The following is a 144179-nucleotide window of genomic DNA, read 5'->3' as shown; positions in this document are numbered from 1 at the left end:
CGCCTGCTCTGAAGGCGGAGTCACGAGTCCTCAGCAGCACACGCACCTCCGCAGCCATCCATGGCTTCTGGTTGGAGTGTGTAGTGATGGTCTTTGACACAGTAACATCATCAATGCAATAGCTGATGTAGCTGGTCACTGATGCCGTGTACTACTCTAAGTTGGTGGAGTCACCATCAGTTGCAGCCTAATTAAAATCTCCGGCGACAATGAACAGTCCATCAGGGTGTGCGCTCTGCAGCTCGCTAATAGCCCCATACAGTTCACAGAGCACCTCCTTAGCATTAGCGCTGGGGGGAATGTACACACCGACTATAAGGACAGTGGTGAATTCCCATGGTCTGCATCTAACAGTCACAAACTCCACTAGCAATGAGCAGTAACTAGAGACCAGCACAGAGTTCTTGCGCCATTCCGTGTTGCTGTATACACACAAGCCACCACTGCGAGCCTTACTGCACAGCGCTGCATCTCTGTCGGCCCTAAACAAGGAGAGCCCGTCTAGCTGAATAGCGCCGTCCGGAACTCTGTCGCTAAGCCACGTTTCCGTGAAAACGAACCACAGCAGACGCTGAACTCGCGCCGAGTAGTCCTCTGGAGTCGGATGTAGTCCAATTTATTGACATTCCATGCGTCAATTTTTCACACACTAGTTCAGATGCGTCATACAACTCTTGTACCCCCATTCAATTCTTGTAAAAATGTTAATATAGACATATTTAGCATTTTGCATGATATATTTATTTAACATAAAAACAAGATAAACATTACTTACCTTAATGAGACTTTTAACAAATTTATTTCATCTTCTTTTGATTTCTTCCTTTCTCTTAATCACATATTCTTTCCATAACTCAGACCCAGGCACTAGCTTCAGTTTTCCTTCAATTTCAGTCTGATGTTGTGTTTTATAGTGTCTATTAAGATCATGTCTTCTATTATGTGAGAAAGTGTTTTCACAAACAATGAACAACAGTTTTCCTGAGGGACCCGCAATAAATAAGAACTCATTTTCTCACCGTTCGTTGAATTCACGCTTACTATCACTTTCTGCTTTTCTTTTGCACCGTGATGGGTAACTGAATGTAAAAACAAGGCTTAGTTTTCAAAAAAGTACAAAACTGCAAATGTTCACAAAGGACGAACAAAGCACAACTCCGTAGCGCCCGAGTGTCAATTGTAAACTGACTGGCAAAAACCTGCGACGCACCGCTGGTACAGACGCCTGGTGCCTCAGGATCAAACGAGTATCAAACGTGTATCGAACAGTTATGGAACGACTGCAGAACAAAAGTCCTTCTTTCCTACTTTGACTCATTGAACATTTTTTAAAACTGAGAACAGATTAATGTGAAAGAAGATAACATGCAGCAAAAGATGTACACAAAATAATAAAATTGCTAAAAATAATTGCTAAGTTTTAGATTTATTCTCAGTATAACCCATTAGCTCTAAGCTACTTGAATTACTGTTGTAGATTTTTTTTCTACGAATCGGTTTTTGGTTAATACTTTTTGCATGAGTAGGCTTACTTTTTAATTATTATCACTGGGGTGCAATGCGCCATTTCCAATCATCCGATGCGCCACTTTTGGCACATGTGCCATAGGTTGGCCATCCCTGAGTTTAGCACTACATTACCAGGGATTGATTCAAAACAAGAACCTTATATTACTTTCAGCTACCAAATAATCAAGCAATAAATATTTTAATTAATATATTTGTCCAGTCTTTGTGCAATAAATATGATATTGAACACTCAAAGGAGTCCAATGAATATGAAGAGACTTTTCAACCACTTGAAACTGATTTTCCATTCTATTTTTTTCATGGCTGGTTGATGTGTCAAGGTTTGTCCACTTTTGTTTCGCATGAAGATATTAGCAATTGGAATCTTCATAAACAGACAAGTGGATGTCATCTCTGTTTGAGGTGGATGGTATAAGTGTGAATATTACAAAAAGATAATTTAACAAAGATCAGTGTCAATTTTAACAAGGTTGTACCCTAGGCTAAATAATGTGCAAGTTAAAGCACATTGTGGAAACAGCATGAAGAGAATAGACCAAAGTTCTTCTTTCTTTATCAATCCTTCTATTAATTAAAAAGTACGTATATATAAACAAGAGGAGAATTATCTCAAATATCTATATCAATAACAATTCATATAAAAGGTAAAATAAACATTATCAAGATCATACATAGTATTAATCTAGTATTATATAATAAAAATTAAGATAATCAATTCTCCTCGCATCATTCCATGAAAAGAAGAAAAAAGATAAAGAAACCTATAATTTTTATATACAGAAAAAAACCCACTAAGCAGAAAAACGTTCAAAGTAAGGTTATTATCGAAGTACATATATGTTACCATATACGACCCTGAGATTCACTTTCTTGCAGGCATTCACAGTAAATACAAAGGAACATTGTGTCCCAATCAATGATGCTAGGCAAATACGATGAAAATTAATTTTCTCTACTTTTCCCTTGAGTCCCCTGCAAGGCCTCATTCTTTCTTTCAGATCACCCTGTGAAATGTGGTCTGACCGATCTACCATTCTGAGTACTTTCTCCTTCTTCCACCGGCACAACCATATGGAAGAGGACATCATCTACAAAAGAAAAATCTTGTGAATAGTGATATACAAGTGTGCACATACCCCTAAGAAAAGCATATCCTTTCCCAAGAAGACTTTGCAAGAAGGTACTGTAAGGATGTGGATAGGTCTTGGGGTCGGTGAGACTAAAGTGGAGCGTTTTCGCCTCAACACTAAGTGGTACATGAAGCATAAATATAATATTGTGCATCAGCCAAGTAACACTATCCCTACTGTAAAGTATGGTGGAGTTAGCATCATGCTAGAGGGATGCTTTCAGCAGCAGGGACTGGAAACCTGGTCAGGATCGATGGGACAATGAATGCTGCTGATACCAAGAGATACTGGATAAAAAACTGCTCTCCTCTGCCGCAAAGCTTAAACTGTGGAGAAAGATCATCTTACAGCAGGACAATGACCTAAAGCGCACTGCCAGAGCAGCCATGGAGTGGCTTCAAATGAAGAAATTTGATGTCCTTGAGTGGCCCACAATCAGAGTCCTGACCTTAACCTGATCGAACATCTCTGGCAAGACTTCCAGTTTGCTGCCCACCGCCGCTCCCTAACTAACTTGGCACAACTTAAGCAACTTTGCAAAGAGGAATGGGGACATTTTGCTCCATCACATTGTGCAAAGCTAAGAGACTTATCCAAAATGACTGCTGGCTGTGAGGGGTGGTGAATATATTTGAACTGCTGACATTTCAGGTTCTGGTTTTTTTTTGTTTTTCATGCTTTAAATTTTTCCCTGTTTTTTTGGGGCTTAAATATGAAAAAAGAGCATGTGCTTCATAAATAAAATGTCCTAGTTAAAGTGATCAAAATTCCTGATTGTAATACTTATTTATGTGAACTAAAGGTTAGGGGCTGAATACTTTTACAAGATACTGTAATATATCCAGTTATTCATCATATCTGCTTTATGAGGAACTCCCAACACACTCCGCTAAAGATATGGGTAGCAGGGACTTGGGAACACCACCACTTGCAAACCCTTCTCTTAAATTACACAATACCCTGAGCTGGAAAATAGATCACTGCATTAATATTGCCCTGGTTCATTTCTGTATGATTTCCTATTCAACAATATAAGAAGATAAGAAATGAATGCAAGAGTAGGGTGCAATCTAGCCCCTTGAGCTTGCTCCACTCTTGTTTAAGATCACTGCTGATCCTTCACCTCAGCGTCATTATCCCTCATTATGCCTACAGTACTGCGCACGTGTAAAAAAAATTCTGTAAAGCAAAGTAGCTTTCAAAAATAATGAAATGAAAAGTTTCTAAATATCAAAAAGAATTATAAAGAGCTGTAATCAGTAAAAACCTAAAACAAATCAATATTTGGTGGGACCACCCTTCGTCTTTAAAACTGCATCAATTCTCTTAGGTATACTGTTATGCAGTTTTATAAGATAATTGGCTGGTAGGTTGTTCCAAACATCGAAGAGAGCTTGCCACAGTTCTTCTGTTAACTCTGGCTGTCTCACTTGATTCTACCTCTCCAGGTAATCCCAGACAGCAGCAATGATGTTGAGATCAATGCTCTGTGGAGGTTATACAATCTGTGGCAGAATTCATTGTTCTTCTTTTCACTGGAGATAGTCCTTTATGATGTAGGTTGCATGTTGCTGCAGAATGAAGTTGGGACCAATCAGACACCTCCCTGATGGTACTGTGTGAAGGACGAGAATCTCCATTGAGAATTCCCTTAACTCTGGCCGGATCACCAACCCTACTGGCAGAAATGCAGCCCCAAACCGGTAGGAAAATTGCTGGCTGCAGATGCTGATCCATGAGGCACTTTCCAGCTCTTCTGGACAAATTGCCTCCTGTTTGAGCCAAAAATGTCAGTCCAGAGTACTTGCTGCCATTGTTCATCACTTCAGTCCTTATGTTTATGTACGTAGGTGAGTCTCTTGTCTTCGTTTCCACTTCAGAGGAATGGCTTTTTGGCAGCAATTCTTCCATGAAGACCACTTCTGACAAGACTTCTCCAGACTGTAGTGCTCCAGTGGTTCCTGTGAGCTCAGACTTGATAGCAGTGCTGAACTTCTCAGAAGAGACATCAGCTGCACTCAGCTTCTGTGCCCAACCACTGCGATTCTGGTCCTCAACCTTGCCCATTTCTTTGTGCATCTATAGAAAAGCTTGGACAGCATATCTTGAAACTCCTGTCTGCTGCAAAATTTTTGCTTGGAGGAGACTTTGCTGATGCAGGATGACTACCTTGTATCTTGTTGCTATGCTCACTCTTGCCATGGTGTGAGAATTGATGATTTGAAGGTAAAACTGTCACACCTACCACACCCTCACCTTTTGGTTTGATTGTCATTCTCCCACTTTGATTCCATCTACACCTGTTTCTGTTTCAGCTAAATGGTTGTGTTCAGTCATCTCTTTGTTACCTTTGTTTAATCATGTACTGGGATTTATACCTACAAAGTAATCACTTCCATTTTGAAAAATGGTCTGTCACTTGATATGTTATTTTCTGAAATAGAAAAATTCTCTGTTACATTTATTTTTTTGGAAAATGAGTGCTCGGAAATCTAAAATTCACTCTTTTCTACTGATACAGAAGATGAAAAATAAGTATCTAAAACAAAATATACATTAAAAATCTAGGGGGCCTAAAGCTTTTGCACTGTACTGTATGTCGTTTGATTCCTTCAATGTCTGTTTTTTTGAATGAACATCACAGCTTCCAAAGTCCCAAAGGTTCACTACTCTCTGGTTACAGAGACTTCTCCTCATTTCAGTCTTGATTTTCATTTATAGCTTTGTATGCCCTGGCAATTCAAATGCTCTCCTGGATGTTTCTTAAATTCCTCCACCACCCAAACTCCAAGCCTCTGAATGAAGTAAAATCTTCCTACTATCCTCTCCAAACCTCTTACTCCTTACACTTCTGTCCTCTGGTTATAGATACATCCGCCCTGAGGAAAGTTTTCTACTATCAACACCCATTATAATTTTTACACCTCTGGCATCCCGACCATGAGAGCTTGCATTCAGCCTGTTAAGTCCTTTAAGGATTTTATTACTCCCTTCTCATTTTTCTAAACTCTAAAAGAATGCACAGGTAGTCTACTCCATGTTTCCTTACACTGGAACAACTCTAGCAAATTTTCACCATGCTCCCTTTATAGCAACAACATCCCTTCTTCAGTAAGGAAATCAAAACTGCACCAAGTACTTTGGGTAAGTCACCCTATATAATTGCAAAAGTCTTCCTTCACATAACCCTACTGATAAGCGCTTTTGTATTTTTGAATATTTCCATTTGAAGTTTTAAATGCATCTGATTGGCAGGAGGGTGAACCAACCCCACTCTCCCTTAATAAGTCCGGGAATCAACAACAATGTGTATATACAAAGATCCTTTAACCAAGTATGCCATGGTGCTTAGCAGCACTGTTATTAAACAAGATAATTAACACTGAGGTCAAAGAAAAATATAATTCCACAGGTGAATAAAAAGACTGACTGAAAACAGATAGAGATAGAGAGATTGAAATTTGAGGGCTGAATGTACAACCAGCAAGGACAGATTGATTGAAATCACTGACTTAAAAAAAGATAAAATGAGAATATGAAGTGTTCAAGGAATTGTAAGGATGAATAAGTTTAAAGATCTGGAGATACAAGGTCATAAAGGGACTAAGTTTTTTTTAAGTTAAATTGAGTTGTTGGACTCCTCCAAGAGGACCACAGCCTTGTCATGGTTTGGAGGTTTGTGTGCCTCAATGAACAGGAGACCTGTGTTGGTTGGAGTCAGGCTTTATGTTTTGGCTCTTGGTAGGGTCACCCATGCCAAAAAGCTCAAAAGGAAGAGGACAGACTAAGAGTGGTCCAATAGTCCTCCAGGTTCAGGGGTTCATCAGGGCTAACAAACCCTGACTGGTAAAACAACATTGTTAAGGAACAGCAAAGAATAACCCTTCTACATCTGAGTGCAATGGTACTTCTAAGTCTCCACCTGAGATTTACATGACTGACAGTAGTGAAAACCGAGAGGAAACTACTGACATGATGAAGGAAAGCCTGAACACCACCAGAAATGGAGGACCTTCATTACTGCCCTAAACACCAGTGGCATAACAGGCAGTAAGCAAGAGTGGCCAGCATGGGTTCGCAAGAACTATCGGGAAAGACTGAGAGATAGAACTGGATCTGTCTGAAACTGAAGCTGTTTGAGAACTGAACAGAATTTAGTTGGTAATTACAAACCTCTATACCCAATTATGGTTAATAATCTCTGAGAATGAGTGCAAATGTCTATTTCTGTGATCACTTCAGAAAGTTTATTTTTGTTCAAAATGATTGGTAAAACATGTTCCATGTGATATTCTAACAATGATGATAGATGTCTGTTCATTACCAGGCCATTCATGCAGAACTTTCCAAATTAGTTAAGAAACAGACTGGCCAGACACAATCCCTGAAGGAAAAAGACAGAAATTGGCAGAAAAGAGCAGCGAAACCCTTGACATCTCTTCCCACTGCACAAGAGTCTTCCCCGGTATGGAGTCTGACTAAATAAAAATAAGAATTTTTATAACATTTTTATAACATCCTTGCTTTCTGGCACTAATGTCCACTTGGTGTTTCAGGCTGTCCCATGGAAATGGCTTTTTGGATCTGTGATGGTGGCCGTTGGATGCGTGGTCACCACCATTGTGTTGGCAGCAAGAAACTGAACTACAGCAGGTGGACAAGGACACACAATGGCCAGAGAACTATAAGTGTCCAATTCTGAAGAGCTTGTTCTTGGACAATACCAACATGTATCCATTCTTCTTGACAGGAAGAGGTAAAATATGTCAAGAAATGGAGTTGAGGAATGGTGAGGTTGAGCAATGGTAAAACTACATTTTCAAATCTCAGTACAGATTATGATCAATTAGGGCAGGGGTTCCTAAACTTTTTTTATGCCATGGACCAATACCATTAAGCAAGGGGTTCATGAAACCCAGGTTGGGAACCCCTGAATTAGGGTATAGAATCTTTTAAATTGCTCCTAACTTCAATGGTGAGGCTACTTCATGTATTTTGTTTACTTATCAGCAATCAGTACAATCTATAAAAATGTCAATGATATTAAACAGAAATTATTTACTAGATTACTGCATTCTGCATTGCACTAGTAAAATTACACAAATATTTAAAAAAACACCAACAGTCCATTTTAACAATGACCTCCATTGGATACCAGTCTATTAAAGTAGGTATTTAGTGCCACTGGAAATTTTCAAGCATACAGTGTGTGATTGCTTTGAGAGTTCCCAATCATTCTACATTTAATAGGACTTACAGTTAAGAAACCTTAGAGTTATTTTCTAATGCTGTAAGCTAGAAAGGCTCTTTTAGAATGTAAGATTCCATGAGCACAGTTTGTTGAGATGTTTTCAATGTTATCCTTGTTCAAACAAGAGAGTCATATGCCAATAATCATGGGCAATTGTAGCATTTCATTCTGCGGTCGGTGGGAGTGGAAGAGGAATTGTGTAAAAGAACCATTTATTCATGAATCTCATGCTTGTTCTGTACAGCTATTTCATGTTTTCAGGTACAGAAGGCCAAATGTTAATGTAATAATCGGCACTCTGCAATTTTAAACTGTGGTAGAGTAGGTAGACAAGGAGGTAATCGGTTCCCCTGAGGACCTTCTTTCCATTGGACACTTTAACACGTAATTGATGAATCCATTAAACAGTGGAAAATAAAAGAGCTTTTATCTAATTTGTGTAATTGCATTTAATATCAGGGTTTCAGAAACCTATTTTATTTGGGTAAGTATGTATTGTTTATTTTCATTAAATGCACAGCTAGATGAGACTAAGTAAGTAAGAATGACTAAGTAAGGTGTGTGAGTGGGCAGTGGAGGCGGATTCTCTCACAATATTTAAGAATTATCTAGTCAAGCACTTGACTACAAAGGCACAGAAGGCTATGGACCAAGTACTGAATCAATACAGATGGATGCTTGATGATAGTCAATGGCATGGTGGGCCAGGAGGTTTGTTTCTGCTCTGTATGGCTTAATGACTCCATAGAGTTTTGATTAATATTAACAAGTAAATTAGAATATTAATCATACAACATATGAGACAATCGTTGGGTACTTACTAACAATTTTGCAAAGACACTGATGCAACATCAATAACTCTCGGAGACGTGAGGCGAGATAGGCTTTTATTAGCTGGAAGAAAGCACTGTCAGCAGCAAGAGACCATCACACAACATCCTGGAGACAGAGGGAGGAGCAGTGCCTCCAATTGCCTTTATACCGGGGTCTGTGGGAGGAGCCACAGGAGCAGTCAGCGGAGGGGCTTGTCCAGACAGGTAAATGTAGTTTACCACAGACACCAAGGCTGCAACAGGAAATTTTCAATGTACAAGATCTATTTCAGTTCCTATCCCCATTTTCCAAAGCAACACCAGTGACAGACAGTTGTGCAAAGAGAGAGCTGTACCCACGATTTTCTAACACAACTGAGAAACTGCTGTCATTAAAACTTGGTTGACATCATTACTGCTCTACCTTTTCTGATTTAATTTCATGAAGTTTATATTTCTGTCAACTGTTTGAACAATCCTTTTAACATCAATGATTGCAATTAAAAACATCTATGTAAATATTTTTTAAATCATTTCCATATTTAAACACATGCCTGCCAAATGTTTTCAGCTGCAGCTTTAATGACGATGTTCTTGCCTCCTTGAAGTCTACAGGTTCTAATCACTCTCAAGTGATGCAGTTGGAAAAGCTCCTAACTCCAGGCTCCTGCCATCCAGATTCATTTCTGACTTTAGGTGCTGTCAGTGGGGAGTTTGCATGTTCTTCCTATGACTGTGTGAATGTCTTCTTGATGTTCCAGTTTCACCCTTCCGACTTGTGGGTCAATAGCTAATCAGACACTGTAAGTTACCGCTAGTGTGTAGGTGAGCAGTGGAATCTTGGAGGAGATGATGTGTTTGCAGAGAGATTAATGTTGGATTAGCATAAATATGCTTGATGGCTGGGCACGGATTCAGTGCCCTGTACCTCTACTTTAAGCACAATAATCTAGGTTCTAGTGATTGCTGCATTGTTGGAGGTATTGCTGGACCCCCAGTTGCCTTTTTCAATGGAAGAGTCACAAAACCTTTTGAAGAGAAATGGGGTGAATTATACTGGGTATATTAGCCAGTACATACCCTTCAGCAAAAATCAGGCAAATTTGAATTCTCCTTCCCAGTCACATTCTGATGACCTCATCTTATGGCACATCCTATGGCCCATCCATTTGTGCCAGTTTTATGGCACAAATGGCAATTGCCTTTTATCAGCCCCTGCCTGAATGTTGTCTGTACCTTGCGGCAAATTGAATGAGGTTGGCTTGTTTGCAATTGAATATCGTTGCAACTGTCGGAAACATTCTCAGGAAGTGCTACTATTGCAAGTAATGTCTAGAAATTCCTTTGCTCAATTGCAAAACAGTGCCGTGTGGTTAAAATTTGTTTTAACCTAGACTGGAGAATTTCTGCATCCCTTTCTGGGTGAGTAAGGTCATGACATTTCAGCTAAAACTTTGTTGCCTGAGCACCTTGTTATTGGTGTAAATCTTTAGGTGTTACACATGAAGGGCATGGCAGGTTATGGACCAAATGCCGTAAGTGGAATTAGTATAGATGGGTGCAACAGTCGGCAGAAATGTGGTGGATAAAAGTGCCTGTTCCTCTGTGGTATGATTCCTTGAAGGAACCAACAAAACTAATCTTCCAGCCTCCCATTAAAGTTCTTAGTGTTTAAGATTTAAACACACAGTTTTAAAACCATTCATTTCTAGCCTATCAAACAACCAGATGGGGAACTCAGCAGGGTGAGCAGCAACTGTAGGGAAAGAACTTGACAACATTTCAGGTTGAAACCCTGCATCAGGACTAAGAGTGGAGAGGGGATGTAGTCAGTATAAACAGAAGTGAGGGAGTAGTGGGACACGGGCCAGCGGTAACTGGAGGACCAATGTGGAGAGGGGAAGGACTATTAGAAAATCGAGCAAGGTAGAGGAGGGGGGAGGGATGGAAATGGAAGGCAGAGTCAGGTGGACAAGCACCATTTATTTCCAGTCCACTGTGTGTGTAGGCCTCCGTTAGTCTTGATAGACCATGGATTTGCGCCTTGGAAGGTTTCCAGGGCACAAGCCTGGGCAAAGTTGTTTTTATGGAAGATTGGCAGTTGCCCAAGCTGCAAGTCTCCCCTCTCCATGCCACCAATGCTATCCAAAGGAAGGGCATTACTCTTCCCACTACCTGTCAGCTGTAAACCTGGGGCCCTATGTGGTCTCACAAGATGCAGAAATGATTCTGAGGCACTGCATCAAATTTTAAAAAGGGGAATTTGTCTCAATCAAAATAGCAGTTTGTTGTTTCAAACCTCACAGCTACCTTTCTGACCTACAGGTAGATTTGTGACCATATTTCACCAAGTCCTTCGTCAAAATGTCCTAGTTCCCGAAAGATGCAATAAGAATGGGGTCCTGTTTGGCTCTATGACTTCAATGGTCATTTTAGAGTTATTTTTCATGATGAGCCAGAGGAGATGAAGGTCCTGTTTCCATGTTGGATAACTCTATGTGGGCACTGTTGGCAAGGTCAGCAATTACCCATTTAACTCGGAGATGCTGGTGGTTCGCTGCCTACGTTGGCATGTGGGCACAACAGATGGTGCCACTGTCCCATAGCTCCAGACCTGGATTGATTCTGACCTCTGATGCTGTCTGCATTGAGTTTGCATATTTTCACCATGAAAACGGACGTGTTGGTAAGCTAATTGGATACTGTAAAATTATTCCCCATGTATCTAGGTGGGGGAGAAGCTGAAGCATATGTGAGAGGAGTTAGGGTGCAGGGAAACAAGCTGCGGAAAGAAAGGAACACAAGAGATTTGGCAGATGCTAGAGATCCAAAACAACACACACAAAATGCTGGAGGAACTCAGCAGGTCAGGCAGCATCTATGGAAATGAACAATCAGTCAAAGTTTTGGGCTGAGGCCCTTCTTTGGAACCTGCCTGACCTGCTGAGTCCCTCCAGCATTTTGAGTACGTTGCAGGGGGAAGAAAAAAGCAGGGAATGCACTTCAATCCATATTAGATTCATGGACTGAATGGTAATCCCCCCACGTCATAGGAAAAATAGTAGTCCTTCTTATGAATGTATTCTTGCAGTGTTGTTCAGTTGGAGTTCCAAGACTTGGAACCAGTGATGAAGGAGGGATGGAAATTGGATGAGTACTGATGCACCATAAAAAGCACCCTGTCCAGGTGCATCACAGCTTGATATGGCAGCAGCTCTGCTCAAGATGGAAAGAAAATTGCAGAGTCATGAACATAACCCAGTCTATTTCATAAACAAGTCTTGGCTCCATTGACTCCCCCTCAGCTTCCAGCTATGGTACTTCAGGAAAGAAGCCAACACAATCAAGAACTCCTCTCACCCTGGTTATTCACTCTCGTCCAGCTGGGAAAATGGACTAAAAATGGCATTTGGGATTTAATGAAGTCAAGTGTGAGGTTAGGAGTGCAAACCAGGGTAATACTTACAGTAAGGTATTGCAGTTTAGGAGTTCAAACCAGGGTAACATTTGCACAATGAATGCTAGGGCACTGAGACACCAATGGTCAAACAAAGGAACCTGAGAATATAGAACCATAACTCCTTGAATGTGGCACCACAGGTAGATAGAGTCATAAAGAAAGCCTTTGACATATTGGCCTTTATAAGTCAGGGCATTGAGTCCACAAGTTGGGATATTATTTTGAGGTTTTACAAGACGTTGATAAAGCCAGATTTGGAGTATTATGTGAATTACTGGTCATCTACTTACAGGAAAAATATCAATAAGATTGAAAAAATGCAGAGAAAATTTGGAAGGACGTTGCTGGGACTTGAGGACCTGAGTTATAGGAAAGGTTGGATAAGTTATGACCTTATTCACTGGAGCAGGAAAATGAGGGGAGATCATACAGAGGTGTACAGCATACTGAGGAGTATAGATAGGATAAGTGCTTGAAGGCTTTTCCCCTCAAGTTGGGTAAACCTCTAAATAAAGTTCATAAGTTTAGGGTGAAAGATGAAATATTTAGGATGAACCTGTGGGAGAGCTTCTTCACTCAAAGGGTAGTGCAAGTGTAGAGTGTGGGTTCAACTGTAATATTTAAGAGAAATTTGGATAGCTACATTGATGAGAGAAGTATGGAGGGCAATGGTCCAGGTGTACGTCGGTACAACTAGGCAGGAGACTAGATGGGCCGATGGGCCTGTTTCTGTGCTGTAGGTCTCTATCACTATGACTCTGAATCCTCCCTCCCACCAGAGAGATATAAAAGCTTAAGGCTACAGACTACCAGACCCAAGGACAGCTTCTATCTCACTGTTTTCAGATTCTTGAATGGACCGCTTGTGGTGAACTACATATACCTGTCTGGACACGACCCCACCTGCTGACTGCTCCTGTGGCTCCTCCCACTGACCCCTGTATAAAGGCGATTGAGGCCTGAGCCCGGCCTCTCAGTCTCCAGGATGTAGTATGGTGGTTGCTCACTGCTTGTTCCTTCTTCCAGTCAATAAAAGCCGATATCTCGCCTTTACGTCTCAGAGTGAGTTATTGATAGTGCATCACCGCTCATTTGCTGACGATGGTTTTTTGATCTCTTAGTCAACCTCATAATTGCTCTCACACTTCATTTGTTTATTTGTAGGCTGAATAACCTACTTCTGCTACTATATCTTATGGTCTTACCTGCACTGCACATTCTCTGTATCAGCAACACTCTATTCTGCATACTACTTTCCTCTTACTACTTCAATGTAATTATATATGATTTACATATTTTAGAGGGTTCAGAGAAGATTCACAAGAATGATTCCAGGAATGAAAGGGTTACCATATGAGGAACATCTGGCAGCTCCTGGGCTGTATTCCCTGGAGTTCAGGAGAATGAGGGGGGATCTCATAGAAACTTTCTAAATGTTAAATGACTTGAACAGATTAGGTATGACAAAGTTATTTCCCATGGTAGGGGACTCCAGGACAAGAGGGCACGACTTCAGGATTGAAGGACGTCCTTTTAGAACTGAGATGCGGAGAAATTACTTTAGTCAGAGGGTGGTAAATCTGTGGAATTTGTTGCCACAAGCAGCTGTAGAGGCAAAGTCATTGGGTGTATTTAAGGCAGAGGTAGATAGGTTCTTTATTAGCCAGGGCATCAAAGGGTATGGGGTGAAAGCAGGGGAGTGAGGATGACTGGAAGAATTGGTTCAGCCCATGATTGAATAGCAGAGCAGACTCACTGGGCCGAATGGCCTACATCTGCTCCTATGTCTTATGGTCTTATGATCTATCTGAATAACATGCAAACAATTATATTTACTGAACCTCAGTACACATGGCAGTAATACCCAGTCTGAGGTGCCTGATGTACTTCTCCTTCTTGGTGGTAGACGTTGCAGGCTTGGAAAGTGCTTTCAGAGCAGCCGAGGTGAGTTAACACTTACCTGTTATATCTGGAAGTCTGGCTGAGAGAGGCATAGTGGCATACAGGACCAAGCTGTAGGTAAATATCACACCTTCTTGTTAGCAGTTATCAGAACCACACAGTATTTATTAAAAGATGGCCAATATGAACTCTGCAGTCTGACCATCTGCAGATTATGAGGTTATTGTCACCATGCTGCCTTCAGAAATTTACTGTGTGCAAATTGTCATAATAGCTAAACTTAAGAACAAAATCCATTGCCTGTTAAGCACGAGGATGTCTGAGCCTCTGAAAAGGCAGCTCTTTCTCTCTTAACTGTATCTAATTTCCAAGGAATTCACTCAGAAGAACTGGTGAATATTTCTCTTAACCCTTATATACTGTTCGGGTCAAATTTGACCGGTATTGACATTTGACAGCAGTAAAAACACCCTAAATGCCAGTTTTTAAGATGACGTTTGATGACTTTTCCTAAAGTGACCCAAAATGCGCAAAAATGAAAAAAAAAATCTTTTTTCTGTCCTACTTTTAGCTTGTGCTGTACTAGTTACTACATCTGCCATGAAAGTAACAAATGGTAATTTATCAACAATTAACGAATCCCTTGTTATAAAATCATAGCCTTCACACACTGACTTTAATCTATTTGTATTTGGGATTTTCTGAAGTGCCTCTGTGTATGATATGCCCATTTCTAGTTGAACACACTGAATTTCCAAAGCATTCTCATATACAGGACACCCTGCATAAGCAGAACGATGTTCCCCTGCATAGTTGTCAAATGTTGGCCTATGATTACCATAATCATGTTCTCCACCACATCTACAATACTGCTCTTTACGCCTGCACACTGATGCTACATGATCAAACTTCTAGCGCTGAAAACATCTCAGAGGGAGTGGTACATAGACTTGAAACATATAAATCATATAGCCTAAACTAACTTTAGATAGCAACTATTTTTCCATCAAATTTAATCAACACTGAAATGCTATCTGTTCTCATTCCACCAAAAATAAACCCTTTAAATGTTTAGCATCAACAAGTTATCCCTCAACAAAATTATTTTGGATGCATCTAAAGGCACTCCTGGAATGACTCCCCAAAGCCACTGTCATTCAATATATTTCCTTGGTGTTACTTTCTTTCCTCCCACAACTTTTAACCCTAAAATTTTCTCATGTTGCTTAATATCTTTACGAAACACCAAGAGCACCTCATCTCATAAAGTTCTTGTGCCCATAGAGTCGCCTAACGCTTTTTTTTTTCAAGTACCCAATCTAATCTAATCAGAAACAGGTCCATATTCGAAACTCAGTATGCTTTAAACTCTTCCTGCCTTCTTTTATTTAAATCTTGAGTGCTGCATTCATTGCTGGTCGATAAGCCACTACAATCCTCAATTTGCCTAATTTTTCCTTTCCCCAGAAACTTGCCATTTGCCTTTCTCCATACAACTCCTATCATCCATGCCATCTCCCATTTGTTACTTCTGTTTTCTTCGTCACTTCCAGACATCACTACCCCATAACCCTCGACTGGAATCCTCTCTCCAACTCCACACTTGATGCTCTACTAACCAACAGACCCTCTTGACCATGTTTGCATGCTTTTATGCATTGAGTTGCTGCCAATTGATTGGCTGATTATTTGCATTATTGAGCAGGTGTAAAGGTGTATCTAAAAAAGTGGCCACCGAGTGTACATTGTGCTGGCTGGCATTCATGTTCTCTCTACTCCCTGAGTTTCACAAGTTTGGTCACTCCAATTTAGTTGGTGATACATAACCTGTGGGTATCTTGTGATTGTCTTATGACCATGATGTAATTGAGTATCTGGTGAGCTGGATGTAATGGTCTTGTGATGGTGGAGTGTTGTAATTTCCCATATAATGACCTGTTTCGACAGGTATAAAAGGGGAATGCCTTGCTGTGATGCAGATCAGTTCGTTCTGTGATTCATCAGTGACTCCGTTATGCTGTGTATTTGATTTCATGACGCAGTCTCGTTTTAAAGTGGAGTTTTAATTTCTACTGTGAGAATCGTTGTACCGGCAGTTCTGAAAATTGCTGCCAGTTAAAGTCCAGTCGGAGAGTGAAGAATTATCGAAGTTCAGGAAGCTGAAGGATCGAGTAAAGTTGGTGTTGTCGGCGGTAATACAGGATCAACCTTAAGGAATCTTCATTCAGAAGGTGGTAATCTGCACCCACGATAGTCACTGCGGTAAGAGCAGAAAGGACTGGGGCAGTGAGTTATTCGCCAAAAGGAAAAGGTCAGTTTATTTAATCCATTATATTTCCTTCATCACAAATCCTTCTGGCAAGGCATATTTCGGTCGGGATCAGCAGTAACGTCACATCATAGAGGAATTCATTACTTCAAGGAAAGTTCCTCCTAACCGACTGTATAAATCACTTGGACTTTTTGCATTATCACTTTAAGAACTGTGCTCACAATATCGCTTTAAGAACTGTGTTCGCATTCATCGCTTCAAGAACTGCTCGAGTTGCTGTACAGCAGTTAACTTCCGGTTAAGTTAGTCGTTTGTTTACTTTTTATTTGTTGTTGAGCTATGTTTTAAATAAATGTTCTGTTTGTTATTAAAAAAAAACCTGTTTCAATTCGATATTCATTCTTGCTGGTGCCCATAACAGTTGGTCACCCACAGTTTTAATATTTGCAGTGAAAATCTTCGCTGGACTGTGTTTATATTGTCACTGGTTTAATATCAACATTCTGGATTAACACACTAGTTTAATATGATTGGGGAACTGGCGTCACATTAGGTGGTGTAATTACCTCAAACCTTTGCTCAATGGTTAATGCCACAGTGTTGCACCTCATTTCCACTGAGTTTCCCTGCAGGGTGGTGTTAATCAACAGAACAAATGAGAAATTCCTCACTCTATGATGTCCCTGATCTTAAACCAAGGTATCACCAAAGCAACACACAAAATGAGAAGAACACAGCAGGTCAGGCAGCACCTATGGACAGTTGACACTTCACACCGCGGCCCTTCATCAGGACCAAGAAGGAAGATGCCAGAATAAAATGGTGGGGGGAGAGGAAAGGGGGCTACCTGAAAGGTGATAGGTGAAGCCAGGTGAGAGGAAAAGGTGTCAAGGGCAGGAGAAGGAGGAATCTCATAGGAGTGGATAGTACATCATAAGAGAAAGGGAAGGAGGAGGGGACCCAGGTGGAAGTGATAGGTAAGTGAGAAGAGGTAAAAGGTCAGAGTGGAGAGTTTGTTTACTGGAAGGAAAAATCAATATTCATACTATCAGATTGGAGGCTACCCAGACCCTCCTCCACCCTGAGGGTGGCCTCATCTTGGTACAAGAGGAGGCCATGTACTGACACATTGGAACAGGCATGGGGATCGGAACACCAATCCCAGACGTAAAGGTTCAGTATATAGAAATACTTGCATATTTGCACATTTGAAGACCCATCTCTAATTCGACTTCGATTCACTCATTAAAGTTTACAAAGGATTAGCTTTACACAAAATATGCTGAAAGCAAAAATCCTCCACCAACCTGGCCCACAGCAGACCATCAACCTCATGATAAATGTCTACAGAGAAACCCAGGAAAGCATACAGTAGAGGACTTCCCATAGGTCAAGTCACTCCCAAATAAGGCAGGTATCGTTGATGAAATTCATCAGTGTTCCAGCATGTTGGACATCTGAGGAAAAGAGTATTTTAAAAAGAGTGTGCTAACTCATTATAAAATTGATGGTCCACAAGGCAGTGGTGATCCCTGCCCTTCTGCACATTTCAAAGATATTGACCACCTATAACAGGCACCTCAAAGCACTGGTGAGATACCACCAATGACATGTTTTTGAATCCTCTAAAGACATTGGCAGGATAAGCAAACTAATATCAGCATCCCTGCCAATATCTCTAGCACTGAAAAGTTAATTGAATTATATTTTCTAATAGATAGGTCATGTCAATTGCAACACAGGCATTCAACTCCAAACATTGTCTTGGGAAGAGGAAAAGATTCAAGATATTCTCAAAGTTACTTCGTGATGGTATGAAATAGAGACGAATACTCAGGATGATGTTAGGATCTTCAAGTCTCTTTTTTTTTGGGGGGGGGGACACAGAGACCAAATTTAAATGGTAGTGTAAATAAACCACCTCCAGAACCACCCATCCACAACCACGCCAAGTACCTTCTGTGGTTTTAGGACGTGTAGGTCCCTCAATGGTCTCACCACCCACTTAGAGCTCACAAGAGTGGAGTGGAACCAAATGGCTCTCTAACAAGGATAATGATTAATCTTAACAACTGTCATTTATATGTGACTCCTATGAGGACCACATAATCGCAAGTATCAAGAACGAAATTTGAGTTATTCAAAGTTCAAAATGGGCGCCATGGTAGTGTAGTGGTTAGCACAGCGCTTTGCAGTACCAGTGACCTGGGTTCAATTCCCAACACTGCCTATAAGGTGTTTGTGCATTCTCCCTCATGACTATGTGAGTTCACTCCAGGTCCTCTGGTTTCTCCAAAGATGAACCAGTTGGTAATTTAATTGGCCTTTGTAAATTGTCCCGTGATTAGGCTAGGATTAAATCAGAGGATTGCTGGGCAGCGTGGCTCAAAGGGCCAGAAGGGCCTATTATTTCGTGCTGTATCTCAATAAATAAATATAATTTAAATAAATTTATTATCAAGTACGTAAATGTCACCCTGAGATTTATTTTCTTGCAGGCATTCACAGTCGATTCAAAGAAACACAATAGAACCAATGAAGAATTGCACACAAAGAAAGACTGTGAAATAACCGATGTGCAAAAACCAACAAGCTGTACAAATACAAAACAGAAAAACTAATAATAATAATAAATAGACAGAGACAACTGAATGAATAAATAATACTCAGGACGAGTTGTAGAGCTCTTGAAAGTGAACCCACAGGTTGTGGAATCAGTGTTGAGGTGAGTGAAGTAAGTATTCAGTAGTCAAAGTACTAAAATAGTAGGGGATTTCAGCTACCCTTAGACAGCACCTGTATTAAATATGGAACAGAGTTATTGAACTACATTCAAAATAATGTTTTAAATGGGTTAGCAGCTTAATTGGTCACATAGGTCTAGTTCTACGACATGGGTTTGTTGGGCCAATAGGGCCTGGTAACATACTATATCTCTAAGTAAAAACAATAAATCAATAAATGCTAGAGGAACAGCGGTTTAAAACAATTAATGCTTTGAAGTGGAAAGGATGACAGTGGGAGAGCATTTTGGAGGCAATAATCATGATTCATTTAAACTGAGTATTGCAAAATAATCTGCAAATGCCGTAAATCTGAGAAAAGTAGAAAGTGTTAGGCATAGTAATAGATTAAGCAGCATCTGCTGAGAGAAAAACTGAATTAACATTTCAGGTCAATGACTCTTTACCTGGAATGGAAAACAAATGAGAAAGCAAACATGTTTTAGGTCGCAAAGGAAGTGGGAGGGGGATAGTCGAATGGAGAGAGGTAAGGTTCTGTTTGTGATAAGGTGCAGGCCAAGATTATACAGGTTACACAGGTGCCTTTGATACGTAGCAATTAGTGTGATCCTAGCAGAGCTTGGGGTGTTGGAGTTTGGAGTTCGATTCCAGAGTCCTCTGTAAGAAAGTTTGTACATCCTTGCCTTGAGCACAGGGCTTCCTCCAGGTGCTCTGGTTTCCTGCCACAGTCCAAAGACGTACCAGTTAGGAGGTTAATTGGTCATTGTAAATTGTCCTGTGATTAGGCAAGAGTTAAATATGTGGTGGAGTGGCTCCTTGTTCCACACTGTTCCCCTACATGAAATAAAATAAAGAGTGAAATGAGTGCTAATCAATCACATCAGATCTGGGATAGAAAGGATCACTCACAAACTCAAGTGCAGGAATCATTGGGCAATTCAAACAAAACCAAAGATTTATTACATAAATTAACAAGAAAAACTAACAGGAACTTCATGAATAGAAATCACTCCTTGTACACAGAAAAACTTGATGTGAGTTTCACCTGACAAAGAACCACAACGTGCCAACAGAGAGAGGTTGGCATGCACCCCCCCCCCCCCCCCCCATCCCGAGATACACCCTGGAGCACATCAGACATCGAAAATAATGTACTAATTAAATTATCCCAAATTAAAGAAAAGTGATAAATAAGAAGAATTTAACAATGCCCATCATCCCAAGTGAGACAGCTACAAAACAAAATGAGAAATCAGGGCTAGTGCAAAGTCAAACAACCAGACACAAAAGATAAACAATCCAAGGACAGCACATACCCACGAGTTGACATTGAGCAAATACAGACCTTGTAGTAACTGAATCGACCCCTGGTTGTGAGAGGAATATACTGTAGATAGAGGAAGATCAATGGCCACAATTAGAGAAGGGAAAAGCGTGCTATAACTAAGAGATGCAGAACACAACAGTTGCTGGAAATCTGAAATTCAAAAAAAAGGAATGCTGTAAATACTCAGCAGATCAGGCTGCATCTGAGAGAAAAACTGGGTTACATCTGCTGGTGGATGTCCTTTCATTAGAATATCATTTCTGGAGTAAGCTCAATTTGATCAGGCCTAGTTCAGATTTAGCAAAAGGACTGAAGATACTTTCAGGTAAATCTATATCTGAACTGCTGGAATCAGAATCAGGTTTAATATCACTGGCATATGTCATGAAATTTGTTGTTATGAGGCAGTTGTATGTCCAATACATAGTCATAAATACTGTAAATTACAATCCTATAAAAAGTATTCAACTTCACCCCCACCCATGGAAGTTTTCATGTTTTATTACTTTAAAACAGTGAATTCAATTCAGCTTTTTTTTTGACACTGACAGAGAAAGACTCGTTTATATCAAAGTGAAAAAAGACCTCTACAAAGTGACCTAAATTCATTACAAATATGAAACACAAAATAATTGATTGCACAAGTCTTCACACCCTTTAATATGACATGCCAAACCATCACTGGTGCAGCCAATTGGCTTTAGAAGTCACATAATTGGTTAAATGGTGACCACCTGTGTGCAGTGAAGGTGTTTCAAATGACTGTAGCAAAAGTAGTACACCTGTATCCGGAAGGTCCAACTGCTGGTAAGTCAGTATCCTTACAATAACTACACCATGAAGACAAAAGAACACACCAAGAAACTCAGTGAATAGATTATTGAAAAGCACAGGTCATGAGATGGCTGCAAGAAAAATTTCAGTTTACTGAATATCCCTTGGAGTACATTTAAGTCAATCATCAAGAAATGGAAAGAATTTGGCACAGCTGTAAATCTGCCTAAAGCAGGCTGCCCTCAAAAACTGTGTGACAGTGCAAGAAGGGGACTAGTGAGGGAGGCCACCAAGAGACCAATGACAACTCTGGAGGAGTTACAAGCTGCAGTAGATGAGATGGGAGAGACTGCACATACAACTGTTGCCCTGGTGCTTCACCAGTTGCAGCTTTATGGGAGAGTGGCAATGAGAAAGCCACTGTTGAAAAAATTACTCATGAAATCTTGGCTAGAGTATGCCAGAAGGCATGAGTGAGACTCCAAAGTCAGCTGGAAGAAGATTCTATAGAAGAAGGTTCAATCAAATTGAGTTTTTTGGCTATGTTTGGCATAAGTCAAATACTGCTTATCATTAAAACTGCACCATCCCTACTGTGCAACACACACAAAATGCTGGAGAAACTCAGCAGGCCAAGCAGGATCTATGGAAAAGAGTACGGTCAATGTTTTGGGCCAAGACCCTTCAGCAAGACAGGACAAGAAGGCGAGGAGCAGAATTAGAGGCATGTGAAGCATGGAGGTGGCTGCATCAGGCTGTGGGGATACCTCACTGCAGCAGGCCCTGGAAGTCTTGTGAAGGTAGAGGGTAAATGAATGTAGCAAAATACAGGGAAATCCTGGAGGAAAACCTGATGCAGTCTGCAAGAGAACTGCAACTTGGGAGAAGATTTGTTTTCCTGCAAGACAATGACCCCAAGCATAAAGCCAAAGCTACACTGGAATAGCTTAAAAACAACAAAGTTAATGTCCTGGAGTGGCCAATTCAGAGTCCAGACCTCAATCCAATGGAGTATTTGTGGCTGGAGTTGAAAAGAGTTGTTCACTCATGACCCCCATGCAATGTGATGGCACTTGAGCAGTTTTGTAAAGAAGAATGGGGAAAAATTGCAGTGTCCGGATAAAGCTGATAGAGACCTATCCACACACTCTCAAGGCTGCTAAAGGTGCATTTACTAAATACCGACTTGAAGGGGTGAGTAATTATGCGATCAATTACTTTGTGTTTAATAATTACAATAAATTTAAACCAATTTGTAGAAATTTGTTTTCATTTTGACAAGAAAGAGTCGCTGTTGATCAGTGTTTAAAAAAAGTCAAATTAAATCCATTGTGATTCAATGTTGTAAAACAATAAAACATGAAAATTTCCAAGGAAGGTGAACACTTTTTATAGACAATTTATATAGTTAAAATGTTAAATTTAAATACAAAAAAAGAAACAAAGTCATGAGGTAGTGCTCATGAGTTCAATGTCAATTCAGAAATCTAATGGTGGAGGGGAACTAACTATTCCTGAATCATTGAGTGTGTGCCTTTAGACTTTTGTACCTCCTGCATGATGGTAGTAAAGAGAAGAGGGCATGTTCTGGGAGATGGAAGTTCTTAATGATGGATGCCGCCATCAATCCTTGAAGATGCCCAGGATGCTGGGGAGGCCAGAGCCCATGATGGAGCTGACTGAGCTTACAAGTTTCTCCAGCTTATTTTGACTCTGTGCAATGCCCCCACACCCATACCAGATGGTGATGCAGCCAGTTAGAATGCTTTCCATGGTACATCTGTAGAAATTTGTGTCTTTGTTGACATACCAAATCTCCTCAAACTCCTGATGAAATATAGCCACTGTCACGCCTTCTTTGTAACTGCATTATAATGTTGTGGGCCAGGATAGATCCTCAGAGATGTTGACACTCAGGAACTTGGAATTGCCCACCTTTTCCACTTCTGATCCTTCAATGAGGACTGGTGTGTGCTCTCATTCAACCAGCTGATCTACCTCACTCCCGTATGCCACCTCATCACTATCTAAAATTCTGCCAACAATAGTTGTCATCAGCAAATTTACAGATTGCACTTGAGATGTGCCCAACCATACAGTTATAGATGTAGAGAGAGTAGAGCAGCGGGATAAGCATACATCCTTGAGGTGTGCCAGTGTTGATTATCGGTGAGGTAGAGGTGTTATTTCTGATCCGCACAGACTGTGGTCCTCAAGTGAGGATGTCCAGGATCCAGTTGCAGAAGAAGGTGCAGCAGCACAGGTTTTGGAGCTTTTTGATCAGAACTGTAGGAATGATGCTAAATGCTGAGCTGTAGTCCATAAACAGCTATCTGATGTAAGTACCAGTATTATCCAGATGACCCAAGGCTGTGTGAAGCGTCAATGAGATCGCATCCGCTGTAGACTTAGTCATAGTTATAGAAAAATACAGCACAGAAACAGACCCCCTGCCTCGTCTAATCCATAGACCTCCATGCCCCAACCATCCATGTACCTAGCCAAACTTAGCTCAAACATTGAAATTGAGCTTGTAGAAGCTCATTCTGCTATCTGCAATCTCACAACCCTCTGAGTGAAGAAGTTTCCCTTCATGTTCTCCTTAAACTTTTCAGTTTCATTCTTAACCCATGATCTCTGGTTATGGTCCCACCCAGCCTCAGTGGAGAGAGTCTGCTTGCATTTACCTTGTCTATGTCCCTCATAATTTTGTAAACCTTTATAAAATCTCCTCTCGATCTTCTATGTACTGAGGAATACAGTCCTAACCTCTTTAATCTTTCCCTTTTGGTCAGGTTCTCCAGCCCTAGTAATATCTGTGTAAATTCTCTCTCTGCTCTTTTAACATAATTTACACCTTCCCTGTAGGTAGGTGACCAAAGCTACACACAATACTCCAAATCTGGCCTCACCAGCATCTTCTACAACTTCAGAATAACATCCTATCTCCAGCAAAATGTTGAAGGAACTCATCAGGCCAGGCAGCATCTAGGAAAAGAGTACAGTCCATGTTTCAGGCTGAAACCCTTCGGAGAGACTGAAGGGTTTCGGTCCGAAACATCGACTGTATTCTTCTTCCTAGATGCTGCCAGGCTGCCTCCGGCATTTTGTGTGTGTTGTTCAGATTTCCAGCATCTGCAGATTTTCTGTTGTTTGTGATCCAATCACCTGCATTAAATACATTGATTTATGAAGGGCAATGTACCAGGTTTTCTTTATAACCCTACCTACCTGTGACACCACTTTCAACAAATTATAGACCTGTATTCTTAGATCCCTTTGTTCTACCAAGTGCCCTTCCTTTCACTGTGAAAGACCTACCCTAGTTGGTCTGATCGAAGTGCAACACCTCACCCTTGTCTGAACATACTAAGAAATTGGAGCAGGAGTAGGCCATCTGACTCATCAAGCCTGCTCCTCCATTCAATAAGATCATAGCTGATCTGGCCATGGACTCATCTGCACCTACCTGCTTTTCCCCCCATAACCCTTAATTCCCCTACTATACAAAAATCTATCCAACTTTGTCTTAAATATATTTATTGAGGGAGACTCCACTGCTTCATTGGGTAGAGAAATCCACAGATTTGCCATTTTCTGGGAAAAGCAGTTCCTCCTCATCTCCATTCTAAACCTATTCATCCAAGATCTGGAGGCCATGTCCCCTCGTTCTAGTCTCACCTACCTGTGGAAACAACTTTCCTTTCTCTATCTTGTCAGAGTGAGGTTATGGAGTGAATCTTCCCCTCCAGTCAGAGTGAGGGTACTGATGAACCATTGCAGTGATCATAATAAACATAGATTTAGCATAGGATATGGAAAAGATCAGAAAACTGAACCAAATACTCCCAATGCAGAAATAGGATTCAGTGGAAGTGAACAAGAAAGCTTCGGAGTGTAGAAGGTTCAAGATAAATTTAAGGCAATTAGGAACAAGTTCTCATAATTTTATGTTTCTATAAGATCTCCTCTCATTCTTCTGAATTCCAGTGAGTAGAGTCCCAGACAACTCAATCTGTCTTCATAATCTAACCCCTTCGTCTCTGGGATCAACCTGGTGAACCTCCTCTGCACGGCCTCCAAAGCCCGTATATCCTTCCTCAAGTGAGGAGACCAGAACTACAAGTAGTACTCCAGATGTGGCCTCACCAGTACCCTGTACAGTTGCAGCATAACCTCCCTGCTCTTAAATACAATCCCTCTAGCAATGGAGACCGACATCCCATTTGTCTCCTTGATAGCCAGTTGCATCTGATTGGTTCTCCCAAGGTGTAACATCCACATTTGTCTGCATTAAATTCCATCTGCCATTTTTCAGCTAATCCAAATCCCTCTACAAGATATGACAGCCTTCCTCACTGTCGACTACAACCCCAACCTCAGTGTCATCCAGAAATCTGCTGATGCAGTTGACCACATTGTCATGCAGATCGTTGATACAGATGACAAACAACAATGGACCCAGCACCAAATTCTGTGGCACTCCTCTCGTCAAAGGCCTTCAGTCAGAGAGGCAACCATCTACTACCCCTCTCTTGCTTCTCCCACAAATTTAATGTCGAGTCCAACTTACTACCTCATCTTGAATGTCGAGCAACTGAACCTTCTTAACCAACCTCCCATGCGGGACCTTGTCAAGTATCTTGCTTAAGTCAATGTAGACAACATCCATTGCCTTGCCTTCATTCATTTGCCTGGTAACTTCCTTAAAAAACTATCAGATCTGTCAGGTATGATCTTCCACTCATGAAGCCACGCTGACTATCCTTAATCAGTTAATATCTGTCCAAATACTTATATATCTGGTCCCTTAGAATACCTTTCAATAAATTTCTCACAACTGATGGCAGGCTCATGGGCCTATAATTTCCTGGTTTATGTTTAGAGCCTTTCTCAATCAGTGGAACAACATTGGCATTCCTCCAATCCTCTGGTACCTCTCTTTTATTAAGGACTCTGATACCTCTCCTGTCATGAAGGAGAGGGAAGGTACTAGAGTCCTATGGTGGCGATAGGCAGATTGCAGTGGATCCAGGTCCTTGCTTAGACAGAAGTTGATTCTCAAAGCACTTCATCACCATAGATGTGAGTGCTGCTAGACAATTGTTGGCTTCCTTCAATGCTTCAACAACATTATTGTCTTTGTAACAAGGGAGACCCAGCTGTAACTGTGCAAAATTGTACAAGGTCTATAAGGGTATCGGTGATAACCTATTACCCTTAGAGGATAATTTCTAGGTATTAAGTATTGTATGCATTTAATTTGATCGGTAGAAGGATTAGAGAGAAGTAGAGAAAAAATAATTCCTGCATGGTCTAAACACATTTTGTAACATGTTGCTGAAGTCAGATAGTCCTAGCACATTTAAAGCATATCTGGACATTCAAACTCAATAGTCCCTGAATCTATGCAAAAGCATTTAATAATAGATTCAAATTACTACAAATTAATATCCAAGCACAGCTGCACACATTTTAAATTTGTGGACAAACAGGTTTCAGTCCCCATGAAATGTTTCCACCCAACTTTAAAAAACATTATGTTCCCATTCTACAAAATCAAATTTAGCTGTAAAGTTACTGTACTGTCCTTTGTAAAACTGGAGCACAAGAACATTCTTAACCTCCCTCATCCCATTCCCTTGCTCTTCTACTATTCCCCCTCTCTTTCTATTTCCTTTTTACCCTCCTCCTTCTCCCGTTTACTCCAGGATAGGTGCAAGGATGTTCTCCAAAGCCAGTATGTGTAGAACCAATAGTTACAGTCTCTAAATAAAAGAGAGCAGCTATTTAGAGAGATTTGAGGGCATTTCTCTTCATCCAGAGGGCAGAGTTTGGCAAACGAAGAGAATATTACACACAGAGATGCATTGATTTAAAATATTCAGGGAATAAGAATACGCCTCGATAAGCAGAAGCAAAGGGGCCGAACGGCCGAAACAGGCGTCCATTCCTGACGTCCCGCGGCCGGCGTCGCGTGACGTCATTTGATTGACGTCGAACTGGGCCACAGGGAACGCCGACAGTGGCAGCGGCGCCCAATGAGAATGCGGCGGAAGAGGCGGGCGGTTTGTGTTCACTAAGCTTGCGGGGATCTGGGGCGCTCAGGGCGTGTGCGGAGCGGAGCCGAGCCGAGCCGAGCCGGCGGTCGGGCGAACAAGTGAACGATGACCCGTGAGTGGCGGAAGACAGGCTCTCGACGGGGTGCGGGCGGGCGGCGGCGGCACTCAGGCTCGTTACGAGGCGTTGGCCCCGGTGGAACAGCTGATTAGGCCACATTCTGCAGGGCCGAGACCGGGGGTGATGATTAACGGGCTTCCGCGGGAGGGAGTAGGGGAGCCGTTTCGACGTCGGCCTTGGGCGCCTCCCCCTGCCACGTAAACACAACTCGAGCCCACCGAAGAGCATACACTGGCTCATTCGGAGGGTAGAGGGGTGAGGGCTAATTAAAGAAGAGGGGCTGTGCGCCTGAAGGTTGTAGGTCAGATGGAGCTCACTGTCCTTCCAAAAGCCAGTTGTTTAGCTGTGGCTGGGCCTGGTCTCGGTTAAGCTGTCACATCATCATTGTGGGGCGTAGTTAGCTTGCACCAGGTTACAGCGGCATTACAGCACTCTGCAGCCTCTCAGTCGCATCACTATTTATTGTCTATTGGTCTTGGTTTGGGTTACCTACAATTGTCCTGATACTTGCAGTTTTTTTGGGGAGTGGGGAGAATGGTAGATTCCTCCTCTTCCATTCCCCCTCGCCTGAAGTTGCCCAACTCTTAAAGTTGTTGACCCAGAGAGGCAAAGTTGCAACCCTCATTATTGTAAGCACTGATCAAATAAGTAAATAAATAGATCAAATAAATATAGAATATAAATCCATCTGTTAAAATGTTCTCAACTATAATTTGTGCTCCTAAATTTAAAACACAATTTACATTTGAAAGCTGGATTCTGTTTGGGTAGTTTCTTTTGCCATAGTTGCTGCCTTTTGCTCAGGGATAGACTGATGGATGAATCTCCCACAGTCTGAATTCTTATTGTTTAGAAGGTTAATTGGTCATTGTAAAATATTAGTGACATATCTTCTTTTAAAAAAACCTATGGACTTTGGAATTGACATGAGGTTTGTTGTAAATATATAATCTGTAAACAGATCAGTTCGGAGATACCATTTTATAATTTACATCTTGCATATCCAGTATTGATAAACTTTTCAAATTTTACTGTAGATTCTTAATTGTGTTTATATTAATAGAGTTAAATTTACTGGTGCCGAATTAAATTGCCAAATACTGTCCTTCTGTAAAAATACTAGATAAACGTAAATTAATCACTTCAAGCATGGAAAGTGCTTAGTTTAATTCCTACATAAGCCACGGTAGCATCGCGTTTAACAAAATGCTATTCTGGCAACCTTGAAGAAAGTTTATACATTTTTCCCGTGAGCATGTGGGTGCTCCAGTTTCCAAAGACATATGGGTTAGTAGGTTAATTGGTCGTAAATTGGTTAGGATAGGGTTAAATGAGTGGGTTGCTGGGCGGCGCAGTTCAGTGGGTGAGAAGGCTCTGCTCTGCATCTCCAAAATAAAAAAAGTTAAAGCAAAGCAGTTTTATAGTGATGAAGTACTTGAAATATTGTATTGTGCTTTTCTAAACAAAGCAACCAGTGGAATTTGTGTATAACTTATTTTAAAAGTGGTGAATACATTGATTCCCAATGGAAGTACTGATGTTAGTGAAAGTATAAATGGAGCATCTGACTTTGTGTAGGATAACAGTTGAAAGTTAAACTATTTGATTAACCTGCAGTGGATAGTGAGGTCTGCTGAGAAGATCATCTGGTCTCACTTCTCACTACCACACACTGCACCCGCAAAGCAAACAGTATTGTGAAGGACCCCACACACCCCTCTCTCAAACTCTTCTCCCTCCTGCCATCTGGCAAAAGGTATCAAAGCATTCGGGCTCTCACAACCAGACTGTGTAACAGTTTCTTCCCCCAAGCCATCAGACTCCTCAATACCCAGAGTCTGGACTGACATCCACATCATTTATTATTATATTGTAATTTGTCCTCTACTGTGCCTTTTGTCTTGTTTATATCATTATTGTACTGCACTGTTTTGTGCACTTTATGTAGTCCTCTGCAGCTCTGTAGTCTAGTGCAGTTTTTTATGTTGTTTTATGTAGTCTAGTGTAGCCTTGTGCTGTCTAGTGTAGTTTTGTGTTTCATGTAGCACCAGGGTCCTGGAGGAACTTTGTTTCATTTTTACTGTGTACCGTGCCAGCAGAAATGACAATAAACTTGTTCATGAATCTGCACCTATTCAAATAATGCCAGATGTAAAATAAAAAGCAGTATTGCAGTTGGAATTTCACTTTATCTGCTATCTGACTCAGTTTTGTGCAATGATATTTTTTATTTTATTTGCTATTTGATAGCAGGACCGACAATTTCAAGGCTAAGGTACCCAGCACTTAATAGAAAAGTTTGCCTATGTTTACTCTGAAGTGACTTGAATGATCCATTTCTGGGAAAAGAAAGAACTTTGTCATTCTGTTCTTGATTATAAATGAGCTCTATTTTCAATTGTTAACAATTTGAAATAATTAGAATGGTCTATATGCAGCCAGAAAGTTGATTTCAGGGTCCCTTGCCTGCTGAAATGCTTGAATATGCTCAGCTCTAGGCCACTGTACTTTAAGCATTACGTGTACAGTGTCTTCAAGCTCATCACTCAATGGTTGACTTTTTGGAGCATTTTGAAAATATAAGTGGTGTATGTACTATAAATTATCTAATTCTGGGATGAAAATATTGTCACACTCATTTAAAGCTCTAGTTTTAAGCTTTATTTCAGTTTCAGAAGTTTTGATGTTGATTTTTGCATTCACTATTCTCATACTTAGCAGTTTAAGTGGATGTAAGGATGATTGAAATAGATGATGCATACTTTGAATGTTAAATTGACTTAATCATGCTATTCTGAGAACTTGTTCCTAATTGCCTTAAATTTACCTTGAACCTTCTACACTCCGAAGCTTTCTTGTTCACTTTCACTGAATCCTATTTCTGCATTGGGAGTATTTGGTTCAGTTTTCTGATCTTTTCCATATCCTATGCTAAATCTATGTTTATTATGATCACTGCAATGGTTCATCTCTAAAACTACGTCCACTACTTCTGGGCTTCAATGTGCTTTTTGAAAAGTTCTCTTGATAACAAGTAATGGACAGTTACTAAGTTCAATAGCTTGAGGTGCATACTTATGGAATTTTGTACAAATGGTCAACTTGAAAACTACATTCAAAAATCTGTGCATAAAATATACCAACATTGGTGGGCAATAATCATTGGGTCTTGAGTATGCGTGGTGATTCAGCTAAAATCATTGATTGCATGCCTCTGTTCTGCTTCCCTGCCAGATCCCTATGTATCTTGCCTCCAAGTAGTCCATAGATTTTCCCCTTGAATGTACTCTTGGCTTCCAACGATACCTGGTGTAGAATAAATCAATGGGATTTAATAGAAAAATATACCGTTTTCCTTGGTATTGAACATTGGGGCTCCACTTTTAGATGTATTACTTTTAATATAAGGCTTATAGAGGGTAGAGATGGACTGTTTGTTCCAACTCATTCATGCTGCCAAGTTGCCTATCGGAGCAAATCGGAGGGCTTCTTCCCTTCCCAATGCTGGTGAGTGGCCTGGGCCTGAAATGTTGACTCTTTAATCTTTTCCATACACTTAGCCTGACCTGAGCCTCCAGTATTTTGAGTGTGTTAGTCCAGTCACATTTGCCTGTGTTTGGCCCACATTTCTAAACCCTTCCTATCCATGTACCTGTCCAAATGTCATTTAAACATCATACTTTTATTATATGCATCTATACCACTTTGGCGGCTCATTCCACTCACAGCCATAATTTTTGGGATGGATATAGGAGGACAGAAAAGAAAAAAATGTAAAAGTGATGAGTTGGAGAGGATTGCAGTAAGTTCAGAAGGAACTAAGATAAGATTTGGACTTAATTCAGTTAATACCAATTTTCAAATCTTTTAAGCTACGTAAGGCTTAACTGAATTTCTTGTTGAGAGAATCAAAGTTAGCTTATGTTCATCCTCAATCAGGCATGATACTTCCGATTAATTTTAAAAGACAAATCTGTTTCTGCACAAGCTCATAACAAGAAATTGCCTTTGCCAGAAAAGTATTAGTACTTTATCATTGGACCCTTTGAATCAGGAACAACATTTTTAAATTGATTGTTAAAGTAAGAAATTTTATTTAAACATTGCTTGTTTCTGATGAGAGGCATCTTGGTCAAACCAGCTGTTTTACTTTGGGCAGTGTATGAAGTAAAAGTGTACACTAAGTGGGCAGAGTGGTGCTGATCTGCTTGCACTGTCTGGGTTCTTCTGAGCTAAAGCTGGGACCAAAATTAACAAAACCTGCTAATGGGGTTTTGGAGTTAATTTCATGATAAAAACTTTAAAATATTTTTAAAAACTCAAGACTACTGGCCTACTTTGGCTGTTTTAAGAAGCTATCTTTGAATCAGTGACTGTCTTCTGGTTTTCTAAGTCAATCTCTACTTAATGTAACAGATCCATTATGTATATAAGAACACAAGCAGATGAAGGCTATTTATTCCCTGTGCCTGGTCTGCCTTTCAATATAGGGCTGACCATTTAATTTGCCTCCACTTCTTTGAACTAACCTTAATTCTTTGGTACCTTTTTATCTTAAAAAAAAGTATTGTCTTTCGTGAATATACTTGGCATTTGTGTCCACAGCCCTCTAAGGCAAAGCATTTGAAACTTTCTCTGCCCTCCTGGATATGCTAAGATGAAAATCTCTGATCTAGGTACTCTGCACAAGAGAGGAAGCATCATAGTTGCATCTACCCTTTCAGCTCAATAAAATTCTTGTATGTTCCAGAAATGTTGCCAGCCCCACTTAAGTAATTCTTGACTTGAATGGGGGTGGCCCAGTTAGTTTATTTTTATAGCCCACCCCCCCACTTATCTTGAGGATCAATCCAGGGAACCTTGATTTTACTGTGTTGCAAATAAATCCTCCCTTGGATAGGAATACCAGAGCTGTACACAATACCCCAGGTGTGGTTTTGGAGGCCTATGTAATTACAGTAAGGTTCCTTGCCCTTATATTCAAATTGTTCTTGCAATAATATTTCCCTGCAATTCCTGACAAGGCAGAGGAACTCCTTCAGCGGATTCAGCATATGTTGGCTTTTGGAGCACCCCCCCCCCCCCCCCCACGTGTGAGTATGTGACATACTCACATCTTCTCTCATGTGCTCAGTGATTCTTTACACCCAGTTAAATACAATAGCCAATTAGCATGCTGTTACGAACTCCTGGAGGTATTTGATTCAGTTAAAAAGGAATGCAGTCCTTGTGGGTCAGATGGACTTGGTTCAATGAAGAAAGGGTTAACCTTGGTACTAGTGGGAAGTGAGAATTCCCAGTTGTTTGTGTTCGAAGGTGTGTTAAAGTTAGAGAGGAGATAAAAGGTGGTGATGTGGATATTATTATTGAAGGAAAAGGGAAAAGTGTAGTTCCTAAGTTGAATGAAGAAATTTAAAGTCTGGATTGGTGTCAGAAGCAGTAACCAGGCTGAAGGGACAATAGCTTGTTAACACGGTGCCTGCGAATCAATTACAGTTTGATTTGGAATTTTATAGCTTTTGCTATAAAACGCTGTCACGGGATTTCTAGCGTTTCTCCTGGTGTGTCTAAGGGGTTTTCCCCAGACCCATCTTTTATCCTCACTCATGGGGTCTCAGATGTCAATCAGGTTGGGATGATGCAATCCCTCAACCAGCCCACTCTGGTTGTCCCCTGAGGGGTTTCAATGAATAGTACAGTACTCAATACACAATTCCTTCAACAAGAGACAATGGCAATCATCAGTGGTTCCGTTCTGCTTATGTCAGGAGACATTCCACCTGGTTGTGTATTCTGCGTCTCTCCCTCTCTCTCATTTCCTGGGTCTCAGACCCGAAATAATAGCGATCTTGCGATTCTCAAAAAGGAGGGGGCGACTTTGCACCCTTCGGCCCATCAGAGCTGCTCCACATTCATAACACCCCCATCCTTCTAAGGATTTTTGCCACAGGTAAAAATGAACTAATACAGAGTCTTACAGAATTTCAGAATCTAACAGAATACAAAAGTTTTTTTTCACTACAGAGTAATACAGTTATACATTCAATTCAGAATTGTACCTTAATAAATTCTTGTAGCATCAGACTCCAATTTAATAACCACCTATTTTTATTCCTTCAGCAAAACAAAACTGAAGAGTTGTGATCTTAGCTTTCGTGTATATTACAAAAGTTCATGCAAATACTAATTATTTTACTTTCAAACTTAACAGTCAATCTTCCATGGTGTTGTCTTTATTATTTACATGCTTTGTCGAAATCCCTTAAAACCGGATCCTGTTATTTAAAGTGGCATCCCGTCAACCCTCGCCCCTTTTCCAGTTAACTCCCACGTGGTTAGCTTGCGTACCAGTGTGGAATAGGCTTTTGCATGCTCCTTTCATAGGAGTTATTTTATCAACAATGTTTTCCAAACGTAGCCCATTTTCTGAACTTCCACACAATTCTTTATTTTTAAGCAAGTCGTTAAGTTTTATCTTCAGGACCCTTCATTCTATTAGTTTTCAGTTTAATATCTGCAAGCGATCCCTCTTTGTCCAAACATTTCAAATCTGCCTCTTCACAGCACACCCTTGAATAACATTAGCGCGTGGGGCACCTTTACATTCCAAATCAAACTGTAATTGATTCGCAGGCACCGTGTTAACAAGCCATTGTCCCTTCAGCCTGGTTACTGCTTCTGACACCAATCCAGACTTTAAATTTCTTCATTCAACTTAGGAACTGCACTTTTCCCTTTTCCTTCAATAATAATATCCACATCACCACCTTTTATCTCCTCTCTAACTTTTAACACACCTTCGAACACAAACAACTGGGAATTCTCACTTCCCACTAGTACCAAGGTTAACCCTTTCTTCACTGAACCAAGTCCATCTGACCCACAAGGACTGCATTCCTTTTTAACTGAATCAAATACCTCAGACTTTTCCTGAGTTTCATTACTAGGTTCAGTATCACGTGCATCCACATCTTGAACACACTCAAATCATCTGCCTCTTCCAGGCTTTCAATACCCATCCCCTTTTCAAATTCTAAGTTCCCCTGATCCTCCCAGTTACTCTCTGGGCAACTCCCTTCCGGAGTAAACTCAACCCTGCGGGCTGAAACAACCTCATCTGCCAACCCAGCAGTCTCCTTCAAGGTAATGGCATCCTTTTCAACTAGGACTGCCCTCATTTCATTATCGGGAACACCTTTAAAATTTTCAACTTCTTCAAACAGTTCTGTCAAGCTAGATAGATCATCCATGTCCAACCCTGGACTTTCTAACAGCCTTATCTGTTTTCATTTTTACTCCGTGCCTCTATAAATTTCCTCCTCGCTAAGGGCAGGGCTACCTCCTTTCCCTTACTCTCTTTCACTTCACTACTCTTCGTTTTACCACCCTCTAACCCCTCTTGGTACAGGGTCAGTAAAAACGTCTCAGCCAAATCGATACTGGCCTGAATTAAACTGGTCTCTTTCTCGGCTGCCTTTCTGGACATGCTGCAAGTGATCGCGCATGTGGGATAGATCTTGGAATCTAGGGGCGGGTCCTCAACTCTTACAGGCTGGCTTGTCAGCTTCATGGCTGACCCAACTTCACCACCAGCTAAATCGTTACCCAGAAGGACGTCTACGTCAGTTCTCAGAAATTCTGATCGCACCCCTATTTCACTGGTCCGGATACCAGCTCACAATTTATAATGATCCTATGTAAAGGCACCGTTTCTGTCCCTTTTCCTATACTTCTCAAAGCTACCTCTCCTGTCTCAGGACCAAAATCTAGTACTTTGCTGAGAATCAATGACTGCTCAGCTCCAGTGTCTCTCCAGATCCGCACTGGAACTGGTGTTTCTCCCTCTTTCACAGACACGGTCCCTTCTGAAATAAATTTCTCACGCCCCTCTCGTATTCTATCTACCTGGGGCTTTCTCGTCGATTTACTGATCAACACAATACACCCTGTAGGGACTGCTGCTTTCCCTTTTCCTGTCTCCTTCCTCGGAGCAAAGCATTTAGATGCAATATGACCCACCTTTCCACAATTAAAACAGGTCAAGCCAGGACCCCTCCTGCCGTCTTGCCTTTCTTCCTCCTTATTTTTACCACTAGCTCCTGGCTGAATCTCTGCCTCAGCCAGCAGGCTTTCTCTACCGTTCCCATGGTCTTTCTGGTAACTCTTTTTCGAGGAAAACTTTGTCTTGTGGGTTAGGGCATATTCATCTGCGAACCTGGCAAATTCGGATATGTACTTATTCGGCTTCTCGTTCAAATACATCCGGATATCATCCGAAACACAACCTTTAAATTCCTCGATCAGAATTAACTCCCTTAAACGCCGAAAATCTTCTTCCACCATTTCTGCTGCACACCCAACGATCCAAGAGCACACCCTTCTCATAGGCAAACTCTGCATACGTCTGATTCCACACTTCCTTTAAATTTCTGAACTTTTGTCTATAGGCCTCAGGTACCAATTTGTAGGCCCAAAGAATGGCCTGCTTTACTTCCTCATAATTCTCATACTGCTCCTCCTCCACGGACAACGCCGCATATGCCCGTTGTGCCTTCCCTTTTAACACACTTTGTAACAATGCCACCCACTGATCTCTGGGCCACTTCTGACTCACTGCCACCTTTTCAAAATGCAAGAAATAACTATCAACATCCGTCTCCTTGAACGGAGGTACTAACCTAAACTCCCTACTAACATTAAACCGCTCCTCTCGGTCTAGCCCTTGAGCTCTTCGCTCTTTCCTTAACGTCTCCATGTCCTGCTCATGTTGCCTCTGTTTCTCCTTCTCCTCATACTTCCTCTGCTTTTCAGCTCTTTCCTTCTCCTTTTCAGCTGCTTCCAGCTGTTTTAACTTAATTTCATGCTCCCTCTGCTTTTCAGCTCTTTCCTTCTCCTTTTCAGCTGCTTCCAGCTGTTTTAACCTAATTTCATGTTCCAACCTTAATTTTTCTAACTCTAACTGAGCCATCCCACTAGCTGGTACCTTTTCAGGGATATTTTCCAATACCTCAGCCAAAAACTCATTCTTCACAATATAATACTGAGTTGTGGCCCTCCGCATCTCCCGCTTTTTCATTGACAACCTCACCTCTGCGAGATTTAGTCCTTTCGCAATATTTATCAAGTCCAACTTTTTGGCAGCCTCTAGTGCCTCCGGAGTCGGGTTTTTTATAAATTTGTCTACGTCCATCTTTGCTGGTTTCCCATCTGGTTACCCACGCAACCAGATCCAAGTTTGGACTTAAAAGCCCGATTTACTGGCCCTCCAATTTGATATCAAATCTTGAGACGAGGCCCCAAGTTGCTATGAACCCCGTAACTGGGTTACTTACCAGCAAAGATAGAGACGTCCGTTGAAGTCTGATGATACTATTTTTAACAGTATTAGTAAAAATACACAAAATAATATCAATGCAAATATACAGATAAAATACGTTGTCAATACTAAACCTAAAAGTGCGGGTATAATAATAATCAATAAGAAACAAGCTTTATCGTTGTCTAGGGGATAATGAATTGTCCGATGGAAATACAAAGTTCGCTTTAGTTCACACAGGCTGCTGTCGTTTGCTTGTCACTGTGTTGCAATTGTTGGGAGAGAGAGAGAGAAATAGAAGAATAACTTGCTGACTTTCCTTGGTACGGTCTTGATCTGTATCCGTCCTTTAGCTAAACCGTTCTTCCGTGATGAGCCCGCCACCCAGGCAAGGGAGGACACACACGAGCTCCCACCGGCTTTTGCTATAAAAAGCTGTCACTGGATTTCTAGCGTTTCTCCTGGTGTGTCTAAAGGGTTTTCCCCAGACCTGTCTTTCATCCTCACTCACGGGGTCTCAGATGCAATCCCTCAACCAGACCACTCTGGTTGTCCCCTGAGGGGTTTCAATGAATAGTGCAGTACTCAATACACAATTCCTTCTCCAAGAGACAATGGCAGTAATCAGTGGTTCCGTTCCGCTTATGTCAGGAGACATTCCACCTGGTTGTGTATTCTGCGTCTCTCCCTCTCTCTCATTTCCTGGGTCTCAGACCCGAAATAATAGCGATCTTGCGATTCTCAAAAAGGAGGGGGCGACTTTGCACCCTTCGGCCCATCAGAGCTGCTCCACATTCGTAACAATACCAACATATCTCTGGGATATAGGAGGGAACTAAAGCACCTTGGGAAAAGGACCATATAGCCACAAGGAGGGTGTTCCATTTCTTTGGCTTCCTAATTGTACTTGTATGTTAACTTGTATACAAGGACACAAAGATCCCTCTAAACATCGCAGTCTCTAAAACTACATAGTCTAATACTTCTAAAATTGACATGTGAATTTGAATTACTGCTGCAGTGTTTAGAATCACATGAATGCTAATTTTGTGTTGGTGTATGGATGAGGGAAAAGGATAAGGTGGGATTTTGATCCATATACTTCAAACTAATATCAGTACTGGTTTCTGTGCACAGTATATAAATGTTCTAAATGTATTCATCATATTGAGTAATTGTGTCTCTGAAAGCATGGGGAAAAAACTTTTCTATTTGTTATCCATCCTTCTGCAGAGCTTTTGTGATCTTAATTAAAATCTTAATGTGCAACTGCTATTTTTTAAAATAGAAACATAGAAAATAGGTGCAGGAGTAGGCCATTCAGACCTTTCGAGCCTGCACCGCCGTTCAGTATGATCATGACTGATCATCCAACTCAGAACCCTGTACCTGGTTTCTCTCCATACCCCCGATCCCTTTAGCCACAAAGACCATATCTAACTTCCTCTTAAATATAGCCAATGAACCAGCCTCAACTGTTACCTGTGGCAGAGAATTCCATAGATTCACCACTCTCTGTGTGAAGAAGTTTTTCCTCATCTCAGTCCTAAAAGGCTTCCCCTTTATCCTTAAACTGTGACCCCTTGTTCTGGACTTCCCCAACATCGGAAACAATCTTGCTGCATCTAGCCTGTCCAATCCCTTTAGAATTTTATATGTTTCAATAAGATCCCCCCCTCAATCTTCTAAATTCCAGTGAGTATAAGCCTAGTCAATCCAGTCTTTCTTCATATGAAAGTCCTGCCATCCCAGGAATCAATCTGGTGAACCTTCTCTGTACTCCCTCTATGGCAAGAATGTCTTTCCTCAAATTAGGGGACCAAAACTGCACACAATATTTTTGGTGCTGTCTCACCAAGGCCTGCAGTAGAACCTCCCTGCTCCTGTACTCAAATCCTTTTGCTATGAATGCCAACATACCATTTGCCTTTTTCACCACCTGCTGTAACTGCATGCCCACCTTCAATGACTGGTGTACAATGACACCCAGGTCTCGTTGCATCTCCCCTTTTCCTAATCGGCCACCGTTCAGATAATAATCTGTTTTCCTGTTCTTGCAACCAAGTGGATAACCTCACATTTATACACATTAAATTGCATCTGACATGAATTTGCCCACTCACCTAACCTATCCAAGTCACCCTGCATCTTCCTCACAGCTAACACCGCCGCCCAGCTTTGTGTCATCCACAAACTTGGAGATGCTGCATTTAATTTCCTCGTCTAAATCACTAATATATATTGTAAACAACTGGGGTCCCAGCAGTGAGCCTTGTGGTACCCCACTAGTCACTGCCTGCCATTCTGAAAAGGTCCCGTTTACTCCCACTCTTTGCTTCCTGTCTGCCCACCAATTCTCTATCCGCATCAATACCATACCCCCAAGACCGTGTGCTTTAAGTTTGCACACTAATCTCCTGCGTGGGACCTTGTCAAAAGCCTTTTGAAAATCTAAATATACCACATCCACTGGCTCTCCCCTATCCACTCTACTAGTTACATCTTCAAAAAATTCTATAAGATTCGTCAGACATGATTTTCCTTTCTCAAATCCATGCTGACTTTGTCCGATGATTTCACCTCTTTCCAAATGTGCTGTTATCACATCTTTGATAACCGACTCTAGCATTTTCCCCACCACTGATGTCAGACTAACCGGTCTATAATTCCCTGGTTTCTCTCTCCTTTTTTAAAAAGTGGGGTTACATTAGCCACCCTCCAATCCTCAGGAACTAATCCAGAATCTAAGGAGTTTTGAAAAATTATCACTAATGCATCCACTAATTCTTGGGCTACTTCCTTAAGCATATCTTTATCAAATACATAAGATGATAAACTTTGGCATTCATCTAGGATTTTTTCTTTTCTTAGGTGGTAATCAACGCGAACTTGCTCGCCAGAAAAATGCAAAGAAAGCAAATGAGCAAAATAAGCGGAAAAGAAAGGATGATGGTTTATCTGCTGCAGCCAGAAAGCAGAGGTAAACCAAACATAAATTGAATTTGTATATGTTAAAGAGTCAAACATCTGAACGAGAGAGGGATGTTTTTTCTGGCTTTCATAAGGTGGAGGCTGTTCACGAGAACAGAGCAAAATTGCTGCAAATGTATAGCAAGTCTGCTGGTTTTTGCCAGTTTAATATTTTAAATATGAATTAAACATTATACTGATCTTTTATGGGAAGATAGTATATTGGGCTAATTCAAGCAACCAGTGGAAGTACTTACTAGCATGTGAATGGTATCTACCCTTTAAAATGTCTGGGTGTGTTTGTCATGTGTGCAGCAATTGCTCGGTTATGGCTTAGTTAAATTTGTGTTTGAATTGGACTGTCAGTCAAAATTTTGTGCATTCAGAGATGGGTCTAAATGGGAGCCTATTATCAGTGTTGGACTTTCTCATCATGGCATCATTTTTTAGCTCATTGTCTCAATCTGTAAAATTGCACTGGCACAGTAAAAGATTATTCTAGCATATTCTCAATGTATCTGAAGAATTTTGTAACTGTTTTCTTATGATTTGTATTCTTGCAGGGATGCTCAAATAATGCAGCAAAAGCAAAAAGGAAATGATGGAAAAGCTGGCAGAGCTGAAGCAGGAACTTCAAACTAACCTGCGTCTGTGATACCCTGCCCAACTTTCAAGGATGGGCGCATCTAACGAGCAATGCGGCTTTGTCTTCAAATATTGAACATAGTTAAAACATTGGATTCCAGTACTTAAGAAAATTGCATTGTTGTATCTTTACTATTGGGTTATGCCATGTTTAATGCTGAAGGAAAGTGTCTTGCTTACAGAGTTGTTACTTGATGCAGTGTTAGACCCTATGCTGTAGAGGAGCATTTTCTTCATGAGCATAATTCACCAGGGGTATTTCCAGTTTAAGCAGAAAAGGTGCTTGCATTTCGATTTGTGACCAGCCTTGTATTTTTGTATCAATGCTAACCCTTTAAATTCTGTTTTAATAAAGACAGCATTTAAGTTGACAAAGCTGGGTTTAAGCTGCTTGTCTTTAAGTTGCCTTTAAAGCTTTGCCATTCTTGAAGCATCTTTATTCTGCCTCAGTGATCCAAAGATGAAAGGAAAGCAGTTCAGGTTTCAGGTTATGTGGTATGATTGATGGTACAAAGAAACATTTTAAATGTTTTACTTGGAACTCATATCTTTAGCTGGGGTGGGTGGGTTTTATCTTTAGTGAATAGGATTGGAGTAGTGAAGGTTGTAATGGGCAAAATTATTAGTAATGGGAGATTTGCCTTTTCATCTGAACTGCCTTTGGCATTGGGTATTTACTGTGAGCTATTACTACATTATACAATTCACTACATCAGTAGAATGGATTGATTGATTTATTATTTGGGATTACTTATGGTCTCCAGTTTAAGTCCAAAGAAGACCTGTAACCTGGAAATGAAGCAGCTGGGTGAGATAAATTGATTCAGATAAAAACTCACTGATCAAAACTACAGTTCGGTCAGATATGTTAGAAATAACTTGTGAGTTAGTTTGGATCCTGCACTGAAACGTTAATGCAAAGTGGGGAGGGGGGGGGGGGAATCTCAATGGATGAACTTGGATTGAAAAAATTTTACAAAATATTGTTCTGGGATTGACCTCTCTTTTTTATTTTTGCCTACTATTGTGATACACTTGCTCTACTCTAGAAACAGTAAACAGCTTAGCATTTACTTGCAAATTTCTTACACTGTGCTGATTTTAGATTTAGCTGCAGTTGAGTTTGCAAATTTAATCCTCTGCCCCTTTCCCTTGAGATAAATCAGTCGCTCAGATAATGCCCTGTGTATGCTAAGATTATTATAAAAGTGAATGCTACTGGAAATGACCAGTATTTTGTTCTGTATTGTCACATCAATTGAACTGGGTCCATCATGGGACAGGAAACTGTGGTGGTTGTTTTCTTTGCCTCTAAATGTGGCTGTTGACTTAAAATTGAACTACTTAATTCTTAGTGCAGAGTGAGTAAATGGCTCTGCACTGAAATGTGAAGCACATCAAGTAAGCAAATTGTGCAGTTCAATCACGCATCACTCTTTTGATCAAGCTGAAGGTGCTGAGAAGGGGGGAGGGGGTTTAGGGGAAGAGGATGAAAAGGGTGAACGAGACATTTGGGTTTGACTTGTTTTCCTTGCTGCACTGTTTTATTGTTACCTGACAAACTTTACTTATTTATAAGTGTATATTAAAAAAAAAACTTTTCTATATTTTATGCATTTGCTGACTTTAATTCAAGGTACTGTCACCCTTTGGACTGAGAGTTACAAGGTTAGACCAGCAGCCTGCTGGAATTGGCTAAATAGCCTCACAGCATATTTGAAAACTGTCTCCGTATAGTGTCCTAATCATTTTTGAAATCTGGGTGTTCGTGAATGTCAAATGTTCAGTGACTGTTAATGAATTGCTGGATAACAATCTTCGAAGGATTATTTGACATTGCTCATAAAATGGTATGGAACAGCTTTTCGATCGGTGCCAAGCAGAGTTCCTGCAGTGTGTCTAGCTGACTGACTAAAGATGGAGTTGAAGTGTATCCTGCTTCTCAAAAACAAATGGTGTATTTTTTCTGATTAAAACAGACCATTCATCCTTATTAGCAAAACCTTTAGTCAGTTCTAGTGAAGTGTCAACGCAAGAAGAAGCAGCTGAAAGCAATTGGCTGGATGATTACTTAACACTTTGTTTCTGACCAGTTATTTTAATCTGCCAGAATAACAAAAGTTTTGGCAAATATTCTGATTGTGGTACCTGGCTGAGTACTAAAGACCAGTGCTGATCAACTGGCTGTGGTGTTCACCAATATTTTTAACCTCTCACTTTGGCATTTTGGGGCACTCAACTGCTTTGAACAGTTTTCAATTATATTGGTACCTTGGAAGAACACAGACATCCACTGTGAAGTGCTTTGAAAGGCCGGTGATGAAATGTATCAACTCCTTCCTGAAAAGTGACTTGGACCTGCTAAAGTATGCCTACTTGGACAACAGATCCACAGCCATTGCCATTTCATTGGCTCTTCACTCAACCCCAGAACATCTGGATAACAAAACTTCCGGACATAAGACTTTTTAATCAACTACAACTCAGCATTTAACACCACCATCCCCTATCAATAAGCTTCAAGAAAAATACCTTGTGCAATTGGATCCTCTATTTACTCACTTGCAGATCCCAGTCACTTTGAATCGGCAACAATATCTCCACAAGCTCCATCAGCACAGGTGTACCACAAGGCTGTGTACTTAGCCACCTGCTCTACTCACTTTATACTTCTGACTTTGTGACTAAGCACAGCTCCAATGCCATATATAAGTTTGCTGATGACGTTGCTCTTGCAGGCTGAATCAGAGGTGACAAATAAGTATATAGGAGGAAGATTGAAAATTTGGCTGAGTGGTGCCACAACAACCTCTTACTTGATGGCAGCATGACCAAGGAGCTGATTATTGATTTCAAGAGGAGGAAACCAGAGGTCCATGAACCGGTCCTCATTGGAGGATCAGAAGTGGAAAGGGTCAACAACTTTAAATTCTTCAATGTCACCATTTCAGAAGAGTACAATTTGGTATGACATCTAAAACTTTCACAAACTTCTATAAATTTGTGTTGAACTGGTATGGAAACACCAATGCTGTTGAATGGAAGATTGCACAAAATGTAATGGATACAGCACAGCCAATCATGGGTAAAGCCCTCCCCACCACTGAGCACATGTATGTAGACTGCTGTCACAGGAATGCATCATCAAGGCCCCCCACCACCTAGGCCATATTCTCTGCTCCCATTAAGAAGGTATAGGAGCCTCAGAGGTGGCAGCACCAAGGACAGGAACAGTACCCCTCAGCCATCAAGGAATCAAGGAATAACTTCAATCTACCTCACTGACCCCATCGCTGAACTGTTCCCACAATCTTTGGACTCGCTTTCAAGGACTCTTCATCTCGTTATTAATATTTATTGCTTATTTATTATTGTTATTTTTTTCTCTTTTGTACTTGCACAGTTGATATTCTACACATTGTTTGTCCATCCTGTTGGACGTGTTCTTTCATTGGTTCTGTTACCTGGATTTACTGTGTATGCTCGCATGAAAACTAATCTCAGGGTTCCATATGGTGACACATGTACTTTGATAATAAATTTACTTTGAACTTTCAACACACTTTACTGAACCTTCTAAGTTTGTCCTTTCTGACAGCAAGACATGGCAGCTACTGATCTGCAAATTATTAGAAGGATTTTTTTTATTGAAACAAACTTTAAAGTTGAAACCTGAGTTTTGAATTGTTAATTTGTCAATTGTTAAAACATTCCATCTTCTACATTCCACCATGGAATATTTTTCACAGCATAAAGTGCTAAACAAGAAAGGTTCTTTTACCATTTCGTTAATCCTAAAATTTCAATTACTGTATTAACTTTGGTTTGCTCATTCTCCCCATTAAGTTGTTCTTGAATAACAGAAATTTAATGTTAATCTGGCATCCCAAATTATTTGACCTGCTGGATATTTGTACTACTTGCTTTTAAACAAGCTTGGTCTAGAAATAGCACTACTGCTGTGATTTCATGTGATGCAAGTACTAAATCAAAAACAAACACTAGAAATAACAAGTTACTATTGGAGTTTGATTTAAGCAGTTGAGTATATTGCCCATCTTCTCTTATGTAGAATAGCTTTTCCATTCTGGTGGGTTTTTTTTAAAGTAGAAACTTTTGACATCTTTTGACCTGCTTGTCTCAAGTCATTTGAGAGCCACTATTCAAATTATCTATATACCACTGGATTATAAGGCATGGATTTTAGTGCTGAAATCCGAAAAGGGAGTTGGGCCCACTTGTATTACAGCTAACTAAGGAAAAGATCATTAGACTTTTTATCATAAGTAAAAATAAATTGGCATTAATCAAATATGAAAAGTATTAATCTTATCACCCTTGATGTTGATCCTAACTCATGGCTACAGTCGAATGAAATAAATCCATTCTAATTATTATTTTAACTGAAACTTTGAGGATAAACCCTGACCAGAGGCATACTTGCACACAATTTGTGCTAGAATTGGACTTTTGCAATAGCATACATATTCTGGCCAGGTTGGTACTGGTGTATGAGTGTGTTCACTTTAGTGTTTGGAAGATATGTCACTTGATCTTGTAGTTAATACAATTTTACCAATGGATGACTCAATCTGTAGTTTATAGTTGAGAGTAAAATGACTAAAAGGATTTTCAATCTAGGACTTGTTTCCATTCCTACAAAAATAATCACAGCTCTATGTTTTTTTTAAAAAAAAAACAATTTTCATGATATAAGATGCATCATAATTTTCTGTAATTTTTCATATCAACGTTCTCTCTTCACTACATCGCACTGCTCCTATCCTGGATTCTGACTATGCTGAAGTGACATGTTAAGAGTTGTGACACATTACCTGCTGTGTTTATTAAAATTTATTTAGTCTTTTTAAACTGCCACATTTACCCTGTCTTCACCAAGTCAATACGCCATGGACTCTGCACTCACAGGATACTTTTAGTTGGAGCCAAAGATTTTTAATACAGGAGATGCCAGACTTCATTTAGGCAGTCCTAACTGGCTGCTGAATTACTTGGAAGATAAAAGTGGCCAAGAAATAAGTAGTCATCTGGAAAAGCCGTGGTGGGAAAGCTGAGAAGGTAAGGGGCTTCAGACATTTTAACTAATGGGAAGGAGCTCAAGCTTCTCAAGGGACTTGCGGGAGCATAGTTGCTTACTGAAACTGAGCTACTGTTATAATTGAGACCTGAGCAAAGTGTTGAGCAGGCAGGAGGATTAAATGTACAAAATTGCAAGTGATAGTGTGTAATGTGTTCTTCAGTCCATGACCATTTTGATCTTTAGCCACCTGCACCATCTTTGAGCTATAGCTGTATTCTCGTCTATTTAAGTGCCTATCTAAATGTCTCTTTTAAATAGAGTGGTTCTATCTGATTCCAACATCACCAAATGCTAGATGTCAATTACCTTGTATAAAGTGATTACAGTATCTTAAAAATCCTCTTGCCTGTAAACATACAGTTAGAAGAAAAAGTTCATGAGCCCTTTGAAATTACCTGGTTTTCTGCATTATTTACAAAATGTGGTCAGAACTTCATCTAAGTCACAATAATAGACAAACACAATCTGCCTAAACTGGTGACACACTTCTCCTCAGTACTGAGTGCACCATTTAAATAGTCTAGGTCCAGAAAAGATGTGTGAACCTCTAGGGTAATGCCTTCTGCAAAAGCTGTTTTGTGTCAGGTGTTCCAAACAATAGGATGAAATTGAAGGCGTGGGTTGTAGAGGTGCCCTGCACTATCAAAAGGCACGCAAAGTCAGGTTTCTAACAAAGCCTGCTCTTCTCAAGAAGGATCAGTTTATGTGCACCATTCCTCGGTCAATACAACTTTCAAAGGACCTTAGAAGGAAAATTGGAGAGATGCATGAAGGTGGAAAAGGCTACAAAAGCATTTCTAACGAGCTGAGTGTTCATCAGTTCACAGTAAGAAATTGTCTACAAATGGAGGAAATTTAGTACTCCATAGCAGTAGGCATCCTGCAAAATCACACCAAGAGCACAATGTGTAAAGCTAAAGGTGAAAAAAATCCAAGGGTAATAGCAAAAGACCTGCAGGAATCTCTAGAACTTGCTAAAGTCTCTGTTCATGTGTCCACTTAAAGAAAAACACTAAATGAGAATGGTGTTCATGGAAGGGTGTCTGCCACAGAGGAGATCACTGTTAACAAAAAGAAACCATTGCTGCAAGTCTCAAGTTTGCACAGATGAGACAAAAGTTGAACTTCTGGCGAAAATGCACACTGCTATGTTTGGAGGGAAAGGGGCACTGCACACCAACACCAAGACCTCAGCTCGTCTGTTGAGGTGTGGTGGAAGGAGCATCGTGCTTTGGGGCTGCTTTGCTGCCTCAGCCTGGACAGCCCATGATGTTGAGGGAACAATGAATTCAAAATTACATCAAGACATTTTACAGGAGAATGTCAGGGTAGTGGTCCGTCACCTGAAGCTTAATAGAAGTTGGATGATGCAATAAGACAATGATCCAAAACACGAGTAAATCAACAACAGAATGTGTTGTGTTTATTTTTTTTTTAAAAAAAGAAAATTTCTGGTTTGGAATGGCCAAGTCAAAGTCCAGACCTTATCTCAATTGAGATGCTGTGGCATGACCTAAAGAGGGTTGTTCATGCAAGCTATCCCAGAAATATTGATGAACTGAAACTTTTGTATGAAGAAATGGTCTAAAACATTCTAAAACAACTCCTCACAGCTGTGCAAGTCTGATCAGCGGTTTTTGCTGCTAAAGGAAGTTCTACCAGTTATTAAATACAAGGATTCACATACTTTTTCCAGCCTGGACTGAATGATTAAACAATGTATTCAATAAAGACATGAAAAATATAATTGTTATTAGTTTAGGCAGATTGTTTGTTATTGTGACTTAGATGGCGATCAGACCACACTTTGAGTAATTAATGCAAAAAAAAGGTAATTGCAAAGGGTTCATGAACTTTTTCTTGCAACTGTATGCCCTGTTTTGATATCCTAGCCATTAGGGAAATTTTGCTACTTGTGCTTCTATTATTTTGTATGCCTCTCAGGTTGCCATATAGCCAGCTCCTACTCCTGGGAAAATAAGCCCAGTTAATCCACTTACCCCATAATTCTAGTCCTCCAATTCTGGCAACATCTTTTTCAATCTCCTTTGCACTCCAGCACAACCACAGAACTACAAGCAACTACTCCAAGTGTAGCCCAACCAGTGTTGTGTAAATATGCAACATTCCAGCTTAATTCTGTACCTGACCCATGAAAGAAAACATCCATATGTAGTCCTCATCCTGTTGCTACTTTCAGATAAGCTTAGACTTCAATCCCACGATCCCTTAATTCATCAACTTTCCTTTGTGCCTTACTACTTTATCGATATCTGACCCCAGTTTGACTCATGGTGGGATAAAATATAATCATCAAAAGAAGCATCCTTCCTCCAGTATTATTACTATCACCTAGCTAATGTTGGATCTAATTAGTTCACCTTTGATCCCATATGCTTTAATATTTTGGATCAGCTACCATTTAGGACCTTGGCAAGGTACTTGACAAAGTTCCCTTATATATTGTCTATTGGCTTGTCCTTGGTTTTCTTAAGTTACCTCAAAAGAAAACATACAAATCAGGCAAGGGTTCCCTTGCATAAAAGCATATTGATATCCTTGCTCAGCTTCTTCATCTCCAAATGTACTTAAGGTAAATTATTGGAGAAAATCCTACAACAGATGAAAGTTTCACCACCCTATAGTTATCTGCTTTATCCCTGCTTCTCTAAAAGAAATATTAGTTGTCTAGTCTTGTGTCACCTCACCTGTGCTAATGATAATGTTACCAAAAAAAATCTGTTAGGGTCCTTTGCTTCTTTAGCAACCTGGAATAGATATTGGCTGGCTCTGGGATTTATTAACATCTATCACAAATGCGAGACTTAAGGTGTTGGAAATCTGGAACAAGACACACAAAAAAAAAGGTGGAGGAACTCAAGAGGTCAAAAACATCAGATCTCTTGATGGGCAGCCATTTTAATTCCACTTCTCATTCCCCTGTTGAATTCTGTTTATGGCAAAATCTCGCTCCCTCCCTCCCTCCCTCTCATTCATCCATCCATCCATCGAGTGACTCTCATTCAACTTTGATGGTCTCCATCCAACCTGATGGCATTAACATCAATTTCTGTAACTTGTACTAACCACCTTTTAACCATTCCCTTCTAGCCCTTTCATTTGTCTCTTTCCCTGCCCTGCCCACTACAGTATTGGTTCCCCATCTTCCCTTTATTCCAAGGTCTGTCTTATCAGATTCTTCCTTGGGCCTTCTGCCTCTTCTACCTATGACCTCCTACCTCTCATCATTCTCTCTCCCCCCACCCCACCTTCTTACCTTCTCCCCTCACCTGGATTTACCTGTTGCCCACCAGTTTATTCCTCCCCTTGTTTTGTACAAGGATCTGCCCACTTTCTTTCCAGTCCTGATAGGGTCTTGGCCCAAAGTGTCAACCATTAGCTTCCCTCCATAGATGTTGCCTGACCTGCTGAATTCCTCTGCTTTGTTGCTCCATAACATCAAATATTTTTTCTTCTCACTCCTAACTAGCTCCAGATTATCTATGTACCAGCCTATGAACACAATTTTCCATGTCTTTCATTTAGGTGAATTTCATTGAAGAATTCATCTAGGACTTAACATTGCCGAGCTCCACACTAGATTGCCTGTGTGTTCCTAAAGGTAAACAGTCCCTGAGATTGCTAGGAATGGTTTCTAAAAGGACTACACTTGCCCTGGCTATCAAATGTTCCTGATATTTAGACTTGGTTAGAAAGGATTTTCCATAGTTCTCTTTTTTTGCCCTCCTAATTTGTTCTTTTGCACTACATTCCTGGGTGTCTCTGAGGGTCTAACCTGGTCCCAGCATATTGATGTAGTCATAAAGAAGGCAAGACAGTGGCTATATTTTATTAGGAGTTTGAAGTGATTTGGCATGTCAACAAATATGCTCAAAAACTTCTATAGTTGCACCATGGAGAGCATTCTGACAGGCTGCATCACTGTCTGGTATGGAGGGGCTACTGCACAGGACTGAATGAAGCTGCAGAAGGTTGTAAATCTAGTCAGCTGCATCCTGGGTACTAGCCCACAAAGTATCTAGGTCATCTTTAGGAAGCGGTGTCTCAAAAAGGCAGCATCTGTTATTAAAGAACTCCAGCACCCAGGGCATGCATTTTTCTCACTGTTACCACCTGTATCAATTATTGATATTTGCAATTTTATTAAATTACCTGTGTGAATTTGGATGTTCAAAAAATTTTACATCTGTCTTACTGCAAACTAATCTTGGCAATTCACAGACTTGGCATCACATTGATTGTGAGTTGAGTTTCAGGTATTATTTGTGCAACAGAGACCATCTATGTCCATTCCTATAATGTAACTTCTGTTCATTTGTTGATAAAAATCCTTTCACATTTTTATTGCCTCTAGATTCAGTTATTCTTGTTCACTCCTGTTCTCTCTGTAAACGTTCTGTAAATTCAGCTTCATTGCTCAGGTGTCATTCAACCTGTACTCGTATGCTTGCTGACCAAACTGGACCACAATTTAGCGACTATTTAAAAAGTTTTCATACTTGCTTTAAAATTGTCTTGTTCGTTCCTGTTCTCTGTTGGCCCCATAGCAAACTCACATATCTAGGGGTACTCATCCTGTCTTCTACAGTTCCACCTACCTGCCTTCAGATGCCAAAGACTTGAATTCTGTGATTCCCTTTTATGTTCATTAAAAAAAATTCTTAATAGTTCAACTTTTGTCACTTCTCATATATTGGTTTACTATTGTCACCTGTACTGCGATACTATATAGTGAAAAGCTTTTGATTTTTAAAGCCATCAAGATGGATTGTGCCCTGTGTAATTACACTGAGGACATTTTTTTTAAAGTACAGAACATGTTGAAGACAAAGTGCAAGAGCAGCAATACTTAAAACATAATTGTTTTTTAAATATAAGAGAGGACTGTTCAAGACCCTGCTAACAGTGGGATTGAAGCTGTCCTTGAGTCTGTTGGTAGGTCTCGGGCTTTTATAGTACATCTTCTACCAGGTGAGAGAGGGGAGAAGAGAAAATGATCAGGATGGGTGGGGTCCAAGGTTGGCTACTTTCCTTGGGTAAAGGGAAGTGTTGATGGAATCAGCAGAGGGGAGGTAAGTTTCCACATGCTGGACTGGATTACTTCACATCTCTTTAGAATTTGTGTGATCTTGGGCAAAGCAGCTGACATACCAAGCTGTGAAGCATCTGGATATAATGCTTTTGAAGTAAATCTATAAAAATTGGGAATTGCTGAATTTCTGCACCTTTCTGAGGAAGGCAGAGCATTAATGACTCTCTTGGTTGTAGCAATAACATGGCTGGACCAGCACTGAAGGCTCTCAACCAACATGCTGATGCAATTATGAAAGAGGCATGAAATGCCTACTTCATGAGGCGTTTGAGATTTGAGATGTCACCAAAGGCTCCTGTAAATTTTTATATGTACATTGGTTGTGCCACAACCTGGTATGGAGGTTCCATTTCACAGGATTACAAGAGGCTGCAGATGGTTGTGGACTTAGCTCATACATGGGCCCCCAAGCTCCCACCAAACCATTAAGGACATCTTGGAAGCAGTGGTTCACGAAGGTGGCAGCCATTGCAAAGCATCATCTTCATCTGGGACATTAATGCACCATCAGTAACTCTCGGAGACGTGAGTTAAGGTAGACTTTTATTGGCTGGAAGAAAGCACAGGCAGCAAGCGACCACCACACAACATCCTGGAGACTGAGGGGGGAGCAGTGCCTTCAATCGCCTTTATACCGGGGTCTGTGGGAGGAGCCACAGGAGCAGTCAGCGGGGGGGGGGGGTGTCCAGACGGGTATATGTAGTTCACTTTTCATACCACCTTTGTGAAGAAGGTAAGAGCCTGAAGACCTGCACATAATTCAGAAACAGCTTCTTCCTCAGTCAGATTTCCAAACAGTCCATGAATGCTACCTCATAATTCCTTGTTCTTGTGCTATTTACTCATTTTGTAATTTATAGTAATTTTGTCTTTGCACTGTATTGCTGCCACAACAAATTTTAGGACAGTGATAAACCTCATTCTGATCTCTTCGATCTTCCATCTTCCTCCCATCCCTCCGATTGCAAAGAATCACATATACCCGACCCAATGTATAATCAGCATTTTTCATTTCCTCCTAACTCTTAAATAGATAAATCTCAATCTTACTAATAAGATGGCATTATTAATACTAACTCTCAATTATTTGAATTTGATTTGCATTAGTCTTATATTGGCTTAATATTATGTATTCAAAAATGGTTATGATTCACATTATCTAAGCTATCTACCTAGCACTAAGCTAATCCCTGCTGGGTCCTGTTCAATAAAATCACTATAAGAGGAATTTTCATATGAAATCCTGCATCAATTCTCCAGAAACCTACTACTTAGTTTCTGTCCATCTCTTTGAATGTATGCTGCCCAATAGTTTGGGGTGATTTATCTATTCAAGTAACATTGTGGTTATTTTGATTTTCTTAATCTCTTTTGTCTGAACAAAATGGTTCCTCACAGTCGCACAAAATGTATAATACAGAAACAAATCCTTCCACTTAATTGCAGCCTGTTAATCTCGGCCCATTATTGTGACCTTCTGTTTCTTTATCTCTGGTGTTCCTGAATAAAATTAGAAAATGCTGGAAAAAACTAAACTTTTCACTATAGCTAAAGATTTTCTATATTTAGATGCACAACATTCAGAGGATTTGCTTTAGTCCTTGTAATAATTATCCAGCTTCCTTTTATTAGTGAATCACCCGATAGGTTGCATTTCTTTTGCATCTAATATCAAAGATTCACCTGGATTCGTTATTTCTCAGTCCATATGCTTTGTTCGTAAAGCTCCAGAACATACTAGGTGCAGGGATCCTTCTGTGCCAGTAGATGGAACCAAATCAGCCCGTTTTCCTTCATATTTCCTGACATGGGTGTTAGTAATCATTTATTGTATATTTATCATTTTATGGTGGCAATAAAATTACCTTCCAAAACTCCACCTGTCCTAAAGTGCTATTGGCTATGGTGTTAGTGTTTAGACCTAGAGATGAAGAAGAAATAGGAATACAATTCCAAATCAGTATGGCGTCTGACTTGGAGGGCTAAGTGTAGAAGATGGTGTTCCAATATGCCTGCTGCCCTTTAACACGACACCCAGTCCACCTACCTTTCACCAAAACAAAGCAGCCTTTGGATGACAAGTACTTTACTCACTGCCAGTTACCCAGTCTCTGACTTTATAGCTCTGGTATTTACAACTGATCAGATTATGATCCATTGTGACCCCCAGGCCTTTACTCATGGGGGGGAGCTCATGGGGGAGATAACGTTTGAATATCAAGGGTAGGTGGCTAAGATTCTCAGTAATTCACAAGGGGTGTTGTCATTACCACAGTTGTAGTATGTAATTACCTGGCTCTTATGCTCAAATATTCTGTGCTTCTTACATGCAGGCTTTGGTTATAAGTTGCTGAGATATCTCAAATATGTAAAATTACCCACTCGAAGGGTCTATTCCACGCTGTTTTTCAATCAAAATCAATCAATAAACTTTCTTTGCCAGATCAGCTGTCAGTTACTAGAAAGCTCTTGCGCTTCGTTATGGTTAGAGGCTTAGAGAACCCATACAAGCAACTTGTAGTCAATAAAAGCAAACAAAAAGCATCAGCTGCTTTATCTTGCATACAAACTTTTGTTAACTTCTTATTGGAAGATATGGGGCAGAAAAGAATGACATTGCTGTTAAAGTCATTGGGGTACAGGTACAGGTAAAAGCTGGGCTGAATGTTCAGCACAATGTTACACTTCAAAGGGAATACTTTGGGGACTTCTAGAGTATGGCACAGATATTGCCAGCAACAGTTGGTCTTATTTCTCCTTACATAAGAATAGAAAAGTGGGTCTTGCAGCATGAAAGGGGGAAACAAAAGACAGACAAGAGGAAAACCGCAGCAAAACCCAAAGACAAGTGATAAAATACCGACTGACGGTGAGGACACTGACGTCGTCACTAGCAACCGAGCTGAACAAGAGGATATCGAGGCTGTTCATGCGAACATCATGGCTGAAATACAGACGCTTCTTTCGGACAAGAGAAAAGAACTGAGTGGGTTTTATAAAGAAGGAACTGGTGGATTTCAGAGAAGAAATTAACCAGAAGTTGAATGCTATTGTTGGTGATTTAAAAGAAATAATGGGCAGAGTTGAGAATATGGAGTAAAGGGTGACAGAAGTGGAGGAATGGAAGGCAGAGACCGGGGGGTTCTTTCCGGTGCACTGGAACTTCAGGAGATCATTCAAGCTTAATGAAAGGGAATACTTTGCTGGGAGTTACTGATTTCTTGGAAGCGACGCTTAAAATCATGGTTTACAAACTGGGTGCTGCCCCATGAGCACCAGCACTGACCAGACTCCAAAATCCATTTCATTCCCTTCCTGCTGGAAATGAAGCTGAAGATTACAACAGTTTACAATGCAATTTCAATATTAAATTTATATTTATTACCATCAGTTTTATTTCCGATTCTAATCAATATTTTGAACAGATCTTGTCATTGCAAACATTCCTTCATTTTACAAAACATTTATTTTACTTTTTACATCTGTTTAAAGTGTCAAGTTTTATATTGATACAATACCATCACAAAATAGAAAATAAGTTGTGCCTCTGCTTAAATATCTATAACTGTGTACCCTCAAAAATATACATTATTATGGCCAATATATTGGCAGATAGAGATGCTCTCAAATGAGAGTAAAGGATTTTTTAAAAAGGTGATAATATTTTGTGAACACTCATCACAAATCCCAAAGGTAACCCAAGAAAGGTCAGTGAAAGACTGCAATCCACTGCTACATGTACTTCTAAACTTTACAACAGTTGTTCGCTATTTTTCCATCTGCTGGCAGTAGTTTCACCTGTGGTTCATTTTTCTTGATGCTTGCAATCTTTTTGGCCTCTCTGCAGAGGGAGAAAAAAATTATGTCACACATTGTGCAGACATATCAATGGAGACCATCAGACTGCAGTGTGATAGTGCCCGCTGAGGTGGATTGGCACTTAATTTGCAAAACTGTGCAATTAGAAATTCCGGTAGGGCTGAGGCAGATACTTCACTCACACCATTTTAGTTTGGCATTGAGATCTGGATTGAAATTTGAACTACTATCTCATTGAGGAATATATAAATCTGTTACTACTTTTATTGGTAAAAGTCTCTGGTCTTGCCCCACAGCTATCTGTGTCATATGCAGGAGCTGTGTAAAATAATTCTCCAGCAAATTGGGAGCCACTTCTGACTCCAATTTCTTCCACATTTTATATATATATATCCACATATAGCATTTAGGGAATGGGAATATTCCAAAACTGTAACAAAATCATTATTGCTTCTTAGCCAAAGTACCAATATTAACATTTTACCAGTGATTCAATACTTTTGGGCTAATTCAGTTACTTCTGGGAAAGCAACTGAATGCATAGCTCAATATGATCCCAGTGCCCAGATCATTACAGCACTGAGGATCAATAAACTCTCTTAATACTCACATCAGCATTCCTCTCATCCCTCACCAGTTTATGCATTGTTACAACACAGTTATCCAGTTAATGTTGACTCCATCTCTAAAAGACAATGTATACAATATGTTCTGGGATTCTTGTGCCATTGTTAGGGTACTATGCAAAGTTGTTGAAAGAAATATGATTCATTGTGTACATATTTACAGCAGTTACAGTGAGTACTGCTGTTCACACACTGCAGATGTGTGTACAGTTAGCAGAAACCTTACCTGGCCAAATGCAGAACTGCTTCCACCACATTGGTCCCATCCTTTGCGCTTGTTTCACAAAACAAAGCACCATACGTCTACAGAGAAAAGCAATGATTTACAATGATCTATATAAAGGCTGATCTGAATCAATATATCTAATTAATTAACTCAAGCAATTGTGAAACAATGTCTGATACAAAAATAATCATTCATTGTGGAAGCATAAAAACTAAAATACATCAACTCTATGATTGTAACTTCCCTTAGGAATAGTGTTTATCTGTAGTGTTTGCTAATCTGTATTAATGAGAAATGGTGACATTTAACACTACATAGTTATGGAAACAATGAGAAATTGAGTGCATTAATGAGGTGTAGAAAAGAAATTCATACCATAGCTAGCTTCTCTCCGTGGGCAGTCAATACAGCGTTACATTGTGCTTGAGGCATTTCGTTTCTTAGATCTATTTTATTGCCAATTAGGATGATTGGTATCGGGTCATCAGTAGAATTCTGAAAAGTATATTACTCATTATTATACCGTAGGGTGTTTTAGCATTAATGTACATTGATATACAAATTACAGACATGTTGGTGATTGGCATTAAGTGTCTATTCATTGCAGGTGCCTTTATTTTTACTGGAAATTCAATAGAGAAGTTCTTCACCGGCATCAACGAGAGAAAGTTTACAAGAGGTAGAACAGCAAAACAAGAAAACTTGCATACACGCAAGCTCCTGATTCCACAAGGTGCCTCATTAAAAGTATTGAGGCTTGCACTGATCTAGTCTAACTGTAAGTAATTAGAACTTAACAAATTTCATAAAATACACCCTGTAATTTCAAAGTGTCTTCTACATATTTCATAGAATCAGTGTCAGAATTGGACAATATTCCCACCAGTGTTGGCGCGTGGCCAAGTGGTGATCTAGTGATCTGAAGGTTGTTAGTTCAAGCCTTGGCTGAGACTGCGTGTGTGTCCGAGTGTGAGTGTGGAACAATCTGCTGACGGAAAGTGTTGGATGCTGGTTCAATTGCAGCATTTTGAGAGAGGTGTGGATAGGCACATGCGTAGAGGAGGTTTGGAAGATGATGGTCCAGGTGCAGGGAGACAGGACTAGGCAGAAAAGCAGGTTGACACAAACTAGATGGGCTGAAGGGTCTGTTTCTGCACTGTCTCTCTATGTTCATTCTGTCCATCAAATATTGTCCATACTAATCCCATACACCAGCACTTGGTTCACAGCCTTTACAATTTAAGTACTGTACTCATCTAACTACGACTTGAATGGTACCCAACTCCTCTATCCACTCATGCAGTGTTCCAGAATGCAATTTCTCCAAATAAGTGTTCTTCTTCACATTTCCCTTCAAATCTCTTACTGCCTGCTTCAAACCTACGGCTTCTTACTTACGGGTACAGCATGTTAATGGTTCCTTCTGGCCTATCAGGTCTGTGCTGTTTAATTACGCCATGTGGCCAATTAACCTACCGACCCATACGATAGGAAAAATGTAGGTGGGTGGGAGGAAACCAGAGCACCTGGAAGAAACCTACACAATCACAGGGGAAACATCAAGCTCCTTACAGACCGTGGCGGGAACTGAACCCAGGTTGCTGGTGCTCTAATGGTGTTACATTAACTACTACACTACCATGCTGCCTTACCATAGCTTGTTCTAGATTCTTCTGCTGTGTAGCCTATGCCCACCATGATTTTTGCAGTTCTGACGTCTCCCGCATCCTCTTCCACTCAGAGGACAAAAATCCCTCTCTATTTATCCTCTCTTCATATCAGCAGCACTGCGTTCCAAATGACATTCCAGCAAATCTTGGACTGCACCCACTCCAGAGAAATTACGTCCTTCCTCCGATGGGACAACCAGATTTCTACTCCAGCTTCAGCCTCACCAATGCTTAAACCGTTTCACTTTCATCTCCCAGTGCCCTGACTAACAAAGTATCTAATATGATGCCTTCATCACCTTTATCTACCCATCCTGTCATCTTCAGCAATCCTCGGACTTCAATGTTTCAATCCTCACAAAGTGCAGGACTGTATACTTCTCAGTATTAAATTCTGTGAGTCATCAGTTCATCCATCTTACAAACAATTATTAAATTACTGTCAATACAGAACTCCTCATGGAAATTTTCTCTCATACTGATAAAATCTAAATTAATTTTAAATAAAACAGATTTCTAACCATTTTGAAGCAAAAAACTGCAGATGCTGGAAATACTAAGCAGATCAAATATCAGCTGAAGTGAGAGAAATTTTGGGTACTTATAGAAGTGAGAAGCTATATCATTTCCAATAAGGAATAACCAGTTCTCTCCCTCATTGATGCCTGACCAGCTGAATATTTCCTGTTTTCCTTTCTTCATTTTGGCATAAGGCATGTGCTGGTGACATATTCAAGTAAATAGCCAGACCCCAGATAACGGGCAAGTGCTCCACAGAGAGCCTCTTGCTGTCAATGCACAAAAACTGGATCTGAAATAAAAGCTAAAAATACTCAGCAGTTGGTGCAGCATCTATGGTGGTGTTGGTTGGGAGAATATTACCTAACCTGCCTTACCTATTGATCACTTCCAGCATCTTGCTTTTAATTTTATGAAGCACCTTTTTAAATCATCAGGACGTTTTGCATCCAGGTAGGTTCGTTACGTCGACCAACCTGGCAGCCATCTGCGTGGGACGGGTACCACAAACAATAAAACTCATCTGTTCATTTAGCATTGACCTTGGATCAGCAGTGACAGGCCTGAGAGTCAAAAGTCTGCTACACCAGGTTAATGCTAAATAATGCAATCTGTCGCTGCAGAGGTTCCTTGCTCATGATCCAGAACATTAAAGGGAAGGAGAGGCACCCGGAGATTTAGCATGACACCAAACCACATCTGCCTATTAGTGAAGACAAAGCGCCTCAGACTATTTGTAGAGCAGCATTCTCGGTGGCTCGCCGACACGCAATCAAGATTACTGAAAACTGCTCACTTCGTTATTGCTCAGGACCAGTATTCATAAACTTGACCTTGACTGCATGGGAAATGTAAACCTACTTTCCTTCAAAATTAGTTCCAAAACAGTGCTTCAGGATAGACAGCAGAGCAGACAATGGGCTGAATGGCCTAATTATGCTCCCATGTCTTAGAGACATTCTGAAACTCTGAAAGACGCCGTGGACACTGCAAGTTCTTTCACTCTGATTAGTGCTACACGTGGTTTCTTTGTTCTTAAAGGGGAATAAAGTAAGAAGTTATTAATTGGTATCCCACTCCATAACCTCAAATGTATTCATTAGCTATAACTATGCAAGCAAAGCAAGACAAGAGAAATTCTTTTAATTCATTCATTTTGGGGATCTGAGTTTCTTCAACTTAAGAGGAATAGATAGAGTGGACAGCCAGCGCCTCTTCCCCAGGGCACCACTGCTCAGTACAAGAGGACATGGCTTTAAGGTAAGGGGAGGGAAGTTCAAGGGGGATATTAGAGGAAGGTTTTTTACTCAGAGAGTGGTTGGTGCATGGAATGCACTACCTGAGTCAGTGGTGGAGGCAGATACACCAGTGAAGTTTAAGAGACTACTAGACAGGTTTATGGAGGAATTTAAGGTGGGGGGTTATATGTGAGGCAGGGTTTGAGGGTCGGCACAACAGTGTGGGCCGAAGGGCCTATGTGCTGTACTATTCTACATTCTATATAACTAGGCCAGCATTTATTGCACATCCACTCAAAATATTTTAGCTGAAGGAAATTGTGAAACAGTTACTAGCAGCAACTGATGACAAAAGGCCAAGAGAAGACATTATATAGGAGGGAGGATAAATCTCCCTAATATAACAGCAGGAGTCAGAGATCAAGTCACCAACCCCAGATAGATCACCACCAATATAATTCAAATACAAGATTATGTAGAGTAAAACTGATAACCTACTATCCTTCAGAAATCCCAATGGTTGGCGTTATTTAGCTGTTTACAATGCTCCCTTGAAACTCAGTGGGAGTCCATTGCCCAAGATCCCTTGAAACTCACCAGGTTTACTGGAAAATTTATGATCCAGCTGTGTAATTTTTTTAATATAAAAAGCTGAATTCAGTGTTTTAAGCGTGTTGAAGAAACTGCCATAGTGGCACCAAGGTCCCAAGCATGCCAGATTAAGGGAACATTCCTGAACTTGGACCTGGATGTGTACATTGCCAATCCTGAATCAAGAGTTTGCAATACTGCAAAACCTTGGGGGTTGCACAAAAACTCTGTCATTAATGAGCATTTAATCTTGAACTCCCTACAGAGGGAGCATTGGATCATCAGCACAGCCAAGGAAGATATTATTGGAGAGCTGAGCTGTAGTATTCTTCACATGATACACATCTTCATCCGAGAATAGATGGGTTTCAAAACAAAAGGCTGCATGGTGAAAATGCAAAGACATTTGAAAGAGAATGAAGCGCAAGGCTGAGCAGTTTAAATTATACCTTAATTTCGTCGACCCATTCGCGGACATTCAGGAAACTCAGCTCTGAGGTCACATCATATAGCAACAACACACCGTGAGCTTTTCGGAAGTAAGACTTTGCAATGCTACGAAACCTTGGGATGGGGAAAGAGAAGAGTATTCATCACTGACAGACATTTGTAGTGGAATTCTTTTATCAAATTAGTGCTGGATTTCAATCTCAGTGCTGGAAGATTAGATCAGAGAGATTTGAGAAATATCAACTACTTTGGCATGATCTGACCTCGCATTAGTTTAAAAAGACATTGCAATGCAAAATGAAATAATCACAGAACAGGTGGGGCCTCAAGTCAAATGAGAAACCAATGTAGTTTCCATGAACTGCATTTAAATTGGGCTATTGTTAGATATCTGGACACTAGTAAGCTCATTTGAAACCTTAACCATTTTTTTAAATTATCAAGAGTAATGCAAATGAGCTACCTTATTCAAACTGCACCAAATTGCTACTCTAAATATGCTATGGAACACATCTCAAAAACAATTTGGTTTTCTAAAAAAAGTACTTTAAGATGCTGTTGAATTGGGCTGGTTCACAGAGTGTTTTATATCCTATGACATACTAATAATTTCATAAGAATGGCTTTAAAATAAGCTTCTCAAAACATGTGCAATCGGACCTCAACATTTATCCATGGCAAACTATTCCATCCTGTAAAAGTTTGTTATTTACTTCCGAAGTACAATTTACAAGGAGCATTGGAAGGCAAATTTCCTTGCAAAAATAAAGGACAAACTGGGGCTGACAATTAGAAGCACACCACGGATTTGTTAGCACTTATTGTTTTAAGGCAGTAAGACCGTAAGATATAGGACTAGAATTAGGCCATTTGGCCCATTAAGTCTGCTCCATCATTTCATCATGACTGATTCATTTTTCCTTTCAGCCCCATTCCCTTGCCTTTTCCCATATCCCATCATGCCCTAACCAATCAAGAATCTATCACCCTCGGCCTTAAATATACATACGGACTTGGCCTTCACAGCTGCCCATGGCAACAAATTCCATGGATTTGCCACTCTCTGGCTAAAGAAATTCCTCTTCATCCCCATTCTAAAAGGACGCCACTCTATTCTGAGGCTGTGTCCTCTGGTCTTAGACTCTCCCACAATAGGAAACACCCTCTCCACATCCACTCTATCAAGGCCTTTCACCGTTCGATTGGTTTCAACGAAGTCACCCCTCATTTTTCTGAATTGCAGCGAATAAAGGCCCAAAGCCATCAAATGTTCTTCATACGACAAGCCATTCAATCCTGGAATCATTTTTGTGAACCTCCTTTGAACCCCCTCTGGTTTCAGCACATCCTTTCCAAGATAAGAGACTCAAAATTGCTCACAATGCTCCAACTGAGGCCTCACCAGGGCCTTATAATCTCTCAACATTACATCCTTGCTTATATATTCTAGTCCTCTTGAAATGAATGCTAACATCACATTTGCCTTCCTCACCACAGACTCAACCTGCAAACTAACCTTTAGGGAAACCTGTACAATGACTCCCAAGTACCTTTGTGCTTCAGATTTTTGTATTTTCTCTTATTTAGTAAATAGTCATCCCTTTCATTTCTTCTACCAAAGTACATGACCATACACTTTCTGACAATGTATTCAATTTACCTCACCCAAGCCTGACATATGCTTAGTGGTTTTACAGCTATTGGTTGCCTCCTATAGCCAACCTACCACTCCTCAGAAGATCTGCTGTTGTTTATAATTAACATGCACCTGGAAAGTAGTTTCATCTGCTGAAGTTTTCATGCTTCAGTCTCTAGAGTGGGGTTTGAAATCACAACTCTCCGCTTGCAAGGTGAACTTTCTGTCAAGTGTCAAGAAGTACAGATAGATGCAGTGCTACATCCCAAAGATAAAGTAGTATTCTAAAGGGAGGATGAGGCAACTGGAGCTGGCAAAGCAAGTCTAACACAGTATAAAACCAAATGAGAGGGTGTATAATATAGTGGGAAGGTAGAGGATTGGAAAGCTTTTAAAAATGAACAGAAGGCAACTTAAGAGCCATAAAAGAGATAAAATTTGAAATATGAAGGTAACCTTGCAGCCAGGAATGCCCCCAGCAAGGAACATCTTGTTCTCCTGGGTGACTTCAATACCAGAGTGGTCTGATCACGATTCATTGCCCTCCTGGCTAGGTCACTTTGGCATGGGCAAGATGGACGACAACAGACATCAATTTTTGGAGTTCTGCGCCCACCTTGATCTATGTATCACCAACTCGTATTTCGAGACCAAGTTTCAGCATTAGGCTTCCTGAGACACCCTCACTACAGACACTGGCACCAGCTGGGCTTGATCCTGGTTAGGCGCTCCTTCCTTGGCATTGTGCATTTCACACATTCCTACCGTAGCGCAGGCTCCGACACAGACCACTGGTGCAAGATCAGATGGCAGTCAAAGAAATTCCATCGTGCTAAACAAGCACTGATCTCAGCAAGATGTCCGATCTGTTGGAGCAGTTTGTTTAGTTCTTCAAGCGCTGATCACCCAGTGCCCCAAAACACTGCCACAGAGAAATAGTATCTTCTGCAGAATACCATCTACACACAGCCTTAGCTACCTTTGGAAAGAAGACCTCAAAAACAAATGACTGGTTCAAAGCCAAATCCAGCAAGATGACCCCCAGCTCTGAATCATTCACCAACTGAGAGGAACCTACAGACCTTCAGAGCTCTGTGCCAACAAGTACTAGATGCAGCTCAGTAAAGACATCCAGACTGCAGAAATTACAGGCAATATCAGGGTCAGCCATCAAAAAAGAACTCAGCCCCTCTTAGAGCAAGATGGCTCCCCTCAAATCTATCAATAGGGAAGTAATCACACTCAGGGGCAACCAGATAGAGAGAAGGATAGAACATTACTCTGGCCTCTACTCCAGAGTGAACACTATCACCATCTCAGCCCTGCACTCCATTGAGATCCAGCCGACAATGGAAGAACTGGATGCAGAGCCAGTCCTAGAGGAGCTCAACAAGGCCATCAGCAGCTTGACCTCAGGGAAGGCACCAGGCATCAAACACTGCATGACTACCCTACTCCACCTACTGCATGAAGTCCTCTGTCAGTGCTGTACCACTGATCATTACCCTCTACAAAGCAAAGGCGAGGGAAATGACTAACAACTACAGGGACATCTCCCTTCTGAGTGCTGTTGGAGAAGTCTTTGCCCAAGCCTTCTTGGTCCACCTATGGATATTGGCTGAAAATGCCCACCTAGAGTCACAGAGTGGCTTCCGTGCTGGAAGGTCAACTGTGGACACGATTTTCTCACTCTGCCAGCTCCAGGAGAATGCAGAGCAAAAAAAACCCTGCATGGTGTTTATTGATCTCACCGATACATTTGACTTTGTCAGCAGAGATGGGCTCTTTCAAATCCTCTCTACATAGCTGCTCACCATGACTACCGAGCATGATCAAATCTTCCACAACAACATGAAGGGGACTGTGCAGTAGAACAACAGCTCTTCGCAGTGCTTTGACACAGCAACAGCATTAAGCAAGGTTGTGTTTCCACCCCAACACTCTTCAGAATCTTCTTTGCCCTTCTCCTGAGTCTCGCATTTGGCACTGCAACAAAGGGGATCTACCTCCACACTAGATCATAAAGCAGGTTTTTAACCTCGTTGGCCGAAGCACCAAAACCATGGTGCGCAAGGCTATGATCAGAGATTTGTTGTCTGCAGATGATGCAGCAGTCTCTCCCACATTTTGCAGTGCCTCCAGGGCTTGATGACCGCTTCTCCCAGCCCTGCATGGAATTTGGTCTGCCTATAAGCCTGAATAAGACAGATGTTTTGGTACCACCAATCATTACCATAGATAACTGCAAACTGAATGTTGTTAACATACCTGTGGTCCATCATCAGTGGCAACCTCTCCTTGGATGCAGGATTCAGCACATGCATTGGGAAAGCCTCACCACACAAGTCTTAGAGAATGCCAAACTCTCAGTCAAAACAAAGATGGCTATGCACAACATTTGTGTCACAAGCAGCAAGACCTGGGCAACATCTGCTAAAGCAGGAGAGAAGGTTCAATGCCTTCCACTGAAGATTCCTTCATTGCATTTTGGGCATCTCCTAGAGAGACAGACTACCCAATGCTGAGGTTCTTTCTCATGCCTGCCTCCCTAACATATACCCCCTCCTCAGACAGTGTAGGCTGCACTGGCTGGGTACACCTGCTGCATGCAGGATGGCCATATCACAAAATATTCAGCTGGCTTCAAGCAAGAGAATAGCTGGGCACCTGCAACTGCAGTACACAGATGTCTGAAAGAAGGACATGAAAGCACTGAACTCAACATTGAGTTGTGGGAGAAACCTGCAGCCGACTGCACCAAATGGAGAATACTCTGAAACAACAACTTAAGTCAGGCGAGGAAGATTTCTTGAACGCTGCAGAAGACAAATGTGCCCGTAGGAAGAAACACTGCATCTGCAGAAGAGCTGAAAACACTTATAGATGCAACCTTTGCAACAGAGGCTGCCACGCTCACATTGGTCTCATCAGCCACAGACAATGCCAGACCCAAAACGTAGATAGCCAGGACACAACATTCATCATTGACCTTGACCAATTGAGAGCCAGCTAACAAAAGAGAGACGAGAATGTATATCGGACCGCTGGAAAGGTAGTAACGGGGGACAACGAAATGGCAAATGAAGTATTTCACGTCAGTCTTCACCTTGGATGACACTAGCAGAATGCCAAGCGTGCGAGAGTGTCAGAGGCAGAAGTGAATGTCATTGCAATAACTAGGGAGAAAGTGCTTGGGAAGCTGAAATAACTGAAGGTAGATAAGTCACCTGGACCAGATGGACTACACCCCAGAGTTCTGAAAGAGGTAGATGAAGAGATTGTGGAGGTATTAGTAATGATCTTTCAAGAATCAATAGATTATGGAATGGTTCCAGAATGGAAAACTGCAAACTTCACTCCACTCTTCAAGAAAGGAAGGAGGCTGGAGAAAGATAACTATAGGCTAGTTAGCTTGACTTGTGATTGGCAAGATCTGTACTCTATTATTAAGGTCATAAGACATAGGAGCAGAATTAGGCCATTCGGCCTATCGAGTCTGCTCCACCATTTCCCTCTCACCCCAATTCTTCTGCCCTCTCCCCATAATATTTCATGCCCTGACTTACTAAGAATCTATCAACTTCCCCCTTAAATGTAAATAATGACCAGGCCTCCACAGCCACCTGTAGCAACATTTTCCACAGATTCACCGACCTTTGGCCAAAAGAAATTTCTCCTCATCTCTATTCTAAATGGACGACCCTCTAGTTAGAAATTACTCCCCCAGTCCTAAACTCATCCACTATAGGAATATCCCATCCACTCTATCCAGGCCTTTCAATAGCTTTCAATGAGATCCCCCTCATTCTTCTAAATTCCAGCGAGTACAGGCCCAGAGCCATCAAATGTTCCTAGTACATTAAATTTGCTGATGATACTAAGCTGGGTGGCAGTGTGACATGTGATGAGGATGTTAGGAGAATTCAGGGTGACTTGGATAGGCTGGGTGAGTGGGCAGATACTTGGCAGATGGCGTTTAATGTGAATAAGTGTGAGGTTATCCACTTTGGGAGTCAGAACAGGAAGGCAGATTATTATCTGAACGGTGTAAAGTTAGGTAAGGGAGAAATACAAAGAGATCTAGGAGTCCTTGTTCCTCAGTCACTGAAGGTGAATGAGCAAGTGCAGCAGGCAGTGAAGAAGGCTAATGGAATGTTGGCCTTTATTACAAAGGGAATTGAGTACAAGAGCAAGGAAATCCTCTTGCATTTGTACAAAGCCCTGGTGAGACCACATCTGGAGGATTGTGTACAGTTTTGGTCTCCAGGGTTAAGGAAGGACATCCTGGCTGTAGAGGAAGTGCAGCGTAGATTCACAAGGTTAATTCCTGGGATGTCTGGACTGTCTTATGCAGAGAGGTTAGAGAGACTGGGCTTGTACGCGCTGGAATTAAGGAGATTGAGAGGGGATCTGATTGAAACATATAAGATTATTAAGAGATTGGACAAGATAGAGGCAGGAAATATGTTCCAGATGCTGGGAGAGTCCAGTACCAGAGGGCATGGTTTGAGAATAAGGGGTAGGTCGTTTAGGACAGAGTTAAGGAAAAACTTCTTCTCCCAGAGAGTTGTGGGGGTCTGGAATGCACTGCCTCGGAAGGTAGTGGAGGCCAGTTCTCTGGATGCTTTCAAGAAGGAGCTAGATAGGTATCTTATGGATAGGGGAATCAAGGGATATGGGGACAAGGCAGGAACCGGGTATTGATAGTAGATGATCAACCATGATCTCAAAATGGCGGTGCAGGCTCGAAGGGCCGAATGGTCTACTTCTGCACCGATTGTCTATAGTCTATTAACCCTTTCATTCCCAGAATCATTCTCGTGAACCTCCTCTAAACCCTCTCCAATGTTTTTCTTAGATAAGTGGCCCAAAACTGCTCACAATACTCCAGGTGCAGTCTGGCCAACATCTTATAAAGCTTCAGCATTACATTCACTTGAAAAGAATGCTAACATTGCATTTGCCTTCTATACCACCGATTCACCTTGCAAGTTAAGCTTTGGGAATCCTGCATGAGGACTCCCAGTACTTTTGCCCTTGGGTTCTTGAACTTTCTCTCCATTTCGAAAATAGTCTATGGTTTTATTCCTTCCTCCAAAGTGCATGACCATACACGCTAATCCATCTGCTACTTCTTTGCCCATTCTCTTAATCGGTCTAAATCCTTCTGAAGCATCTCTGCCTCCTCAACACTTACTTTCCCTCCATTAATCTTAGTATCATCCACAAACATAGCCAGAAAGCTACCAGTTCTGCCATCCAAATGACTGACATACAATGTAAAAAGAAATAATCCCAATACAGACCCCTGTGGAACACCTCTGGTCACTGTCAGCCAATCAGAAAAGGCTCATTTATGCCCACTCTTTGTCTCCTGTCAATCAGCCAATGCTCTATCCATTGTTAGTATCGTTCCTGTAGTACCTTGGGCTCTTAACTTCCCCCTCCCCGATGGCTTTTTTTAGTTGCCTTCTGATGGTTTTTAAAAGCTTCCCAATCCTCTACCTTCCCACTAATTTTTGTTCCGTTTTATGCTTTCTCTCTTGTTTTTATGTTGGCTTTGACTCAGCCACAGTTGTGTCATCCTGCCATTAGGGTACTTCTTTGAGATATCTCTATCCTGCACCTTCCAAATTGCTCCCAGAAACTCCAACTATTGCTGCTCTGCTTCATCACTTCTAGTGTTCCCTTCCAATCAACTTTGGCCAGCTCCTTTTTCATGCTTTTACTCCACTGTAATAACCATAGATTTGACTTTAGATTCTCTCTTACCTTAAGCTCACCAATCAAATCCAGCTCATTACATAACACCCAATCCAGAATAGCTGACCCCTTAGTGGGCTCAACCACCAGGTGCTCTGAAAGCTATCTCACAGGCATTCAACAAACACTCTCTCTTCGGATCCAAAATCAGCACCAATTTGATTTTCCCTCCATCTACCTGTATATTGAAATCCCCTGTGACTGTCATAATATTGCCCATTTGACATACATTTTCTGTCTCCTGCTGTAATTTGTAAACCACATCCTGGCTTCTGTTTGGACGAACGTATATAACTCCCCTCAGGGTCTTTTAACTCTTGCAGTTTCTTAACTCTACTCACAAAGATTCTACATCTTCCAAATCTATGCAGCTCTTTCTAAAGATTTGATATCATTGTTTGCCATCAGAGCCACGCCACTCCCTATGCCTAGCCTTCTGATACAATGTGTATCCTTAGATGTTAAGTTCCTAACTACAATCTACGAACCCAATCCGAGTCATCCCTGATTCTGGTCCCTGTGAGGCAACACACCATCCGGGTGTCTCTAATCACATCCACATCCACATTATCTAACTATGGAATCCCGTATCACTATCACAGACTTCTTCTCCCACTTCCCACTGAGCTAAACTGCCAGCTCAGTGCCAGAGAAAAGGTAGTCCCCCCCACCCCCCCCCCCCCACCAATAGCATCCAAAACTGTATACTTATTATTGAGGGGAATGGCCACAGCGGTACTTTGCACTGGCTGCCCATCTCTTTTACCTTTTCTGAAAGTCACCCAGGTGCTGGTCTGCTGCAACTTAGGGGTAGATACCGCCCTGTAGTTCCTACATTTCATGTCCTCAGTTTCCCATATGAGTAAAGTCAGCTTAGTTCCTTAGCACATTCTCTGAGGAGCTGCAGTTCGGTGCATCTGGTGCAGATGTGGTTATCCGGGAGGCTGGAGCTCTCCCAGATCTCACACAAAGAACACAACACAGACCCTAGAGCTATCCTCATGCTCTAACTATGTACTTAACAGACAAAGAATGAAGAAGGTGGTAGTACTTACCAGATATGTGCTTCACCCAAGCCCGATGAACCAAAGCCTCCCTACTCCAACACTAAGTGCATTCCATCAATGGCTGCTCCACTTGTTCCTGCCATTTTTTAAAAATCACTTTGCTAATGAATTGCTATTTGATGGGGCCACTGGAAAATGCCAAAGGTCTGCGAACGCTCATTTTTAAAATCTCCCTCATGAACCGATGAGTTGCCTCCTCTCTCCCTTCCCGATTTGATTGGGCTGGTGGAAAAGCAGCAGCTGAGGTTTTGGGAGTAATTGGAGGCCACGATAATATAGGCCTAAGCCAGCATGATTTCCTTACGGGGAAATCGTGCCTGACAAATCTGTTGAAATCCCTGGAGGACATAGCAGGCAGGATAGACAGGGAGTCAGTGGATTTTGTTTCCTTGGATTTTCAGAAGATCGTTGACAAGGTGACACACATGAGGCTGCTTAACAAGACAAAAGTCCATGATAATACAGGAACGATACTAACATGGATAGAAAATTGGCCGAATGGCAGGAGGCAAAAAAAGGGTCCTTTTCTGATTGGCTGTCAATGACTAGTGGTGTGCCGCAGGGGTCTGTGTTGGGACCGCTTTTTTCATGCTGAATGGCATTGATTTGGATGAAGAAATTGATGCCTCTGGTGGGCAAGTTTGCAGATGAAGTTAGGTGGAGGGTCAGATTGTGTCGAGGTTGTAGGAAGACTTGGACAGACTGGGAGAATGGGTAAAGAAGTGGCAGATGCAACGTAGTGTAGGGAAATGCATGATCAAGCACGTTGGTAGACGGAATAAAGCTATAGACTATTTTCTAAATGAGAATTAAATTCAAAAAAAATATGAGGTGCAAAAAGCCTTGAGAGCCCTTGTGCAGGATTCCCCAAAGGTTAACTTGCAGGTTGAGTCAGTGGTAAGGAAGGCAGATTCATTGTTAGCATTCACCTTCAGAGGACTAGAATACAAAAGTAAGGATGCAATGCTGAGACTTTATAAAACATTGGAGTATTGTGAGTACTTGGACCCCTTATCTAAGAGAATGTGCTGGTATTGGAGAGGGTCCAAAGGAGGATCACAAGAATGATCCTGGCAATGCAAGAGTTAAATTATGGGGAGTGTTTGGTGGCTCTTTGTCTATACTCGCTGGAATTTAGAATAATGATCTCATTGAAACCTAATGTATTGAAAAGCCTGTATAGAGTGGATGTGGGGATGATGTTTCCTATAGTGGGGGAGTCTAGGACCAGAGAGCAAAACCTCAGAACAGAAAGATTCCATTTAGAGCAGATGATGACATTTCTTTAGCCAGAGTGTGGTGAATCTATGGAATTCATTGCCACAGATGTCTGTGCTGTCTAAGTCATCAGGTATATTAAAGGCAGATGTTGATAAGTTCTTGATTAGTTGGGTTGAGAGGGATAATAAATCAGACATGATGGAATGGTGGAGCAAACTTGATGATCTAATTCTGCTCCTATGTCTTACTGTCTTAAACTCAGTAGAGAAATAAATATTTCCTAGTTTCAGTCTCCATTACCTCTCCTGCCCTGCTGTGTCCCAGATCTGTAAGGTGGCCCTTTCACCATCAACCAATAGCTTCTTCATTTGGAAATCAACTCCTGGAAACAAACAAATTATGTCAAAATCACACGCTTCGCCAGGATCAGAACTTTTACCATTTAAAAAGTAAATTTAACTTCTCACATTGCCCGTTAGATTCAAATGCACCTCCCTCATTGAATGAGAATTCAAAACAGTCCAAACAGTTTTTCATCAATAGCAAAACTGGTCCCAAAGTTGTTCAATATTATTACAAGAGTTTCTCCTGCACCCTTGGTGATTACAGGGTGCCAGGCTAGTTTCCGGACTCATTGGGACAGCATACCATGGTTGTGTAGACTTGTCACTGTGGAGGTCAGGCAAGCGTGGAAGAGCAAGGTGACAGAAGGTTGACCTCATTTCTCGATGGGACCTCTTATCTTTTTTTAAATATTTTTAATTGAGATACAGTGTGGAGTAGGCACATCCGGCCCTTTGGAGCTGAGCTGCCAGGGAATCCCCAGTTGAATCCTATCCTGATCAAGGAACAATTTACAATAACCAATTAACCTACCAATGGTTCACCTTTGAACTGTGGGAGCAAACCAGAGCACCCGGAAGTCACGAGGAGAATGTGCCATTTCCAGGCATCATCAGGAATCAAACGCAGGCTACCTGTACGGTAAAGCGTTGTGCTAACAACTATGCTACTGTGCCACCCAATTTTGCAGCCAGGTTGTGAAATCGGCTCCCACAATTCAGAGACTTGTACACAAAAAAAAAATTAGCTGGAGCTCTACAAAGGGAAGACCACACTGTTGAAGATGCCATCGTTCAAATGAAATGTTAACTGGTAACCTCCTCTCCCTTCTTAGGTCAACATCACATGCAGCATCCCAAAAACAGTCCTCCATTATTCTGCACCATTTAGCTCTCATTGAACCTCACCAAAACAAATATACAGTCTCACTCATGGAGAATTGAGACCTTGCTGGGTAAAACTGGTCCTATACTGTCAAAGCAATTCATCTACTGAAGAATGCTTTAGGGGTAGCACCAGGTCATGAGATGTTATATTAAATTCTTTCAAATAAATAGACTAAAACCGCACCCACTAAAGGCACAGGGCCAGGCAGCAGAGGAGTCAGCTCACCCAGTGTTGTAGGAATGTGTCCTTTGAACTCATTCATGCACAGCCGCAGCAAAAAGCTCGATTTCCCTGAACCTGCATCTCCTGCCAGAACCAGTCTGTACAAGGGTCCATCTCCCCGGAAGTCAGGCCCTTTATAGGTGTCTGTCTGAAAATCAAAAACAAACCTAACTGAGAAAGTACATATTTTATAAAAATAACACATATCCTCCCCTTTTTTGTACCGCCTTCTGTTCAATACAGGTACAAAGATCTTAGACACTCAAGAAATAAACCTTGCTATGCACTGCAGTCTAGACATTAAAAGTGACTGGGGGTTAGTCTCAATCCACTCCTTTGTGAGCCCTATGAAAAACTAGCCAATCCCACAAAGAGAGCATTGACACCATGATATAGGTCTTTTGAAGCAATCTGCCCCATGAGCTTCTGTCACCCAATCAGAGTCAGATTGGTGTCTCACTTCAATTTCCATTAGACAAGGCTCCACAATTGTCACTTAATAAAAATCTGTGCTTCATAGCCTTAGAACTGCTGATTATTCCAAAATCCATAAGTTTGAGAAGGTGCATTTCAGGAGCCCACTACTAATGAATGGAATCTTCTTTCTCAGCTTCTTTTCTAGTCTGACCCAAGGACTCCAGAGGCTGCTGAATTAGCATAGAACTTATCTGACCAATTACATAATCAGAACCTTCGAACAAGCTTTTTAATTTACCCCAAAGTTCCCTTATTACCTTCAGTTTAAAATACTTTCAAATAAGTAACCCAATGGAGTGTTTTTAAAGTTATGACTGAACCAGCCTCTGCTGCCCATTCAAGTGATATGTTCTCAATGACTCACATACTGAGCACATTTCTCATCTCCCTTCTGAGCCTTTTCCAATTGGCAATTAGTTCCAACCCATACAATTCTCGAGATGACAGGATGCATTGAAGTCTTTGGACACATGACATCAGAAAATCAGAAGCAATATACAAATGCTGTGTTCCTCCAGCATTTTGCATGTGTTGCTCAGGATTTCCAGCATCTGCAAAATCTCTTGTTGTTAGTAAATGTGAAACTACATAGGCAGAGTAAATTGTAATGTGTTCAGAATGCACAATGTCTAGGTGTCTCTCTAACAGAACGACTGACAGCACAGTTATAGAATTTTCCATTTAAAATACCATGGCATTTTTAGAAGACCAATATTTCTCCTGGCCAAAGAGCTATCTTGTATAATCCTATAGTTGGCACTCCTTCAGCAAGTAAGGTCCTCTCCCCCACAAACATCTCACTACAAATTTCAAATGGCAAAAGAATACAATTTTCATAGCTTGCTAATTAATAAGTTAATTCAAACAAAACCGTTTTACAGGATGAATTTAATATTTTAAGGAAAGGAGAGAATTATATCATGTATGACATTGCATCATAAAAATGCGGCATTAAGGAGTACAATTCTTTGGGGCAGGCAGGAAATAAGTGTACAGATATCAGAGTTCTTTTCTTTGGCTAAGACACTTTACCAGTGGATTTTTTGGAAACTACAAGTGAAAAGGTGGGAGGCTGCAGGCTGCGTGTCTGCAACAGGCAAATTGAGGGAGTTACTCCGCCTGAGAATACCCACGCAGGATGGCACAGTGTTACAATTAGAGTCAGAGTCACACAGCATGGAAAAAGGCCTTTTGGCCGAACTGGCCCATAATGATTAAAATAACCATCCACCTAGTCCCATTTGCCCATGTTTGTCCTGTATCCCTCCTTCCCTAGGCACACAATTGTCCAAGTACCTATCCAATGTTACTAATGTACCTGCCTCAACCACTTCCTCTGCCAGCTCATTCCATACACACAGAATACGGCAATTTGCTTTGTTATGCAGATACCTAAAGGTACCAGCCAGTATTGCAAGAGTTTATCATGTGGTCCCATTGAGGGTACTATAACTATGGTAGAATAAGAGAAGGTGATTAGCATAGATACAATAGTGCATTGGCCAAAGCATGGAGTAGCTCTGTACTCAGAAGACTGAAATGAGGGTTTGAGGCAAAAAACCACAGAGTGTGGTAAAGCAGCAAAGCAGTGAATGGGAATGTAACCTCTTCAAAAGTAGACAGCAGCATTAGCACCAGGTAGAGTTTCAACATACTGAAGGAAATCTTCAGGATTCACGGGGCCATGATACACAAAGATAAAATAAATAACTTGACAGTTAACAAAGTGATGAGAAAACTTTTTAAGTATATACTGCAAGAAACTCACACACACTCATGGGCCACATTGTTAGGTACAAGTACGAAGCCCAGTGTGGTCTTCTGCTGCAGTAGCCCATCCACTTTATGGTTTGACGTATTTTGCATTTAAAAATTGTCTTCAGCACACTGTTGTAAGGTGTGATTATACCTGAGTTGCTGTTGTCTTCCTGTCAGCGTGAAACAATTCCCATTCCCCTCCGACCTCTCTCATTAACAAGGTGTTTTCGTCCACAGAACTGCCACTCACTGGATTTCTTCCCCACCCCCACACACCATTCTCTGAAAACTCTAGAGACTGTTGTGCGTGAAAATTCCAGGAGATCAGCAGTTTCTGAGATACTCAAACCATCCAGTCTTGAAGGAGGGCCATAGCCCGAAACGTCAACTATCTATTAATTTCCATCAACACACACAAAATGCTGGTGGAACGCAATAGGCCAGGCAGCATCTATAAGGAGAAGCACTGTTGACGTTTCAGGCTGAGATCCTTCGTCAGGACTAACTGAATGAAAAGATAGCAAAAGACTTGAAAGTAGGAGGGGGAGGGGGAAATCCAAAATGATAGGAGAAGACCAGAGGGGGTGGAGTGAAGCTAAAAGCTGGAAAGGTGATTGGCAAAAGGGATACAGAGTTGGGGAAGGGAAAGCATCATGGGATGGGAGACCTGGGGAGAAAGAAAGGGGGAGGGGGGCACCAGAGGGAGATGGAGAACAAGCAAAGAGTGATGGGCAGAGAGAAAAAAAAGGGGGAGGGGAAAAATAAATAAATCAGGGATGGGTTAAGAAGGGGAGGAGAGGCATTGATGGAAGTTAGAGAAATCAATGTTCATGGCATCAGGTTGGAGGCCACCCAGGCGGAATATAAGGTGTTGTTCTTCCAACCTGAGTGTGGCTTCATCTTGATAGTAGAGAAGGCCATGGATAGACATATCAGAATGGGAATGGGACGTGGAATTAAAATGTGTGGCCGCTGGGAGATCCTGCTTTCTCTGGTGGACAGAGTTCCGCGTCCCATTCCCATTCCCATTCTGATATGTCCATCCCTGGCCTCCTCTACTGTCAAGATGAAGCCACACTCAGGTTGGAGGAACAACATCTTGTATTCTGTCTGGGTAGCCTCCAACCTGATGGCATGAACATTGATTTCTCTAACTTCTGTTAATGCCCCTCCTCCCCTTCTTACCCCATCTCCGATTCATTTATTTCCTCCCCCCTCCCTTTTTTTCCTCTCTACACCCATCACTCTTTACCTGTTCTTCATCTCCCTCTGGTGCTTCCCTCCCCCTTTCTTTCTCCCTAGGTCTTCCATCCCATGATCCCTTCCTTCTCCAGCTCTGTATACCCTTTTGCCAATCACCTTTCCAGCTCTTAGCTTCACCCTACCCCCTCCTGTCTTCTCCTATCATTTTGGTTCCTCCCCCCCCTCACTTTCAAATCTCTTACTAACTTTTCTTTCAGTTAGTCCTGACTAAGGGTCTTGGCCCAAAACATCAACAGTGCTTCTCCTTATAGATGCTGCCTGGCTTGCTGTGTTCCACCAGCATTTTGTGTGTGTTGCTTGAATTTCCAGCATCTACAGATTTCCTCGTGTATTAATTTCCATAGCTGCTACTTGATCTATTGAGTCCCTCCAGCACTGATTGAGAGATAGAGATAAAGAGAAAGAAACATATATATCTGCAGACTTCCTCGTGTTTATGAGATTCTCCTGCTATCCTGCTCTAGGGGTAACTTATGGTGGCTATTAACCCACCAACCTACATATCTTTGGGATGAGGAAGGAAACGAGACAGAGGTCACATTCAACCCAGACGGCCGGAGCTGCAAAGCTCTATTAATTGCACCACTATACTGCACCTTTTTAGCTCCAACACTGTCATTTTGTGAAAATGTTTTAAATAACAATACCTTCCTTTCCAATTCACTATGTGAATCACCAGAAGGTGAGTAATTGGAACACAAGCCTGCAGCTAGTGCAGAACGAACCAGTTAACAGCTGTTTGGAGATTTTATATATGACAGCATAGTCCTTTACTATCGTGCTATACCAGCTGAGAAGTGCTGTCAGAAACCGATTATGTCTGTTCTTGATGCATATACATTTCCAAACAGCTGAAATGCCATGGCAATTTTTCACGAAAATACTTAATATTTTCCCGTGGCTTTATTTTAATTTGAAGTATTCATAGATTTGAAGTGCTGTTGTTATACTGTTGGAGACAGTAGGTGAACAGTGTGATTTTAAAAGCAAAACCTTTGCTATCAGGTAAAGGGAGGGAACTGGTCAAGTTTGCTGAGATAATGTTGTCAAAGATTCTTGCTCTAATTTACCAGCCTCCACAGTATCCAAGACATCTTCAAGGAGTGGTGCCTTAGGAAGGCAATGTACATCATTAAGGATCCCCACCACCCAGGACATGCCCTTTTCTCATTTTTACCATTGGGAAGGAGATACAGAAGTATGTAGGCACACACGCAGTGATTCAGGAACAGCTTCTTCCCCTCGGCCATCCAATTTCGAAATGGTTATTGAACCCATGAACACTACCTACTTTTTTTTTTGCACTACTTATTTTAACTTAACTATTTGATATACTTGCTGTGATTCAGTTTTTTCCCTTTATATTTATCATGTATTTCATTGTCCCACTACCTGAAAATTTGCAAATCTCATGCCATATGCCAGTGATATTAAATCTGATTCTGATTATTCATTGTTTTCGCTCTTCGGGCAGGCAGCAAAGGTTAAGCCAGTTCTTTACTGGGAGAGGACATCTAGTTTACTCAAAAAAAAATTTGCTAAGCCACAATTAGCTGTAATCAATTTAGCAGCAAATGGCCCTACCTACACCATTTAGGAATTTTATTTTAAAAAGTAATCAGAATTGGTCATCTAGACATTAAAACTATTTATTGTTTTTTTTCATGCATTTCCAACTATATTAATCAAAGCACAGCATATTTAATTTCTTCAAAATTAAAAGCAATATAATTGCCCTAGTCAAAGGCAAAGCCTGGATGATCCAGAGAACATTTTCCCGATGGTTGGATGTTACCTTGGGTGAAAATGCTGGTAAACGTCTCCGAGAAGATGCTGTGGAGCTACAACGACTAACCGGCCGCAAGGGCTTCCAGCCTCCGGCCACTCCGTCCACCTCCGTCCTCACCTCCGGCATCTAGTAGAAACACAGCCAAACTATCAATTCACCACTCTTCGCCAAGCCCACAGCAAGTGGACGATGTGCATTTGTATACACATTGTAAATAAAAGGAAATACAGTAGATGAAATCTCTCAAAATGATCACTTCTGACAAGCCTTGCATTAATGTCCAATTTCCTAATGCATCATTTCCTTATCCATTTAAATACAAATACTTCCATAATTTATTAATCATTTATGTTGCATTCCTAATCAAGTCAAATATCACAAAACAGTACTTTCAAATGTCATTATGCATAAAGAAACATTGAGGCTGGTAGAAGTGAGTCTTGTGTAAGGCACAAGATCTTAATACATCAAAACAAGTGTGTCTCTGTTGCTCCATCTCAAATTGATTTAGCAGGGGTGTTTCAGAGCTTAAAAACACAGGTGCCAACAGTGGTATAATGTGGTATAACAGTGGTATAACTTGATTCCAGTTGTAGCCAGAATTGAATCAATGGAGAAACAATGAAGGATAACAGGACTAGATTAAAATGATCTGCTGCTTTCCCAGAGTACAGTACAAATAAGTAGAGGGATCGATTACAACTGATGTTTCACTGACGAACTCTGCCATCTTCTTCAGGGATGAATGAAAAAGATGGCAGAGTTTGTGTTCAAGACGTCGGTTATAACTGACTGGAAGCCTGAGAAGAGTTAACTGGACTACAGGACTTCACAAAAATGAGGAGTGACATGCAGTGGAGGGACACAGAATGCTGGAGGAACTCAGCAGGCCAGGCAGGATTTATGGAAAAGAATAGCCAATGTTCAAGCCAAGACCCTTCTTCAGGACTGTTGGCCTGAAACGTGACTGTTCACTCTTTTCCACAGATGCTTCCTGACGTACTGAATTCCTCCAGCATTTTGTGTGTTTTGCTTGGATTCCCAGCATCTGCAGATTTTCTTGTATTTGAAAGCAAGGGTAATTCTTAAAATTGCTTAACTGGGAGCTGAAGATGGACATCAGCAAGTGGAAAGCTGACAGAAGAACAGGATAGGTGGAAACTAGGAGCTGGGACACAAGCCAAATTTTGAATAGGCTGGAGTTTACCAAGGATGAAATCCCAGAGAACATTTGGATAATCAAGTCTGGAGGTAATACAAACACAGACTAGGTTTTCAGGATCAAAACAGCTGAGGCAAGGGTAAGAACTGATTTTGAAGCCAAACTGGACTGTAAAGTTGATGAACTGACTAGGAGTTTGAAAGCTGCAGGAGAGGTCAAATGGGATATGAAGTTGTAAATATCCATCTTAAACCAAACTACAGCAAGAAGATTAATGATCAGAGAGTAGACAATGGGGTTTGTTACCAGATGCCAAACACAGCAATAGTTTCAAGATTTAATTGAGAACCGCAAGAAGAATCTACATGATTCATTCAAAGTTCAAAGTAAATTTTATTATCAAAGTACATATATGTCACCATAAACAACCCTGAGATTCATTTTCTTATAGGTATACTCAGAAGATCTATAGAATAGTAAATAGGATCAATGAAAGATCAAGCAAAGTGCAGAAGACAACAAACCGTGCAAATGCAAATATAAATAAATAGCAATAAATACGAGAATATGAGATAATGAGATAAAGAGTCCTTAAAGTGAGATTATTGGTTGTGGGAACATCTGAATGATGGAGAAAATGTGTGTATGTATCCCTTTTATTCAGAAGCCTGATGGTTGAGGGGTAGTAACTGATCTTGCACCTGGTGGTGGAAGTCCTGAGGCTCTTGTACCTTCCACCTGATGGCAGCAATGAGAATTACATTCAAAGTAATGAGCCCAATTTAGAAGTTGGAGGAGAGCGTCTTCAAATGCAATCGCTGCAACCGAGACTGTTACTCCCGTGTGGGCCTGTACAGCCACAACAGATGCTGCACCACCATCAGCAGCGGAATTAAAACTCTCCAGGCGCAGATCCATGGTCTCTCGAGACCGACGGATGCCACACACAGTTCATGTTACTTCCCTGTCTCTCACCATTTATTCAATCTACGTGGAAATAATATTCCTCATTCCTGGAATATTCTGCAATCGAAACTCAAGATTAATTGTGACTACACCTTGCATTGCTGACTACTTTGCAGAACCAATCCACACTCCTGTTCCTGCACTATTCTTTTGAAGTCCAAGTTGCTAGGCTTTGAGGTCAGATCTCTATTGTATAGATCATATGAAAGGAATGTGGAATAGCAGGTTTATACCAGTAGGAGGTGGAAACAGACAGCTGACAGTAAAACAAAAGCATTTATCACACTAATCACTGCAAACAACTCCAATCCGGAAATGAAAGCCTCCCAGCAGGTTAGCTCACCTCTGCATCTGATGCCACGTACGAATAACTATAGTGCATTGTTTCACGGGAATCATTACTGCGATCACTGTCATAGTCGTCAGAAGAATAATCTGCCACATCCTGAGACGTGGACACACCACTGTCCAAGTATCGATCCGCCCAGCTTGCTACGGCAGATATTCTGTGGCTGGATTCATCGTTGTTCAAAATCACAGCGTCAGCTTCTCCATTGGAAATACTACAAAGGATTATATAGAATACACAACACAAACTGGTTATTCAGTTTAATTGGTCTGGAGTTCTTATATTCCTTACATCACTATATTTTCATGTCTAGAATTTTTTTTAAAAAAAGCACTTCATGTTGTAATACAGTTTTCAACCAAACCACTGAGGAAGTGTCTCTTCATTTCCCACATGGACCACTTTAAATGTAACCTGTTCAACTCATTCACAGAACATTACAGGGAATATTATTTTTTGCACTCTCTCCAAGGTTTTCATCGCCTTCTGGTAGAATGGAGCCCAGAACCATGTGGAGCACTTTAAGAAACCTGTTGTCTCTTCCAAACTCCCGATCCAGAAAAGCAAACAAAAATTTCAGATGCAGAAAGTCCAAAGATCAAATTCCAGGAAGAAAAGATGTTAATGTTTCATGTTGATAACATTGCTGCAGAATATGTTGATGAAGGGTCAGCTCCGATTCTCTCCCCATTGCTCCCTGATTTATTCCCTAAACCAATGAAGGATTATATTAATTTCAAAAATGTTCGCTCCACGTGTAACAAGTGACACTAGGGTTTTCTTATAATCACACAGCAGGATACACAGTGAATTGAAAGCCTAGACAGAGTAGATACGGAAAGGATATCTCCCATGGTGGGGGAGTCTAGGACAAGAGGGCACAGCCTAAGGATAGAGGGGAGTCCACTTAAAACAGAGATGTGGAGAAATTTCTTCAGCCAGAAAGTGGTGAATTTGTGGAACTTATTACCACAGGCAGCTGTGGAGGCCAGGTCATTGGGTGTATTTCAGACAAGTTTGATCGGTTCTTGATTGGACACAGCATTACAGGTTACGGGGAGAAGGTTGGGGAGTGGGGCTGAGGAAGGGAGAAAAGGACCAGCCATGGTTGAATGGTGTAGCAGAACAATGGGCCAAATGGCCTAATTCTGCTCCTATCTCTTATGGTCTTATGTGGTACCTTAAGGTAGTCTGCTCTTTGATGTGAGAAGTTTACAGTTCAACTCTGTTAAGAGGTTCACCAATGATTCTAATACAAGTGACTCTAGCTCAGCATAAATTAAAAATCAACCTCAGTTCTACATTTATAAGTCTTTTCACTGTGCCATCTACATCAAAGGAGACCAACTAGCCTCCCATTCTAGTCTACCCATTCTACTTCCTCCATTCCACCCTCAGGATTAAAAGGCCTACTAAACATTTCCAGTCCTGCAGTCACAAACTACTGGTTCATTATTTTGTGCTTTTAATTGATTGCTTGGGTTTATTTTCATCATTAATACCTTTATAAGCTACTGATAAATCAGTCCACTTGCAATTCAGCAAGTGCAACATCTGTAAAAAATGTTTTATTTTGCCTACCTGTTGTAGTTAATGGTATGCAATCTATTTCGTACCTCTGAACCACCTGGCCCAATTAAGGAATGCTAGGTACAAAACAAATAAGTCCATAAGAAAATATTGCAAATATAGGATTCCAAAACCATAGGCAATAACAATTATTCTTCAACCTTAGGCTTCATAGACCTCCTTTCATCAGGGATCAGATGAGTGAATAGATCAAAATCTGGAAAAACTCAGTGGTTCAGAACAATTTACCATCCAAAATGAAGACTCCCATCAGTGCATTACTCCTGCCTGATCTGGTGCACATCTTTACCCAGATTTAGCTCTATAGTTCTAACCAATAAACGGTGAATGTTTGGTAATCATCTGACCCAGTTTCAATCACTCCCAACAATTTACAAGGAATTGAATCTTCGTAACTACTGATTCCTTTTTTGTTTTTGCAATGGCCGTCTATTGTTTTGGTCAGCTAGGGGGGCATAAAAAGGCCCAATCTTTGCTATCTTTGCTAGCAATGGTCATATTACAAAAAAGATATTTTTAAAAACACTACTATATACGGATTCTGGCACATTTAACTAAAGTTTCTACTTAATTACAAGATATTTAATGTAACTGACTGTAGCAAGCATTAGAAGACATCCTCCAAACACCAAACTCCTCTTAGGCAACAAAACACATTGCTAGTCGAGTGCACGATCCCATCATTACAGACTTCATTCCATTGGGAAAAGCAGATGCTTTAGACCAGAGGTCGGCAACCTGCGGCTCCAGAGCCACAAGCGGCTCTTTGATCTCTGTGATGCGGCTCCCCGTGGTTTGTTAGCTTTTGAAATGTAATTCGAAATTTGAAGATTATGGTGATCTTGTACAATCTGAAAACTTTGCGGAGACACCGTTTCCTGGCACATCCGAACCGGCTCACAATTAGCCACCGTTCAGGCTAAGGGAGATAGCCTACGGGGGTTTGTGAGTACGTGTCTTTTGGAGCATCCGCGCCCACGGGGGGTGGGTTGAGGGAGGCTTTAAAGCAAGGCTGTTTAGTTCGAATAAAGTTACCTTTGACTGCAGTCTTTATTTTAGCGCTGCGTGTAGCGCTACACCGCTACAACGTGTTTTTTTATCGCTATTAATATACATCACAACTGCCAATGCCTGACACCCGCCAGTGCGCGCATTCTTTTAATTCTTCGATCCAAGGTAGGCTAACTATGGAGTAACCTTCAACCCAACGTCTTTTTTTTCGGAGTTCAAAATGTTTTTGTTGCATGCAGAAATGTAATTTCGTTTTCTCTGCAGGAGTTCATCAATTTCATAAATGCAACACATTATAGTTTGTTTATACATAGCATAAAGGCAAAAAAAACCCCGTTGTATGCAGTGTTATTTCATTTTGTGGCTCCCAGTGTTTTCTTTTCTGTGGGAAATGGGTCCATATTGGCTCTTTCAGTGGTAAACGTTGCCGACCCCTGCTTTAGACCTTGTGGACTGCTCTCAATCCCATGGTAACCATTACCTTAAATTCCAGGATCTTCATCAGCATTTGATGGAGAAATTCCAATTGAAGGTCATACTGTCAGTGTTTCTCTAGTTTCTAACTCCCTGTCTTGGAGAATCCTAAATATTTCTGTCCTGTAGTGAAGTTCATATTGATTATAACAGAAACAAAATTAGTAATGATCAGTTTCTTCAGAGCCACTTGTCAGGCATATAGATAGGTTGTCATGACATTCCCAACTATCGCCTTAGTGGAAAGGCTTTGAGGCAACAGGAAACAAGTCACTTGCTGCAGTGATTTGCAATCTTCACAACCTGGAAACATCCAATTTTCCAGAACATTTTTTTTTAAACTTACCTTCTTTTTAATTGCGCTGTGACTCTTTTCCAAAGCACTTCTTAATGAATTATTGCTATCGTAAAGGGCCTTGTTAGCTTCTCTGAAGAAGATAAGGCAAGGTTAGTAATGGAACATCAAAAACAAACTAACTTATTCAAAAAAAAACCCTTTGTAAAACAGCCAATAGCTGCAACTTACATTTACGTAAATTCTGAATACCATTGGCTCAAAACTCCTTCCAAAGATCCAAACTTACCCACCGAGTTCATATAGCGCTTTCTATTTTTATTTTGCATGTACAGCACTGTGCAAAAGTCTTAGGCACTTTAGATTTCTTATATGGTTTCAGATAGCATGGCCTCCTTCAAGCCCTGAACTTAACATCTCTGAGGCCACCTGGGATTACCTGGAGAGTCAGAAGCAAGCGAGACAGTCAAAGTCTGCAGAAGAACTGTGGCAAGCTCTCCAAGATGCTTAGAACAACCTACCAGATGATTTTCTTATAAAACAGTACAGCAGTGTACCGAAGAGAACTGTTGCAGTTTTAAAGGCAAAGGGTAGTAACACCAAATATTGATTTGATTTTACTTTGCTGTTTACTGCTCTTTATAGTAACTTTTTTGATATTTAGAAACTTGCCATTTCGTTATTTTTGTAAGTATCTTTGGTTTGCAGATTTTTTTTAAACATGTGTCAAAGACATTTGCACAGTACCATATGCAGCAATTTCAATCCATTGATTCCCAAATAATACTTGGCAGCAAACACCAGGAAAATTGTGACATAGGAAACCTACAGATACTGATGGAATCTGGAGCAAAAGGAAAAAAAAAACCTTAAGGAACTCAGTAGGTCAGGCAGCATGTGCGGGAGAGAGAAATGGACTGGACAAACACAGATCACAAATCTGTTTATATAATTAAAAATATTCATCAACTTTAAATTTAGTAAAGCTCCAATTATCCATGGTGGACAGGACATTGGTAAAATCGAATGACTAGATTTTCCGAAATACTGGATGTTATTTTCCTCCAAGAGGACCTCAACCTTGTCGTAGGGTTAGGTGCTTGCGAGTTTCAATGGCCCAGAGAGCCATGTTGGCTGGAGTCAACATGGAGTCAGCCATGCTGACAGGTCAAAGGGCAGAGGCCAGACTAAGAGTGGTCCACTGGTCCTCCAGGTTCGGTGGTTCAGCTCAACGTTAACAACCACAACTGGTAAAACAAAATTGTTGTGGAAACAGCAATGAAAAATCCTTCTGTACCTGTGTGTAGCAGTATAGACAGACAGAGATGGGGCTGCCAGCGGCACAACGGGCAGTCAGTCAGGATGTTATTTTGCTTAGCATCCAAACACACTTTCAACTCACATTTTTTAGATGTTGTAAATAATCTCAACCAATTGTCCAGTGAACCATGCAAGTTTAAAGGGAATGTGGGAATAGAAGCAGGAACTGTTATCCCATGTGTGGGATGGAAAAATAGTCAATATTAACCAAGCCAGATGCTGCACCATCAGGATCTCCGAATTGTCAGACAACAGATTATTGGAGTTTTGCTAATTACCCTTGAGTCTTGAATTGATACCCTGTGCACATTTCTATCATGAAATTATAGTTTAATCCTTCAAGACAAGCAAAAATAACATACTGAAGCATCTGTATCTGATTTGTGGAGACTTCATTCTCTTCTGTTAGTTTCTTTATAACTTCTTTTGTCCTGGTTGGAAAACATGGAATTATTAAATGCTTGCGCATCTTTACGCTGAAAATACATTCACTTCTGCTCTGTTGTCACAACTTTGGTTGCGTGATAAATCAATTAAATTCATACTATATAAATAAGAGTTTTCTAGGAATCTTGCCAGTGACTTTCTAAACACCAATGCAAACAAAATGCATTGTTTACGTTACTTTTACCTTGGCGTCAAAACCACATCCTTTTTTCAAAAAGGACATGTGAAAGGCAAATACAGCTGAAACGATATACAACAATTTTACATCATCCTTAATGTAGTAAAATGCCTCGAGCAAGTCGATCAGAAGATACTGGCACTAAGACACAGAGGACAACATCTGGAATGGCTTTGCTAAAAAAAGTACAAGGGGACAAGAAACAGATTTGACAAGGAGCAGTGAGACATGAGAGTTCAGGTGACAGCAGATTTTGCATCCAACAATCATAGAACAGGAAAAGACCCTTCAAATAAGCAAGCACATTCATTAAGCAACTGATTACACTAAAACCCACTCTATTCTCATCAACTCACCCAAGTCTACCACTTATCTGCACACAATGGAAAATTTACAGTGGCTAATTATTCTGCCAACCCCAACATCACTGAGGAAATTCGCACAATTAAAGAACATGCAAACTCCACATTGACAGCATGGGAGGACAGAGTTGAATCTAGAGATGTGAGGCAGCAGTTTCCCCAGCTCTGCCCCTGTTCTGCAGACAGAGGAAGTTGAAAGTGCGCAGAAGGGCAGAATCAGAAATCAGCTGAATATCACAGGAGGGCTGGAGCAGGTCACAGAGAAGAATTGCAGAGGGACTTTAAAGTGGACACACAGTAGAACCAAGCCCAAATACAGTATGAAGGATAAATTGAACAAGGAGAGTTAAGGACACTGGTTTCAGGAGGATTCACATATATACAGAATGATGAATTCTCTCAAAGACGCCAGGCAACTGAATCACAAATCTTCAATTACTCCAAAATAACCAGTCACCTTTTCGTAGGACATGCCAATTCTGTATGGCCCCAGCAGGAACCTTGCAACAGCTGCTAGACAGAACGACTTTAATTACTACCGGGGTCCTCTTCCAGTATTACAAGAGGCTAGTGTGATCGGGGCCGCTAGATATTTGTGAATATCTTTGATGTTCAAGATTCAGTAACACTTGGGACACATTCGTGCATCTTATTGAATAGTGGAGGGCAGAACATTCTTAGCACTAAATTTGAAGAACGTTGAAACTAACATAAGTAACTACTTTTCTTCCTCCCAGAACCAGACTTCTCCCATTGATCTGAACAGGCCAGTTGCACAATTCCTTCAATTTTAATCCAGATTCGCTAAGGGTCAGGTTTTCTGGAACAAGAAAGATCCTGGATGTTTCCTGGAGAAAGCAGGACCTTTCTTGGTCCAGAAATATGTCCCTGAGTGAATCTGGATTAAAATTGGACTCAAAAAGGAGTATACCAGAGCTACATGCAGCTGGCAAAAACAGGGCAAGAAATACCAATGCCAGGTTAGCTCAAGGCCAGTCTTGTAAATGGATTATCTATAAGGATAACGACACAATTTCCATTATAAACACTGGCATCAGTTATTGTTAAAAGAGCCCTTTGCCCCAACTGGTTCATGCTGGCCAAGATCCCCATCCAAGTTAGCTCTAATTACCTGTGTTTGGTCCATATCCCAAAACTGCGGGGCCTTTCAGAGTTGGGAGATTACTTGGGTTAGCAATAAAAATAAGTGAGGTGTAAGCAGAGTGGACATCGTAGGAGTGGAAAGCTTTGGGTCAACAGACTTCAGCGGGAACAGTTGCAGGCTAGGGTGCGGAGTCATTTGGAATCATTTATTTAATTGTAGACATTAAGCTTAAGAAGTTACAGCCAAAGGTATAGCAAGCTCGGCAGAAGATGATGAGTAAGTGACCTAGGTGAGTGTGAAGCTCAAATATTTCAGAGAGAAGTCACAGGTAAGAACAGGTAAGCTTTTTTTTATCCTGTCAGTAAATCCTTAGTCCTTAATTCAGTGCAGGCAAATTCAGACAGTTCAGGCAATGGAATAAGATGTGGGATTGCAGGATACCTAACAGACTCCCTGATGACTGCATATGCAGAAAGTACACCCAACTTCAGCTCCTGACTGACAAGGTCAAGGAACTGGAGCTGGATATACTCAGAACCATCCAGGAGGCTGAAAACTTCACAGAGGAGACGGTCACTGAGTGCAAGTTTCAGATAGTGACCACCAGGAGGTGTATGGTGAGTAAACACTCAGTGCAGTGTTCCCCGTGGCCATTCCCCTCAGTACCTGAAGGCATTTGCTCCTCAGCAACAAGTATACCCCTTTGGATCCTGCCTGTGGGGGGGGGGGGGGGGGATAACTAGGGAGAAGGTAGGACCACTCAAGAATAAAAGGGGGGAACATTTGCTTGGATGTAGAGGATGTGGGTGAGGTCTTTAATGAGTACTTTATATCAGTATTTACCAAGGAGAAAGATATGAAGGATAGGAAGATCAGTGTTGACAGGATATGCAAGGACATTTTGAAGCAGACAGGAAGTTGTGTTGGGTCTCTCAAAGAGCATTTAGCTAAGTCCCCAGGGCCTGATGGGAAACACCCCAGGTTACTGAGAGAGGCTACAGAAGAGACTGCTGGAGCCTTGACCAATATCTTTGTGTCCTCTCTAACCACAGGCAACGTACCAGAGGACAAGCAAGTAGCTAATGTTGTTCCATCGTTCAAAAAGGGAACCAGGGATAATCCCAGAAACCATAGACTAATGAGTCTCAAATCAGTGACAGGGAAATTACTGGAGAGAATTCTTAAGGATAGGATTTATAAGCATTTGGTAAACCATGGTCTAATTAGGAACAGCCAGCATGGTTTTGTGTGGGGCAGACCATGTCTTACTAACTTGAGTTTTTTGAAGAGGTGACAAGGGTGTTTAATGAAGATAGAGCGATGGATGTTGTCTACATGGATTTTAGTAAGGCATCTGACAAGTTCCCTCATGGGAGGCTCATCCAGAGGATCAAGATGAATGGAATCAATGGTGAATTGGGCATTTCGATTCAGATCTGGCTTCCCATAGAAGACAGAGGATGGTCATTGAAGGGACTTATTCTGGCTGGAGGTCTGTGATTAGTGGTGTTCCAGGGGGACCTGTACTGGGACCTCTGTTGTTCGTGATGTATATATCTGACCTGGATGAAAATGTAGATGGACAGATGATACAAAGATTGGTGGAGTTGGGGGTAGTGTGGAAGACTGGCAAAGAATACATCAGGATTTGGGTAAGTTGCAGATATGCGCAGAGAAATGGCAGATGGCATTTAAGCTGGCCAGATATGAAAGGTTGCACCTTGGAAGGTCGAATGTGAAGAGGCAGTACACTGTTACGGGCATGACCCTTAAGTGTTGATGAGCAAAGGGATCTCGAGTTCCGGCATATAGAATATTTGCCTTTTATTATTAAAGGCACTTAGTTCAAATGTTAGGAAGTTATGTTGCAGCTTTATAAAATTCTAGTTAGGCCACATCTGAAATACTGCATGCAGGTCACCCTATTATAGGAAGGATGTCAAGGCTTTGGAGAGAGTGCAGAAGAGATTTACCAGGATTTTGCCTGAATTAGAGGACATGTTTGTTTCCACTGGTCTGGCGTAAGCTGAGGGGAGATCTGATGGAGGTTTATGAGATTATGAGAAGCAAAGATAGAGTAGAGAGACAGTATCTTCCCCCATCCCCCCCCCCCCAAGGTTGAAATGCCTCAAACCAGAGGGCAAGCATGTAAGGTGAGATGGGGTAATTTCAAATGAGATATGAATGCCATGATTTTTTTTCCTATACAGAGTGTTGGGTGGCCTGGAATGTGCAGCCTGAAGTGGTGGCGAAGGCAGATAAATAAGGACTTTAAGAGATGTTTAGACCAGCACATGAATGTGAGGGAAGTGGAAGGATATGGACATCATGCAGGCAGAAGAGATTAGGTTAGTTGGCCATCTGATTACTAATTTAATTGGTTTGGCGCCACACTCTGCGCTGAAGGCCCTGTTCCTACGCTGCACTGTTCTATGTAAACCTTTTCTATTCGTGTACCTGTCCAAGTAGCTGATCTGCCCCATTATAACAACAAATGTAATTAACATGTTAGAGAAAAACATACTCTTAACAAAAACTGAAGTTGCAGTGTGTATTTGACAGCTATTTACCGAACGTGATCTTGCCGATGGTCAGAAAGTTCATTTTTCACTTTGTCCAACGTAGCTTCCAGAATAGAAATATCAGTTTGGCTCTTCAGAAGGGAACTTCTCAAGTGCTCATTCTCCTGCAACGAGCAAACATTCAATTATAGAACAACGCTCCACTACTAGTGTCAGTTCAAGTCATGTGGAGGGGAAATCAAGCTCCAAATCCAGACTGACACTTCTAAGGAAGTGTTGCCCTGTTGAATGTGCAACTTCTAGATGAGGAGGATGGACTCCCTTCTAATAGCATTTGAAAAGTCAGCATCCTCCTTAGTAATTATACCTTGGCCAAAATCATAATTCCAGATTATCCAGCTATGCTATATTGCTGTGCACAATGTTGCTTCCCGCAATTTCTTTATTACCAATTTGTAAGAATATTTCGAGATTTTCTTTAGAAAGACTTTGTGCGGATAATGCAGAACAAGGACTATTAGAGTATGTGTATGCACTTTAAACTTTCTGCTTGACACATTAAATTTGTATTGATACTCTAAATCACAAATTCTGATACTCCTTAGCTCTTGGATTTACAAAGAAGCAAGTTTTTTCCCCCCTAAACCAACAGACTCACTAACTTCAAATAAGTCACTCAGTAAACAAGAAGGTCTGCAAAAAATTGCAGGGTTGGATTGCTTGAGATGGGTAACCAACAGGTGGCAACTTGGACCACCCAGATAGAGTATGAATATGTTCCTTCTCTGGTTGAAAGGACTTATTGTTCAAAAAGAAAAAAAAGAGAAATGATAATAAATCAGAATCTGTTAGAATACAAATATTTTGGCATCTAGAAGACAAATGGAAACAGATTAGGCCTCAGTCTCTTCAAGCCTCATCTATCATTGAGTAGAAATGACAGACCATTTCTCGGCTTCACCTTCACTGTCCTTGAACACCCTCATCTTCTCCTAGACTGAAAATCTGCCCACTGGGGACTGAGGGATATTCAGGCCATTGCTCTCGTAGAAGTTGAAGCATTTACATTTGAGAGAGAGTGAAATTCCATCTAAGCACCATCTCAGTTTTTTTTAAAAAATGCTCCAACAGGAGATTGTGCTAATTTAACATTTTGATCAAAATTATAATTAATCAATCGGTTATACAGTAGACAACCTAATTGCAACTCAGAATTCTTGGATTTATAGAACTTGGAGATAACTAATCAAAGAATGATAGACTGGTAAGCAAATTTGAATCCAATAAGATTGGTCTAATATAACACTGTTCCACAAATTGTACTACATTATCATGTATTTCAAACAATACAAGTATGGTCAGATTGCAATTTTCCATAATAGTTGGCGAGTTAAAATACTGATTTCATTGCTAACCCCAAAGTACTAAATACAAAGGCCTCATCATGTCAAAGAGAGGCCATTAAATTCCTAGACTTTACTCCCAACAAGATGAGAGCAGAATCATTTTGTCCCTTTATATCAATAGAACAGGGGTTCCCACCAAGGGAACATGGACCCCTTGCTTAATGGTTTTGGTTCATGGCATTAAAAAAAAATGTAGAGAATCATTGGTCTACAAGATAAACAGTTTGCTCGACCCACTCAATTTCTGTGATGGACTTTAGCAGTAAGCAAAGTTGGCATATAAATAGAAGCACTTTCAGTCTATCTCTCTCATGTTGGCCCTTTGAAAAGATTCTAATTAGAGCCACACACTGATCTTCCACCACATCCTTTTCAGACACATGTCTAGTTCAGTCTTGAGGGTGATCTTAAAATCTGCTCACACCACCCCTTCAGGCTGAGTACATTCAAACACAAATCTGATACAATCTGTCCATTCAGCTTCACCACAAACTGTGAAGCAGGAGAAACTAAGGTTATTTTGGATTTACTTTTTTTCTTCTTGATTCACACTCAAATACAAGCTATTCATATTTGTACAGCTTATCAAATATTGGTTTGTTTTGACCTGGGTGACAACCTTCCTCAGGAACAACGAACAGCAACAGTTCAAAGCACACCTCTGATTTCTTGCAAAACCTATCACTGGTCTTTCCTTAACATTAAGGAATTTTAGAAAACCACAGGGTTTCCAGGACACCGAGCATCAATACAACCACAATAAAACAATTTCTAATTTCCATCAACTGTGAGGATTCAACAACTATAGACTGCAAGAAAGTATTGTTTGTATTCCATGGAACATAGTAAATAGATTAATCATTGCAAAACCAAGACGCACATACATACCTGAGTTAATTCGTCCAACTGTTCTTTCAGTGCAGAGACGTCCCCTTTAGCATTAGAATTCCACAGCTCTTCATTGAGCTAAGGAAAATGGTAACAAAGAACTTTACTGTCCAACAATCTGTCAATTATTCACAGGTTTAAATTGAACAAGCTACAAAATTTCACACTTTAAATTCTGTGCTTCCCTGCTGGGTTTAAATTATTTTCATCAAATGCATTTTTAGTGGTGAAGCAATGGGGTTGGGAATATCCCTGGAATGACAAAGCTGTCAGTCAGCCAAAAGGCATCCAATTAGTCACACTCTATTGCTCTTTCCCCGAAACCTCCCAAGATTTTCTCCTCCCTTTAAAGTGTACACCCACGGTTATTACTTAATCTTATTTTACTGACTTTTCAGGTAGGGCCTTCCAAGTGATTAACTACAAAGTTAGAAAACAAGTCTCTCATCACTACTACTAGGTTTAAATTTGCTGGCACTGAAAGCTGTCATATAGTTAACAAACCTCCCATCAACCTAAACAAATCTCCATTAATTTATCAAAAAGACTCTCAAGAGTTTTAGTCACCTGTTAGATTCTTCTTACCATCCCTGCTCTAAAATCTCAGCTTCTTTGGTCTTCACATATTAGTCTTTCATGCCTTATACCTTAGTCTTTCATGCTTCATACCTTTTGGCTTTTAGTGAATTTCCATTCCACTCTCTCCATATCCTTAACAGTCCAAAACCCAGAATTGGGCATGAATTACACCCGACTTAAAAACCCAAGCAGCAATTTACAAAGGAGGCTCTTTAAATATGCAGAAATAAAATCTATGGAATGTTACTGGTCAGGGTTGAGGCATGACTTGGAATGTTATGGTGCATATGCAGTTCATCAGGTGAAGCGGCAGGGAGTAAGGGCAAAGTTAGGAGTTAATGATGGAAATCTATGTCACAACTATTCACTTGCCTAACATGCAATATCTTGAGGAAACAACACCAGCAGGTATAAACTTCAGAAAAGATTTTTCATTCACTATTGTTTCATCATGAAATCGGTTAAATACAGAACCTTATGGTGGAAAGTACCTTAACTTTACTTAGATCTCAATTTTTATCATTGATTTCCACTATAATTATAAAAGCTAGATTGTTGCTAAAACCATTTAATATTTGTTACTCTACAGAAATCTGTTAATACAGATACAATTTATAAGTGCAGCTGTAAAATTAAACAGGATGTGTTTTAATTTGACCAAGGCTAGCTGTTATAATGATGAAATAGAGCAATGTAGTAGCAGCAGGGCATGGTGGCCAATTCCTGTACTCAAAACTTCGTGCAATTAATTTGTAATCTAATACATAGTATAACCTACATAACAATTATACAAGTGTGTCTGGATTCATTTACCAGCAGTAATACTTGGAGGATGGATATATTCACATCTGCAAATCCTGACCACATAGACACCACAGCCAACACCTCTACTTCCTTGGGGAACTAAAGAAGTTCGGATAGTCCACATCAAACCTCATCAATTTTAAAATTGAGGCGCTACAGAAAGTATCCTATTTGGATATATAACAGTTAGGTACAACAGCCGTTCTGCCATGTCCGCAAGAAACTGCAGTGGATAAAGTTGAGCATATCATGGAAACCAGCCTCCATGGACTCTGTCTTCACTTCCTCAGTGAAGCAGCCAGCATAATCAATGATACCACCCAATCCCTCTTCTTCCCCTCCAATTTGGCAGAAGTTACACGTTCCACCAGGCTCAATATACCCTCCCGTTATAAGTTTATTGAACAGTTTTCTAGTAGAATAGCAATGGACCTGACCTTACGATCTACCTCGTTATGACCTTGGACCACTGGGCTTGTATACACTGGAATTTAGAAGGATGAGAGGGGATATGATTGAAACATATAAGATTATTAAGGGATTGGACACGCTAGGGGCAGGAAACATGTTCCCGATGTTGGGGGAGTCTGGAACCAGAGGCCACAGTTTAAGAATAAGGGATAAGCCATTTAGAACAGAGCTGAGGAAAAACTTTTTCACCCAGAGAGTTGTGGATTTATGGAATACTCTGCCTCAGAAGGCAGTGGAGGCCAATTCTCTGGATGCTTTCGAGAAAGAGTTAGATAGAGCTCTTAAAGATAGCGGAGTCAAGGGATATGGGGAGAAGGCAGGAATGGGGTACTGATTGTGGATGATCAGCTATGATCACAGTGAATGGTGGTGCTGGCTCGAAGGGCCTAACAGCCTACTCCTGCACCTATTGTCCATTGTACTTTATTGTACATTTTGTTATTCTCTCACCTTATACTACCTCAAGGAACCATATAACGAATTAATCTCCAAAGACAGTATGCAAGACAAGTTTTTAAACTGTGTCTTGCTCCATGGGACAATAATAAAAACTAAACTTCAGAAGTAATTAAAGAAAGGTGTCATTGAATTGTACACAAATCAAAATATGTTTCTTTATCATCCTTTTTAGGTGAGTTCTTGAGATTGCTTGTGGACCAAATGTGTCTTTGGTATACCCTGCATTATTTGTGCTATCTTTAAGGTGGAATACCTTGACATTAAACTGCTCGGAAAGTAGATAATTTTTCCTCCCTCTTGACTTAAATTTACATCCCTAGATTCAAATACTAAAACTAGGAATAGTAGTTTTAAAAATGAATGAAATTTGAAAATGATGCTTTCAAGCTGCTGTCAGACATCTACACAGAGCGTTATCACACAAAAGCAGTATCCATCATCAAAGACGCCCAGCACCCAGGTCATACTCTCTTCTCACTGCTGCCATCAGGAAGATGTTACAGGAGCCTCAGGATTCACACCACCAGGTTAAGGAACAATCATTACCCCTAAATCATCAGGCTCTTGAACTTCATTCAATTTCACTTTCCCCATCTTTGAAATGTTCCCACAACCTATGGACGCACTTTCAAGGTCTCTTTGTCTTGTGTTCTCGATACTTATTACATATTTATTTATTATTACTTTTTGTATTGGCACTGTTCATCATCTTTGCTTGCCCAGCTAGCGTGGTCTTTCATTGATTCTGTTCTGGTAATTGGATTTGAGTATGCCCACAAGAAAATGTATCTCAGGGTTGTATATGGTGGCATTTATGTACATTGATAATAAATTTACTTTAAACTTTTTAAACTTTGAAACATATCATCCACTAGTCTTATGAGACCATGGATTTGCACCTTGGAAGGTTTCCAGGGCACAGGCCTAGGCAGGGTTGTATGGGAGACCAGCAGTTGCCTACGCTGCAAGCCTTACCCTCTCCATGCCACCGATGTTGTCCAAGGGAAGGGCATTAGGACCCAAGCAGCTTGGCACCAGTATCATCGCAGAGCAATGTGCTGCTCATGGACACAACACACTGCCTCAGCTGAGGCTCAAACTAGTGACCTTCAGATCACTAGACCGATGCCTTATCCACTTGGCCACGTGCCAACTCGATTTGAAACACTTTGAAACAAAATGCATTGTAAAGCACAGATGGAGACTAATTGATATATGACATTATTAGAAGCCCAACGTGTTGAAGTACCTTTTTCATCCGGTCAATGACTGCCTGTAGATCTGCAACTTCCTTCTCATGATGTTTCTGCATTTCTGCTGCTTTGGATTCAAGTTTCTGTTGCTCCTGAAAATTGACAAGACTCAAACAGTGAGCTTCTGCAATCAAGAAGAGCACAAACAGTTTTTTTTTGTCACACTTCACTAGTAAACAAAGATTTTTTAAAAACTACAAAGCGACTGAACCAACACAAGAGTGACTTCAAAATGGGCATGTTGCAAGGCCAAATTTCACAAAGCTCAATAAATGCTTGTGATGTGACTCACCCTCCTATTTTCCAACCTCAAATTGTTTAATTACACAGCAAATTACCCCATAAGAAACTAGAAATCAAAGCTACTTCACGCCTGTTCAGTTTTAACATAATACAAGTGTGTGGCATAATTTTAAAGTGCTTGGAAGACAGTCTAAGTGGGGACATCAGAGGTAGTTGTCTTTTTACACAGAGTGGCAGGTGCATGGAACGCACTGCCAGGGGTAGTGGTAGAGACATATATTGAGGATGTATTAGTGTCTTTGACAGGCACATGAACGAAAACGAAATGAAGGGCTATGCAGGAGGATAGGGTTCGATTGATCTAAAAGGAGGTTAAGTGGTTGGCACAATATCAAGGACCAGACATGCAGAGAAGGGAGAGTGCTCAGGGAAAGGGATTAATTGGGATTCATTGGCTCAGCACAACATCATGAGACAAAGGGCCTCTACAATGATTCATCCATCTTGTCCCAGTGCAGGTCATGGATATTATGCATTAGATTCATCTTTGATTCCCCTAAGAATTCAATAGGTTAGGTTTGTAAAGGAGTGTTTAGTTACTTATGAACAGTCCGAAGAAAGCTGATGTTAGCACAATCAAGAGTCAGCAAGGCCAAAAAACAGGAAAAAGATGAATTGGCTAAAAAGGTATTATACTCTTCCTTGGAACTATTCTCCTCCCACAAAATATAATTGGAGCATCAAGAGTGTTTATGCAACAGCAGTCTTGTCCGTTTTCAGGCGGTGAGGCAGTAATTAATGATTACCTCAACCTTTGCATAGTCACAAATTAACACAAAATGCACGATTCCCAGCACATGAATCTCACCTCCTCCCGGATTTTCTGCTCCACCCTTGTCGTCTGTTGTTGTAGATCTTCTTCCATTTCTGACAGACGAACTTCAGCCATTGCTTCCGTCCTAAAATGAGATAGTCGATTGGCATCTGCCATTGCTTACAGGAAATTTCAAACATCTGTGCCACTCTTTAGCATTGCAAACTCTATCCTTCCTTGAAAAGTTATTTGAATGATAAAAGTAGTGGTCATGTTTAAAGAATTGTTTAATTAATGTGTGAGAAAGCTCATCAAACCACCATGAAATGCATTATCATTGAAGCTATGGCCACAGCAGTAAAATGTAACACCAACCTGACAAAAGTGAGTCCAAAGACACAAAGCCAAGCCTGCTCCAGGTTTCGTGTCTGTAGACTTACTTTCGTTCTGAATGCTATTTGCTTCCTTCTACTGTTTGTACGACTTGTTTTTTTTTCTCTCTCTCTCTACACGCATGGGTTCTTTTGGAATTTCTTTGTTTTGTGGCTGCCTGTAAGGAGATGAGTCTCAAGGTTATATAATGTGTACGTACTTTGACAATAAATGCACTTTGACCATTTCCCCCCCAACTTCAACAGAAATTTACTGCATGGCTTGACGGTATTTAAGGAGCAGCTCACCCTTTAAACACAGCTGATTCAGGAGGCTTCAACATGCTCACTCTCAAGAATAAATGCATTCATAAAGTTTTCAGGATGCCTACGCCCACACAGACAGGTGTGTCAACCCATGGTAAAAGTTTTTTTCCCCTACAAAGTCTCATTGTTCTTGTGACAAAGGTACAGATATTAGCAGCAAAGTCTCACCACTGCGGGTTACAAACCTCAGTTTTGTTCAAGACAACTTTATGGCTTCAACATCACTTGAAAGTGGATCCGTGGTAACATAATTAGAAGTTTACCTTTACAGTCGAGTGTGGCTATGTAGCAGCTTAATCCAAAAGGCTGTACCAAAGCCTTCAGTTACACAAACCTGATACTGTAAACTCATACACACTTTCCCAGTCTTTCATGCAGGTCAATCAGTACCACAGTGAAAATAAATCAATCCACTGAGCTATTTTAATCAATAAAGGACTGAAATATCATTTACAGTAGATTTCATCCTCTACTTAATTGTCCTCTTAATAATAGAGGAAACCAACAAATCCCCTGCACGATCCATGGTAGCTAAATCCAATCTGTGCGCTTAAACAGGTGAAGGCAACTGTTCACTGCAGCAATTCATCCCCTACCCATCTTGTTTGTGCTTCCTTTAATCCCCTCAGAGTGTCCAGTCAGTCTCCTGAATGGTCAAAGCAACTAATTTAAACACCTACTCTCCCTTTATGTGGGAAGCCTTCTCAAATTTGCTTCTGGTTATTAGAGCAGTAACTAAAAGGTCTATTTTTGCACAGCACTGTGGAGCTGGACATCAGCGATACAAATCATTGGAAAGGCCACATTTGGAGTTTTGGGTATAGTTCTGGCCACCATACTGCGGGAAGCAAGACAGCATGCGGAAGAGGTTGAGCAGGACTTGGCCTGAAATGGAATGTTTTAATTGTAAAGTGATACCTGATAGGCTAGATTATTCTCACTGGGAGGGAGGAATTGAGGAATAACTTTAGAAATGTTAATAATCTTATTCCCAGGAACACTGAATATAGAACTAGAGGGTATAGGGTTCAAATGAAAGGGGATAAATGACTAAATCTGGAATGAGCTGGCAGAGAAAAAGATACAGGCCTAATGCTGGCAAATGGCATCAGCCTAGATAGGCGTTGCTATCAGTATGGGTGTGGTGGCCAAAATGGTCATTTCACTGCAGCACAGTACTCAGCTAAAGCTTTAGTCACATGTTAAAACATTCTGTACAGCGAAGATGCTTTCAAAAAGTTTCTAAATATCAAAAAAATTACTACAAAGAGAAGTCAACAGTTTAAAAAAAACAAAATCAAATCAATATTTGGTGTGACCACCCCTCGCCTTCAAAACTGCATCAATTCTCTTAGGCACACTATCGTGCAGTTTTTTAAGAAAATCCGCTGGTAGGTTGATCCAAGCATCACTGAGAACTTGCCACAGTTCTGCTGATTTTGGGAGTCTTGCTAGGTTACCTCAGAGAGCCTTGATGATGTTGAGATCAGGGCTCTGTGGAGTCCATACTAACTTTTGCATACTACCTGTTTCATGCTATCTTGTTCTTCATTGCACTGAAAATAGTTCTTTATGACCTTGGCTGTGTGTTTGGGGTCATTGTCCTGCTGCAGAATAAAGTTGGGACCAATCAGCTCCCTGATGGTATCATGTGATGGATAAGAAGCTGCTTCCACTCAACGTATGATAACTTTTTCAACTTTACTGGCTAGGAAAGATATTTTGTTGTATTGGAAGGATCCTAATCCACCTACTGGTTTTTATTGGCTCTCCTCCATTATGTCATGTTTAAGCTTGGAGAAAATTAGAAGTCGGACGTTTGATACATCTTTTAAATTTGAGCAAACCTGGCGACCTTTCATTCAATATTTTCATATGATCTAAATTTTTTTTTCAACTTTTTTAGGTAATCTTTTTTTCCTTCTCCAAGAAATTTCAGATTTGACCAGAAGGATTTTTCCCTTTTTTTTGTAACTATATCCTCAAAATGAACTGCCCAGTCTTCTTTTTTTGTTTGTTTTAGGTTTGTTTAGTGGGGTTTCTGTTTCTTTCTCAATAATAGAAATTTTGAGTCTTTTTTTTAATGAATTGTTAAGAGGAGCTGTGGTTCCTTTTTTAGATTAGCTTGATATTATACTGTACTTGATTTTGACAGTGTCTATTCCTTTCTTTCTTTGTACTTTTATTGAAATATGTATTTGATATAACTTCTCCTTTGATTTGTATTTATCCTTTCTTTAAATCAATAAAAAAGATTGAAAATGAAAATGAGAATCTGCTTGTACTTCTCAGCATTGAGGATTCCATTAATTCTGACCAGATCACCAACTCCATTTGCAGAAATGCAGCCCCAAACCTGCAGGGAGTGTCTGCCATACTTCACCGTTGGCTGCAGACACACATCCATGTAGCATTTTTCAGCTTTTCTATGAACAAACTGTTTCCTACTTAAGCCATAAACTTCAAATTTTGACTTGTTAGCCCTTGCACCTATTGCCATTGTTCAGCTCCCTGTCCTGTGTTTGTGTGCATAAGTGAGTCTCTGTTTCCACTTTGCAGGAAACCCTTTTGCCAGCAATGCTTCCATGAAGACCTCTCCGAACTGTTGAAGAATGCATTTGGGTTCCAGTGGTTTCTGTGAGTTCAGAGCTAATAGCAGTGTTCGCCAACTTCCAATTTGAAAGGGAGGTACCTCTCATCTCTTGTATTCAGTTTCCGTGGATGTTTCTGGTCGTCAACCTTGCCCGTTTCTTGGTGCTTCTTCAGAAGAGCTTGGACAGCACATCTTGAGGCTCCTGTCTGCCACAAAAGTTCTGCTTGGGAGCGACATTACTGATGCAGGATGACCACCTTGTGTCTTGTTGCTATGCTTCTCTTGTCATGGAGTAGGAATTGATGATTTGAAGGTTAAACCATCACATCTGCCACACGCTCACTTTCAGTTTGTTTATCCTTCAGCCAGTTTGATTCCTTTCACAACCATTTCTGTTTTAGGTAATTAGTTTAGTTCATTCAACTCATTATATGTCATTGATAATTAGCATCCTGTTCGTTATCTTTGCTTAATCATGCACTAGCCTAGATACCTACAAAGGAATGAAGATTATACTTGAAAATTGGTCTATCACTTAATATGTTACTTTCTTTAACGAAGTACAAAAATTTCTCTAGCATTTAATGTTTTAGAATTTAGAAAGTGCCAACGATCACTGATCGAGGTTCAATCCATGGTTTGAAAAGGAGTTTGTATGCGCTTTGTGGGTTTCCTCTGGGTGCTCTGATTTCCTCCCACGTTTCCCTTTTCACCTGACGAAGGGTCTAGGCCTGAAATGTCGACTGTACTTCTTCCTATAGATGCTGCCTGGCCTGCTACGTTCCACCAGCATTTTGTGTGTTGTTGTTGTTTGAATTTCCAGCATCTGCAGATTTCCTCGTGTTTGCGACGCAAAACATTAATTCTGTTTCTCCCTCCAAAGAAGCTGCTTGTCCTGCTGATTATTTCTAGTGTACTGTATTATTATTTCCTAGTATGTTATGGAACCAAATCAGATGCTGGTGTAAGCATTCAATAGGTCAGCAGCTACTGTGCAAAAAGTGCGGATGTGGTGCAGATCTAAAGGGCTGGCTCGGTTTCCCTTTCCACAGATGCACCCCAGATGCTGAGCATCTCCAGAATTTGGCTTTAATGCTGCAGAGGGAACTCCAATGAGAGGTTGCACAGAGTGGAATAAATGGTGTACTGACATCCATCACTTCGTATTATGGCTCGGGGTCTGGGTCTTCCTTGCAAGAGAAATGTTGGACAACAATGGTGCCATTTCAAATCACCTACCAGAGGCAGCATGATTTGGCCCACTGATACTTAAATGTTATACAGAAAATCAGTCCGGTTAATATATCTACAGGTTCTTTAAAACATTCTCTCACCCAATACCATCTCATGAAACTTGGTGATAGTTTAAAATGCACGTAATTAATGACATCATTTCTGTTTTGCACATGATGCACAATACACCCTATGAACACACACTGGGTGTAGTGGAGGACAGTAAATCCTTCATTACCTGGTACCAACACTGTAGGGGCCTCCTTTATCTCACTACGACATGCTCATCCACCTTGTCTCTCTCACTGTGCTACAGAACCAAGAATTCACCATTCCCTGGTATTAATTTACTATCCCATACTACACTGGGCATGTCTGATCTTCACCACGTCGATTTTCTACAAAGGATCTGACAGGTAATCAGGTTTTAACAGAATGGAAAAAGCAGCATCTCAGTGATCAGTTTCTTAATTTACATTTATCCTCATTCGTTGAACCAAATAGAAACATTTTCATTGTAGAACACCACAGGCCTTTCAGCCCACAATAAGAGGTGCTGACCTCTTAACCTACTCCAAGATCAACCTAACTCTTCTCTCCTACATATCCTTCCATTTCTCGACCATCCATACGGCCGCCTCAGTTTTTTTTTAATGTATCTGCCTCTACCACCATCCCTGGCAGGACATTCCATGCACCCACCATTCTCTATGTAAAAACACTTGCCTCTGACAACCCCCCCTATACTTTGCTCCAAACGCCTAGGCCAACTTGGCTACCCATCATTAGTCCAGTTACTTGTTTTAACAATGAGCTGGTAAACATTTCTTCAACAAAGTATCAAGCTTTGATGGAGCAGCTGTCCTACAAGACACCGCCTAACGTAATGTTTAGTGTCACTTGAACATAGAATATAGAAATCCACAGCATATTACAAGCCCTTCAGCCAACAATGTTCTGCCAACCACGTAAACTGCTCTAGAAGCACACGAGTAATCTGCAGAAGCTGGAAATAAATAAAAACACAAAATGCTGGCTGACTCCTGATGATGGGTTTCGGCCCAAAACGTCGTCACTACCTCCTCCCATAGATGCTGCCTGGCCTGCTGAGTTCTGCCAGCATTTTGTGTTTTTATTAACCTACTCTAGAAACTGCCTGGAATTTCCCAACTGTGCAGCCCTCTATTTTTCTAAGCTCCATGTACCCATCTAAGAACCTCTTAAAAGACCCTATCGTATCCGCCTCCATCACCGTTGCTGGCAGTATCCACCACCCCCGTGTGAACAACTTACCTCTAACAACCCCCTTGCACCTATTTCCAAGCACCTTAAAACTATGCCCCCTAGTGTTAGATATTACAACCCTGGGAAAATGCCTCTGACTATCCATATAATCAATGCCTCTCATCATCTTATACACCTCTATCAGGTTACCTCTCATTCTCCGTCGCTCCAAGGAGAAAAGGCCAAATTCACTCAACCTTTTCTCTTAAGTCACGCTCGCCAATCCAGGCAACATCCTTGTAAATCTCCTCTGCGCTCTCTCCATACTATCCACATCCTTCCTGTAATGAGGCGGCCAGAACTGAGCACAGTGCTCCGAGTGGGGTCTTTAATAGCTGTAACATTACCTCACAGCTCTTGAATTCAATCCCACGGTTGATGAAGCCCAACACACCATACACCTTCTTAACAACACTGTCAAGCTGCGCAGCAGCTTTGAGTATCCTATGGACACGGGCCCCAAGACCTCTCTGATCCTCCACACTACCTAGAATCGTACAATTAATATTATATAAGTAGGTTGCTGCCAAATTTAGCGAAAGGAAGCCAAGCGATTTGGGGTTAAAGCTGGGAAATGACACTGAACAACTGTGCACTGAGGATGTCACCTCAAATGGTGATGAAACATTTACAAGCTAATTACCAAACTCAGTGAACACTGCAATATCAGGAGCCCCAACCCAAGCTACCTGTATTCACCATCATCCTAAACAACTTAGGGTGAGCAGTGCTCAAAGAAGCTGGGAGACCTTCACCATGTTGTGAAGTTTCCACACCAGAGCAATTATATTTTCTCCATGAGTGCCTGAATGACACTGAAGCTGAAAAAACCACAATGACCTTGAGGGAGGCCAGAGTGAAGAGAACACATGGATACCCACCCCTGCACCTGCTTCTTTATCTGCTTTGTAACTTATTACATTCAATGTCATAGGGGCCACACACATACTAACATAACCTAATGTACATCAACATAGTTTACAAGCTGAGGGAGAATTGACTAAAGACACAAGCTACTGCATGAACCCATACCAAAAGTTTTGGAGTTTAGAGGGGTGACCAGCGTCCATGGGCACAAATGGACAGCGGACATTTTGGGACAGAACCCTTCATCACTCCAGGAGCCTCCACCTGAAAAGCGGGCTATTGCCCTCTACAGATGCTGTCCGACCCATAAATACAGTATTTTTAAATCATGTTGTAATCACTGCAACTTAACCAAACCACATTGTTCATATTCTTGGAAAATTATTTAGTGCTCGCGTTCAAACCTTACAAAAGTAGAGTTAACCCGTCCCTGCCTCTTACCTTTTGAGTGCCAGTTCCAAATTATCCGTCTCCATGGTTTGGATCCTACCGTCTTTAATCAACCCGTAGATCAATTCCTCATAGTGCTCACACAGATCATGGTCGGAAACTGCGCGGATCTGCTGGTGGAAAAGGGCCAGCTTCTCTCGGCTGCAGGGGAGAAAGCACGGGGTGAGTAGTTAATTCGAATGAGCCTGCAGTCCATTTAACTGACTGCCGGGAGGGTTTTTACCTAAAATTGGAAAACTTGTTTGTTCTAATCGTGGACTTAACCCGGGGTCGGACACCCTTTGGTTACCGCTGATGGACCAGCGACTTTGGCAAGTTCCCAGTCTTCGGGAGAAAGTAACAGCGTACCCGGGGATCGGGGGGCTCAGTGCCAGCGCAGAACACCTCTCGCTGCTCCCAGTCGGCCTGGACCTGTTGCGTGCTCCGCGGTCACGCCAGTTTGGGATGACTGCTCCGCTCCTCCGCCCGCAGTCACGGCCACTTCAATGATCCGAGATGCCGCTTCGGGTGGGGTTGAGAGCGAACCTGGAGCGTCCGTCCTCTGCGACTACGGGCAATTGTCAAGTCTCGGGAGCCACGCCCTTTGCAACGGACAGACCGTGTTCATTTCTCTTTCTTCAGATAGCTAATGCACCGAGCTCCCACCGACACCTGCAATAGTTTCCACCCCCATGCATTTAACGCTGTACCAGATGTGACGATAGGCAAGTCCTTCTGGGGAGGGTGGATGCGTTCTACGAGTATAGACGAAACGCCCTGAATGTCGTGCCTTTCCTAAGCATTTCTAGTTTACCAAGTGTCATAAAAAGTCTTATTTTACACCTCAGAAGTGATCATTATCTTGGCAACAATGGCAAAAAAAAAAATTTGCAGATACTGGAGATCTTGAGCAACGCACAAAATGCTGGAGGTTTCAGCATCATCGATGGAGGGGGATAAAACAGTCGATATTTTGGGCCCAGACCCTTCGTCAGATAACAATAAGTTATAAAGAGGAAAAAAATAGTCTCAGATAGGTATTTCTTAGGAGTCTGCGGAAATTCGGCACGCCATCTGAAAGTTTGACAAACTTCCATAGGTGTGTAGTGGTGAGTGTAATGCATTATGTGAGTATTCGTAGGTCAGAGTGCGGATGACGTCAGAACGCGGGTTTTTCTGTAAAACGGGAGTCTGGTGAATAAACGTGTGTGTTTAATACTGCGGTGTCCGAGTCACATTAACGCTACAGAGAGTATATTGACTGGCTGCATCACAGCCTAGTTTGGGAGCACCACTACCTCTGAATGGAAAGTCCACAAAAAAGGTAATGGATTTGGCCCAGTACATCACAGCTAAAGCCCTCTCAACCACTGAGATTATCGACATGAAACCTTGTGATAGGAAAGCAGCATGCATCATCGGAGATCCCCACCACCCAGGTCATACACTTTTCTCGCTGCTGCCACTAGCACCAGCAGGTTCGAGAACAGTTACTAGACAACAACATTCGGACATGACGGGCCTCCTCTACTGCCATGATGAAGCCAAACTCAGGCTGGAGGAGCAACACCTCAAATACGGTCTGGGTAGTCTCCAGCCCCTACATCAAATTCTCCAACTTCCCGTAATTCCCTCCCTCTCCCTTCCCACTTTCACTCTGCCTCCTCCTCCAGCTGCCTATCACTTCTCTGCCTTCTTCTACTACCCATAGAGCTTTCCCCTTACATTCCTTCTTCATCTCTCCTACACCTATCCCCTTCCTGCTTCCCCTCCCCTGCCCCTTGATCTTTCCTCTGATTGGTTTTCCACCCTCCCTCCACCTTCTTTATGGGGCCCTCTCTTTCTTCAGTCCTGATGAAGGGTCTCGGCTCGAAACGTTGACTGCTCCTTTCAACAGATGCTGCCCGACCTGCTGAGTTCATTCAGCTTGTTTGTATGTTTTTGACTAGACAACAACCATCTGGCTCTTGAACAACACATTCAATTGCCTATCCATTGAGATGTTTCCACACCAATGTTCTCACTTTAAGGACTCTTCATTTTGCTATCTTATATTCTCAGATTTTATTGCTATTTATTTATATTGCATTTGCACAGGGTGTTGTCTTCTGCACTCTGTATCTTTCACTGATCCTGTTATAGTTACTATTCTATAGATTTTCTGAGTATGTCCACAGGAGGATTAACCTCAGGGTTGTACATGGTGACATATAAGTAATTTGATAATAAAATTTACTTTGAACTTTGAATTCAGCAGATCAAGCAACATCTATGTAGGAAGAGAACTGTCCATGTTTTGGGTTGAAATGTTGCTCAGGATTCCTTATCAGTTGGACTGTTAGGAACATGGACTTGCCCAACACTGCCTCACAGTGCCATCAACATAAACATATGTTTAGTCGGAATTTAAATGATGCAGCCAAGTCCCACTCTAACAAAACTTAGGCAAACAGTAGCAAACCAATCTACTGAACACTCCTGGAGACCAGAGTGGGCCATTCAGCTGCAGTTTGCCACATCAGAGCTGATCCTGGCCTTGACTTAATTCAGTAGCCTTGCCCTAGCTTGAGAAGCCAAAAATCTCTCAATCTCTCAAATCACTGACCAATGGAAAATATTTTTCCCTTTCTATCTCTATGCCCTCTTAAAATCCTAACACCAAGATCAAAATATCTTAATATTCTCCACTCCTAAGAATACAGGAGAGGCAGATTTGCCCAGCTATCAGATATAATTTTTGTTTGAACTTTAGCACACTCTGTGGTCCCTGCACACCTTTTTGCTTTGGAAACAAAAACAACCTAAATCAGGCACGTCACCGGATTGTCTCTGTAAAGCCTCCTACATTCTTCAGTAGGGTAACTTTAGTCCTCTCTCTCTGGCCAATGAGAGGCTTTGTATACATTCAGATATCACCAACAATGGATCACATTGTCCACATGGTTAACATAAGACTTCTGAACTAGGCACAGCAAGAGATATCCTAGAGGACAAAGTCAACTTCAAGGATGCCCTTAGAGCCTCCATTGTTAAGCATCTTCTTTAGTTCCAAGTTCAAAGTAAATTCAGTATCAATGTACATTATATGGAACATCAGCATATACTACCCTGAGATTCATTTTCTTACGAACATTCTCAGTAAGTACAAAGAACTCCATACAAGCGATGAAAAGCTTCACACAAAGATGGATAAACAACCAATGTGCACAAGACAACAAATTGTGAAATACAAAGAAGGAAAAATAATAATAAATAAATAAATAATAAATAAGTAAGTTGTAGAATCCTTGAAAGTTCAGTCCAAAGGTTGTAGAATCTGTTCAGCGTTGGGGTGAGTGAAGTTATCCATGGGAATCCTTGATGCATCATTGCTGAAAATGGAGAAAAGCATCTCGGAAGGCTGAGCCCATTGAGCCTCTATGATAGGAGGATGAAGTGTGAGAGAAGGAGTTCTTAACCTCCCAAACAACCCATCTACCTCCACCAAGTGAGTCCTATCCAAACTCTGGCAAACCTTGCAAATCCTGCATAAGCCCTCCCACCACTGTCTAAGGATTGTGTGTGTTTCCTCACACATTCCAAAGATGTGTGGGTTAGCAGGTTAATTGGTTACATGGGTTTAGTTGGGTTGTGTAGGCTCATTGGTCCAGAAGGCTCTGTTACCGTACTGCATCTCTCAATAAAATTAAAATAAAACCTACAGGAACATCCTTCATCATAAAAGTAAGTACTCCAGAATACATTAATTTACAGTTGTTGTTCACTATTATTATCTGCAAAGTTTTGATTGATAAGAAAAACTTTAATGCTTCAATTATTTTCTTCTTGACATTTTCAGAATTTTTTTGGCATCCGTTAGACTTGTGAGACCATGGATTTGTGCCTTGGAAGGTTTTTCCAGGGCGCAGGCCTGGGCAGGGTTGTATGGGAGACCGGCAGTTGCCCAAGCTGCAAGCCTTCCCCTCTCCACACCACTGATATTGTCCAAGGGAAGGGCACTAGGACCCAAGCAGCTTGGCACCGATGTCGTCGCAGAGAAATGTGTTGTTAAGTGCCTTGCTCAAGGACACAAACACGCTGCCTCAGCTGAGGCTTGAGCCAGTGACCTTCAGATCACTAGACCGATGCCTTATCCACTAGACCATGTGCCAACACGACATTTTCAGAACTGCTTTTATGTTCTGCTATCACGTTAAATGCTACTTCAATGTACAAACGTACAACCTACTAATAACCATAGACTTAACATGCTAATAGGTGTTTTATGCTATTATTCTGAACAAACCCCGTTTTCCTGGCATTGAATGGACCAAAGAAGAAAAACATACAAGTATGGACAAGAAATGATTTCAGGCATTATTTCTTACATTAGGTATGGCTGACAGCCAATCCATTACAAAGCCTTGTGTTAGATGCAAATATTCCAAGCTTGTATTCTCATTGCATTACACAACTACCCAAGTGGTGAAACTATTAAATATACACCTTAGTAAGGGCTTTTTGAAAGGCAAGTGCTGACAAATAAAACCCCTGCCATAGTAGGTTTACTAAAAGTTGCAGTAAATGTTCCACAAGACACCATCCATTAAGGTTTTCATGGGAGTTGAGCTACAACAATTAGGGAAGGTATTTAGTTGATTGCGTATTCTAGTTAATTAAGATATGGTGCTTATAATGGTTTACCAATTTTTTTCCAGAACAACTGAATAAACCTGTCTAGCATTTTTTAAACAGAGCTTGTGTTTATCGAGTAAAATCCAGTGAGATGAACCAGGCACATCACCTTTTATAAAATGTTCCTATTCTCAGCCACTTGATCCTTTAAAGGCCATTTTCTGAACAAAGCAAGTTGGTTTCATGTGAATTTCTGTTGGTGTTGTTGGCATTCTGAGAAAATATGGTAATTCCTTTGTAATCTTAAGAGGGCAAGCCTCGAGATTTTGATAAGTACTATTAAGTTAATATTGTGACTGATTTAAATTGGAAAAAAATGATTAGCATTCAAACAATCTAGACGCAATAGCAACAAAAACACTCCTGCTGAGATCTCCAGTGTGTGATGGGTAGGAGGAATACTTCCTTTTCAGATAAATATGAGAAACAGAATCAGTCTTTAAAGATCAATAGAGATAAGGAAGGCAAGCCTACTGATCAAATCTATTCATAATGAAAATAGATCGACATTTTCTTTTATCAATAGTGAATGCCTCCAGGAAGAACCAATGGCCAGAATTAGGCTTACCTCCTTCCAACAGTTCCACAGTGAACTCCGTGAGAAAAGAGTAGCCAACGTTTCGGGCCGAGACCCTTCATCAGGACCTTTCCTTTTCTCACAGATGCTGCCTGACCTGCTGAGTTCTTCCAGCGTTGTGTACGTATTCTTTGATCCACAGCATCTGCAGTTGTATTTTTGTGTTCCACAGTGAACTGTAGGCTATCCACTATTGTAATGTTACATTTCGAACTTTCTAACCTTCCACCCTACACTGGCCCGCTAAAGGGCACTGATATTCTGAGAAGGGGTGTCAGATGCAGCGTGCAGCTTTCATTCTCAAATATCACCTCACTTGTCCCTGACCGTTTTGTCCACAGAGCTCAATATCATGCTCAGCTTTCAAACTCAGCCATTCCAGGCTGCTGCTGAGTTTTAGCGCAAAACACATTTTGCTGTTCATACTTGCAACAGGGAGATCACCTAAACTCCACACCAGTCCTCCTTCGGTCATACAGAGCAGGTGTAGGCAGCTGACTACATTACAGACTGAACCAACATTCAGGCATTCACAAATTGCTGTCATAACCTTGCCTGGACTTCCTTGATGACTGCCTGTGATCAGTGTTTGGCTCTCTTCCTGGAGAGTTCAGATGTTCCCCTTGCATAAATAATCCATCTCATTCAACAGCCGGTCCAGATCCCTCTGACCCCTTAAGGTACTTTCCCAATTCCTAACTATCAATGGAGCATGCAAAAGAAATACAAGCAAAAGTAGGTCACCTGGCCCATTCAGCCCGCTCTGCCATTCAGTAAGGTCCTGGCTGATCTGGCCATAGATTCAGCTCCATCTATCTGTCTTTTCCCTGCAATCCTTAATACGCCTTCTCTGCAAAAATCTAACCCAGCTATAAATATATTAAAAAAGGTAGCCTGGACAGAGAATTTCAGACTTGCTACTCTCTGGGAGAACATACTACTGCTCTGTCCTCATCTCCTTCCTAAATCCACTCCCCAAAATCTTGAGGCTATATTCGCTAGGGAAGCAACTTTCTTGCCTTTACCTTATCAATCCCTCCCCACACCTTTTATTTCTGGCATCTTCCCCCTTCCTTCTCGGTCCTGAAGGAAGGTTTCGGCCCGAAACAGCGACCTGTTTATTCTTTTCCACAATTGCTGCCTGACCTGCTGAGATCCCCCAGTGTTTTGTGTGTGTCCTGTTGTATTTCCAGCACTTTTAGACTCTCCTGTGTTTGTTTCTATAAGATCCCTTTTCATTCTTTTATATTCCATTTAGTATTGTCAACCACTCCTCATGTTTAGCCCCTTAATTTCTGGAGTTAATCCAGTGAAGCTCTTCTACACCGTCTCCAAAGTCAGTATATCTTTCTTCAGGTTCTGAGGTCATAAATGGATGCAGTACTCAAGGTGCGGCCTCTTCATCCATCATTCAATAGTCACACCCCCCTGTACTGTTGTACATCCCTTTAAGAGCTGGGTGTAGAGATTGCATCTGCTGGGTTACATAATGAAAATGCAAGAACTTGCATCATATGGTCAGTGAAATTCAAACCTAAACCTGCAGTGTCAGTTTCAGTGTGCTATTGCACAGGAGCATCCAGCAACGTTGGACCTTTATGGATCACAGTTAAGTCGATGAGAAAGTAAGATTCCAACTCGTGAAACTAATACCATATTCTCTTACTGCAGATGAACTTTCAATGTAATATCAATGTTTAGATCATTTTGGGAGAGGTTTATAGCTGAAATAAAATTGCTGAAGGCTGCTAGTGAAAATTAAGTGCTTCTCCAAGACACTCAGACACATTCACGAAAGCTCTGCTCCCGATGAAACCGATTTTCAATAGCACAATGCTCTCTATTTGTTGCGCGTACTCACTTATAACTCATTGACTCCCAGCGGCGGTGTTTAATGCCCTAAAGGGGTGTTAGGGGAACAGAAGTCGTCGGGGAGGGCATTCAAGATTCTTGGGGGGGGGGCAGTAAGCAGCACCCTAACTTGAGGCACGCGACCTGACGGACCATTAATAGGGCAGGCACTTCCAAAAAAAAAGGGATGGGGCATGAAGAAATATAGCTCTGCAGCCGGTGAGCACTGGTTGTCATAACGCGACTGAAACTCAGCAATTTCACCCAACCTTAACAATCAAACAGACATTATTGGGGATGTACAAATTAGCAACCAGGGTGCCCAACAGTTCCCCTTGACTCGCGGCATGGAACCAGTTCATGCAATTTAACAGTTGGTAAGTCAAGTAAAGTTTCTTAAGGTCGTTATAGCCGGGGTGGTATTGGGGAACAAGCTCCCACTACCTATTGAATGTTTCCATTTGCTTGCGCCACAAATAGCTTCAGACCACCAAGTCTAGCTCCTGGCCTTCACCCGTGGCTTGGCTACTAAGCCTGACGGAACCGTTTCTACTGAAAGGAGAAGGGGCAAAGGCGGGTTACTGGCGCCTTAAAATCAGTCGCTTGGGGCAAATGGGGCTCGTCAGCCGTGGTTGGCAGCTCATGTAGAAGGAAAAGTCGTATCTCAAACCCCCGCTGCCTTGCGACTATACCCAGTCATGGAGAAGGCTTTGGGAGTAAACCCCGAGGGGAAAAAGAGCGGAGCTAGAGTCCTACATTGAATTCAATGCAGACTCGCAACTCCTGCGACGCTGCTGATACCAAAATATATTGGTCTCGGCCGTTCCTTTGTGTTCACCGGATGCGTGCAGAGGGGGAGCTTGCTACATGGGCAACAGCTTGCTCCCATATTGTACTGCCCAGGCTTGCTTTCCCTACAGATCTATAGAAAACAGGTTGTGCAACGATAACAACACTGGCTGGAACCAAACGGTGGAAGGAGCCAAGCAGTGAACCTGCCGACCTCGGGCACTCCACTTGAGCGATCCTGGCTTCGTATGTACAGTCAAGAACCATCTTTGACCTTACATGATTTGTCAATCGTGCTAACTGGAATAGTATAAAGGTAGCATGAGGAACACTAACTCAATCCCGACTACATTCAGATTCCAATCTGAATCCTTTTCACTGCTGTGGTCACCTTCATCTTTGCGTGCCGCTACCATCGTCCTCATCTGATAGGCATACCCAGTTTGTTTTAATTTTTAATTTTAATTTAGCCCGGGCAATGATGGATAAATACGTACGGCACAATCTCTTTGAGTCGGAAGGCGGTGATGCCTTGAATTCTAATCCTCCCAAAAAAAAAGAAACTGCAGGATCTGCCACAATACAATGTTACATACATGGCGTATGGTTTCATCCCGTTCCAATCAGATCAGCAATGCCCCGGGTGTCTTATTTGTAATACTATACTGTCTAAAGAAGCCATGAAATCATCAAGATTGCGGAAACACTTCTGTCAAAGACACCCTGAAAAGGTTACCTATGGTATTACTTTGTCCTTGAAGATGAAAAAAAAATTGAAAAGAGTTGCGCACTCCAGTCATTTGCCAAAAAAGCTAAAAATGTCCGTGATATTGGTCTCATTGCTTCTTATAACATTTCCAAAATGTTAGCAAGGTGTGAAAAATCTCATACAATGGTGAGAGATTAATAATGCCTGCTAAATCAGAAGTGCTCACCGCTGTTCTCAAAATGGATACTGTGGCAGTACTTTAAAATCGATTCCTCCGACTAATAACTGCAGCGTGACATATTGACGAAATAAGTGAAGACATTGAGGATCAACTGTGAACAGAGCTACAAAAAAAAACCAGAAACATTCGGGTGAGTCAACTATGTGAGACAATAAGGCTTTGCTAATAGCCTATATATGGTTTATCAAAAAGGTTCATGAACAGATTCTATTTTGCAAAAAGTTAAAAACGAATATTAATGGAGAATCAATCTCCGACAAACTCAAAATGTACATTGAGGATTAAGGTATTCTGATGAGGAAAATGATTTCTTGTGCAACAGATGAAGAACAACATTACCATGCTGGTTTAGTGGCATTTATGAAAAAAGAAATTCCAAGTTTGTTTGCAATCCATTGTGTAATTTATCATTAACATCTTGCAGCCAAAAATCTCAGCTAGCAACTTTTTTCAGGCAAGACTCTCCTAATATCTACTATCAACAAAATTAAAGTTCATCCACTAAGTAGCAGAATATTTTGCCATTTATGCCAAGCTAATGATGAAGAGTTTGAATGCTTGCCTCTTCACACTGAAGTGCATTGGCTGTCAAAAACGCTGCTGCTTAAAACGCCTCTTTGATCTTTTTGACTCTGTGGTTGAGTTTTTGCTTAAAATCAACAAGAGCTTGGGAAACAAGATTGAACCTCTAAGTAGAGATGTGGCATATCTAGCCAAACTGTATGACAAAATGAACATTCTAAATATGAAACTGCAGGTTGAGAATTTCAATTTAATCCAGGCAAAGAGTACAGTGTCCACTTTTATCAATAAATTGTAAATATATAAGCAAAACGTTGGGATAAGAATGTTCTCACAGTTACCCTGCATGGAAAATATGGCACTCTCTTTCACAGATGGTGATTTGCAAGAGTACTGCTTACACCTGCAGCCATTGAAGAAGAATTTTCAGAATCAATTCAGAACAATCTGGAATTCCAGATTGCATAATTAATCCATTTCTTTGCATAGCAGAAGAACAGGAAGTGAGCTTCCAAGAAGATATAATCGAAATTCAGAATGATGAAGAAGCAAAACTACTTTTCAAAAATGTCGGCATTTGTGGTAAGTGGCATAGAAAGTTTCCTGGTCTTTGCAGAAGAGCCAAATTGCTCTTCATTGCATTTCCATCCTCCTGCTTTGTTGAAAGAGGCTCAGCACAGTAAACCACATACTCACAAAAAACAGAAACCACCTAGATACTGTGTCCTGATGAAGGGTCTCTGTCTGAAACATTGACTTTTCCATAAATGCTGCCTGGCCTGCTTAGTTCCTCCAGCATTTTGTGTGTGCCACTTGCACATAGTTACGCATGGGCATGATGGCTTTTGCTGTAACAGCTTGAACAAGATATTTTCAACTCTTGCAAAAAACCACTAGCCTGAAGGTCACCCTTGGGCAAGGTGCAGCTCTTGCTTAACCCCCCTAATCAGGGTCACATTGAAGCCATGGGACGAGGTAGTGGATGGTTCTGTGAGCAGCTGGTGCTTATCAAAAGTCCTGGTTATGAGACTACTGATGCTAGGTAGACAATCTCTGAAGAGTATTGAAAATGGCTGGAGTCACCTGTCTTGAAAAAGACAACGGCAAACCACTTCTGCAGACAAATTTGCCAAAGCCAATCATGGTCATGGAAAGACTATGATTGCCCACATCATATGACACACCACATAATGAATGAACAATACAAAATGATGTGGGGTATAGATAGGATAAATGCAAGCAAGTTTTTTCCACTGAACATGGCTGAAGCTGGAACTGGGTTAAGAATATAAAGGGAGACTTATATGCTCAAAGGTGATGAAGGTGTGGAATGACCTGCCAGTAGAAGTGTTGGAATCAGGTTCAATTTCAACATTTAAAAGATATTTGGATACATACATGAATGGGAGGGTATGGAGGGCTATGGTCCGGGCACAGGTCGATGGGATTAGGCAGATTGTTTGGCACAGGCTAAATGGGCTTATTGGCCTGTTTCTGTGCTGCAGTGTTCTATGACTTCTATGATTAGAAATATCAGTTCACTAGTGCACTGTACACAATGAGCATACCTTCTGATCTACACCCTACAATGTAATTTCAGGCACTGTTTGCTTTGCTAATTGCAGCTGCAGACTGATTTGACAACTATAATGATTTGACAAGAACATGAGTAGAAAAACTTGTTTACCCAATGATGACTGGATCATAATCATTTGCATTCCACATAAGAATAAATAAGGTGCTTGTTTCTGCACTTTGTACTGGGCATTAATTATGTTCGTTCATTTCAGATCCGATTTCAGGCTCTTAAGTCGGACCTAGTTGTAGCAGGAACTAGCCTACTCTGTAACTTGATTCAGCTTCAGTATTTCAGAATCAGGGTTTAATATCACTGGCATTTGTCATGAAATGTGTTGTTTTGCTGCAACAGTACATTGCAAAACATAACAATAAAAACTATAAATATATATATAACTAATTGAGTAGTACAAAAATAGAAATTAAAAAAGGTGAGATAGTGTTCATGGGTTCATTGTCCATTCAGAAATTTGACAGCAGAAGGGAAAAAGCTGCTCCTGAAATGTGAGTCTATCTTCAGATTCCTGTACCACCTCCTTGATGGTAGCAATGAGAAGAGGACATGCCCTGGGAGATGGGGGTCCTTAATGATGGATACTGCTTTTGTGAGTCACTGCCTTTTGACAGTATCCTGGATGCTGGGGAGGCTAGTGCTCAAGACCTGGTTGAGTTTACAACTTTCTGTTGCTTTCTCCTTCCTGAAAATGAGCCAATTTGTCTAACCTCATTCACTTACCACTCCTCACTCTTTTATTGTATAAAAAAGCAATTAGCTTTATTTGTCACATGTACATTGAGCTATCGAAACAACAGCAAAGTGTACAATTTTGTGTCAAATCAAATTATTGAGAATTATGCCGTGGGCAGCCCACAAGCGTTGCCAGTCTTTCAGCAATGTCTCATGCCTACAGCGCAGTAACTCACTCAATGTGGTAGGTCTTTGGAATGTGGGAGGAAACCAGAGCACCCAGAGGAAACCCACATGGTCAAGGGAAGAACGTGTGAGCTCCCTACAGATTCCTGTACATCCATACCACTAGCAATGGGAATCAAGCCCTGATTGCTGATCGTTGGCACTGTAAAGTGATTGTGTTAACTGCTACGCTATTGTCTTATTTCTTCTCATTTGAATCCGTTCTGTGGCTTCAAACAAAGAAGTAAGTCCCCAAAAGTTAATTGCTCTGATTAGCTCAATACACCTTGCTATAGGTTCTGAAGGTCTAACTTTTATTTTTACAATTTACGGTATTTTCATTTAGGGTACATTGGTGTCATTCAAACACAATACATAACTGTATGGTGCCAAAGCTTGTAGAGTGGTTATGTCACAGCTCCAGCAACCCAGATTCAACCCTGACTACCAGGGCTATCTGTTTGGGGTTAGCATGTCCTTCATGAGGGTGGGTGTGTTTCCCCATGTACTTTGGTTTACTCTCACATACCACAGATGTACGTACATGGCTGATTAAGTAAGTCTTGACAAGAAGATCATCCTGTCTCTGCCATACCGCCCTTGTGTTCCTGGATGTGAATGAAGGATTAGTCAGATACATTAACTGGCTGTTGAAAATTTCCCAGGTGGGTAGTGGAAACTGGAGGAATTGATGGGAATGGGAGGATCAAAAATAAATGTTTGGGTGTTTTATTGTAGCATGTTAACATTGTCACTGGACAATTTAGTAATCCTGATTACTAAGCCCTGGTTAAATGATCCAGATGTACAAGTATACATCACAGGAACTGGTCCATTTTAAGCAACATATTGCAAAATGCTGGAGGAACTCAGCAGGCCAGGCAGCATCTATGGAAAAGTGTATTGTTGATATTTCGGGCCGAAATCCTTCGGCAGGGGTAGCACTAGTGGAAAAAAATGCTGAGGAATAGATTTAAAAGGTGGGTGGAGGGAACAGAGAAACACAAAGTGATAGGTGAAACCTGAAAGGGGAGGGATGACGAAAAGAGCTGGGAAGTTAATTGGTGAAAGAGACAGAAGGCCATGGAAGAAAGAAAATGGGGAAGGAGCACCAGAGGGAATTGATGGATGGGTGAGCAAGGAGATAAGGTGAGAGAGGGAAAAGAGGATGGGAAATGGGGAAGGAGAGGGATGCGTGGGAGGAATTACCAGAAGTTTGAGAAATCGATGTTCATGCCATCAGGTTGACGGCTATCCAAATGTAATACAAGGTGTTGTTCCACCAACCTAAATCAGGCCTCATCACGACAGTGGAGGAGGCCATGGATAGACATATTGGAATGGGAATGGGAAATGGAATTAAAATGGGTGGCCACCGGGAGATCCCACTTTTTCTGGGCGGATGGAGTGTATGTGCTCAGTGAAGCAGTCTCCCAATCTATGCCGGGTCTCACCGATGTACAACAGGTCACACCAGAAGCACCGGACACAGTTTGTGACCCCAAAAGGTTCACAGGCAAAGTGTCATCTCACCAGGAAGGACTGTTTAGGGCCCTGTGGTAGTGAGGGAGGAGGCGTAGGTGTAGAAAAACTGATGTCATGTTGCTGTATTGCAAATAGAATGATGTGATTACATTGTGTCTGCTGACACATGCTGAGCTGCATATTTACAAACTCTGAAATAATTATTGTGAAATAAAAGAAGATTAGGAATGGATGGCAGTAGTGTGACTAAAAAATGGCTAGTGTGCAAACAAGCTTTGAACAAATTGGAATGTGTGTAATAACTGGATTTCTTACACTCTGTTTTTCTTAGATAGTCACAACCAAGTGGAGAGGGTCAGAAAAGAGAGTTGACTCTTGTCTCCCATAGGCCGATTTAGAAGTGGAAGTATACTAAGCTCATCTTAGTTACATAACCTGGAGAGTTATTTCTACCTACTGAAAAACTCCAGCATTTTCCACAAAGATTCACATCCTACTACTGCCTCTGTTTTGACTAATGTTCAGAAGTCCCAGTTATTTAACTTCAAACGTGGCTCCCGTCAGGGATGCCCTTTAAGTCCCTTTCTCTTTGATTTGGCTATAGAACCTTTGGCGATAGCATTTCGAAATTGTCCTGAATTGACCGGGATTTGGAGAGGGGGTGTTGAGCATAAAGTTTCTCTTTATGCTGATGACTTATTACTTTTCCTTTCAAATCCGTCTACATCCTTACCTCCAATGTTTTCACTTCTTGATCAGTTTAGCCAGATCTCTGGCTATAAACTTAATTTAAGAGTGAACTTTTCCCAATTAATAAAGAAGCACAAGAACTAACATTCCGTGATCTCCCTTTTAAAGTAGTTCATAATCAATTTACTTATCTTGGGATTACAGTCACAAGGAAGTTTAAAGATCTTTTTTGTGAAAACTTTGCCAATCTTTCATATACTATAAAACAGAGTCTGTTACAATGGTCACCTCTATCTATGTCTTTGGTAGGTCATATTAATGTTGTTAAAATGTACGTTCTCCCTAAACTTTTATATTTATTTCAATCAATCCCAATTTTTATTCCTAAGTCTTTTTTTGATTCCTTAGACTCTATTATTTTGTCATATCTGTGGAAGAATAAGCGCTCTAGAATTAATAAAGTTTATCTCCAAAAATCTAAAAAAGAGGGTGGCATGGCTTTACCTATCTTTCGTTTATATTATTGGCCACCCAATATATGTTGTGCTACCTTTTGGTCTTTTTCCATGGCCAACCCGAGTGCCCCAATTGGGTGACAATGGAGTTGAGCTCCACTAAAGAATTATCTATCTCTGCACTTCTTGGCTCTGTACTTCCTAGTAGTTTGTCCAGATTAATTGTTAATCCTCTTGTTAGACACACTTTGTGCATATGGGCTCAGTTTAGGAAATTTTATGGTTTCCATGGTTTTTCCTTTTCTCGCCCTATCTTACATAATCTCCTTTTTTTCCCTACTACGTATGACTCAGCATTCCATGATTGGTATAGGAAGGGCATTAGACATTTTGAAGATCTTTTTATTGATAATCGCTTCGCTTCTTTTCAACAGCTCTCTGCTAAGTTCAATCTGCCCAATGCTCATTTTTTCAGATATCTCCAAATTAGACACTTTATTAATCCTTTAATTCCTAACTTCCCTGAAATGCCTGAGAAAAATGTTATGGATTTATTTCTTTCTATTAATCCACTAGATAAAGGTTTAATATCATTTATTCGTGATAAATTAGCAGCCTTAGGACGTGCCCCTGTGGATAAAATTAAAATGGCATGGGAGCATGTTTTAAATACCTCCTTATCTGATGAGACTTGGGACTTGATTCTCAAATCGGTTAATTTAACCTCTCTTTGTGCTCGCCATTGCCTTTTACAGTTTAAGATTGTTCATAGAGCCCATATGTCTAAATCTAAATTATCTCGATTTTACCCTAACATTAGTCAGCTTTGTGATAAATGCAAAAGGGGCGAGGCCTCTCTCATTCATATGTACTGGTTTTGTCCTAGCTTGGAGAAATTTTGGAAAGATGTCTTCATAACATTATCGTATATTCTGAATCACCATCTAGAACCTAACCCTTTAATTGCTTTGTTCGGTTTCTGGGGTGAGACAGATTTACGTCTGAGTTCGACTAAGTGTCGAATATTATCTTTTGCCTCTCTCCTGGCTAGATGTTTAATCCTCCTTAGATGGAGAGATGTTGCCCCGCCCACGCATGTTCAATGGCTTAACGATATTATGTCCTGCTTAGACCTTGAAAAAATTCATTATTCAGTTCTTAATTCGGATTTAAAGTTCCATAAGGTCTGGGGACCTTTTATTGAGTACTTTCATAACCTTCCTCTTAACTAAGGTTTTTTGTCAGTCCCTTGCTTTCAGCTCCTTTTTTTTGGTAGTAGGCATTAATATCTTCTGTTGCTGAGTGTATTTACAGTTTTGGGGGTTTGATTGTCCTGATTTATATTCTCTATATTGTGTTGTGGTTGGTCTGGAGTTCTTTTTTTTTGTTGCAGGGCTTGGGGAGGATACTAATTTTACATATCTTCAATTTGGGTGCTTTCTCAATTATCTTTTTTTGTATCATATTATTATTGTATGTCTATTTTTGCACTGTATCAATGTTCTTCATTTTGATCTGGGTTTTTTTTATCTGTAGTGATGTAGAAAATGTATAAAAAAACTAATGAAAAAAAGATTCACATCCACTCTTTGTGTGAAGAGCACTTTGTCATTTATCAATTACTCTGAACCTGCATTCCCTTGACTTGGCTCCCAGTTTAGTCTGGAGTAACTTCATTTCCCGATACCATTTAATAAGTTTGTAATCAAATCAATTTAATTTTAAAGGTCAAAAACCCACAAATTAATCTAGTTCTGCTACACTTGTGACATCAGAAAGCAAAGAAATGTCACATTAAATTATGTTTGAACATGTCCCGTAAGCAATACTTAAAGTAGAAAGTAAAAATATATGGCAGAGTCTGAGAATATGAAATAAAGAAAACAGAAAATGCTGGAAACATACAGCAGATCAGGCAGCATCCGTGGAAAGACAAAAAAGTTACTGTCTCAGTCAAAATCCATTCACTAGAAGTGGGAATGTGAGAAAACAAGTTAGTTTAACTAGTTATTGAAACATTGAATCTTGAAGTACTCCACTCAACACCTCTCTATCCACTTTTCTGCAGGTATGTTAACAAACTTTGACTCGTTTCTAAAAAAAAACACGAAATGCTGGCAGAACACATCAGGCCAGACAGCACCTATGGGAGGAGGTAATAACGACATTCAGTCCAAAACGTCGTTAGTACCTCCTCCCATAGATGCTGTCTGGCCTGCTGAGTTCTGCCAGCATTTCATGTTTTTTAAATTTATTTCCAGCATCTGCAGATTCACTCATGTTGCCTTTGATTCGTTTCTGCTCTTAAAATGCTCTATATTCTATTCTCAATGTCTACACTGATTTGTCACCCATTTGATGTGAAAGTTTTCCAGATATTTGACTAAAAACATTCTTTAAGAGGAGTTGACATTACAAATAGGAAGTATGCAAAGGAATGTACATGTCAGGGACAGTGCAAAAACAGGCAAGAGAAAAGTAATAGATATGATAGGACGTATAGTTTGAAGTGTGTGTATTTTAATGCTATGAGTATAGTGGGTAAAGGTGAAAAATTTAGAGCATGGATCAGCAAAGAGACTTGGTTGAGAGAAGCACAGGAATGGGAGGGTTTCGATATTTTAGAAAAGAGGCAGGTAAAGTGGGGGAAGTTGCATTACTAATCAAGGACAATATTACAGTTGTACTTAGAGGGGACATAATGGAAGGTCTATCCACAGTCTAAATTGGTAGTACTCAAAAATAGGAAGTGTGTAATCACTCTGATGGGATTATACTACAGACCCCCCCCCCCCCCGCCCCCCGAAGTCCCCAAGTCAGTGAGAACAGATATGCAGATTAAGGAAAGGTGTAAAAACAGTAGGGTTGTTATTATGGGGGACTTCCACTTCTCTAATATAAACTGGAACCTTCTGAGTACAAGTGTTTAGATGGGGCAGAATTTGTTAGGTGCATCCAAGAGGGTTTCTAGACAGTTCAACAAGAGGACAGGCAGTACTGGATCTGGCATTCGGTGATGAGCCTGCCCACGTGATGGACCTTTCAGTGGGTGAGCAGTTAGGGAAAAGTGACCACAGCTCCTTAACTTTTAAGATGGCTATAGATAAGGATAAGCAAGGACCTTGCAGAAGAGAATTAAATCAGAGCAGAGCAAATTGTGAGAGCAATAGACAGAAACGAGGGTAAATAAACAGCATCAGCTGTTATTGGGAAAGTCCACATTCAACATGTGGAGAGTGTTTAAAGACCAACTGCACAGAGTACAGGGCAGGTTATTCTAGTCAGAAAGAAGGACAAAGATAGCAGGCTAAGAGAAACATTTATGTTGAGAGAGGTGATAAATTTAATCAAGAAGAAAAGCTTAGGAAGCTAAAATCAAACAGAACCCTTGTGGATGTTAAAGAATCCAGAAAAAAACTCAAGAAGGGAATTAGGAAAGCCAGGAGGTGGGCAGAAAAAGCTCTTGTCAAGTAGGATTAAAAAGAATCCCAAGGGATTCTATGCATACATCAGGAGCAAGAGGATAACTTGGGATACAGTGGAAGCACTCAAGCATAAAGTAGGGAACATTTGCCTGGATCCAAAGAATGTGGGTGAGGTCCTTAATGAGTACTTTACATCAGTATTTACTAGGAAGAAGCACATGGAGGATAGGGAGATCAGTGCCAAGAACATTAATATTCTCGGACACTTTGAAGTAAAGGAGGAGTACTGCTGGGTCTCTTAAAGAGCATTATGGTGGATAAATCCCCACAGCATGATGGGATATACCCCAGGTTATTGACAGAGGCAAGTGAAGAAATTGCTGGGGCCTTAACCAATATCTTTTTGTCCTTTCTGGCTACTGGTAATGTCCTAGAAGACTGGCGAATAGCTAACATTGTTCCATTATGCAAAGGAACCAGGGATAATCCTGAAAATTATGGACCAGCGAGTCTCACATCAGCGGTAGGGAGGTTACTGGAGAGAATTCTTAGGGATAGAATTTACAAGCATTTGGAAAACTATGACCTAATTAGGGAGACTTTGTGTGGGGCAAGTCATATCTTACTAAATTTTTTGAGAGTTTTGACTCAAAGTGATGAGGGTGCTCCTGTTTCTGCAGTGAAGCTTGAACCTACAGCTTCCTGATGTCTGGGCACAAATTATACCACCAAGTAAATAAGTGACACTGATGTCATTTCAGTTTGAATTAATACCAACTTCGATGGTGGAGGTGAACAAGTCCTGACTTGAGGGTAAATTGGACAAACTATGGAATTGGTAAGTTTCTCAAGTTGCCGTGACAAAGCGAGTGCATATTTGTATTTGAAACCACATGGCTTTCGTAATGTTACACCCATTGCAAAAGCAAAACGTACCAAGTTATCAAAAATCTTTAAGTCAATGCAAAACTAAACCTCCTCTGATTCGTCATGGTTTCTGAGTTTCTGATCTTTCTGAATGGTTTAGTTACATAAAGAAGTTATTATTTGCATACGATTGAGACATTTCTGGCCGTCATAGTCACAACCAGGGAATGCAAAGTTGGTAGCAACGCAGGTGTATTATCATTTTATTGTGGTTATTTATCTCCAGGTGGAATCACAGAAGACTGTGATATCTGTAAGGAACAATGCTGCCCTCTATCATTCAAACACCAGTGATAAAATACTTGAAATCACATTTCGAAAGTTGATTTATTTCTTTTCTTTCAAATATTCTTACAACAAAGGAAAGAGGACATTTGGTCCATTGATTTCCTCAAAGCATTTCCAACATTCCCATTTACATCAAACCCTCAATTATTTCTCATAATTCCGTAAATGACCCTAATTCTTCTGCGATCTGCCTACAGTAGAAGTTACAGGAGCCAAGTCTTTAATAAGGGGGAGGAAACCAGAGCACGTGGTGGAATCCCATGTGGACAAAGGGAGACTGTGCAAGATCCACACAAACAACGTCTGAGGTCACAACTGAACCTAATGCATGTGCTACTGCTATATGTAAATGAACTGCATCTTGAGACATACTGATATCAAAGTAACTCACACAAAATTCTGGAGGAGCTCAGGCAGCATCTATGGAAATTAATAAACAGTCGATGTTTCAGGCTGAGGGCCTTCTTCAGGACTGGAAAGGAAGGGAGAAGGCACCAGAACATAAAAGGTGGGAGAGTGGAGGGGACAGAGGACAGCTAGAAGGTGATAGGTGAAGCCAGGTGGGTGGGAAAGGTAAAGGGGTGGAGGAGAAGAAACTTGTTAGGAGAGGAGAGTACACCATAGGAGAAAGGAAAGGAGGGGACCCAGGAGAAGTGATAGGCAGGTGAGGAGAGGTAAATGGTCAGAGAAGGAGATAAAAGAAGGGAGGGGAAAGGGGAAAAAAATTACTAGAAGGGGTAATCGATATAGTAATGCCATCTGGTTGGAGGCCACCAATATCGGGTGTTGCTTCTCTACCATGAGCGTTCCCTTATCTGGCCATGGATCAACATGTTGTGATGCAAATGGGAACCTGACTTGAAATGTTTGGCCACCAGAAAGTTCTGCTTTTGGCAGATGGAGCAGAGATGCCTTATGAAGCAATTTCCTCAATTTATGACAGGTCTTCCCTTTGTAGAAGAGGCTGAATCGGGAGTACCAGACACAAGAGATGACCCCAGCGGATTCGCAAATGAAGCGTTGCCTCAACTGGGAGGACTATTTGAGGCCCTGACTGGATGTGAGGGAGAGGTGAATGTGCAGGTGTAGCAGTTAGGCCACCTGCAGGGATAAGTGCCAGGAGGGACATTAATGGGGTGGGTGACATTGAACAGATGATCTCTGCAGAAGGCAGAGATGAGGGGTGGAGGTACAGATATGTTTAGTGGTAGGATCCCTTAGGAGCTGGCAGTTGTGGAGGATGACCTGTTAGATACAGAGGCTCATTGAGAGGTAGATAAGGACAAGAGGAGTTCTACCCTGTTAAGACAGCAGGAAGATGGGGTGAGCACAAATATCTGGGAAATGGAAGAGATGTCAGTGAGGATCATCATCAGTGTTGGAGGAAGGAGAACCCCCATTCTTTGAAGAAGGAAGACATCTCTGATGTCCCAGAAAGGAATGCCACATCCTGGGATCAGAAGTGGTGGAGGTGAAGAAACTGAAATAGCATTTTTTTATGTGATCGTGCAGGAAGAGGTATAGTCAAGATAACCGCGGGAATCGGTAGGTTTATAAAAGATGTTGGTTGTCAATTTGTCTCCGGAAATGGAGCTAGAGGGATCAGGAAAGAGGAGGGAGGTATCACATACTCAGTGGATGTATTCCAGAAACGGTATTGATAACCAGTAACGTCAATGAGAAGGAATGTCTATTCAGGAGTAATGGACTGAAAGAGTAATTTCAGTCATGAGGTGCAGGAAGACACATGCACAGAGAAAAAAAATGAATATTGAGAATTAAAATAATGCAAACCAGGGATCTAATCATATGTGTCTTCAAGCCAAAAACAAAGTCCCTTCTCCCACTTAAAGGTGAAAGTAGTAAGATTACTGAATCAATTAAAACCTTCATTCTTTTAAAACCAACATAAAACAACAGATCTGCAAATAAAGTGTTAGGAAATGTTTCAAAATGTTTTTCTAAGTGGGCAATAAATGACAAATGAAAAGAGATAAGTATTCCACATTAAAAATAAGGTAATATTAGATTATACTGTGCTAACTGTTCACTACAATTTCTGTTCACGTGAGTACAGATTCAGCGACTGCTGAAATTGTTTCAATTTGAAAGGGAGTCAGAAATTATATGTACTTATATATTCTTCCTGTACGATGTAGCCACTCTCAAATACAAAATACTTTAAAACTTACCTGACCTCTGTTCAACCACCTCTGTTGATACAAGCTCATCCCTAGGATTCATTTTATTGTCTTACATTGAGTTCAATTTTAGCCATTACCTATTCTTGGTCATCTTCATTGTTTCCTTATTCTGGACATTTTAAATTCTGTATCTGTATATTTAGCCTGGCCTTCTCTCCTTATTTTAACCACTTATATCCCTACGACCACATTCCCCAATCTCTCTCATTCTAATCTCTTCCTTTGCCTTGCTTCTACCCTCATCAAAAGCTACACACTGAGATATCCAAGCTTCCACTTCCACTGTGTTGCTTCTAGTTCCATTCACCACTTGAACTTACTTTAAGAATGACTTTACTGCCTTAATTCCTCCTAACACCTCTTTTGACTCAACACTCCTTTTTGACTGTCTCTGAGGAAATAACTGCGAAATGTAGTTTCTTATACTAAAAGTGCAACATAAATGTAAATTGTCAACAATGTAATGACACACAAAATGCCGGACGGATTCAGCAGGCCAGGAAGCATCTATGGATAAGAGTAAACCTTCTACATTTCGGGCCAAGACCCTTCATCAGGACGAATCAGCCCGAAATATCATCTGCTTACTCTTTTTCATAGATCCTGCCTGGCTTGCAGAGTTTCTCCAGCATTTTGTTGCTTGGATTTCCATCATCTGCAGGTTTTCTCAGGTTTGTGATAATGTGATGAATCTAGATTTCTGGAACAGTGCACTGTGCTTTATGAGTGTACAATTGGATGCTACAACCAGAGAAAACATAAACACAAGATATTCTACAGCTACTGGAAATCCAAAGCGACACACGCAAAATGCTGGAGGAACTCAACAAGTCAGGTAGCATCTGTGGAGAGGAATACACAGTCAATGTTTCAGGCCAAGACCCTTCAAACGGACAAAGAAAATTAATTGGTTTTAACTGCAAGTCACTGGTTTCATGCTTTCAACTAGATTCCTTTATTCTACCCATCTCTCCACTGTCTCTGCCACCTAAAACTAAATTGTCTTCTCGTCTTCCCAATTCAGATGAAAGATACTCGATCTGACATGTTAGGTGTTACACTTCCATCAGCTGCTGCTGACGTGCTGAATGTCTTCCCCATTTTCTTTCACATTTCAGAAGCTATGATAAAACTCTTAATTGATTGTATTGATTCAGGTGAAAGGACAGAAGATCAAAAGGGCTAACTGCAATCTTTTGCCCATCCATTGGGATGTTCCCACAACCAATGATCCTACTTAAAGGACTCATTATTTTATTATCTCATGTTTTTGTTATTTATTGCGATTTACTTGTATTTGCATTTACACAGTTTGTTTGTCTTCTGCACTCTGGTTGATCACTCATTGATCCCGTTATAGTTACTGGTCTATAGAATGCCCAGAAGGAAATGAATCTCAAGGTTGTATATGGTAACATATACTGTATGTACTTTGATAATAAAATTTACTTTGAACTTTATATATTACATTGAGTTCTAAGACACCACTGCCCACTTGAACAGTTGCTTGTAGGCAAGATGTTACATCTATCAGTAGTATCACACTAAACCAACTGAAACCAAATTGGGTTGCAATCTTTTTGGACCTTGATTTCTTTAGATCAAATAAATGACTTTGATACATGACCAGAAATTGGGCGTCATCTATAAATGATATGCAAAATAACTGCTGTGTGCAATGTTAAAGCCTAATGAGATCCGCACCCCCCCACCTCCCCCCCCCGCAAAATAATAAGGAAATCAGTGAAATATACCTTTAAGAATCATCAGGGTGTTTTCCCGTTTTGAAATGCTGAAGTGCAATCTGTGCAGTTCCCAAAGGCAGCAAACTCCAATGATTCACAACAACCACATCACTGCCCGAGGAGATCTGTCTGTACTCTAAAGTACCCACTCCAGGGCAGTCACAAGCATACAAAAGGCTGCCATGGAAAGGAGAGAAAATGTGCGGGTACAGAGAGTGGACAGGAAAGATTCTTTCCTTCTCAACCCCCTGTAAATTTGTCCACACACCTATTCCATTTTTCTAGGTGGCCCCACGTTACCATACGATACGAGGTGCACAGATCGGAGCAGTGATCTCGGCAAGAAGTAGCTGATGCATACGTTCAGAAACAGACAACTGAGCTGTTCACGGCGGTATTGGGCATCCTCAGGTTTTGTCTAAGTCTATTTCATCCCTCTGATGTAGGAGGTTCAGAGTCAGTTGTACATGTCATTTAAAATTTAATATTTTCTGTTAATGCTAATAGTGTTAACCCCTCAATCATGTTTCAGTCTAGATCGTTTAATCTCTAGACAGGGGGCTCAAGCAAATAAGTTTCTTATTCAAAGAGGGAGCTGCCACTGAGACAAGATTGCTAATAGCTAATCTGCAGTGACAGAATTACAATCAGTCCTCAGGCTGTGACGTGGCCCTATCCCTGCAAACTAATCATATCTTGAATTATTCCAAATTAGAACAGAACATTGTGGGGGAGAGGATCACAGAAACAGTTGTGATAGGAGAGTGAACAAGGACAGGAAGAGCCTCACTGACTCATTGAGGGAATCTACTCTGTACTTTTGAAACAAGCAGTTTAGCATGCCGCAGTCAGTTTTTACATTACATTTCCAGCCCCATTAAATTCCTCCTCCCAAATAATATCTCCTCCAACTCCGAATAATCCTCAGTCACAATGGTGGTGGCATCATTAAGAAATTTTCTTAACAATGTCTTCGGCTCACTCTTACCTAATTCGAGCAAAATTTCATGGCTCTCCAACAAAGCACGGGGAGAGGGCGCACAAGAAGAGTATGTTCAAGTCACACATCATCTTAATCTGGAAATATTGATGCTTAGTGTTTATGGGTTATAATCCAGGAACACCAGAACAGCGATCAAAAGCCCAGAAGTGGGGGTTTAAAATATGGATTTGGTAGAGGTTTTAAAGTGGGAGGGAGTGTTGGGGAAAGAAGTTTATTTCACCAAGAAGGAGATGAGAGTCTGGAACTTATAACTTGATAGATCAGTAGCAGCATAAAGTTCTTGTCACATTTAAACATCACATGGATGTGCGTATAAAGAGCTGTATCTACAGGACGATAGCCAAAAGCTAGGTGTGTTCAGATTAGATAGCTCTTTTCCAGTCGTGCACACAATGAATATGATTATGGCTGATCTATGCTGGTCTCAATTCCTCCTCCATGCCAGTCCCTTAATTCATCAAACCTTTTATATATTTATCTGTCTCCACCTTAAATATGTCTGATCTGGCTGATCATCTGACCCGCCCCTCTTTCTACCGAGTCTCCACAATTCTCTTTCCTCAGTAAGCTGATCCTGTGTTCAACTACTGGATTATGCTTCACAAATACATAAAATGTTAGAAGCACTCAGCAGCTGAGACAGCAGTAGTCAGGAGTAAAGTCGCCTTTAGGATCACTGTACCTGAAATATTGACTCTGTTTCTCTCCCCATCGATGCCGTTTGACCTGCTAAGTGCTCCCATGACTCTCTGCTTCTGTTCTGGATTTCAAACATCTGCAAGTTTTTGTTCCAATTATTACTCATTCTTGCCTCTCTGCGCCATGCATCTGTAAATATGTTGCATTGTGCACCACTTTTCTTCTGAGTTTGTTTTCCCAATCATTGATGTTCATTCTAGAATTTGGTTCCTTGCTTTCACTTTCCAAAAAGCTTCCTAAGTTCTCTCTCTGAATATCCCTTAAACTGCCCCATTTAATTTTCTCTCATTTGTTGCTTAAAATTTACTCTCATCCTTGATAAAATATCTTCAAATGTTTTATTTTTGCTCATGGTGTTGCAGTTAAAGCTTTAGTTTATGTCCTACTGAGAGGATTAAAGAGGTTGAATTCAGTTTTATTAGTCATAAAGCTGCTGTCAGTAAAATTGAGAATTAGCTTTATTTGTCACGCGTACATCGAAACATACAGTGAAATGTGTTGAAGGAGGGTGAATGGTGTTGAGAGGAATAATAAGTCAACCATGATGGAATGCAGAGCAGACTTGATGGGCTGAGTGGCCCAAATCTGCTCCTATGGCCTTATAGTTTGTGACAAATCAAATAGGCAAAGATTGTGATGGGCAGCCCACCAGTGGTGCTACACATCTGGGGCTGACATAGCATGCCCACAATTTACTGACCCTAAACGTGGGTCTTTTTGGAAATTGAGAGGAAAACTGGAGAACCTGGGGGAAACCCATACAGTTAGAGGGAGAATGGACAGATTTCTAACAGCTAGCAGCGGGAGTCAAACCCCAATCTTACAGCTAGCACTGGAATAGCATTACACTGACTGTTGTACTACTATGCTGCCCCAGGAACTCTTGGATTATCTTAAATAAAAAGAACTGGTTCACTTTTGTACTTTAGGAACAGGAACCTGTTCTAATCCAGACTGACTAACATGATTATTCACAAATGCAAATCTTGCAATTAACAAATGACATAAATTTTGTTTTTGTCAGCAATTCCCACACCCAAGGAATGAATAATCTTGACAGGTTGGTGTTTCACACACACATAACCTCACTCTTAATGGATAACATGTTTCAACAAAGTGGTTGAATGTTACAAACCAAAACAATAACTATTTATTCCTCTCCACAGGCGCTGCCTGACCTGCTGAGTTCCTCCTGCATTTGTGAGTGATGCTTCAGATGTCCAGCATTTTCAGAATCTTTTGTTTTTAGTTTGAAATTAAGAATGTTAACTAAGACTATTGTAGCTCGATTTTAGATGAGGTATTGTGAAATTGGAAAGATGTAATTAAAAATGTGGCGGTTAAACACCATTTAGTGACCAGTGCATATTTCAAGAGTTTATATAAAGGATTGGAAATTATTTAATTCAATATGATGTAAGGGTTTAAAATCTAAAGGGTGGCACAGTAGCTTAATGGAACCACTTGTAGAGCTTCTGCCCCAAGCTCTAAGGATCTGGGTTCAATCTGGTCTCACATCTCAAAAATGTGAGAGGTCGGTAGGCTAATTAGCCCTGTTGTGTGTTGAATTCTGATGTTTTACCCCAGAAATCAGGAAAGAGGCACAAAACCTCTGGTTTCACAATTGTTTTAGTAAGCATTAATAGAACCAAGGGAAATTGAAATGGATGGTAACAGGAGCAGAAGCAAGTAGCAGCAGACAGGACAAAGACTTAAAGACAAAGGGATTAAGATAGTGCTACATTGTGGTCAGCTATTTTTATACTCCAGAAAAAAATCCATTCAAATTCATAGATAAGAGTCAACCAATGAGAAAACTCCTATTCAAATAACGCAGCACCAAAAAAAATCCTGAATTTTCCAGAATTATATCAATGTAACCATTCAGGAACACACTGAACAATTACATGTGTATATGTATAATGAGTGAGGTCCCAGTTGTTCCCAATCTATACAAATGATTTACAAGAGAAGATAGAAGTGTTTGGTGATAATATTCAGCTGGGTGGCAGTGTAAGATTTGCAGAGGAAGCAGAGAGGCTCCAGGCTAAATGAATAGGCAAGGCCATTGCAGATGTAATATACTGTGGTAAAGTGATAGACGAAATATGAAAGAAAGTAATTTTTAAAATGATGAGACATTGAACAATGTTGGTGCTCAGGGGTATGTGCTTATCTTTGTACATGAATCACTGGAATGTAGTGTGGAAGTAAGCTAACAAATAGAATGACAAGTGGTAAACTGGTCTATTTTGTGGATTTAAGTACAACAATAATTTTGTGCTACAGAAATTGTATAGGCCCCTTATGTAGAACATTAAGTAAAGGGAAATATGCAGGATTTGTCTGAGATTATTGTAGGTCAATGCCTGACAGCTGACACCGATGTGCTGGGCTGTTGAATGATTCAATGATTTTGACCAGATCCAAAATATTTCCTGAGGGGCGGCAGCACAAAGTACGTTTGTACCAAAAATTTAGTTAATTAACTCTCAAAATTGGAAACCCCAGCCCATTCCCAGTTGGCTTGGGATGAAGAGATTAAACCTCTTTGAAGTATTACAGCAATTGCAAGGTACCTATGCGAATAGCCACATTAGTTTGTTAAAGGCCAATACAGGGTAAATTTAGCAGGCTTGCATCCCCTGAACTATATCAACAAATCATTTGGGCTTTAAAGGCGATCTGACTGGTCCCAAATTTTATTGCCAGAAGTACTTCGATAAGAGTGTGAGCCATTTCCTTAAATATTCCTTGGGTGTATTGAATAGTTCAGTATACCTGTACTTCACTTTCAGAGACCGGATTTATTTATATGCCTATTTTCATAAAGAATCCCCACATCTGCACCATGCCCTCTTCTTGCCATTCCTGTCAGGCAGGAAGTACAAAAGGCTGAAGTCCCACATCAACAGTTTCAGGAATAGCAACTTTAATACCACCACCGGGTTTTTGAAATGAGCTGCACATTCCTAATCCTACCTCCACAATCATATAGCAACCATATAACAATCACAGCATGGAAACAGGCCATCTCGACCCTCCTAGTCCGTGCCGAACTCTTAATCTCACCTAGTCCCACCTACCCGCACTCAGCCCATAACCCTCCACTCCTTTCCTGTCCATATACCTATCCAATTTTACCTTAAATGACACAACTGAACTGGCCTCTACTACTTCTACAGGAAGCTCATTCCACACAGCTATCACTCTCTGAGTAAAGAAATACCCCCTCGTATTTCCCTTAAACTTCTGCCCCCTAACTCTCAAATCATGTCCTCTCGTTTGAATCTCCCCTGCTCTCAATGGAAACAGCCTATTCACGTCAACTCTATCTATCCCTCTCAAAATTTTAAATACCTCGATCAAATCCCCCCTCAACCTTCTACGCTCCAATGAATAGAGATCTACAACAAAATACTACAGACCACTTCTTGAACTACCATGGGCTGGTTTCGGATGGCACTAGTGCAAAAGTAACACCTTGTTCTGCACAATGCTTTTCTCACTGGCTTTTATAAGTTAGGAGTAATTTATTATGCATATGACTATAAACTCAACTTGATGACTCGATATACCACAATAATAGTAAAAAACAAATTTCTAGTGCAGGGGTTCCCCACCTATTCTATATTATGAACCCCTGCCACTAACCGACTGGTCCGTAGATCTCAATTTGCGAACCCCTGCTCTAGAAGTTTGTCTTTTAGAGGAATTTCTGGAGGTATTAAGCAGGTCCAGCAGCATCTGTGGAGGCAGAGGAAGGTTTCCATATCAGTTTGACTATGCTGTTGTTGGTTGACTACACTGTAGTATGTCTTCACTAATAAATGGATATCTTTTTTTGTGAACAACAGGCTGCGTCTTTCTCATAAGCCACAAAAATCAAATGTAGTTATTTTTATGCAACATATATAACAGTAAAGCACCAACACTCGAGGACTTTTTGGCATGGAGTTTCTCCTGGAAGGATAGAGCATCAGTATGGAGGTCTGACTGACTAATGAATGGTAAGATTCAGGTAAAGAATAGCAGTCAACATTAAAGAATCAACACTGTATTAAACACTCTTCCCAAAGACTAAATGAATCAGGAAACAAAGTGCTGTGTCCAGTGAATGGCATTCCCACAAATGGCTGTTATCCATCACAATTTAAAATCACAGTGTTTCACGTGCTACCATGTGTAATAATAAAGCTAATGCTTGCATTTGCTTCTCTAACCTGTGCCTCCATTTAAGTTAAAGGTCGCAACCATTAATGTTAACAGTATCACCAGTTTCTTAAATCTGACAGCAAAATCCCTTTAGGTATACACCATGTAAGCATTACTGCGCGCTGCAATGTCCTTACATAACTACTGAGAGCTCCATTTTAATTAGTTCAATAAATAGCAGCTTTCAAGTATATGCCTCAAGAGATTCAAGACTCCTATTCATGTGAATGAAGCTTATTTTGTCAAGGAAGCATAGCCAGGGGTCAGAGGTTAAGGAATTATTTTTCCTAAACAAAGAAAAACAGCTTCTCTCTCAGTCACTGCTGAAGGAGCACTCAGTTAAAGAAATGTGCTGTTTTCCACCTCACTTCTTCTCAGTTCAGTAGGTTTTTATGCACTGCTGCTTTAACTCCCTGTTGCACTTTTAAAACTGAGATGTACCAGTTCTTGGATGGTACAAGGATCACATAGTACTGAAGATGTAAATCAATAATTAACACCAGTATAGTCAATGTGATTTCATATCCTGCTTTTGATTGCATGAGCTGAAGGAAGAATTGTTAACAATTTCACCCGCACTCACCCCACATCACTCCACCAACTAGCCTTATGATGGGACCACAGTGGTTATATTAATGGACTAACAATCTGGAGATGTGGACTAATGATGCAGAGAAATCAGTTTATTTCTCACCAAAGCATTTAAATTAAACTCAAATTTAGTTCAATATAATGATCATGAAACTGAGAAGCTGCAAAGCCCAACTGGTCCATTGGTATTGTCACCAGACTTGCCCAGAATCCCACTCCAATACAGTTGACCATTGGGCATTGCAAATGGAAGAACCGTTAACGATAGGAACAAGTTCTGGCCTTTGCCATGGTGTCGATACACGATGAAGGAATAACCAGAGGAAGAAAAATCGTTCCATCAGGGAATTACAGTTTGTTTCGTTTTGAGATGGCTTGCTCACAACCTCTTTGTGTGCGGACATCAAGTGCATGAGCCAGACCTAGCATATCAGAAGGCCTTTTTAATACTGTGTTATGTGATGATGCATACTCTCTGGAACACCAGAGTTAATTAGGGCTTTATACAACTGTAAAACTAGGAAGAGAGAACTTAGCCAATTAGGGATGATTGTGTTTCTCAAGAGAGGAACAGATTGAAGAATTACCAAAATAATGGATTGAAAAATGCTTCTGTATATCTTGCAGTTTACTGATGGAGAGCATAATCCTTCAAAAGGGACAAGAGAAAAATTAATATTTTGTTCAAAACAGGATTAACTCCATTAATGTTTATTCTTATATTCATTCTGACATAGAGGCATTGCTGATGAGGGCAGAATTTATTGCCATCTATAATTGTGCTCCAGGAGTTAGAGATGGTGTAGTTCCTCTGGTGGAATGTTCCTACAGAGTTCAAGTAGAGAATGTCCAGGATTCAGACCTTGTGATGAAGAATGAATAGTAATGAATTGTAGTCTTCTGCTGCTGTAAACCCATCCACTTCGAGGTTTGATATGTTGTGCATTCAGAGATGCTCTTCTATATACCACTTTTGTAACCTGTGATTATTTGATTTGGTGTCACCCTCATATCAGCTAGAACCAGTCTGGCTATTCTGCTCTGACCTCTCTCATTAACGAGGCATTTTTTTCCCCCCACAGAATTGCCTCTCACTTGATTTTTCTTTGTTTTTCACACCATTCTCTGTAAAGTCCAGAGACTGTTGTGAGTGAGAATTCCAGGAGATCAGCAGCTCCTGAGATACTCCAACCACCCTGTGTGGCACCAGAAATCAAAGTCACTTAGACCACATTTTTTCGCCATTCATTAGCTGTTTCGTCTAAACACCAATTGAACCTCTTGACCATGTCTGCATGCTTTTATGCATTGAGCTGCTGCCACACAATTGGCTGATTAGATACTTGCATTAACAAGCAGGTGCATCTAATAAATTGGTCACATAGTGGCTTGGTGTGCAGTTCCAAGAGGAACCTGTATGTGGTCATATTCCATTTATCTGAAGCCTTTGCCCACCATGCTGGTAGAGGCTACAGGTTTAGCAGATGCTGTCGAAGTAGCTCAGATAATGGACTGCTATGTAGTTTGGAGATGCAACGATTCTATACCGGTGACAGAAGGGTTGAAAGTTTAAGGTGATGGTTTAGGTAGAATAACTTTCCCTGGATGACATCAAGCTTCTTACATATTAGAGTTAATTTAAGGTCACATTTCAATCAAACTTTATTACTGGTTTAAGGCAGCATTGGGTCCGCCATTGTAAGCTACAGTTTGAACAGTGCCAGAGAAAAAGTGAAATGTTTTAATCATTGTGTGTATTCTCACCCACAAAACAAAATTGATAATCAGCATAATTAACTTCTGGCCACATCGCACCAATCAGGTCCTCCATTTCTCCTATCTTAAAGGCAGGTCTATCACAATTTAATGGGAATAGAACAGTTTAGATAAGAGCTTGATTTTTTTTGAAATTTATCTTCCTCAGAAAGCTGCAAACCCATTATACAAAAAAGGAAGTCTTTATCATTAAAAATGTAATTAATTTATATCCAGGCTGTATCTTCCTACTTACCTTGATGCTTTGCTCTTTCCCACACACTAAAGGTGTCAAATATCCATTGGACTCATTGCTAGTAATTATGCATTTGAAGTGGTAAGTCTATTGTTATAATACTGAGCTCCACTCAATACTTTCAAAGTTCAAAGTAAAATTTATTATCACCACATCCAACCCTGAGATTCTTTTTCTTGCAGGGGTACTTAGCAAGTCTATAGGAGAGTAACTGTAAACAGGATCAATGAACAACAAACTGTGCAAATGCAAATATAAATAAATAGCAATAAATAATGAGCATAAAATAACATGAAATGAAAGAACATGAAATAACAAGATAAAGAGCCTTTAAAGTGAGACCCTTGGTTGTGCGAACACCAGAAATTGAATGAGTGTATTTATTCCCTTTGCTCAAGAGCCTGATAGCTGAGAGGTTCTTGAACCTGGTGGTGCAGGTCCCAAGGCAGTTGTAAACACAAAGTACACTGCAGATGCTGTGGCCTAATCAACACGTACAAACACGCTGGAGGAACTCAGCAGGTCAGGCAGCATCCATGGAAATGAGCAGTCAACTTTTTGAGCCAAGACCCTTCATCAGGACTAAAGAGGGAAGGGGCAGGGGCCCTATAAAGAAGGTGGAGGGAGGGTGGGAAGGAGAAGACTGGTAGGTGCCAGGTGAAAAACCAATCAGAGGAAAGATCAAGGGGTGGGGGAGGGGAGGCAAGGAGGGGATAGGCAGGAGAGGTGAAGAAGGAATGTAAGGGGAAAAGCACTATGTGTAGTTGAAGACAGAATCATGACAGAGGTGATAGGCAGCTGGAAGAGGAGGCAGAGTGAAAGTGGGATGGGGGAAGGGAGAGAGAGGGAATTACCAGAAGCTGGAGAACTCGATGTTCATACCAAGCGGCTGGAGACACTTGTACCTTCTACCTGATGAGCAGTGAGAAAAGAGCCTGGGTGGTGAGAATCTTTGATGATGGATGCTGCTTTTCTATGGCAACATTCCAAGTAGATGTGCTCAGTGGTTGGGAGGGCTTTATCCATGATGTCCTGGGATGACTCCTCTACCACTTGTTTCATTTTCCACTCAAAGGCATTGGTGTTCCCAAACCAGGCCATCATGCAGCGATTCAATACACTTTCCACCACACATCTACAGAAGTTTGTCAAAGTCTTTGATGACGTGCCCAAATCTCCAGAGACTCTTGAGGAAGTAGAGGCACTGTTGTGCTTTCTTTTAAATTATATTTATATGACGGGTCCAGGACAACTCCTCTGAGATAACGACACCCAGGAATTTATAGTGACTGACCCTCTCCACCTCTGATCCTCCAATGAGTACTGGCTTATGGAGCTTTGGTTTCCTCGTATGTTTGACTGAGACTTACCAAATTGCCCAATGAAAAACAACAATTAAATGTTGACTCTGATGTCAGTGGGCTTTGGTCATCTCTTCAGGTCATGTCCAACAGTTTGAACATACATATATGTAAGTGCATATGATGATAAACTTGACTTTGACATTTTTTTAAAAGAGGACCACAACCTTGTTGCAGTTTGGAGGCTGGTGTGCCTCACTGACCCAGAGATCTATATTGGCTGGAGTTAGGGCTTTATGCTTTGGCAGGTCACCCATGCCAAACAGATCAAAGGATAGAGGTCAGATTAAGAGTGGTCCACCAGTCCTCCAAGTTCAGGGGATCAACTCAAGGTGAACAACCCTGATTGGTAAAACAAAACTGTTTCAGAAACAGCAGTGAAGAGTCTTTCTGCATCTGTGCATGACGATATTCCTGAGTCTCCACCCGGGACCTGCATGACTGATAGTGGTGAAAATCGAGCTACTGGCATGATGAAGGAAGCCCTGAACAATGCCAGAGATAGAACCAGCAGTGTCACGGACAGTGGAGAGAATCTGGTATCCAGTTATTTGGAAATCAGATGGTTCAGCACCAAGTTCACTCATTAATCTGAAACATGAGCCGGTGCCCAGAATGTAACCAGCGGTGGGGTCCAGACTGTGGTCCAGACGCCTGGCAGAACCAGTGTATGGAGTGCTTTACATTTAAACACACTAGGTTCACTGGAAAATATATTAAAGTACAGGCCCTCTCCAGTTCACCAAAGCCTGACATCTGAACAGCCTGTACATACCAACAAGCATTCAGAGTCCATCTGGTGGTTGTTGCAGAACAAGAGATAGTTCTTGACATGGCCCGAATCTTGCCACACCGAAACCAAGAAGAACACATTCCAGTTAACACGTTGATGTCAACTTAGCAAATCCTATCCACAGCTATTTTTTTCTGAGATAGCAGCAATGTCCTTTTCAAAACTGGATTTAAAATCATGTCTGCATTAAAATATTTTAAAAGAATACCTGTGACAGGCTCAAGCTAAATCAGCTTTAATATGAAGAATGGCAAATCAAGATTTAAAATGCTTCTCCAGTCAGTGGTATTTGTGAACTGTTCAGTTCTCGGGAAAAGAACCTGCCAGAACCTGGATGGATCCGTACTGTGTAATATGCTTTAAAAAGTGCAATAAAACCATGTTTTGACATTAGTAGGAATAACACCTGATGGTTCAGAATCTCAGTCAATCTCAAGATCACCACCAACGTCTCAAAAATAGGAAATTATTTGGAGGTTTGGACTCTACCTTCTTCCCCCGGTGAAGGAGTCATGCAAGGTTTTTTAAGAACTGAATGCCAAACCGAATTCCCATTTACCACCTCAGGTGGATGTAAACGATCACAAAAAAGGAAACTGCGTGCTGCTTATCCATCCACTGACACCCATAAAACAGTTAAAACATTTAACCAACTGTCATCTAAAGACCTTGCTGCGTGTAAATCACTTTTTTTTTTGCTTTACAGCAACGAATACTAAATATTCGGGACTCTGTCAGGGACACTATAGGAATGCAATTTATTTGTACACGAAAGGGGGGATATCGGCGAGCCATTCTACCACGTCCTGTGGAACAGCTCTACCCGACCGCAAAACAAGAAAACCCAAGGTAAAAGAATGACCTCAAATGCAAAATGAAGTACAGCAAGAGAAGTTTCTGCTTCATAGTTTCCTGCACGGACACCGGGCAGTTTGTGTTCCTGCTTGTCTGTCAATAGATCAGCGTGGCAGCACACGCTGAGCATCAATTCCCTGTTCCAGACATTGAATCTATAATGATTATCATATAACAGGACGCACTTTCCCATCTCCCCACCCCCACGCCAAAAATAGATGCCAATGTCTATTTACAATATAACAGAGCGCACAGAAATGAGAGAGAAATGAGTATGGGAAGGGGGTTCGGGACGAAGAGGAGAAAGGAAGAAAGCAAGGTTTTAGTTAATAAAGAGGAGCAATGAGGACGGGATGGGAGATGAAGGACGCTGGGGGGGGGGTGAGGTGAAGGCGAGAGAGGAGGTGAGGCGATAAGGAGATGGGGTGGTGAAAGGGGAGGTGAGGGGACGAGAGAGGGTGGTGAAGGAGAGAGGTGAGGGAGATATGGAGGGGTGGGGACAAGGAGGGAGATGAGGAGAGGGTTGAGGTGATCAAGAAATGAAGTAAAGTGGAGGAGGAAGATGAGGGGATGAGAAGAGGGGCTGATGAAGTGTGGAGGTGAGGTGAGGAGGTGGTGAGAGCCAGTGGAAACTCCTACCTCCGCAGGTACTGCACCCCATCCCCGAATCGCTCCTCAAACTCGTCCCAGGCCATTTTCTGCGCCACTTGTGAGCCATCGGCGCCGAACGAAGACAGGTCGAGAACTTCGGAAACTTCCTCGAAGCCGGAGGTGAAGTCATTGAAGTTTATGGAGCCGTCGTTGTCCACATCCAGCTTGTCGAAGAGGGGGGAGACCTGCCAACTGGAGACGCCGAGCTCCCGGCAGACGCCGCAGAAATCCTCCAACTCTATCAGCCCCGAGCGGTTCAGATCGCACGCCGAGAAAAGCCTCCTGAGGTCCGGCCGGCTCATGGCTATGTACTCGGGGAGTCCCAGGGCACTGTACGCTCCGCAGAGTTCTGTGCTGGGGTGTAGCCGGCCTCCTGACGTCAACCCACCTCCTGGCGTCACCCAGAAAGTATCGGTGATCCTGGTACACCGAGTCCCGCAGCAATACGGTCGGGCAACAGGCAGCTTCCAAGAAACAGAGGGAGTACTTCCCCACTGAAACCAGATGGTCAGGATTCAGGCTGGGGTGCTGTGCATTGATTGGAATTACCTGGTAAACACAAGGCAGCGCACAGGGCTTTTCAGTTTAACATGTCACAAACTTGTGCAAAACCCTTCCTGCTTCCTGTCACAGGTCAGTCTTTCCGATCGTTTACATCGCTAGATGCGACGCCGTGGGAAACCTGCTGATGCAATTCCTAAAATCGCAGGCGGCTTTTGGCGTTTAATTTGCTCTGCCAATCCCCCTTGCTCAGGTGATTTCAGTTGTTTTTGAGTCAGCTGGTTTTGGGTGAGTCGGAAGGATTCACATCCAGTTTGGGCAGGGAATTGGGTTAAAGCACCCTTGAGTTATGAAGGGAACGCCGCACTGTCAGAAGTGCTGTTTTACTTCGCGACATTCAGTCGGGACCACTTGGCTGTCTGGGTGGATGTAAAAGAGTAGGAAAACTGGGCAGAACGCCTTTGACCACAAGTCACTCGGCGGGTTGCACTAAATATCTTGAGCCCCTTCGGGAAAAGTTGGTATAAACTGTTGGATGGTCTCCAAGCGGAAGGCAAAGTCATTTGTTAAAGTGCTTGTTGAGCTCTCAAACAAGCACCGACACCTTGCTTGTTTGATGGCCAGAAGTGCTGCCGCCCCCCCCCCCATCAGATTCTTCATTACTTCATGAAGGATCTCATGTCCCTCCTGACCCGCTGAATTTCTCCAGTATTTTGTGTGCTGCTCAAGTCTTACAGCATCCGCAGAATCTCTTTGTCGTTCAGTCCGTGAGGGTCTTTTTTTGCCGGTTTATACCAAATGTCCTTCACCTGAGCATCATTCCAATCCCTCCGTCCTCTTCATATTCACCTCTCTATCAAAAAGCTTTTAAAACTCCGTCAAACTGTCTGCTTCTACTGCCCCCCCCCCCCCGCAACCCATTCCAGACACCTACCACTTTCTGCATTTATGATGCCCTTAAACGTTCCCGCTAACTTCGAAAGCATACCCTCCGGTGTTTGACATTTCTATCCTAGGGAAAAGATTCTGACTCAACCCTATCTATGCCTTCTCAGAATTAAAAAATGTTTTAATCAGGTCTCCCTACAGCCTCTGATGCTCTAGATCAGGGGGTCCCAGCCTAGGGTCCACGGACGCCTCAGTTAATGGTAAGACTCCATGGCATAAAAAAGGTTGAGAACCCCTGCCCTAGGGAGAACAGTCCAAGTTTGTCCAAACTTTGCTTCTAGCTCATAACTTCCAATCCAAGCAGCATCTTGGTAAACCTCTGCACGGTCTCCACATCATTCCTCTAATGGGACAACCAGAACTACACATAATATTCCTAAATGTGCTGTGACTAAAGTTTTGTACACTCAGTGGCCACTTTATTAGATACCCCCTGTACCTAATAAAGTGGACAGTGAGTGTCTCCTGCTGCTGTAGCCCATCCACGTCAAGGTTCGACATGCTGTGCATTCAGAAATGCTCTTCTGCACACCAATGTTGTAATGCATGTTTAGTTGAGCTCTGGCACCTTTCTGTCAAAGGTTTTCAGCCCAAAATGTCGACTATACTTTTTTCCATAGATGCTGCCTGGCCTGCTGAGTTCCTCCAGCATTTTCTGTGTGTTGCTGGGATTTCCAGCATCAGCAGGTTTTCTCTTGTCTCCAACCTTTCTGTCAGCTTGAACTAGTCTGGCATTTTCTTCTGATCTCTCTCATTAACAAGACATTTTTGCCCACAGAACTTCAACTCATTGGATGCTTTTTATTTTGTTTTTCACACCATTCTCTTTAAACTGTTGTCTGTGAAAATCCCAGGAATTCAGCAGTTTCTGGGACACTCAAACCACCCTGTCTGGCACCAACAAACAGTCAAAGTCACTTAGGGTTACATTTGTTCCCCATTCTGATATTTGGTCTGAACAAAAACTGAACCTCTTGACCATGTCTATATGCTTTTATGCAAAGTGCTGCTGCCATATGATTGGTTGATTAACAGCAGGCATACAGGTGTACCTAATAATGTGGCCACTGAGTGTACAGATCTTATATGTATTCTCATATTGAATACCCCTACTAATGTAGACCAGTATACCACATGACTTCTTTACTACATTAACCACTTTAACTGAACAATGGACTAGGGTCTCCGAATCTTCAGTGCTATTTATCAACTTGCAATTGACCATATTCCTTCTCTTTTATTTGATTTCCTAAAGTACAACACCTCATACTGACCCCGATTAAACTCCGTTGGTCATTTCTTTGCCCATATCTGTTACTAATCTGTATTCTTTTATAGTCCAGAACTCCGCCAATCTTGGTGTCATCCACAAACATGTTAACCACTCATCAACATTTTCATCCAGATCATTGATATACACTCAGTGGCTACCTTTTGAGGTACCACCTGTACCTAATAAAATGGCCACTAAGTATATCAGAATCAGAATCAGAGTTTAATCGCCAAGTACCTGTATACATACAAGGAATTTACTTCCGGCAGATGTTGTCTCTCTGCTCATAACAATAATAATGATAAATATAAATGAAAATATAGATTATACATACAGGTAGTGCAATCCAAGTAATAGTTAGCCGACAGTTAACCGGCAGTTAACTGTTCAGCAAAGTGACCGCAGTAGGGAAAAAGCTTCTCCAGTGCCTATTAGTCTTAGTCTGGAGGGATCTGAAGCGCCTACCAGACGGAAGCAGTTCAAACAGTCCGTGCGCAGGATGGAAGGAGTCCTTTATGATGTCCTTTTTGTTTGTAGTCTTCTGCCACTGTAGCCCGTCCAACTCAAAGCTCAATGTGTTGTGAGCTCAGAGGTGCTCTTCGGCACACCGCTGTTGTAATGTGTGGTTATTTGAGTTACTGTCACCAGGCTGCTCATTCTCCTCTGACCTCTCTCATTAACAAAGCATTTTTGTCCACAGAACTGCTGCTCACTGGATTTTTTTTTTTTGCATCATTCTCTGTAAACTCTAGACAGAAACTGTTATGCATGATAATCCTAGGAGATCAGCAGTTTCTGAGATACTCAAACCACCCAGTCTGGCACCAACAATCATTCCACAATCAAAGTTTCATAGATCACATTTCTTCCCCATTGCGCTGTTTGGTCTAAACAGCAACTAAACCTCTTGACCTTGTCCACATGCTTTAATGCATTGTATTGCTGCCACATGTTTGGCTGATTAGATATTTGCATTAACGAGCCAGTGTACAGGAATACCTAATAAAGTGACCACTGAGTGTTCATCACAAACAACAGAGATCCCAGTGCTGATCCTTGCCAGAATAACGGCTGTACACACGTACTCTCTGTCTTCTATGAGTTAACCAGTTCTGGCTGAAAACCTGCAATTCACACTGGATCCCGTGCATCTTTATTTTTTGTATCAACCTACCCTGAGGGACCTTATCAAATGTCTTAATAAAGTGCAGGTAAATGACGTCCACTGCCTTATCCTCATCAAGTTCCTTTGTCACTTTCACAGAAAACTTAATCAACTGTCTCTCATCTCTTTTTGCAGCTTTCTCTTGCCAAGAGGTTTTTCTAAAAAAAGATTACTGTCTTTGATGAAGCTCATCCATGCAGTGGTGTAGCTGTCTCCATAGGCTGTTACCAGGGTTACTCAAAAACTACTGCTGGAAGGCCATTAACACAATGAAGGAAGCACTTTGACTTACTGAAAACCTACTGGTTTTCTTGTGCATGGTGCACTCCATGGGTCCAGGAAAATGTACACCGAGGGCCACGAGCTATTTCAGAAAAGGCTATATTTTAGGGCCCTCTTGAAATTACACATTAAGAGGCTGCAACTCATGTGAAATCCTGACAGGCACATCAACCATGGAAAGAGTGCAAAACCAAAATTATCTAAAGCTGCTGTGATTTAAATCTTATCAGCAAATTGAACAACATGTCATGTCTCCTGTGTGCTGATATATGAATGTCATGTTTTTACATACATTCAAGCCTTATGAATTAATTATTAAAATCCCATGGCGTTATTCCACATGAACTACCCAACAATCCTGGTGAATGTGTATGCATTACTGAGCACTTGAAACGCATTATCTGAGTGATACTTCAGGAACCTAGCTGGGTTCAGCTCAGTTCTATTCATCTTACTTGAGAAGTATTTTTTAACTGTGTGGCTCTGAAGTCATATTATAAGTTTCTCTCTCTCTCACTGGTTTTGCTGAAGAGTTGTTATTAAAATAGTATTGTTGTTGCAGGAAAATTTGGTCATTTTTCAGATACATCAGTGTTCTTGCTTCTATTGCCATGTACCTATACTGAGGATCATTTACAGCAACCAATTAACCTGTCAGCAAGCCTTTGGGGCATGGCAGAATATTGGAGCATCTAGAAGTAACCATGTTGCTTGGCACGGACTAGGAGGGCCAAGGTGCCCTGTTTCCGTGCTGTGATTGTTATATGTTATATGGTTATAAGACGAATCATGCAAACTCCACATGGAAAGCAGCCATGGACAGCATCAAACCTGGATCACTGGAGCTGTACTAACTGCTGCATCATTGCACTGACCAGTTCAGTGACAGGCCCTTTGGCACTGGACACATAAGGAGTACAGTATTTCTATTGGAGAAAGTGAACTGCTTGTAAGAGTTTACAGAAAAGACATGCCTATTGAAACTCATAAAATCTTGAGAGCAATAAAGTCAATTTCAAAGGCCAAAGTTGAGTTTATTGTCACATGTATGCATAGAGGAAAAAACTTACAGCAGCATCATAGGCATGTTGTATCAGGTACACAACATTTGCAATAAAATAAGTACAAATCATAAACAGTTTTTACAAGAGAAAACATGATTAGATCTAAAAATAGTCCCTGGTGGTGTAAAGAGGTCTTAGTGTTGCCATAATGAGATAGTGATCTGAGTTGCTGGGGTTGGAACCAAATGGTTGAAGGAAAGTAGCTTTCTTGAACCAGGCAGTGTGGGACTTCAGGCCTCTGTGTCTCCTACATGATGACAGTTGTGAGAAGGTGGAGGGGAATCTTTGATGATAGATGCTGTCTTCTTTGCGGAACTTACAAAACAATTATAATTACAGTGAAATATTTACCAAATTGATACATTAGGTAAATTATAAATATAGATCCCAAATGTCCAAACACATTATCAAATCTTTGTAACATACAGAACCTTCAACACACAGAGAATGCATCAATCATTACACACCAATTTACACTAATCCTACCCTGATCCCATTTTATTGTACCCACTTTGCCATTAACTCCACCCTCTCCCAGATTCTACTATTCACCTACATTCAGGGGTCATTTTCAGTGGCCAATTATGCTAGCAACTGGCACATTTGGATTTAGATGGATAGATAATTTATTGATTCCAAAGGAAATTGCAGTGTCACAGTAGCATTACAAGTGCACAGATATACAAACATTAGAAGAGAAGTAAGAAAGAATATAAATATAAAAAGAATAAGAAGACACCAGACCACCCAGAGGAAATGCACATTCTCAGGACAAAACTTAAAGTACACCGATGGCATCAGAGGTCAGGATTGAAACCAGGTTGCTGGAGGTGTGAGGCAGTACTGACAAGAATATTTCACTACAATTCACTATCAAAACAAACTTATAGGGTCTGTATAGGGGGGAAACAGCAGCTAACTTTCATCACAGCACAATAAATAAGATGATTGGAATGCTAAGATGTTTTTCTGGTGGTGATAATTGTGAGGGAAATGCATTATTAAACTTGTATCTATGGGTTGTGGTCTCTTGTTTCAGCCTCTTAAGTGATTCCAAGGTTCTGGGGTCTTTGAAGACCTATTTTATAAATGCAAGGTTTATTGTTTGAACCTATGCCCTCCTGTTTTGCCCTCACTGCTCTATAAAGTTGTCTCTCGATTCTCTCCCTTCTGAGCTTAAATGTACAAGTGCTTCTAATTGTTTCTTGTAACGACAGATCTATGGTTCCATGGTTCAGGCTTGGGGTTCTTCGCTGCATTGTCTCACAAGGTTCCCTGCTGTTTGAGACAACCACAACTGGAAATAGTATAGGTTAATCATTCTGAACAGATGCCATATGGCTTCATTATCATCTTCACTGATATATATTCCGTACTTCTGGAAATATGGTTGCATATAATTTAGTATTGATTTTGTAATTATTGCTCATATTGTTGGATGTGTTAATTTTCTTTTAGCATCATTATGTAGTTATTTCAACATACAGTAGAGTAGATTTTTTTTATCTTTCCTGTGCATAGTATTTTATACTCATCTGCACTAAGTTATTTGCAGCAATTAAGGAGGCGCTACATTACTTGTGGTTGACTACAGATATTCCGTCCTTGCTGGCAAAGATCCGTCAATACGCAAGCCAAGGCAGTACAATAGGAGAGCAAGTTGTTGCTCGTGCCGCAGGCTGCCCCTCTCCACGCAGCTGATGAATCCAGAGGAACGGCAGGATTCAATATAGTTTGTCACCACCAGTGTACCTGGAGTTGTCAGTCAGCGTTGAACTCAACATAGGACTGCCTTAGGGA

At 41.1% G+C, this 144179-nt stretch overlaps 3 protein-coding genes and 1 long non-coding RNA gene across 6 annotated transcripts in view; 3 read left to right on the top strand and 1 right to left on the bottom strand.

Annotated features, from left to right (window-relative positions):
* fkbp16 (FKBP prolyl isomerase 16) overlaps window positions 1-9132 on the top strand; it is a 164612-nt gene extending 155480 nt beyond the window's left edge. Inside the window, exons 6-7 of the mRNA XM_059952686.1 lie at window positions 6970-7125; window positions 7217-9132. Of these exons, the coding sequence (XP_059808669.1) occupies window positions 6970-7125; window positions 7217-7303 (243 nt within the window). The 3' untranslated portion in view covers window positions 7304-9132. The remainder of the gene's footprint in view (window positions 1-6969; window positions 7126-7216) is intronic.
* Window positions 9133-27214: 18082 nt separating this feature from the next.
* serf2a (small EDRK-rich factor 2a) lies at window positions 27215-40813 on the top strand. Its single transcript, XM_059952684.1, has 3 exons — window positions 27215-27376; window positions 39570-39678; window positions 40232-40813. The coding sequence occupies exons 1-3, from the start codon at window positions 27370-27372 to the stop codon at window positions 40308-40310; spliced, it is 195 nt and encodes a 64-aa protein (XP_059808667.1). The 5' UTR covers window positions 27215-27369; the 3' UTR covers window positions 40311-40813.
* A 13090-nt stretch (window positions 40814-53903) lies between these two features.
* rasef2 (RAS and EF-hand domain containing 2) lies at window positions 53904-137982 on the bottom strand. 3 transcript variants are annotated; one of them, XM_059952681.1, is made up of 17 exons: window positions 137135-137982; window positions 101907-102056; window positions 94845-94935; window positions 93730-93825; window positions 90168-90245; window positions 87922-88037; window positions 83622-83690; window positions 81991-82072; window positions 80151-80215; window positions 78564-78783; window positions 76099-76218; window positions 70809-70953; window positions 69654-69735; window positions 59666-59780; window positions 55574-55693; window positions 55199-55275; window positions 53904-54368 (listed from the first exon to the last, which is right to left on the bottom strand). In XM_059952681.1, exons 1-17 carry the CDS (start codon window positions 137446-137448, stop codon window positions 54272-54274), a joined length of 2037 nt encoding a protein of 678 aa, XP_059808664.1. In that variant the 5' UTR covers window positions 137449-137982; the 3' UTR covers window positions 53904-54271. The 3 variants fall into 3 exon arrangements, with proteins under 3 accessions (XP_059808664.1, XP_059808665.1, XP_059808666.1); XM_059952682.1 differs by lacking the exon at window positions 137135-137982 and adding an exon at window positions 102264-103046 and having other exon boundaries at window positions 53905-54368; XM_059952683.1 differs by lacking the exon at window positions 137135-137982 and adding an exon at window positions 102139-102276 and having other exon boundaries at window positions 53905-54368.
* On the top strand, window positions 102019-127971 carry LOC132382461 (uncharacterized). Its single transcript, XR_009508321.1, has 3 exons — window positions 102019-102077; window positions 111747-111839; window positions 127836-127971. It is a non-coding gene; the product is annotated as an uncharacterized LOC132382461 (long non-coding RNA).
* Window positions 137983-144179: the final 6197 nt, after the last annotated feature.

Source organism: Hypanus sabinus, chromosome 28 (assembly GCF_030144855.1).
Source record: "Hypanus sabinus isolate sHypSab1 chromosome 28, sHypSab1.hap1, whole genome shotgun sequence".
NCBI lineage: Eukaryota > Metazoa > Chordata > Chondrichthyes > Myliobatiformes > Dasyatidae > Hypanus > Hypanus sabinus.
This window is presented reverse-complemented; position numbering and strand designations above follow the sequence as displayed.

Excerpts from the sequence above, each read along its gene's own strand:
- serf2a (XM_059952684.1), top strand. Across the intron at positions 39,679-40,231 it reads GCTGCAGCCAGAAAGCAGAG|GGATGCTCAAATAATGCAGC; the intron begins GTAAACCAAACA and ends GTATTCTTGCAG.
- rasef2 (XM_059952681.1), bottom strand. The coding sequence starts at position 137,448 with ATGAGCCGGCCGGACCTCAGGAGGCTTTTCTCGGCGTGCGATCTGAAC. Across the intron at positions 88,038-90,167 it reads AGTTGGACGAATTAACTCAG|GAGAATGAGCACTTGAGAAG; the intron begins GTATGTATGTGC and ends TGCTCGTTGCAG. Across the intron at positions 55,694-59,665 it reads AATGGGTCGACGAAATTAAG|AATTCTACTGATGACCCGAT; the intron begins GTATAATTTAAA and ends TATACTTTTCAG.